Here is a 114,729-nt window from a genome sequence, read left to right on the forward strand (position 1 = left end):
TCATCCAAAGCAAAGAGGTGGAGAGGGGGACAATTTTGTTCCCTCAGTGCTGAGGACTGGCGTCAGCTCTACCCATTGCACAGCCTAACAAGCCTGAGCCCACAAGCAAGGTGGGATTTCTCTAATTTCTAAATTAGAGTAGCATTTTTAATCAGAGGGGTGTCCTGAGTTCTGCAGTAGGAAGGAACTGCTTAGACAAGAGTACATGATGACTTCTGGAGCTGCAGGGGCAGAACGAACCCCTCTGCCAGGGCAGGAGAAAAAAGGTGCAGCTACAAGAAACATCAGGTGATTGGATACTCTCTACCCTTTAATGGCGTTAAGATAACAGTGCCAACTCCCCATGTTCTCACAAAATCTCTGTGCTGGTCTTGTGGAAGATTTGCAGTGTTCCATGAGAAGCAGGATCTGCTGCTGCAACTGGTGCTTTCCAAGGCTCCATCCCCATAGGCTCGTGCTGAGAACAGGCAGCACCATTCTGTCAGTAGGATCTCTGCTGATCCTGGATGGTCAGAAGTCCAGTGCTCCAAGGCAGAGGTTGCAGCAATGTTCAGCTGCCAATCCTTTCAGATGGGCACAGTATATGCTTGGTAGCAAGTGTCCAGCTGGGTGCATACAGCTGTGCTGGCACCAAAGCATTACAGTTTGCTCTGAGCAAACTCCAGTGCAGTGGTCAGGGCTCCCTGCATGCCTTTGGCATTTCCACTGCCCTTAGCCACGATGGGAGAGCCTCCTGCCTTCCCTTCCATCTGTGTACAGACAGCCACAGCCCAGTCAGCAGCAGAGAACCCAGGGAGGCAGCTCTGGGGAAGAGACACAGGCAAGTTATTCGTACTGTGGGGCAGCCTGCAGTCTATGAATAAAGAAAGGTAACAGCATCCTCTCCTCACCCAGCCTGAGGCAGTCCTGACCCTGAGGACCACAAAGGCTGGTAACACTGTGTCTTGCCCCTGGGCAAACACAGCCTGGAGGATCCAGGGATATCTGTGCCCAGCAGAGACTGAAAGCACATCTGGTCCCAGTACAGTCATCTCAGGTCCTGCTCCTGTGTGATTAACCACCAACACTGGGCAAAACCCCAGGAAAAGTCTCCAGCAGAACCTGCTGAGCAGTGGGTGCAGCCCCCCTTGGCAGGCAGGTTCCCCTTGTCTCTATCAGGGTTCTGCTTACCTTGGACACCTGACAGGCACAGAGCACCTCACCCGAAGCCTGAGGGCTGAGCAGCAAGACTGAGGTGCCAGGAGACTTGTCACACAGCTGGTTAACTACTTTCATTAGGATCTAGGAGAGGCAGGGACAACAGAGGTCAGGCAACAGCAAAGAAGACCAGCATCCAGCAGAAAATGTGCCCAGCAACTGCCTCTTGCTGTTTGCAGCACCTGAGGTACTGCCAGGCCAACAAAGAATGTGGATTACTCACAGAGAGGGAATCAGCTGGGATAGTATCAATGATGACAGGCTGGTTGCAGTATTTTGCTAGCAAGATTTGTGCCACCTTCTCAGCCTGGAGGGAGAAAAACACAGCACTTTGAAGGGCTACAGGTGGCACAGGGTGGGCTGCATGGGGATGTATCCATGTAATATATACACAAAGGGAATGCAAGCGCTGCCCCGTGGGACAGATGGGAGATGTTTGATAGCAGAAGTCAAAGTCAGACTAGCAGCCTGAAATCTCTGTACAGCCCTCCTTCCCAAATGCAAGCAGAGATGAACCCCTGTCAAAAGTGGAATAGCAAGTGACTCATTCAGTCCCCAGCCTCTTTCCTAGACCTATACAGTGCCACATGTCTCAGGAAGGCTTCTGTGGCAAGATACTCCTACTTTAAGAAAGGGACAAGTCTTCCTGAGATATCTAAATTAGCAGTAAGTATTTCTAATCTGCTTTTAATGTAAATTGGCAGAACACAAACACATATAGGAAGCACAGCAAAATCCACGTAGCTGGAGGAAAGACTCTGTCCTGTCACTGACTGTGTAACTTTGTTAAGCCCTCTGCAAGGACCATCTCATCTTCTCCATGCATAAACAAGGAGGTGATGCCCAATGCCTATTGGTGTTGGCCTAAAATGCTGGTACGGGGCTCTCTGTTCTCACAGGCAGGGGGACATGGAAATTCTGCAGGTGCTAAAAGCCCACCCAGTCATTCTCTGCATTTTAACCAAGGGACCCATAAACAATGGCCAGCAAAACCAACCCAACACAGGGCCTGTGTTGCACCATGAGTGATTGTATGGGCTTTCTTCTGCCTTCTGAGACCCCAGTGACTGAGTGGCTCTGAAGTGTGACAGAGACATCAGGTCCACTGCTGTGTGCTATCAGCTGGCTGCAAGTCAGTGTGCTGCTGCCTCAGTACCTGCTGCAGCTCCAGTTTCTTGACAGCTGTGTTGGCTGTTCGCTGTAGTGCTTTCAAGATGGTCTGCAGTTCTTTTCTTTGCCACTGGGGCATTGCAGTGCTGGCCACCACCTGCAAGACAATTTGCTCTGTAAGAACATTAAACTGTACCCCTAGACATAAACTGCCAGTTCTCTGGGAGGTCAGGCTGCAGCACGGCCTCTCCCCAGACACTGCTCTAACCAGGTGATCAGGGGAGCCAGTCACTGTGCTGAGCAGCTTTCTCTTTTCAGCTACCCATCTGCAACACAGCCACCTGGACACTGGCAAAAATCCTTGTGACCAAAGAGGCAACAGCAGGTAGCAACTTGCCCTTGCTACTGACCACAGTAAGATGTGAACCTGATAGGGAAAGAGTTACGTGTCTCATGTGCCCATGCTGGGCTTTCTGTACAGGAATGTAACCCTTACTTTGGTCAAATGGCCCACTTCTTTGGAGAGGTTCTGCATCTCAGGAATAGAGGTGATCCTCTGCTTCATCCGTAGGGAGACAGAGTCCACTTCCATAGCCAAGCACTGGCCTACTTCCCGGGCCTGCAGAGATGGAAGGAATGCATGCTTCAAATGCAGCAACAGAAACAGTCCACAGGGATGGAGAAAGCAGGGAGACAGCAGGGCCATGAACACTGAAGTGCTGCTCAGAATTCAGTAAGAAGACACCTACAGATGGTTTAGGAATAGCTCCTGCAAGACTCTGAAATACAACATTCCTCTCTAGATTTGCAACCAACACTAGATGGTCACACTCAGGCAGACCAAGCTGTCGAGCTTTAGGTGATATTTATGGTCAAAATTCATGTTTCCTCAAAAGTTTGCACCAAAATCATCAGGATTTCATTAAGGAAAAACTGGGGAGCTCTGTGGAGCATCTTAGAAATCTTTTTCCATTAGCAAATGCAATCTTGAAACTGCTGACTGAAGAAATAAGAGAAACACCAACACTAAAAGAAACCTCATCAGCCATTGAACCATATTTCCTGAGTTTACCTATCCTGATATATCTCTTATTGTTTTTCACCAATAATGCTACTATTAATAATTTTTAAAAACAATGATTACAAGCTTTTTTCACCAGTGCCAATCCTTATGTTTTGGAGCATTTCCTTCCTGCCAGATCTCTGTGCCCAGGATGGTCCTGCAAGACTTTAGAGCAGGACAGCAGAGGACTGCTCTGCCTAGCTAGGATACACAACCCTTGTTCCAAGTAAATCTCTCTGCAGTTTCCCATGTCTCATTAACACTTGCACAGAGCTCCTCTCAGGGGCTCTCCAGGTCAGCACTTCCAACAAAGCATGCAGATGTGCCCTGCAGCTTTTTGTTCTTCTGCATGAAGAAAAGCCTCTCTGGGACACACATACACAGGGGACGGCCAGCCAAAAAGTAACAGATTTGCAGGGGTGGGCTTTGCTTTTAGTCCTTCCAATTCCAGTGACTATGAGTCACTCTCCTCTGACAGCAGCCTTAAAGGAAGAGGGAAGGCTTATGGGGCACCTGACACTTCCAAACACTCAAAGGACAGAGTGATCTCACAAACACAATAGTATGTTGTACACTTTTTATACAGAACCAGCCAGACCAGAATCACAGTTTAGCAGGAGAAAGACTAAAGACAGGAAGCAAAAGGGTTGTAAGAATGAGGCCAAAACCCTGTAATCATAAAGTGCAAATCCAGCTGTGATAGGCAGGAGGCGAAATCAATGCACCAAGAATTACACCTTGAAATACCTACTGGGGGATTGAAATTTATAGACCAGAGGCTTCCTGATATTTTGTGCAAGTTTTTATCTTGGAAAGGAGAGTCTGAAGGGAGAAATGAAGGTCAAGGAGACAGAGAACTAGGATGGGAGGGAAAGGAAGTGAACAGTGAGGTACAGCAGCAGAGCTGAGTCCAAGGCTGAAGCAGGAAGCCAGATGTGGCACAGCAGGGAGGCTCCAACCAAAGCAGTGGGGAGCTAATTGTCTATGAGGAACCTACAAAGGTTGGTCCTTCTGGCACTGCCTTGACATGGCAGAAATCTCATTTCCCTCTTTCTCACCTCTTTGGCTCGTCCCCCTGTCACTGCAATGACACGGCTAATGCCTTTGACAAGCTGGCGCTCGCTGATGATGGCCAGGTCTTCCACAGATCCTGTCTGGAGAAGGTGCCTAGAATGTCAGCAGAGAACAGGAAAGAAAGCAAGTTGCTCTTTGCAAACAGAAATCAGGAACGCTGCTTTCTTTTTCAAAAACTCTGAAGTCCAGCAGCTCTTTCCTAATCATAATCCCAGTACCTTGAATCCTTTTCCATCCCTAAAATCCTGATGGAACCTTGTCAGGCAAGAGACAGCAGAGTTGAGGCTACTCCAGAGGAACCTCTGAGCTACCTGTCCAGCAGGCTTCAGCCAAATGGTGCAGCCAAGTTCTGTCCTCCTTTCCTCTCTTTCAGCAGTGAGATGAACTGGTGTTTTTCTCCTCTACTCAGCTCCTCTACCCCACCACTCTCTTGTCAGGCCAGCTCACTGCCTGGCCAGTAGACTCCAGACAAAGGATAGTTGTGCAGTCTTAGGACACTGACAACCTCCCTTTCCCTTCTTGTTTATTCAATGCTGGATATGAAACCTACAGTGTCTTGGGTTTTGGGTTCTGTTACCACAAGCAATCATTCCAGACATCTTCAAAAGAATTGATCATCTACCGTGCATTTTCTTGTCTCACTACTCCCACAAGAAGATCTCATGGGTAGAAAACTGCTCATTTTCAGCTCTATCTGCTGTAAGGCCAGTTTGTTCCTTCTTTTTTTTTTTTTTTTTTATGTCAGCACTGTCCTAAGATGGATTAACTATTCTTCTACTCTCATTACTGCTAAAAGCAGAAGAGGGTGAAGATAATTAATTAAAACAATCAGAGCAGTCTCAAGTTCTCACAGCTGAATTGGAGTCTCCAGCTGGGTACCCAGCCCTTCTGTAACACCAAAGACAAAGCACCACAACCCTGGTGTGACAAGTCACACACACCTTTCCCATACTCTGCTGGTGCTCTGTGGCTTCCAGGTTGGTTTCAGACTATGAAGTAAGGAAAAATGCTGGGCATTTTGTTAAAGCTTGCTCACTCTGGAACTTCCAAAGCTTTGTAAATAGCCCATCCTGTCCCCGCAATATTTTTCCAGTGAGGAAACTTAGTTTCACAGGGACAGGGATGTGAGCTTGTAGTGATGTTTCTACCTCAGCCACCAGTGCCCACACACATGCCTTCTGGCTGCAAGCAAAAGTCACTTACGTCCCACAGCAGAGCTCCACAGAGGTCTGCATTGCAGCCTTGGAGTCACAGGTCAGCACATTCTCCACAGGGACCCCCAGGGACACTATCCTCACTGGATCTGGATAGCCCTGACAGAGGAGACAGGGATCAGCAGCTAACAACATGGCTGTTCAGGGCCACTTACAGACTAACTACACAGCTTCAGGTGTCTGCCTCATTTTCCCCCTGTTCTAGAGGAGCCCCTGAGTCAGGGGTGGCACTGCTTCTCCCCCACAACCAGCCACGAGTGGGAGAAAGAAACAGTTGGTGACACAACAGGCTTTTGGTCCACAGGCATAAACAGAAAGCCTGTGCATCACCAGTCTCCATGTTTTACAACAGTGTCCTGAGACCTCATCTCTGTCCTATTTTCCCATCTGAGTTTTGGGAGACAATTCCCTTGCAGAAAGATGTGTCAACATCTCGTGTCCCAGACTATTCCTGCTGAAGGAGAAGGCTCATGAAGATGTGTGCTGCCATCTTGTCATACCTCATCCACTGCACGGAGTCCCTGAACTCTTCTTGCCAGTGTGAGGGGCACTTCAGCCATATGCACCACCTCATTTTTCTGGATCAGGTCCTGGACCACTTGCTCCACTTGCTGCAGCTGCTCCACAGTCACATGGCCCTGAAGAAGCAAATCAGCCACACTCAGGAGAAGCCTCCTGAGAGGTACACAATAAAGGAGGGAGATCTAGGGCACAGCCATGAGATGACTCAGCTTGGGCACACCACTCTTCCCCTACATCTCATCTTCTCTGCTTGTAAAAGGGAACTATGAACATCATGGCCCTCCCACCTTCTCCTCCCATGAGAGATAAGGATTTTTGATGCAAGAGCATCAGCCAGTCTTCAAAAGAGATACTAGAATGAATGACAGGTTACCAGGGCCAGCATTCAGCCTGACCCAAAGCTTCACAAATACTCTCACCTGAATGTCCTGTACAGACATCAGATACATGCCACAGCCAAGCACCATCTCTCAAAGACTCCTTTACACTATTTTGTGTCAGTCCCATGGCCACTGGCCTTGCTAAGTCCTTTCCCTTCTGACCCCATTCATCCCCTCAGCAAGCCCTGCTCAGGGTCAAATCAATGCCAATGGACACAGTCACATCCAGAGGACCAAGCTTCATTACTCAGATAAAATGTGACTTGTCTCTAAAGGAGCGATTATGGGGAGAGGGGACAAATCCCTGGAGAGAAGAGCTGTACTGGAATGCTGGTAGTGCTGAGAACCAGGGGACTGCATTTCAGAGTCACCTTAGTGTCAAAGTCGAAACGCAGCCGCTCTGCTGTCACGTGGGAGCCCCGCTGCTCGGTGCTGTCACCCAGGACGCGCCGGAGCGCGAAGTTCAGCAGGTGAGTGGCGGTGTGGTTCGTCATGCAGGCCAGGCGCTGCGCCTGAAAGCACACACCACCATTAGCAGGGACTGCTGGCTCTCCTCAGCTCAGGGGAGCAGGGGATGGAATGAAAGAAAAGGCTCCTATCCCCTCCTATCAGGGGATAGGAGAAGATGGAGGAAAACCAACAGGTAGTACAGCTGTCAGATGAGTTATGTGACAGGGCAGATCTAACTCCTTTCTCCATGGGATCATCTTGGTAAAACAGTAAAGGATAAGCTGGAGACTTTTTGACAAACCAATGGCGTTGGAATGCTGGGGGACACAAGACAGATGATGGACTTTGGACCTGGTTAACATAAGAGATCTGATAACAGGATGCCTTGGCAAAAACAAACAGAACCTTGAAAATTAGACCTAGATTGCAAGAAGATTAAATCAAACAGGTTTACTGGAAAAAGAAAATCCTATTAAACTCTGCAAGCAAGAGATGTTGTTACATGCACAAGTTTGTGTATGTGATTTTAACCTAATCATTGTAGAACACATTACTAGTCTCCCTGAAATAGTATATAAGCACTTGTATCCCACAATAAAATTGGATTCTGATCACCAAGTCAGTCTCTCAATCTCTCTCCATCACCAACACAATGGTTCACAAAGATTACAGTCAGCTGTGGTATCTCCTTCCCATGGCACACTATGATGAAGAACAGTCTCAAGAATACAAGGGACAAAGATCTGCTGTGCCTGGGTTACTCAGGACATTACAAGGGAAAGGTTAAGAGCACTCAGTCATCACCTCATCCACAAAGAGCTGCACTTGGTCGCCAGCACGCAGGGTCTCCACAGCAGTGACCTCATGGATCACGTAGCCACCACAGAGATGAACTGACTCTACAGGGAAGAGTACATCCTGAGCAAAGAGACAGAAAAATGAGTTAGGACATAGGGAAGATCCAAATATCTGTGCTATGTACCTGCTTGACCCTACTAGGAAACACAATTCCCACCGATCCCTTAAAGACAGGGATGGGGTGGGAAAAGCAGAGAGAAGCTTACTGCAAACATAACCAAGGTGTCTCAGACCTCACCTGTACCCAGCCACTCACTACACAGTATGCTGAGGCTGCCAGCTTGCAGTGGAGGGGCAGTAACACCATCCAGGCTGACAAATTTTCTTAACAACTATGCTCATCTGTGAGAAAATGAACAGCATCTCCCAAGGCATGTCTCTGGCATCCAAGGTACCATTTCTGCCTCACTGGGATGGCAACAAAACTGGACCACCACTATATCTTGGGGAGAAGTGCTGAGCAAGGCACTGTAACCCTCTGCAAGGCTAAAAAGGCCCAGGGGTGATTATCAAGACCAGGAAATGGGGAAAGGAGAAAATTCTGCACTCTGTGTAACTTCCCAGGACGGAGTCAAAGCTCTCCCTTTGGCAAGGCTGAAGGAACATGCTGCAGAAGTGGAAGTCCTCCCTGATGCTCTTGGGAGGAAGAAGAGTTTTTGCACTGGGTCTCAGGTTGGGCAGCACTTGCAGCTGTCCAGGACTGACCAGAGAGAATTTACAGTTCACAGACTCTCTGATCTATGTTTGCCCTTCTCTCAGCATTACAACCCCAGCTGGCAAGAACACAGCACACTGAAGGAAGACCTGAGAAGGAAGAGACTTCAGTCTTCCTCAGCAAGATGAAATTGCAAAGGGCTGTGAGAGACAATCAGAGCAGCAAGAATGCCCTTGTGAAGTTACTGCTGATTCTGCCTTACCCCACCAACTCTGATGCTATGCCAAGGGAACTGTCAAAGAGTCAGCAGCTTGCAAATTAACACAGCAGAACAACCCATCACTTGGAGAATTCTGCCTGGCCTCAGAACCCATGGCAGCCTTGGGTTAGGCAGCAAAGGGCCTTACCTGCTGTCCTAAACGTATCATGTAGCCTCGGTCAGAGTCCTGCCCTCCCTGCTGTGCATAGAAGTTAGTCCTGTCCAAGATGACACCACAGCGCTGCCCTGCCCCAACCTCCTTCTGGAGACACTGGTCTCTGTACAGCATCAGCACAGTGGCCTGGCACGGGCTGAACTCTGTCAGGGGGAAGAAGACAGCAGCAGTTAGTGCACACAGCCTGTCAGATTGCAACAGGAAAGGAGGGATCACTTCCCTGTGCCAACCCTGCCAACACCTGGCTACACTGAAAGCTGGCACTCTGCCTTGGTAGGAGAGGAACAGCTACTGGCAGAAGGGACAAAGGACTGGAACTAAGTCACCCCTCGCTCTCCTAATGACAGAGTAGCAGCTAAGCAGGCAGGGACACCCAATCCAGCTCCACATGAGCTTGGCAGAAGAAAATGTGACACAGACACATCTGCATCTTGCTACACTGCAAGCTTGGCAAACCTGACTGACTCTGAAGATGCTGTGGATAGGGGACAGCAGGGATGTCATGTTCCTGGGTGCAGCAAGCTTCTAACATGCTTTCCTGTAGGCTCCTTGAACCCAGATTTGGGCACTATGGACAAGTGGACCATGAGGTGGGTGTGCACTTGGCTGGGCAGAGGGCACTAGCGAGAATTGCTCAGCAGTTCAATGTTCAACTGATATTCAGCTACTGGCAGAGCTACTTGGTGGCTGATTTAAGAGACAACACCACTTCACATCTTCATTAATGACTATCCATGACAAAATGGGATGTACCCATATCCCACGAAATAGGCAGGGATTGGCTGATACATTGAAGAACTGGACTGTTTTTTGAAGGCCTCTGACCAGTCTACAGAAACAAACTGACAGAAAATCTGAGGTTCTCAGGAGCTAGCTGAACACAATCCAGCAGGGTGCCCTTGCAGCAAGGAAGGCTGCCTGCCTGCTGAGCTGTATGAACACAAACACAGCCAGCAGTCAAAGAAAGAGGTTATTCATCCCTATTTAGCATTTGGGAGACTACATCAAAAGTACAGGAAATTCTGGCTGTATGTAAAGAAAAAAACCTTTACACACTAAGAGTGATAAAGAACAGGGAACGGATAGGCTATGAGATTTTTGTCCCTGAAGATAGTGAAAACTTAAATGGACAAAGCTCTGAGCAATGTGATCCAACTGGGAAACTGATGTTACTTTTAATAAGAAATTGGACATCCAGAGATCCCCTTCAACCCAAATTATTCCATGACTCAGAAGGAGAAGGTGGGACAGCTCTAGTTCGGGGATTTGCACCAATGTCACAATGCTAGGCTTTTTTCTTCTGTTGTGCTCTTGCTGTAGTATATATAGCTTGAATTGCCTCCCTTTCTGCTTAGCGTGGGCTGCCACCAGCACACTGGGTAACAGGGAGTTGGCTGTACACAGCCTTCTCTAATTGTCTGTGACAGCCACACCACCTCTTGCTCCCTGTGGCTTATCTTGATGCCTTCCCTAGAGCATCAGCAGCCTCAGTCACCCGCGGTGACAAAGAGCCTGCGCTGGCACCTAGCGGCCTGCCAGGGAAACAGCCAGGGCACGGTTCCACACAGCCACCTACAACCCTTGCGTAACCATCCTTCTTTCTCCCGAGCACACACCCAGGAGCCTAATTGCTGGAGACAGACTTATCTCTAGAAGAAATCAACAGTCTCCGTTTCACCACTGTACCCAGTGGTGACAACCCAGAGCTCAGCCCGGAGCCTTCTTAGGGACGTGCCAACAGCACTAAGAAAAGCACCCTGTTTGGGATCAGGTACAGGGGTAGGGAACAGATGTGGCAGCAAGGTGGACAGGTTTGGAGCACAAAGTACACGTTGTGCATGCATGGGGTTAGGCAGCAAAAGCAGCCACATGAGGGACTCCAGCAGGGCTTGCTGTGCAGGTGGGCCGGGCACTCACCGTAGTGGCCGTGCTGCCCCAGGGTGTAGGCGTACTTGGGAGAGTCATCCGTGGCAGGCACCTTGCTGCCCTGCAGCCGAGCCAGCGAGTGCACATCCAGGGCGGCGTTTGTGCTCCCTGGCTGTCCTGCCTGTGGGCCACCAGCCTTCCGCTGCAGCAGAGCAAAGGCACAGTTAGATGGGAGATCCCTGGGGGCAAGCAAACAGGTCACTGGAGCTGTAAGGCTAGGAATGGCTTCTTCCACCTCCATGGCTTGTTCAGGTCCAGGCTGATGTAGGCTACTGCTAACTAACCCCATCCCTTCCAACCTCACAAGCACTGAATCCCACTGTGTGCTAGCCTTGAGCCAGGCCATACCAACTGCTAACACATCCCTGCTGGCACAGCCTGCTGTGTAGCTGTGAAGCTTCCAAGCCATTAAAGCTCAGGAGAGCAAGGCCTCAAGCCAATTACTGCACTAGGGAGTGGTGGTGGTGGGTGGGCAGTGCAAGTATTTCAGCACTACAGAGATCATGGAGATTTTGTAAACTCTTCATAAATAATTTGCTGCTTCAGCTGTCTAAGCTGGTTCTACTTTGCATGAGAAGTTAGACTGACTACATGACTAACAGAGGACTGTCCTAACCTATATAAATATTTCATAACCTTCACTCCAGCATCATAAAATACCTGAAGAAAAATCACCAACCAATACTTCAGTTCCACATTCAGAAACAAGGGGATTGTGATGACACTGCTATTTCAGACTCACTTCCCCTTCAGGGAGAAGGCATGTAGCCCTGTGGTGCTCTGAAGAGCCTCAGCAGTGAAAGGGATCCTGCTTCCACGTTCACAGGAGACTGGTAAGGCTTTGAATTATTCTGACAAGGCAGGTCTCCCTCTTACCTTCGCATCTTCCAAAACAAGTTCATTAAAAGCGGCTGAATCCAAACTGATTCCCTTCTCTTCAAGCATCAAGTCAATCAAATCCAGAGGGAATCCCAAACTCCCATAGAGAGACCAGGCTACTTCAGCTGTAAGACAAAAAGAAGGTCGAGAACTCTGTGAGAACACAGAAAGCAAAGGCATCTCAAGATTTGTCTGGATGGGACCAATCTAGTGTGTGCTTTGGTAACTGGATCCACCTGTATTGTGTGCAACTGCACAGTTAATAGGGAAGAGAAGCCTTGGAGTTCTTGCATGGGACTGAGTATTAATAATGCTCCACAGCTCCCTTCCTGCTAAAATTCAGTGCAGCACATCTACACAGGCAGCTGCACTGGTTGAGTCCTGTGCTATTCCTCTCAGCTGTGTCCTACAATGACTTCCTTGATCAGTCAGTAAAACAGCAAGGGAATGTTTCTAACTTGCCTGGTACCTAGTTTGTTGTGAGGACAAAGTACTAGAAATCAACTGCAATCTGGAGAAAGGAACATCTGCTCCTCTGTCTGGGGCTTAGTGTCACAGAAAATGCAGGGGAGGCAAACATCCACCAGTTTTGACTCCAATGCTTGTGAGGACCTGGAACAAACTGTCTCTAAGTGTAGCTTGTCAGAGGACGGACACTCACCTGGGAAATTTGTGGAGGGCTCCATCTGCTGCACTGTGCGCTCGATGATGCGCCTCCCACGCTCCAGGGAGGACAGAAATGCAGCCTCGTTCTCATTGATGATATCCTTGATCTGCCCAAGGATCAGAAGGGTTACCCACATTTCAGGGAGTTCCCCAGCTCAGCTCAGCCCTGCTCAGTCAGCTCAAAGCATATCAACCAGCCTTTTTGTTCTGCACGTATCCATCACAACATGGCTCTGATGCATTATTGAACAGTGCCAAAGTCATTGTGTCTCCTGTCACCACTCCTGTCAAAGAAATATTGACCATCCACGTGGGGAAAGCTTTAGGCTGACAAATGTTCCCTATTGGGCATTCATATCTGTGACCCAATTACAACTGTATGTCTGGAACAGCCAGAGAAGTTGCTGTCAGTGGAAGCAAGCTGGGACTAGCCTTAAATCATCGCTCCATTTTAGACAAAGGGTACCCGGGCGAGGACAGGCTGTACTTGCACTCAACCAAAAAAGCCACTGTAGCTTTTTTAGAGGAACAGCCACCTTACACAGCACATGCAGTCCCTGGTAAGGACCTAGTGGACCATATGGAAATCTGCCACAGATGCTTGTGCCCAGAACATCTCAGTCCACCCACGAGAACGTGGCTGCGGAGGAGGCTACGCAAACTCCTCCAGCTAAATCCCAAGGGCGGGATGATTTCTGGGCTTGAGAGCAGTGCCTCACAAAGATAATGAGACAAGGGAATTCTACATTGCTCACCTGGTTGGCATTCCTTGTCAGCTCTGGATAAGCATCTCCCTGTGGAAGTGAGCCTCAGTTAGTGATAATATCCTCAGCATCTTCCTTGGGGGGATCTTGCAGTATGTCACAACATTATAGAGGTTACTTGCATACACTTACACATGCTTGTGCTGACTGTACCAATGATGACACTAGGCCCCCTCCCTCCCATCACAAGTGATATGGGGAGAAGAGGTTTTTAATACTGGAATGCACAGCATCAGGTACACTTTACTGGAGCTCTTTCCCATCCAAGACTGACTCCTGACAGTGTGCAGAAAACGGACATGGGGTTGAATAGGATATGTGATGACCTTTTTTCCCCCAAGACAACAGCTTTACTCACCAGCACTTCCACTACAGTAGGCACCAGGGAGGCCAGGAGCCCAGGTGGCGCCTGTAGAACTTCAGAGCAAAAGCGCACAGCCCTGCGCAGGATCCGACGCAGCACCAGTCTGAAAACAGAGCAGGATTCCTCAGGCAGCCTTGTGAGCATCCCTGCCCAGCTGCCACATCCAGCATCCCCCAGCTCATTTGGTCTGATTCATCAGCACAGGCCAGCTGCTCCCAACACTCAACACCCATCCAAGGGGAAGTCTGCAGATTGGCACCCCTTCCTGGCTCTCATCTTCCTGTCTCCCCAAAAGCCCATGTACTCCCTATCTGGGGCCCACACCAGAACTTCTTCCCTGGCTGTTCATATTCCTTTCTAGACCTAACTTCCTCCACCCCCTGCCATTTCCTTATGTCCTTACTCTGCTCCAGAGACGCCTGGGTAGATGCCATCAGTGATGCACACGCACAGGGTGCGCACGTGATCTGCCACCACGCGGTAGGCCATGTTCACACGGCCAACATCAGCATTCCCGACCAAACCTTGGTATCTGGGTGCCCTGCAGCCCTAAAAGAGAAAGTAGGGAGACAAATTATCAGACAGCAGTGGCTGCAGAAGAAGTTCCAATGCAAGAGGCAGCCAGCTACCCCTGACATCATGTTTTTCAACTACCTCTGAACCTCGTGCACCTAAGATGTACTCATTAAATCCTCCACAGCACTACAGACCAAGGCTTCTGTACCTAACACAGGTCAGCCAATGCCCTGGAACTGAGAAACTTAAGATACTTTGAGGGAAAAACAAATCAGCAGTGCTGATATTCCAGATTTCCAAGCTGGAATTCTCCCTTTTTTCTAGAACACTGCATTAGACCTGGCAGGACATAACCTCCTGTCTCAAGATACTGCTCAGTACCCAGCAAACAGTCTGCGTTCAAGGAGCTTTTGTCGAGCTGTGACTCTGAGCAGAAGCACCATCACCTTGTGAATGGTATCCAAGATTGGAGTGAAGAGATCTGTGTCATAGTTGGAACGTTTGTTCTGCAGAACTGTCACCAGCCTTTCCAGACCCATTCCTGTATCCACATGGTGCTGCGGCAAGGGAAGGAGATTCCCCTCCACCTCTCTGTCAGCCAGGCAGGAAAAATAAAAGGCAAAAGAGAAGCAAGGATCAGTTCATGGGCAAAAATAAGGAACAGGCGAATCAAAGAGAATGGGGAAAGGATAGGGGATGGAAACAGTGGGTGACCCAGCATAAGGAAGCTCAGGCACAAGAGTTACAGCAGCATGCCTTGGCCCTGTCAGGTAGCCAGGATCTGACCATCACATAGTCAGGATAGGCTACAATGTAAGGAAAAAGGCCTCCTCCTCCAGGCTGCTGCAGACCTCAAGAGATCTCTGGAATGCAGCATTAAGGGAAAATAGGCAGTGAAGGTTGAAGAAGACAGAGAAATAAAGCAAAGGGGACCAAGAGCCACGCTGGACAAATCTCCATAGCTTCTCTCTTGCTCCTGGTATTGCCACCTTCTGGAAAACAGTGATAAGTCTGAGAATATACACCTGATTTTGGAGTCAGGCTAGGGGGAAAGGCTCTGGAGTTGAGATGAGATGTTTGGTACCTGCTGTACTGCATGAAAACTAAGTTCCAGATCTCCACTACATCGGGGCTGCCCTGGTTCACCAGTGCTGCAGCATTTCTGCCACCACCCACGTGGTCATAGTGGATCTCCGTGCAGGGACCACAGGGACCTGTGTCCCCCATCTCCCAGAAGTTATCCTTCAATGGGAAAGGAAGAACGTGACTGGCAGGAACCCTGGAAAGGCAAATAACAGAGATGGCAGTGCTGAGGCATACACACAAACCACACAGCAGCCTAGATCATAGAGAAAGCTGAAAGAAAGGAATCCTTTCTTCCTACTACAGACTCAATAAGCAAACACAGCAGAATTCCTCTGCTTCTCTACTTCCTTCTGTTCACACAGAATTACACTCCTTAGCAAGATTAAGTGAGCCAAACCATACAGGACCCTAGTCTCAGCCCAGAATGACAGGCAAACACAGCCTGGCCCCTGATGACCAAGACAGGCTCTCCACTGGGTCTGTGGAGCACCCTGCTCTTGGGGGGGAGGCAAGACCTGAACACCATCAGTGGCACAGAGCTGGCTGCCTTGGGTTCAAAGCCTACATACAGCTGGAACAAGCTCCCAAAGCAAAGCAGTGCTCTCTGCAATGGCTGCACCCTCTCACTGAAGCAGCCATTGCCTGCTTTCAGAGAACGGACTCTCGTGATGGAGAGGAAACAAAGGACTGGAGATCCTGTACATACTTCATCCAGGCCCTGTGCCAGTTTTAGGCACATACCCACCCTCACCGACACTGTCTGAGAATGAACCAAAAGTTCAAGAGACCCAGTGAGCTCAGAGCCCAGCTGACTTTGAACAGCCCAAAGAAACCAGAAACAAAATGGGTTTAAAACACACTCTCTGGCCCCTACAACTGATCAACTAAAGAGCAAATGCAGAACTGTAGAAAGTGAGATGTGAGAACCTCTTCTGTGACACACTTACCCCAGGCGGAGCCACACGTCCCTGCACTCCTCATCTGCGCTCAGCCCCAGCGAGGGCTCTCCCCCAAAGTAGGTGACGTAGAGACGATCTCTGGGGATCTCATAAACCTCTGTCAAGAGCTCCCAGGCCATGCTACATGCCTCCTCCTGAGCAGGTGGGGAACATAAATGAAGCACAGTAATTCAGGAAGGGTCTTTAAAATGGGAGTTGAACAACAAACAAGTTAATTTCAACCACTTCTCTCCCTTGCTAATTTTCAGGTGTATTGCAAAGGGCAGGATGAAGGTCAGGAGAGTGAGACAGCTCACTGCTGCCAGTGGAAAATGGACATTCCTAAAATGTTGTGAGACCTTCAGCATGGTGTGCATCTTTGTGCTTACTGGCAGAGTTATACGGATTATTTTCTTTCCAAAGAAAAAAATGTATTTGCCACCTAAAAAACCTAGCATCCTTTATTCTTCTTCCCTTTTCAAACTTTCTAGTACTAAGCATCAAATGAACTGGCAACCTCTTTTCACTATATTAAGTGGTCAACACTGGCATTCTCACAGAAAACTTTGATTTTTACATGTTGGTCACAGCTTTGGCAGGCTGAGAGCTTTGAGAGTCTGCAGGACACATTCAGTGACAGAGCCCATGAGCTGACCACCTCTGTTCCAGGCCACAGAGCTCCCAGGAATTAATATGGATCTTACCAAAACGCCTTTTGCATGCAGTCCTATGGCACTAAGCACAGCTCTGAAAGGCAGGGTATGTTTTCCCCTACAAAGGGTTCACTCCTATCATCTCACCTTAAAGTAATCCCCAAAGGACCAGTTCCCCAGCATCTCGAAGAAGGTGTGATGGTAAGTATCTCGGCCCACATCCTCCAGGTCGTTGTGCTTCCCTCCCGCACGCACACACTTCTGGCTGTTCACCACGCGCCGGTGCTGGGCCAGCTCGCTCCGGGGGTGCACCGTGCCCAGGAAAATGGGCTTGAACTGCAAATGAGAGATACCCGCTGTGGACAGATGCCACCCAGGGCAGGGACCTGCGCCCGGGGCTCCTGGGCGGGCTGGAAGGGACCAGTGGATCATCTGGTCCAACCTCCCTGCTTAAGCAAGTTCGTTCTAGAACACACGGAACAGGATTGTGTTCAGATGGTTCTTAAGCATGGCCAGCGAGGGAGACTCCCACAGCACTACGAGAGGCGCCCGGGAGGACGGCGGTGCGGGCAGCCCAAAGCAACGCCGGACATCTCCGTGGCAGGGGCACCCCTAGGCGGGCCGCGCTCCTCTGAGACAAGGAAGCGCCGGTGAGCCGGAGGAGGGGAGCGGGGAGAGCACCTGGTTCATGCCCGCGTTGACAAAGAGGAGGCGCGGGTCGCCGCGGGGCCGCACGGGGGCCGAGGGCAGGCGGCAGTGGCCGTGGCGCTCCTCGAAGAAGCGCAGGAAGGCGGCGCGGATCTGCCCCGCCGAGGGGCAGGCGGCACCGCCGCGGCGGGGGCTGCAGCGCCAGCGCCACGGCACCTCCAGCAGCAGCCGCCGCCGCAGCCGGGCGGCAGCAGCCATGGTGCCCCACGGCGGATGGCAGCGCCGGGGCGCCCGGAAGGGGCGGTGCGAGGCGGAGGCGGGACACGGAGGGACGCGGCGGGGCTGCGGGGAAGCACCGCGGGACGGTGGGAAAGCGCCGCGCCGCCGGCCCCGCGGCGCACGCGCGGGCTCCGGTCGCAGCCCGGGTTCTGTCGGGGCGGCCATCCCGTTCCGCCCCATCCCGTTCCGCCCCATCCCATTCCGCCCCCTGCGAGCGCCGCCCCCGCCGCAGCGATCGCTGCCGCCGGTTGCGGCGGGCGGGCGCCATGGCGGTGCGCGGGGTGCCGTGCCTGGCCTGGTGCCTCCGCCGAGTCGGGGCCAGTGGCGACTGGCTCCTGCTGGAGGCCGGCACGCAGGTGAGCCGCGCCGGGCTCCGGCCCTCGGAGGGGCGGGTGGGCACGGCTCTCGGGGCGCAGTTTGGTGGGGTCTCGTGGTTTCTTGCAGCGCTTCCCAGGAGGGAAAAGCACCGCCTCGTCCCGCTTAAGGAGCAGCCTCCGTTCGGGGCCGTTCGGAGCGGCCGCCGTTCAGCCCCGGTAACGCCCGAGGGCGGGGAGGGCGGACCCCGGCGCTGGAATCGCCTTGGCCAAGCCTTCGCTTGTTTAAATCTTTAAATTCTTCTGTCGTATTTAGATAGAGTTGTTCGTGTGACGGTAACGTAAGGACGCAGGGAGTCCGTAGCCTAATTAACAAGGCGATGCTTTTGGCGAGGTTAACAGTACCTAAGGCATTAGGTATTCGGGTGTAAACGAGGTCATGTTTAAATTGTGTTGGTTATGTTTTGGTGCGGTATAGAAATAGCCATTTTCTCAGCGATCGTGGTTTTTAATTGAAAAATGGGCTCTGGTACTCTTCCCTAAAAGCCAGCAGGCAAAGATGTGTGATCACGTTGGGGCAGTGTAAGAGGATTACTGTTCTGGTGGTCAAAATCAGGTGGTGTGGCTGATGCTGTCGCCAAGGCCTTGTGCTCACACACTGCAAAAAGCACCCATCCAAATCAATGCTTTTGTTACTCTCCCATTATGGATTTGAAGCCCTGAGATGTGCAGATCTCCTCGGTGAAGGACTGGAGGTAACTCAGCTTGCAGCCAGGGCACTGATAATTGTGTGGGGAATCCAGTTTGGGATGTTACTGCTCTGATTGTCTGCACAGTGGTTGTCATTTGCAGTAGGGAGGCTGATGGCATTCTGGTGCTGTAGGTGTGCCAGGCCACAGAGCACAAACTGCTTTTGCTGGAGATTTAAATCATAATCATAGAATATCCTGAGTTGGTAGGGACTCACAAGGATCATTGAGTCTAGCTCCTGACTCTGCCCAGGACAATCCTAAGAATCACACCACATGCCTAAGAGTGTTGTCCAGACACTTCTTGAACATTATCAGGCTTGGTGTTGTGACCACTTTGGTGCCAAAGAACACAGCTGATATGGGGATGGGATGTGATTTGCCAGTACTGCTGTGAGCAGCACTGAACTCCAGCAGGTGAGAGGTAACATCTTGGATGTCAAGTTCATTTGCTAAATGAACTTGATTGAGGGGGAGTTTTGTGACTGGCCCTGCTTGCTCTCACTCATATTGGTATGTGAGGTCCTGCATATGGCCCCTGAGGATGCTACTGCAGGAACAAATGCAAAGCTGGTTTTATGTTTGAATCCTCCTGAAGAAGGGAGTCTTTATCCATTTGAATCTCTGTACCTCTTACATATGTAATCCATGCTGACAGAAAACTGTATGAAACACTTAAGGGGTAGACACTAACACGGTTAAGTTTGCTTTTGTCTTCTTAATTTGCTTCCTTGCCTTTGGTTATGACATGGGGGTCTGAGTTCTTGCTCTAAACTCCAGGTGAGAACTGCTCAGGTAATGCAATGCACACATGAATTAAGAGAAGTGTGCAGAGGAGGCAGCAGAGGGAGGGAGAGTAGGGATGTGCTTTAAATAGCAATCTGAAATTAGATGAGATTCAATAAGATACTGTGCAATAGTACAATTAAATTATGTCCCTTCTTCCAGAAGATACTATTAGAGTCTAATCCAGTTACTTAGATCACTTTTACTACTGGTTATGAGCTGCATGTAGCTTAGATTCTGAGACATAAGATTGATGGTGTGACTTACAAAAGTATTGTGTATTCAGGGCAATGTTGAGTGGGCACTTTTTTTGATGGCAGTTTTCTGGGCTATATTTTTCCTGTATCTTTCCAGTTCACAAATGGTTGAACAGATGATCTAGCAAAAGAAAAGGGTAAGAAGTAATCTTGGGACCCACACACAATAGTGCTAGTTTGAAGAAATGGTTAGGTAATGACTGAGGTGGGACACAGATGGTTTGTGAGCGGCTTTGAGCAGCTTTGCTGCTGAGGAAGATTTCCATGAAACCAAGGTTGTAATGTGCCTCAGAGAAATAAAAATTTCCTCAGTGGGAGAGAAGGATAATACTTTGTAAGCTTCCATTTTCTATGTACTCTTAAATTTCAATGAAAAAAAATCATGATATGCCAAACTTTTTGGAATAACCATAAAACGTTGATCTAGAGTTTTGCTGTACTTAAATTGAAATGCCATAAACTGAATTGACCATGTCATTACTGATTACAGTAACTACACTACTTTATTTTTAGGTGACTATTGGCCGAGGATTAGATATCACGTACCAGCTGGTGTCAAAAACCTGTCCCCTGATGATCTCTCGTAAGCACTGTGTCTTCCAGCAGAATGCAGAAGGGCAGTGGACTGTCAAGGATAACAAGGTACAGAGACCAGTTGAAGACCTGGTACTCTGAGATTCATGGAATAGAATCCATTGTTTTGGATCTAGCAATGTATGGGCTTTGATACAGAAAAAGTGTGATAGAAGGTCCGTGGGAATGTGTCTTACCTGTTGTGCACTTCCAGCAGGAAACTTCAGTCTGCTGCAGTAGGGATGCAAACTGGATTGCTTTCTCTATGTAGATCCACCTCTTGGTTTAGCATTTTTCAGACCAGTGTGGCCTGGCCAAGGGCACTTTGCCGTCTATGAACCTGTTTGGTGTTGCTTTGTTAAAAAATACCCTATATGAATTTTGACATAGCATTTTATCCTTTCAAAAGGATAACATTATTGGAGTGCTAATGAAAAGATGAAGTGCAACTCCTTATTGTAGTGACACAATTGCTTTAATGATAATCAACTTCAACAAGAATCTAGTGTTAGAAAAACCAAGCTTCATGTTGTGTTCAAATGAGTTTCTCCTGAAAGTTCTCCTCAGCTGATTAGGATAAAATGTTGGTGTAAGAGTCCTCAGCTGTGTCTCATTTTGACTTCAGTAATCTCTTTTTTATATCATGATCTCTTCACTTTCTCATTTGGTCTGAAAACAGTAAAATGAATAATTTGCTTTAAAACAGCACTGGTAGAACAAAAATGTTCAACACGTGATGTACATTTGAAGGATGTTTGGGTTGACAGCAGATTAGTCAGAAAGGAATGGAGTGGCTACTATTAAAATTACACTGCTCTTAAACAAAACCCTCTTGTAGTACATGTATAAACTTGAAAACCTAGTGTTATTGCATGATAGGAAACATCTACCATAGATTAACTATTAACTGTTTTCACTGTTGACCAGTTGGTCAGTTTGTTTCATTGAATGTCATTATGTCAGTTCCTAGTGTTTCTGCAGTTCATCCTGAGCACAGAGCAGTTTTGCTGGTTTTGAAAACTATTTTTTGAGCTAATTTTGAAACCTTTTTTGTGCTTTGAACATTATCTCTAGAAGAACATTTTCCTTCTTTACAGTCTCCATGTATTAATGAAAAACTTTGTTTTCTTCAAGGAGTATAGCCAATGCTTCTTTCAATTTCCTATTTTTTTCCTGGAATTTCAGGTAACAATGGTCAGGAAAAATTACTTTAGTATTCTATGTTTCTGACAATGATCTATTGTGAGAGTCTTTTAATTATTTAGTTCTTATTTCTGAGGCTTTTGTGCAGGTTTTTCCCCTCAGAGTTCATTGTTTTCCTTCTGCACAAGCATGTATGTCAGAATGTTGCTCTTGGTGCTTGTACACAAAATCTATAATGCAAGAATAATGTGCAGTAAATAATACAGTGCAGTAATTGTAATAAATGCAACACTGAGCCTGTAAACTGGATATCACAAGGTTTATTTGAAGAGGTGGCTTGTTCTTATTAAAGCACTGAAGAGGTTGGCTGTGTTTATTTACAGTTGCCAGAAATAACTTTCAGAAGACACTGTAACTGCATATTAAATTTTGGTGGTTCTGTGTTTATTGGCAGAGTCTAAATGGAGTTTGGCTTAATAAACAGCGCCTGGATCCATCAAAAGTCTATCCTATAGCTGAAGGAGACCGTATCGAGTTGGGAGTGCCTTTGGAAAACAGAGAGACTGCTGAATATGAGTATGAAGTAATTAAAGATGAATGGGAGAAAATTAGACCCTTTTTAGCCCAAAGAAGTGACCTGGGGAAAGCTAAGAGTTCAAGACCTAAACGTAAATTCAGTTTGGAGGAATTGGAGACGTGTGAATCAGAAGGCCCTTCAAACTCCAGATGTAAAAGAGACAGAATGTCCTGTGGCAGTGAACCTTTAGATAAATCATGGAGACAGGCAGAGGAGGCCAAACGGCTAACAGAGAAGATGGATGTCAAGCTGCCTTCTCCTGGACCCAGTGAGGGGGATAGTGGTCCAGTGCATGGTAGCCCTGTTCACTCCAAAGCTGTGACTGTCCCCCAGCAGGACCAGAAAGGCTCTGGTCTTGTAGAGTCATGGACTGGCTTGAAAAAGCTGAGAAAATCTCTAGAAGATACAATGAAATTAAAGGTCAAAGTGCAGGAGAAGCAGACTGCAGTTCTAAATGTCAAGCAGAAGCGCAGGAAATGTGATCAGAAGGAGATCCTAGTAATGGAACAGGAGCTGCAGGAGTTGCAGAACCAACTCTGCATGGAACAAGAGCATCAGCAGCAGCAGGTGGAAGAGCTGGAGAGGACATTCTGTAAAGAGCAGCAGAAGCTAGAGGTATAGTGGTGGCAATAATTTTGACCTGTGTCTTCACTTTGATGGAATGCTTCGTATAAGGCATTGATCCAAAATAGCTCTTGAACAGTAACAAAAATAGTGCTTGTGTGATTTACCCCTAGTAAAGTTTTCGTGGAAGTATTTAACTTAGCATGTATCACAGTGCACGTACCAAAAGAAAGAGCAGAGACACAAGAGATTTGGCTGCATGGGGAATTCAGAAAAAGGTGCAAAATAAAGCATTTTAGTTGGTAAAGAAGCATGTTTTTAAATAAAAAAATGAAAGTCATTGCATGATCTCTCTTGCTTATAGAGAAGACAAGTAGAAAAATAATCACTTAAAGTGTGAATTTCTCTCAGTATATGGCTGAAATAAAGCCCAGTTTGCATGGCAAGTGCACTGTCTTTACAGTCAATGAAATTCTGTATGCCTTAATCCCTTGGGGGAAGTAGATTATTTTCCTACTTTCAAAAAACCCTCTCTTACAATCTGTAAGTACCTTTAAGCAGTAAGTATATGTCATAAGTTGCTTTTTTGGTAACAGACAGAAATCTGTTTGAACTTGAGACTGCTCAAAATCGGGTTTAAAGAAAGTGAGGATTCATCTTGGAGTGAGTCTAATAATTTATTAGTTACTTCCTTAAAGTCTACTGCTAAAGGCAAGATACCAGCATCAGAAGTACAGAAAGTTTGGAGTTGTGTCCTTAGAAACAATGGGACATTTACCTGGAGCTTTAGGTAGCTCTAAAGTCTTTGAACGTACTCAGAGACAGAGTTGCAGCTTTTAAGCTGTTGCTGATCTCTTTGCTTCTATGAATATGCTGGTGCCTTTTGAGCTAGAATAATGTGGAGGTGTTCCAAATATGGAACTGTAAATGATATATCCATTTTAACTCAGTAAAGGATTGGTCTAATTTCTGTTGTACACATGTAACCCTTGAGTGGAACATCTCACCATTTGTTGAAAATCAGTGTTGTTTCCTTAAGCATATCCTCTAAAGAGAGTGTGCAGAGTAGTAATTTTCTCTCTTATGTTCTTCAAGTCTTTTTTTTTTTCCCCCCACTTCTTACCCCACCCAGGGAGAAAAGTGTCAACAAGGGGAAGAGAATCTGAAGGAGCAGCTGGCCCAGGTCCTGCAAGAGGCAAGTGATTATGAGTCTAGGTTTGGTCTAACTGTGTAACTCGGATATTTAAATCTTTCCAAATGTTGTGGCCTCTTGGTAGAAGACAAGGACTGTGCCTTAGGTGACTGAATAAAAACCTAATTGAAGTGAAAGAATAACCTGGAAGAGGGAATGCAAAGAGTGGTGGCACAGGGAAGGTCATAAATAACTGGCAGTGCATTCCAATTTTAAGTTAAACTGCCTTAACACCTCAACTTATATGTGTTGCTCTTCTAGAGGAGAATAGGAGAAATGAGTGTGCTGAACCTTATGACTATGACCATGTATCTTTAATAGGATAGCTTAGAATGGTACTCTTATAACTTCTGGAATGGTATTGTTACAGCATCGTGCTTTGATGGAAGAACTGAATCGTAATAAAAAAGATTTTGAGGAGATAATTAGAGCCAAGAATAAAGAACTGGAAGAAACCAAGGTAAGGAATAACTGCATTCTTAGTTTTATTCATAAGTGAAAAACTATATGCTAAATGAGCAGAGGAAATGGTTTATTTAACATTTATCTTGGCTCTGCCTGGCTTCCTATAGTGCAAAATTTCTTTGTTTTGAGGTGGTAGCCAACACTGGAAGGAGGCACCTTGCCCTTTTCATAAATTGATGTCAAACAGTTGTTATTAGATCTTTCTCAATCATAAAGAAAGCCCAAAGCAGCTGAACAGTGCATTTTGGAAGAGAAATGGGCCCATTGCACACTTTCTTTGAAAAACAAACAAAAAATCAAGCCAGAAATAACAGGAAAAAATCCACCGGCAAACCAAAAGTGTTTAAAAAGTGAGGTGCTTCATTTTCAGTCAAAGTGTACTCAAGTAAAACTGCATTGTGACAGCAGTTCCAGAAGGGATTGTAGGGCAACCAACATGGAATTTGAATAATGAATGAGATAAACCACAGTTCTTCCTGCCCTTGACACAAAGTGATGAGTGAAAAATAATTAAGGAGATCCTTTCCTGTGTCTTACTTTTGGAAGTTATCACATTATCCACCACTGACAGTTTGCTTTGTTTTTATAATGTCATCTTTGGAAATTTAGTTTCAACTATAGCTTCAGTTAGTAGAATTTTTCTGTTATTTTTAGAAGATAGAGCAGGTACTTAGCCTAATCAACCTAATTTAACTCTTAACAGGCAAACAAAAAGATTAGGTTGTTAAATGCAAGTAAATGTTTTAAACTGTATTACTTCCTTTTTTTAGTATTTGAGGTGTTTAGTCTGTTGGGTGTTGTGCTTTTTATATCAGACACAAAAAAAACCAAAACTGATTAAAGCCAAACTCTTGCTAGGAACAGGATGAAAAAGATTCTGAAAAGATTGGTCTGCTGGTAGTTACTTTAGGCTGAAGGGAATTTTGGGTAATGGCTGTTCTCTCTTCCAAGTTCTCCATAGTAGGTGGGAATAGTCTCAATACTGTTGAGACTAGAAAGAGGAAAGAGATTACAGATCTGGGTATGTGATAGATATCCACTCCACTTGACGTGTGGAGATTTACAGTATGATTTTCTTCCCCCTGCACACACTCCTGCCAATTCAGAAGAACCTTGTTCTTTGTTGATACACAACATGTACTTTTCCACCAGGAGGAGAAGGAAAAGGTGAGAGCCCAAAAAGAAGAGGTGTTGAATCAGATGAATGATGTGTTGGAGAATGAGTTGCAGTGCACAATCTGTTCTGAGCATTTTATCGAGGTATGTTTAAACCTGTATGGGTTTGCCAGTAAAAAGAGAGACTTGAGAAGCTTTCCATAGCTCTAGTAACACAATATTTAAGCCCTTTTCTTTACAGACCCACAGTGAGTTCTTATGGGAAAGAGTTGATCCAGAGATCTATTCCATCTGCTCTGACTATTCTTTGCTTGACAGCAAGTTCAGCTTTAATGTCTCTATCTGCATAGACAAGAGTGCTTAATCCTAAAATGCACATAAGTTTGGAGCACTTGTGTAGGTTTTTGAACTGGTGCCCTGAGTTGCTGCTGACAGCTGCTTGGGGAAGAATTATTTTGTAGTGGACCTTGCTTTAAGCTGACTAGAGTTGGACTATTTGAGGTTTAGCTGTATGGAGAGGTTAGTAAAGGAAGGGAGGTACAGTATTCAGTCAAGTCCTGGGATGTTTATATTGTTCAGATAAACTTTTTCTTTGAGAAATTGGCCTGTTTTCATTTGATTCTATAAGTTATAGTGTATGCTTGTCGTGTAGACTGTTATTTTTGTTTATGTTTTGCTAGAAGGTCAGTTTCATTACATTATTGTTTTACTATGGGAAATTTGATGTGTTAGCCTTGTTATAATGGCTTAAGAGCTAGCTGAAATTTTAATTTCTGGTTTCTCAGTATATTAAGATGCTATTTTGCAGTATCTGAGGTTTTTCCATAATTTATCCTTTTCAAATTGGGGTAACTTGTAATAAAATGAATTACTTTTTCCTGTTTCTGACTTGCTGTGACTTACAGTGACTCCATTAACTGACTTGTAATGCTGGCCTGGGGGAGTTTGTGTGTGACTCCTGTGAAGGCCCTAAAGGCTTTGGGGTCTCCAGTCCCTTTCCCTATACAAAATATTCATCTAATATTTCCCTGTATTCAGTACATTTTTGCTTGACAGTGCCTGTGTGAGCTTGCTGTGACCAGTGTCCTTCTGCTGAATCCCACAGGCGGTCACTCTGAACTGTGCACACAGCTTCTGCTCCTACTGCATCAATGAGTGGACAAAACGTAAAGCGGAGTGCCCTATCTGCAGGCAGGAGATCAAATCAAAGACACGCTCTCTGGTGCTGGACAACTGCATTAACAGGATGGTAGAAAAACTGGATGTGGAAATGAAAGAGCATCGCCTGAGCCTTATCAGAGAGCGGAAAGGTGAGAGGTGGGTGGATGTTGCATGATGAGTACAATCTCTTATTCCATCTATTTTGCACAACTTTCTTTGGCACCTATATACCAAGAAGATGCTCAGGGAATGCTGCAGAAACACACACACACAAAAAAAAAGAGATCTCTCAACTAACTAGCTTTACTGCATAGTAAAACAAAATTAGTACAAAGTTTGGAAAAAGGCTTCAGTATGAATTTCATGGTCTGGCAGGAAAACTTAATTTAACCATGCTAAAGGTTATGCTCTTTGAAAGAGATCACAACAAATAAAAGCAAAAACACATAGAATGGTCCTTGAAAAATTTACCAGGCACTTTTGATTAAACTGTGGAGTACCTAATTACAGAAACTCAGCAGACCTGACAAGAAGCTCTGAATTCTTTTCTATGTGCTAGATTTATGTAGGAAGTCTCTGAAAGAGACACTGGTATATCATGTAAGTATGGCTGAACTGACAGTTGCTCTGAGATGTTTATTTTTGTGGAATTAAAGCCACTGTGGCTTATAGGCATAACATCTTGCCTAGTTGTTGCTAAAATACTGTGCATGATGGTGATTGGTTTATGAAAAACCCCAGTATGGGTTATTCCTAGTCTGCTTCCTTCTAAATTTCTTTCTAGAGCACTTGACATTGGTATCTAGGTGCTGAAATGTAGATGTCTGTTCCTGCTACCCATTAAATTTCTATTGCTGTATTCTCTTAAGTAATTGTTTTGTTTTCCCTTCATAGAGAGGAGTGCATGATCCTTAATTTTGCAGTGTACCAAATTGTATTTTTACCAAAAGAAAGGTGCTTTTGATAGATGTGCCATGGTGACATAGAATGACATCACTAAGCAGTGCTAGTTCAAGCCTGAAATGACAACCTATGTAACCCTTTCAGTCTGATTCCCTCAGGAAGTGCTGCATTGCTGAGGGGCTGCCCAGCTCAGCTACAAGAATTGCTTTTACCTCTGTGGAACTGAGGCAGCCCCTGTGCAATGCGTGCATCTGCAGAGTGCCACAGTGCTCCTAAGTGTCTGCTCAGGTGCCTGATGGGCACTAGCTGAAGTGGTGCCTTCATTGCAACCCATTGTGTGCTACACCAGTGGTCTTCATCCTTGCTCAAACAAAAAGCAAATGAGTTCATAGAGTACCTTCAGAAATAATTACCAGTGGAAATAATTTAAATTTACTGTGACACACTTCAGCTGGAAGGTGAAATGGTTTCTGTGCCTCTTTTTGTGCAGTGATGGAAACATTTTGATTGAAATGAAGATAACCATTTGTCTCTTTAAAATTAATTCCTAAGAAATATCCCTGTTAAAAGAAGAGTAATGTTGGAAGTGGCACTTAAGAAGCTGTCAAGGCTTTCTAAGAAACCTTTCTAGGAGTCTTAGTAGCCCCAGCACTAGAAGGACAGCTTTCAGTCTTAAATAGATGAAGCTTTTGATGAGGCTATAAATGTCCTGAACAAACAGTACTTGTTTGAGAGCCCCTTACCACGTTTTTTCTTTCCTTTTCTTACCTGTCAAGACACTGAAATAGTTAGCCACTTCCATTGCCTGTTGTGTCCCTGTGGAGGGGTGGAGAATGTCTCCTCCTCACCTGTGTTACCTTAATAGGAAAAGACATAGAGAACACTTTAGAGCACTTAAGAAAACAAGCAAATAATAACTCCCATACCTTTGTTGTTTTTTTTTATGCTGAAAACTGAAATGAAAAAGGCCTATATCCTGCAGTTTGAAAGACTTATTGCAAACTGACCGTGAGAAGCTAAAATATAGTTTCAAAGACAAGTAGTAATTTAGCACTTGTGGGTACAGTGGTCACAGCTAACTTTTATATCTGTGTGTTTTGAATGCAGAGAAACAGAATGTGATGGTGAAGCCAGCCGCAGACAGTGACAACGGTGTCCCTTCTACCACCTACTCCATCTTGTCAATGAACAGTTGTGACAGTGAGGACTCTGAGGAGGATTCTTCCTATAGTGAAAGCTACTATGTTATCTGAACATTGTTACTGTAGACTTATTGCCCCTGTGCTGCCTAGAACCAACCCAATGGTGTTTGGTTGACTGCTGCTGGAGGAATGGACTGGGCACCTGGAAGGACCTGTCAGGAGGCTGGAGCTGTAAACTAGCAGCGTTTGGAAGAAGGATCTTGTTTTCCAAATGAATGCACAGAAGCTTGATCTCTAAAACAAAATTGGGTTTGTGAGAGAACAGACTGCCATTATGCTGGCTAATTGAATTACAAACCCTAAACTTCCACTTTAGCTTGTGACCTGCTCAGTGTAATGAAAGAATTTGTATTGAATCATTGCCCTTTCCCTAACAAATTACATGTTTACATCAGCATCCCTTATTTCAGGCAGCAGAGGGAATGTCCCAAGCCTTTTGAGAACTTGGCCGTCCCCACCAGCAGGCAGGAGATAGGTATAGCAGGAAAAAGTGCCAATGTGGGTTTACCTCTTGAATTTCATATGGCAACTAGAGTCATCCCAGGCCTTTGGCATTGAAGGTGATAAAGGGTGGGATACAGACACTGTTGGCTGCAAGTGCATTGTAAGCTAGCTGCTGGCCATCAGCTTGCTCTGTTTATGTAGCCCATTTTCCATTAGATAGGGATAGAGGAGATTAAATCTTCCAGAAGCCTTTAGCTAGTGTTCTTTTCATTTAGTGTCTTTGGTTTGTTCCCTCTTCAGGCTTTTGCATAAAGGATTTTAGAACTGGGAAGCAGCACATCCAGAAACTTTTAGCAATGACTTTAAAAATGTATAATCAGCAGCAAGAGAGGAACCTCTGCATCTTTAGGTGTACTGCTCTCCAAATTAATGAAATGTCCTGTTGGCAGGGTAGGAAAGCAGCATCCATAGACAACCACAAGATACAGAATGAAGCACTTCTTTTTATTGTTTACAAGACCTAACTGTTGAGCTGTGGGTGGTACTACTCTCATGCCAAATCACTCGTTCATAAGAGATTGATCAAGTCTTGCCTCATCCTATCATGTATTTGTCTGTTGAGTTCCATTTTCTAGTGACTTATGCTTTTGACTTAGCTGTTACATGGAAAGGACTCTTACACTGTGAGAACAGGATGGGGAAGCCCTTCTCATCTATAATATTTCTTTGGCTCTTTGTATATACCTTTTTGGTTCTATGTTTATTTTGTTTAAGAACAAAAATATAAATCCATTTTTGCATTAGTGTTCTTTGGTGCAGCCACTGAGATGTCATCTAGTTGTCTTAGGCTTTCTTTAGAAAACAGACTATCTAATTTAATGACTTTGCTTCATTTTTTGATTGCTGTATGCAGTGTGACTATTGTAAAGTTAATTGAAAGACGTTTGTATTCAGGAACTGATCAAAGACAGCCCAATCCTTCAAGACTGTGACTACCCTAATGCTAATTTAATAGCTACAATCATACCTCTTACCTGCTTCCCCCGAGAAAGATCCCATTAGAAAGGTGCATGAATGATGTCCTAAGGGAGTAGTGCTGACAAATTTGGTCAGTAGGATTCAAACAGGGGAGGCCTGATCTGTGGGCCAGGCAGCTTGCTTAAAACTTCAGTGTAAGGTTTCTTTTGTGAAGGAGACATTACATCTTCTGTATTCTTCTTTCTCTTTTAATGTTCATTTTCTGTATGTGCTCTTGAGAGTTTCTTTTGTGAATAGATGCTTTCTAGAATGAGCAAGAGAAGAGAACTCCTCAAAATGCTCATGAAATTGGCTGATGTGGAACAGGCATTTCCAATGAAGAGGAGTGGAAGGAAAATACTCTGGTTACATAGGACTGCGAATTCTTCGACTCTGTATCTCTTCCATACTGCTGTGTTTTTTTTCTCATTTCATTTTGCAAAATACATATTTATTTTATTATGTTGGTGTTTATGCATATTGCAGAGAAGGATAATACTTCCCCTGGTAGCAGAGTGGTAATCTTTGGTTTGGTTTCTGATTGTGTCCTCTTTTCACTAGAACACAAAGAATGTAAGTGGTGTATTACAAATTATTTTCACTCTTACTGGTAGATGCACAGTGTGAAAATGTCCACAGAGAGAGGTTAAGTATTAATAGTGTCCACTGACAAAAGCAGACCTGTGTATCTGCAGTGTGCTCTCCTTTGCTCTAAGGTCTGGATCCTTTCTTCTGCTTGGTTCTACTTGGATGTGCCCTTGGAGATGTTATGCCCTGAACTGTTACCTGGGATGGCATCAAGTGCTTCCAGATGTCAGGCTACAACTGAGCTAGTCACAGATGGTGCAGGGCAGGTTCAAGACCTGCTGTTTCCCTTGGAAGACAGCTGTCAGGTAGTGTGATAATCAGACACTTTCAGAGCAATACAATGTCAGCATCAGTGGAAGAGTTGGGAAGGGGTGCCGGTAAAAGAGGATCACCACAGAGGGGTGTTTACCTCATACAGATCTGTGGAGTCCAAGACCAATCTGACAATCTTGTGCAAGAAAAATATACCACATGTGTGGTGAGCCTGCCGCAAGCAGAGCGGGAGCTTCAGACAAAGTTTAGTTATTAAAGAAGCCCTCCCATTGAGTCACAAGGTGCAGACAGGGCCCCCTTGCTTTCTTCTCAGAGAGGAGCCTGGATGCAGCTGGATCCAATCTTAGCCCCAGACTGTCAGTGGTTCATGTGTAAAGGATTATATAGATGTAAATGAACCTTTATACAACTTGGTCCTGGAGGATTTAAGGATGGCAAACCAGATATATAAATATGTATGATTTATTATGATAATGATTGGACAAAAAGATCTTAATCAGAATTATTTACTAAACAGTATAGGAGGTAGAACAGCTCTTACAGTGCACTATGATGCAATATTGAAGCAATTGTCTTAAAGCAATTGTATTAAAGCTAGGAAAAAAACCCAGTTAAGTAGAGATAATGTTATTCACCCATGACTAATTTCTTCTGCTCAGTCATGAGGAGTAAACTTGAGCAGCATCCCCAGTCAAGGGAGAAATCTTCACACATACACTTCAAGAAAGGGTATATTAAAATATAACTGGGACTGGGCTTTTATAGTACGAAGTTTTTGACTGTCGATCATAGGTCTCCAGGCTAGCTGTGTCAGCTCAGCAACTTTGGATAAATTATCCGTAGTATCGCTTATTGGTTCTGCATATTTTACTAGGTCTACCACATCTTCATCTCACTATCAGGATGTTTAATTTTGGGACTGATGAGTCAGACTGGTTTCAGCATTATTGAGCATCAAAAGCATCATGATGACCCCGTCTTCATTTACCATGGATAGCTTTTCCCATAGTCATTGTTCAAGTTGTTTTTCCCATTCCAGGCAAGCATCCTGCTACAGAGCCTTAGCAACAACTGTCAAATTTAACTGCAGAACATGCAACAGACAATTCAATAATCTAGCTGTGCCCCCCTTCCCCCAAGTGAAGTGCAGGTTTTCTTTTCCAAAGGTATGCTCTGACTAGTCAATGTTTTACTTTCTCCTCCTCATCCTCCTGTCCTGCCATAACTCTACCTATTTAGACACACAGTTTACGGCAACTACATAACCATGAGCCACACTTCCCAAGTAGGATCCCCCTGTCTCTTGATACTACTGTGTTTGCTTTGGTTTTGTGAGACTAAGCATTCCAGCTTGTGTGCTGAGCTCTGTGTCCCCAGGGTTCGAGCTTAATGCAAACTACAAGACGGCTCCTAGGATTAGGTTGGAAAAGACCTCTGAGGTCATCGAGTCCAACCCATGACTGAACACCACCATGGGAACCAGACACTGGCAGTGCCACATCCAGTCTTTCCTTGAGCACCTCCAGGGATGGTGACTCCACCACCTCCCCGGGTAGCACATTCCAATGTCGAATCACCCTTTTTGTAGAGGAATTCCTCCGGCTGTCCAGCCTGAACCTCCTCTGGGCAGCCAGGGGTTATAGCCTCTTGTCCTGGCACTGATGGCTGGGGGGAAGAGGCCGATCCCCGCTTGGCCGCGACCTTCTGGGAGTTGTAGAGAGCGATAAAGTCATCCCTGAGCCTCCTCTTCTCCAGCCTAAAACACTCCTACCTTCCGCTACGCTACACGATCGATAAACATTTTTATATCCATATATTTACAAATTATTAAGTCTGCAGCGTTTTCTACAGAACCCCGGGGTTTCAGCGCGGCCCGCCCGCCTGCGGGCGCGGCCCTTGGGGCGGTGCGTCACTGCCGCGCGCCGGCCGCCGCCGAGGCCCCGCGCCAGGGGCGGGCCGGGGGCGGGCACGGCGCCGCGTCAGAGCGGGGAAACGAAAGCGGCAGCAGCGGCCTCGCGTCCTCCCCTCTCCGCGCCCCGGGAGCCCGAGCCCGCCGGAGCCCTTCGGAGCCCGCCGCGCTTTCGTCGTGAGTGCCGCCCGCTCCAGCACGGCGCTGTCCGTCGACCCCGGTCGTGTGCGGGTCAGCGCAGGGCGCGGCCGCCGGCGGCTCCCGCGGTCTCCCCGCTGCCCGCGCTCCGCCTGCGGGGGGGTCTCGGCTCGGCCTCTGGGACCGGGGGCTGCGCGGCGGGCGGGGTGACGGCGGTGAGAGGCAGGGAAGGCAGCGGGGCTGGTGAAGGGTTCGGAGGGTAAGGACTTTGCGGATCGGCTGAGGGAGCTGGGGGTGTTTAGCCTGGAGAAGATGAGGTTCAGGAGAGACTTTATGGCTCTCTGCAACCCCCGAAAGGAGGGTGTAGCCAGGAGGGGTTCGCCCCTCTCCCAGGCAACCAGGACAAGAGGACACAGCCTCAGGCTGCGCCAGGGGAGGTTTAGACTGGATATCAGGAGGAATTTCTCCACAGAAGAGGTGATTAGACCTTGGAGTGGACAGCCCGGGGAGGTGGTGGAGTCACCATCCCTGGAGGTGCTCAGGGAAAGACTGGACGGGCACTCAGTACCATTGTCTGGTTCCCATGGTGGTGTTCAGTTATGGGTTGGACTCGATGACCTCAGAGGTCTTTTCCAACCTAAACGATTCTGTGAGAGGCCGCTGGTGCGGTGCAAGGGGGCTGTGGGGCATGGCTGGGGATGTGGAGGGGCTTTCCCTCGCACCTGCGGGGCTCCTGAGGGACCGGGTGTCCCTAACTTGCACCTAATTTTGCATGGTTTGAAATTTGTTGGGAAGTCAAGTGTGCTGAGGGACCCTTGGTGGGGTTTGGAGGGTGAGGGTCTTGATAGGGAGCTGGCAGGAATGAGCTGAGAGTGTTGGTCTCTCATTTGGCTCTCTCAGAAGAAATAGAAAATGACTGGTTTGTTAGAGATAAACAAGGGTAAAAAAACAAACCCCTCAATTAAGGTAAGAGCAGATAAAGGTGAGTTGTCTATAATAGAACTTCTGGTGGAAGGGAGATTTCTTAGCCATAGTGCAGTGAGGTTGTGGGATCATTTTGCAGTCAGAGTTGTGGGGCTAAAGAAAGGATTTGGCCTTAAGCTGCCTTGTATGTGTTTGTGAAAATAAGTTTGATAACTAAAGGTTTGAATTGGTGACCTGGGACATCTTTTGTAGCCCAACAATCCTATGTACAATAATAAACACTAATCAAGGTACAGTTTCTTTTTTTTTCAGCTGCAGGGAGGTTTTAGCTGGTGTGCTAAGCATTTTTGCCTTTACACTTTTCCCTTTCCTTGCTTGTTGTCTTCTGCAAGCCTTCCAAGCAGGCTTCTATTAACTCCATCTTAAGCATTAGACCTTTCTCTGAGTTTATGCAAAATTATCAGCCACATCCAGAAGCTGGATATTTTGCCAGTGATGCCTGGTGAAAAACACAACTGCACACACAACTTGAGCACACGTATTTAATGAAGTTCTGTTATAAAGGTTGTGTAGAAAAGCTCCTTTATTAATTAAGATTTGCAGAGGTGAGGTCAGAGTTGTTTGGAATCTCGTGAGAAATTGGTTCCACCTTGCATAATCTCTATTAGATGGATCTGACATTTTTTCAGTGTGTTTGGATAAAATGAATCTTTGATTCAGTAATAGTAATGAACTGCCATATATTTAAGTTATTTAGCTGTCTACATCTGGGTTGACTTCATCTACTTGCATTTGGGGACAAGTAGGTTGTAGAAATGATTTAAAATTCATCAGTTATAGGGGAATTTCCATATCAGTTTCCCATTTGATTAGTTAGACTAGGTGTTTACAAAGGCGAGTTCAAAAGAAGCTAAGACTTTTACCTGAAGACATTTAAGCTGAGAAGCCTAATACTGAACAGCATAACATGATCTATGCCACCACGCTGCTGTGCATTACAAAAAGTTATGCTTAATGTTTGCCAAGTGTGATCTTCTTCTTTTAGCCTTTCAGGAAAACATGAAGAGAAGGACAGAACCCATATTTAGCAGCCCCCAAAATAAGCAGAAGAAGAGGATAGAAGACTTGGGATTAACCCTCAGTTCTACTTCAGATGATGAAAATCAATTTAGTAATCATACTACTCAAGGTAAGGTTGGAGATCTGGAATGTGCTGCTGCAGGGGATGTAAATAATAACCAGGAATTGAACCTACATCTCCTGAATCCTGATTGATAGCCTGAATTTCAAGGATATACTCCTTTTTTAGGAAAAAAGCTACTTCATTTCTTTTTCACAACCTTGGATTGGTGTGAATTCTTTTAGGCTTTTTAAAAATCTTATGTAAACCCTTTAATCTGGGAATTGTATGAATTCAGACGTAGAAAACTGGATTTGGATCATGACGTGCATGATCCAAAGCTCTAAACATTCTTGTCATATTGATCTTTTCAGTCTCAGCAGTTATTTCTGGTTTGGAAACTCAGTACTGAGGCTTTGTGGGTGTTACACCATAAAGAAGCATCATAATTTTGTTTAAAAAGGAAGAAAGAAACCAGTAGTCTTACCACATTTCTGCAGATGGGAGAAATTGAGACGAATACAATGGAGCCAGTTGGTTGGGGCTTCTACTTTGTAGGATTATCTCTTATGCTGGCTCAGTGTGATTTTGCCAGGGGACAGAGTTGTGAGAGCTCACAGGTATGTCTTTCTTTTCAGAAAGATCTATTAACTAATTGCCTACTTTTTCCTGGAGTGTGCTTTCTCACCTGGAGTTGGGGTATACCACAGATGAGGCATGTGACCCACACAATCGGTGTCGCTGTTGTGGGACACTCTAAACTCTCCCAAGATGGTACTTCAGGTTGCCTCACTGTGTGCCTGCTATGTCAGAGAGTCTTAGGATTTCTCATGGTCATGAAGTGTTCCAGTGCCTGAACACATAAAGAAGCCTTCCCTTGTGAAAATGGAAGGGGTGTGTGTGGAAGATGAGGGGGTTGGTGTGGGAGTAGCTGTAGTTGCAGTGTATAGTGTGTGTACCTGTCTGACAAGGCCCAAGGTGAGGGAGGAGGCCAGAGGTGCAGCATGTGAGAGCTGGGGTAGGGACTGCTCTGTGCACTCAGGGCTGAGCTAAAAAATCCAAACTGATGTTTTTTTCATTTTTCCCCCCCTTTTGCTTATTGAGTTCATATATGAATCAAAATAGGCTGTAAGCCTTAGTGTTTAAGAAACAAATTGATACAGTTCAATGACAATATTATGGGTACAGTTAATTGTTTATTAATCTACTACACCCATTGTGGTTTCTAATGAAAGAAGAGAGGTTGGGGAAAGAACTGATTTAAGATTTAATCTCAACTGAGCATGGCTTAGCATATCTTAAAAACAAGAAGAGTTGTAAGGGGACTCCATTGAAACTTATGCAGTAGGTAATTGTGTTTAAGGCACTTTATGAGTCTCTAGAAAATAAGACAGGTAGCAGTTAACAAAAAGTTTAAAAGCAGGTAGCAAAGTTAACTGAAGCTCTGTACTGAAGAAGCAGAAAGCAGTAACTGACCCTAAAGCAAAAATCCTTTGTAAATGTGTTCTTAGGTAAAAGCTCTGTGAAAGAAACAGGAGTATATCATGTGATAAATGTTTGAAAATCAAGATGGGTACAGAATGTTGCAAACACAGGTTGAATCATAGCCTTCCTTGTCTGGAGCTGGAAGCCTCAAATGTTGATACTGTAAAACTCAAATGTAGTAATGTGGGGACACAAGTCCTGAATCTTAAAAGCTGATTGCTCAGCAACAAACACTGAGGACACATTGAAAGGGTTTTAATTACACTTGCATATTTTACAGTAGTGTCTTTCATTTTTACTTCACTTTCTTGTAATGGCCTTTTTTTGCTGATTTTCAGTTGTGTCCTGTTACTTCACTGATGCTCAGTTTTCCAGAACAGGAAAATACAGAGATCTGTGAGTTGAGAGAGAAATAGTCTGTGTTTTTTCTTAAATTAGACAAATCTAAGAAAAGTTCAATCCTTCTTTTTAAGTATTTTAATATCTTTTGGGGTTTTTTAACACTTTTGTGGAGCTAAATTATTCCTTCTTAAGAGATAAACAGAAAAAGATCAACTCTGCTAACAATCTTGTGTTTTATGTCAGGACAACTTTTGTAGTTCAGCTTCCCCTATTTGTACAAACCAGCACAAAATTATTTCTAGCACCTGGCAAACAAGGGAGCTCAAGAGGCAGAGGGCCAACACAGAGCATGGCTGGGCTTGCTGTGAATTGCTGCTCCTGTAGTCTGTATGAATTAGCTGTAGTGAGAAACTTGTGCCACTGCTTCATCCTCATAGTGATATTACCCCAGGAAAACCAGAAGGACTCATTGGATTGTAGGGCCTCCCTGGCACCCAGCTGGTACAGAGTAGGCTGAGACAAATGAAACTGCCATGATTCCTGCCCAGATCCCAGTTACATCCTGCCTGGAGCGAGTAGATTTGGGCATCTCACAGCTGGAGAGTAGCAGTGAGGACTTCACAGTTCATACAGGCCTAGGTTCTTATCAACTAGATCCCAAGGTGGAACTGGGCACAGACAGAGCTTCTTTATTTGTGCCCATGAAGGTTTTGGTGCATCAGTTTCTGGTGAGGAAGGTTTATTTTGAGTGCTTGCTATGTATGTTGATATTACCTTGACTGAACCATTGACTTAAGTTCTTCCTCAAACCTCTCTCATGGTATTTTAAAAAAGATTGCTTTCCTCTGACCTTGTCTTTCACTTGAGTTTGTATGTATCTGTAAACTCTAGAGGTGAAAAACTGTCTCATTTGCTGTAGTGAACTTGGGAATCCTTGCTATTTAACTGAAGTATAATAAATGTAGCTTTCTCTTCTTTCTGCAGTGTTGGCCATTTGGTAGATGCCTGTGTACTTGATGTGAGGTTTTGGCTAAGTTAGGGATGGATTTGCACTTGCAGTTAGATAGGATATGTAAGAAAATTCAAAATGTTTAATCAGGGTGTAATTGTCACTATTCTCAAGAGAGAATCCCTGTGGACCTTCTCAGTTCCTCAGGATCATTGCAAAGGTCAGGCACACCACAGTACTATTGTGGTCATGCTGTGGCTGCTCTGCTGTGTGATGGGGTTTGCCCAGCCCTCTGTGGGGCCTGGAATCCATGGGGTCAGAGAAGCTGTGTGTTTCCCTGAAGCAACAGGGAAGATAACCAAGTGTTAGTTGCACAGGGTGTGTTATATTGCACCTGCATGCTTCCTGTAACACATTTGAGATACCGAAGTGTCCTCTGTGTGTGTTCAGATGATTTAATGAGTCTCACTGTACTGTAATGTGATTACTGAGATGTCTTTCTTCCATTTTATTTATATTTTCATTCTCACTTTTTTGTTTGTTTTCAGAATCTTCCAGTAGCACCAGTGGCTCTGACAGTGAGAGTGATGAAAAAAGACCAGTCTTCAGCAATGAGTTCAAACAAGACTCTCTTGTGGAGGGTACTTCATCCCGCTACTCAATGTATAACAGTGTCTCCCAAAAGCTGATGGTAGGTCAAAACAGTTTTGGACCAAACTATTAAGAACTGATGAGAGCAAAGTGAAAAGACCAGTTTGTTATAAAAAATACTTTGATTCTGATCCTCTTTGTAGCAGGGTTCTCTGTCTTTTATTTCCTTACTGTTTTGTACATACATGAAATTGACTGCATCCCCATGTTTTGTTACTGTTCTCTTATTGCTAAAATTTACTGAGAGAAAACCTGAAAAACTAGCAGATAATGAACATAGTTCTTTTAACCTAAGAGATGTGTATGTGTTTCAGGTGCAATGTCTTGCATTCCTCCTCTGAGTTTTATGTGAAGTTTTAACTGGTATTTGAAATGCATGTGAATGCATGTTCACAACAAAGAATATCATCACAACATGATTTTTTTTCTATACCACCATCTTTTTTTATGAACCATTCATGCTTACTGAACCCTGTGATGAATGGCTCCAGGCTCCTCACTACTTTTCTCTCTGAGCAGGCTCTTCCCGCATTACTGAGCCTTTTGCTGTCATTTCAAACATCATTCTTCAGATCTAGTTTTTTTGTATCCTGCCTAAGTGAAGTGAACTCACTCGAAAGTCCTGAAAGCTACAATTGAAATTAAAAGTGCTCAGTGCCTTCAAGTCACTTCAGGGCGATGTGCCATTTTCTGCACTATTCTTTGACCTCTGCAGTAGTACAGAAACTCAAGTCCACTTGCCTCAGAGTGCTCCCTTTGCTCCTTTTTAGGCCAAGATGGGCTTCCGGGAAGGAGAAGGTCTGGGAAAATATGGCCAAGGCAGGAAAGATATTGTTGAGGCCTCCAATCAGAAGGGAAGGAGAGGCTTTGGCCTGACCCTCAAAGGGTTTGATGGGGAGCTCAATATTGATTGGCAGGATGAGCCAGAGGTAAGTACCTTCTGTTTTAAGCCATTTCTCTTGTTGTGTTCAGCAAAAACTGGGTGAAAGAATGTGTAAACTGTGGTTTTTCTTGGCAGCTGTCTCTTTTCCAGTGTCTCTAAACTGTACTTTGAGTACTAGACTTCTGTTCTGCCTTGATTATCAGACTCTAATAAAGGGGAATGTGGTGAAGTTGGTTGCTTTTTTTTTTTGTGTGGTTTTTTTTTTTGTTTTTTTTTTTTTTTTTTTTTTTTTTTTTTTTTTTTGTGGTGGAGGTGTTTGAGGTTGTTTTTTATTTTAAAAATAAATAAGACATGTTTTAGTCCAGGAGGAAAAAACTCTACAGTTGGCGCTGAAGTCATGGCATAACCCCTTATGCTAGCATTGGGAGGCAAACTTTTGGGGAGCAATTAGTTTTTATGTTTTTCTAGTAAAAACATCTTTGGCTCTTCCCATGACTTGTGTTTGCAGCCTAGTGCCTATGAGAAGGTGGACTGGTGCCCTGAGTGTACCACAGAGATCCCAGATGCTCAGGAGCTGAAGGAGTGGATGACTGTGGGGAAGGTAATTTTTTATGTCTTGGTACTCACCAGCCTAAGATAAAGCAGGATACTCAGCCTGGGACAGTTGCCATGTCAAATAGCTGTAGAATAGCATGAACTCTGAACAACCTCTTGAGGTTGCTAGTTTAGCTTCCTACCTAAAGTAGATCCAGCTAGATCTGATCAGGTTGCTCAAGGCCTTTTTTAATGGAATTTTGAGTATTTTCAAGGATGGAAGCTCCACAGCCTTTATGGGCATCTGTTCAGTGTTTGACAACCCGGTTGACAAAAGAAAATTTACATATGGCTAATTAGCATTTTTTTAATGTGGCTTTTGTTCATTGTTTCTTGTCATGTCGCTGTACATCTCTAGGAGCCTAGGTCAACCTTTTCTGCCTCCTGTTAGGGACTTGTCCCGTTGTTAGGTACAGCAATAGGATCTCCCTTTCTGCATTCTGAACAAACTGTTCTCAGCTTTTTCTCATATACCAGGTGCTTTTTGACCCTTGTCAATTTGCTGGCCCTTTTGCTGCTTTTGTTCCAGTGTGTCCATTCTTATACTGGGGAGTGCTTAAACTGGATATAGTATTTCATATGTGATCTCAAGATGCCTAACACGGGAGAAAATTCCTCAGCCTAATTGCCACACTTCTGCTGATACAGCCTAGTGTGTGATTGGCAGCCTTCATCCATTATTGGTACATGCTGCATTCTGAAATGACAATATCATGCTTGCTAATTGCTCCCTGTGCTCTTGTCCTGTTGCAGAGGAAGTTGATGATTGAAGATGAAACAGAGTTCTGTAATGAAGAGCTTTTACATAATGTCCTGCAGTGCAAGGTGAGCCCCCTTTTTAGAGAGGAACTGAAATTTTGGGAAGCAAGTGAAATAAGTAATTAAAGAAGACTGAGTAGTTAGGTAATTGACAAGAGCTCAGAATGTCCTCTGTCACCTTGATGTCACTGGGATGACCAACATCCTTTTTTTTACTATCTGTTCAGCAGCCTGTTTTGAATCTCAGCCTTCTGAGAGATTTTCTTGGTATAACTCCAGCTGGCAGCTAAGCCCCCTGCAGCTGCTCACCCATTCTACCACCAGCTGGATTGGGGAGAGCATGGGAAGGGTAAAAGTGAAGAAAAGTCATAGGTTTAGATAAAGGCAATTTAATAATTAAAGCAAAATCCACTCAATGGAAAGAATGCAAAACAAGGAATTAATTCAAGGAATTAATTCACTACTTGCCATGGGCAAGGTGTTCAGCCATCTATCTTCAGGAGAACAGGGCTCCATCATATGCAAGTGTTACTTGGAGAGTTAGGGTTTTGTCTTCCCATGTCCTTGGCTTCCTCCTTCTTCCCCCAGCCTTATATAGTGAGCATTATGGGGTATGGTATGGAATATCTGTTTGGACAGTTGGGGTCACCTGTCCCAGCTATGTCCCCTCCAAACTCTGCAAGAATGCATTCCCCACCTATTTGCTGGCAGGGCGGTATGAGGATCAGAAAAGGACTTAATGCTGTTCAAACTCTGCTCAGAAGTAACAAAAACATTTCTGTGTTATCAACACTGTTTCCATCACAAATCCAAAATGTATCTCAATACTAGCTAATATGAAACTACTACCCCCAGCCAAAACCAGCTCGAAGAGGACAGAAAGCAATCACCTGCCCTTAGTCCAACTGAAAGGCTGAAGGCTTGACTAAACTAAGGAAATGAGCTCCCCTTCTTTTCTTGTCTGTTCAGTCTTTCCTCCTAGATTTTATCATGCTTTTGTATACTGCAGTAGAGTGTGTGTTTATATATGTGAAAGAAATACTTTAGGCTGGGACTGCTTTTGAGGTGGCTAACCATGTTATCAGGCTCTGGAGCTATCAGTACAGAATTTGTCAGTGTTATTAAATTTGCTTAAGAGCTGAGGTGGCTTAGAAGAAGAGCAAATATCATTATGAGACAGAAAACCATTTTGTATTGGTGAACCAAATCCTGCATGGAGTTTGCTGTCTAAGGAGAGAGAAGCAAGAAGATAGGAAATGCTGATGCCTACCTATCCCTCCAGCCAATGCCAGGTCCAGATGAGCTTTGTTTCTGTTTGTGCAGAGTGTATTTGATGAGCTGGATGGAGAAGAAATGCGTCGAGCCCGAACAAGGTCTAACCCCTATGAGATGATCCGTGGAGCTTTCTTCTTGAACAGGTTTGTAAAATGTCTGGTACTGCAGTCCCTTTTCCATGTATGTCCATTTGCAGCTGAGGGAGCCAAGGATGAAACTTATCAAGGCCCTATTTATGTGTTCACAGGGCTGCGATGAAGATGGCAAATATGGACCACGTCTTTGACTACATGTTTACAAACCCTAAGGACTGCCAAGGGGTGAGTTCCTCTAACTTTCAAACAGCAGTGCTTTCTCAGAGAATGTGGAAGGTCGGAAGAAAGGAGAATCTTTAGGATACTAGCTGGGAAAACAGGTCCTTGAAAGATTCCCCTGAGCAGTGTAGTTTATGATGTATGTGGTTTGACTGACGGGAGCTGTTACGGGTCAGAAGAATTTCCTCGGTTTCCTTTTGCAGGTGCCTTTGATAAAGGAGTATGATGCAGAGCTGCTCTACTTTGCTGATGTGTGTGCTGGTCCCGGAGGCTTCTCTGAATACGTCTTGTGGAGGCGCAAGTGGCATGCGAAAGGATTTGGCATGACCTTGAAAGGACCAAATGATTTTAAACTGGAGGACTTCTATTCTGCTTCCAGTGAGCTCTTTGAGCCTTATTATGGTATGTAGTGCACCCATGAGTGTTACCTGACGTTTTGGCTTATGCTGCAGCCTCTGTATTAGTGGCAGGACTGGTATTGATACCAGCAGGGGGATCTAGGAGAAGCCTAGGGAAGCATTTTGCAAGGTAGAAGGGGGCTGCCGTTGGAGAAAAGGGTTGACGTTGGTGAGCTTGCATATCGAGAAATTTTTCTGACAAGTAATTTTCATTTTTTCAAAATCATTTGCGTTTATTACCAGTCTGACCTGGGAATATGTTTCATTGTAGCAATTGATATTTGAGTTCTTTGCTTATCTGAACATTATAGAGTGCTTAAAGATTGCTTGACAATGTTTTTCTCAAATCACTGATCTCAGCCTGAAACACGGTGAATGAGATGACTTGTCATAGAATCATAGAATTGTGTGGATTGAAAGGGACCTAAAATCATGTAGCACCAACCCCCCTGCTGTGAACAGGGACACTTTCCAAGAGACCAGATTGCTCAAAGCCCCATCCAAGCTGGCCATGAACAGAGACTGGGCATCCACAACTTTTCTGGGCAATGTTTTCCCAGTGACTCATCACTCTGAGTAAAGAATTTCTTGTTAATGTCTATTTTAAACATGCCCTCTTTCAGTTTAAAGCCAGTATGCATTATTCTATCACTATATACCCTGATAAAAAGTCCCTTCCTGTCTTTACTGTAGCCCACTTTAGATACTGAAGGGTGCCTGGACTCCCTAGAGCCTTCTCTTCTGTAGGCTAAACTGCCTCAGTGTTCTCAATCTATCCTTATGGGAGAGGTGCTCCAGCCTCCTGATGTGCCCAAAGATCTATTAGCAGAGCCAGTTAGACACCTCATTTACCCAACTGTCAGCTTGTTTCTGTATCAGACCTTCCTAGCTGTGCTCTCATGATTGATTGTGGGCTCTTAGTAAAGATAAATAAAACAGATTTGGGCTAGAGGCTGTATGTGAATCACTGTGACTAAATGAGCTGCTTAATCCAAGGAGGCTTATTATGTTAACATGTTTTACCTAGCATTGAGAAAGACTAAACAGGTGTACACAGACAATTGCTGCATCTCATCTCATGCATTGTAACATGTTAATCTTGATGATGTGTTTGAGGTCTCTATCTGCCTTGCCTTTAGGACTAGGAGGGGAAATCCAAGGATTGCTAGTATTTGTGCTTCTTATTTCAGACTATATTAAAGAAACAGGAAGGTGACTGTTGTGTAGAGCAGGGAGTTTGCTTTTCTGTTGTTGTGCCTTGTGTGGTTTTTTTTTTCTCTCCACCACTTACTCATGTTGCTGCCACTCTTGACACCTGACTATGAGCTCTTCCTAGAGAATGGTTAGTAGCACTTAAGGATTAGATCTTAGTTAAAGTGAAGGTTCATGGCAAGGGCAGCAAGGCAAATAAACACCTTGGTTGCAGTGTTTGGATCTTCATAGTTCACAGCAAACTGGTGTTACGGAAAGGAGAAGATACCTGGTGAAAGTAATAGCCCAATGATTTTGATTAATTTTCTTGATCCCTTTATCCCTTTCTGTTATGCTATAAAGTCTAGTGAGGTGTGTACAAACTAATGGGAAGGAAGTAGCCTGGCATGCTATTAATGTTGTGAAGAATGGTAAAAAATTCCAGTGTCACTTCACTTACTGACAGGATGGTTGTGAGGAGTTTGGTTATCAAAACCATATCATGCATCCTGATCTCTTCTGCTTTCTAGTCTTCCAGCTGAGGTAATAGAATCTGTAGTCGTAGAAGATTTACAGGGTCTAATACTAAATAGAATTTCGGGCTTACTTGAGGCACAACTGGTGAGCTCTAGAATATACCTCAGGTCAGCTTTCTAAAACAGCAGCTGGGGGACAGTGTAGCTCTTTTAAAAGAGCCACAGAGGAAAACTGTATGAGTATTCGTGCACAAATCCTACGTCTCTTTCCCTACTCCCTTTATAGACTTGTTCACAGTTTTTTGCGGGGGGGTTGCTTTTTTAAAGCCCAAATGACACTGTGCTTGAAGATAGGCTATTATGTTTCTTTGGAATGATTTGAATTCTTAGTAGAAGGTTACAAATGCACAATATAAAGAATTTTGCCTTGTCTGTAATAACATGTTTTTAACAGGTGAACTGTGCAGTGCAGTGCAGTTGCATCTTACATTTTCAGTAGGTTCAGCTATGTGCCACTCCTGCTTGGATGAGAATATTGTGTTGTCATATAGTCTTCATTTATCTTGTGCTGAGGCTAATGTGCAACTCAGCATTTGAGCATGGTTCTTGTATGGTCTTGTTTCAACCCCCAACCACTCAATCTGAATAATTTTTCTGAATTAAAAAGTATCTTTGGTGGTAAACAAGGGACTTTGTAATGTTTATTCCACCTATCAAGGTCTTTGTAATTTCTGACTAAATGTTGATTGAATACAATAGATCATCTGCACATACTGATCTTTTATTTGTACTTGCAAATGTATTATTGATTGTCTCCTTTTTTTTTTCTTTAGGAGAGGGTGGGATTGATGGAGATGGAGACATCACTCGATCAGAGAACATTACTGCTTTCCAGAATTTTGTTTTGGACAATACTGATCACAAGGGAGTGCATTTCTTAATGGCTGATGGGGTTGGTTAATTTCTTTTTCTTCCTGCACTAAAAAAACCCTGACAAAACTGACACCTTTGTCTGCATGCAATAGGGTGTTTGACATGTGTAGTTACAATATGAAATTGTACAAGCCTTGCCATTAAAATTCCTAGTGCTGATTCTTTTACTTTAAACAAACAGAAATGATCATGATTCCATTATTTAGTTCCTCAGAATCCTTTGCTTGACCAACAGATTTGTGGAGATACTAATCATATGCTATGCACTTTGCAGGGTTTCTCAGTGGAGGGCCAGGAGAATCTGCAAGAAATCCTGAGCAAACAGCTCATGCTTTGCCAGTTCCTCACAGCACTGTCCATTGTCCGGACAGGTATGTTTTGTCCATTAATCTTCCTCCTTCTCTAAGGTGTCTATGGCACTGGGGAACGTTGCTGTACAATTTTTATTAGTGCCTTGAACTCTGCTCTGCCATGAGTTGCACAGAATTGAATGTGTATGCATAAGTCCTGAGATGGTTGTCACAAAGCTAAGAGATCTGGTGAGAAAAATAAGCTAATCTGTTGTGATAACTGGGCAGTCTACCTGAGATTTATGGCACTAGCTTAATATCCCAGCTGATTGGAGCTGAGTAGTGTTTATCCAGTTCTTTCTTTCCTCTAGCTTTTCTCCTTTAAATCTGTCATCTGTGGGATAAGAACTAATGATGCCTTACCCTGTCTTAGCTGCACCTCGTTGTTGGTAAATGATGGACCTTACACTGTGTCTCGTTCTGATGGGTCCTGTTTTCCACTGAGTTTAGTTAGCCTTTGGCACTGATCTAGAAGACAAATTGTAACAAAATGATAATTTGTACCTTATGCCCTATGCTTAGAGGAACCTGAGGCAATGATCTACTGAGGAGTAGTCTCAAATGTGATGTGATAAAAGGGGCAGCTTTCTTTAAGTCTTTCCTACATGGGTAGATGATAGTTCTGTAAAAATGATGATAGTTCTGCCTGCTTTTTGCTTGGGGAAATTGGGAATCTTGTTTGAAGGAGAGGGGCAACACATCTTTTCTCTCTAGATGGCAAGTTGTTCTGTTTAGGTAACATCTATTAGTCTTTTCCTCTAGTCTGAGGTTCCTTGTTGCATATATCAGGGCTCCTCTTCCCTGGAGGCTTTGGGATAGCATGCCAGGCCTTAGGGCACAGTCTGGGCCTGGAAGGGAAGGATGGGAGGCAGATAGGAGGTTTGCTTGTGAGACAGCCTACATACAGCTTAGATTCTTGCCAAGGGAATGCTTTTCTCTCTTTGCTGCAGAGACATAGGGAAGATGTTTCATGAAGTCTTGCTGACCCACTTCATAACTGTGTTCTGGATGCTGTTTAATTGCACAAAAACTCTGTTACTAGTTCTGCAGAAGGATTGAGGTGCTCAGTATCTCCTTATTTCCTTATTTTCTGCTGGCATCAGCATACTTCCTCTTTTTTTTTTACAGGAGGACATTTTGTCTGCAAAACCTTTGACCTGTTTACTCCATTCAGTGTGGGTCTTGTTTATCTGCTGTATTGCTGCTTTGAGAGAATTTGCATCTTTAAACCTGTGACAAGCCGCCCTGCTAACTCGGAGAGGTGAGATGCTCGAGCTTGACGGTCTACTAAAGAAAACAATCCTCTAAATACAGTGATAGATGGATTTGGGTAAGCCTAGTGGAGGCTTTGTGACCTGCCTCAATTAGCAGCTGTCTTGGAGGAGGAAACATTTTAGATGTTTGGTAAATTACAGACAAGGTAGAGATGATATTTGCCAAATTGCTGTTATGGGAAGGAAGCTATGGAACTGGGTATGTAACAGATCTTGTTTTGCATGAAACAGCTATGGTTTCAGTGAAGCCAGAGGATATATGAGAGGTTGGACATGAGCTGGCACTGTGTGCTCACAGCCCAGAAAGCCAGTTGTATCCTGGGTTGCTTCCAAAGCAGCATGGCCAGCAGGATTAGGAAAGGGACAGTGCCCTGCTACTCTGCTCTGGTGAGACCCATCCTGCAGTGCTGCATCCAGCTCTGGGGTCCCCAGCACAAGGAAGGACATGGACCTGTTGGAGCAAGTCCAGAGGAGGAAAACCAATATGATTTCAACGATGGAGCACACTTCCTATGAGGAAAGACTGAGAATGGGATTGTTCAGCCTGGAAAAGAGAAGGCTTAGGGGTGGCCTAACTGGGGCCTTCCAGTACTTGAAGGTACTGGATGACCTTTAAGATCCCTTCCAACCCAAACCATTCTATGATTCTGTGATATTATCTGTGTTTTCATTGTACCTGTCAATTTTAGCAGAATTGATACACTACTTGGGGGAGATATGTGAGGGGTTTAGATAGGGTTGCATTTCCCTGTCTTTCCAGAGCTTAGAAAATGTACGATGACTCAGTGATAGGTCAGTTTGCATCTTCCTAAGGATATTCAGGAGGAAAGACTTCCTGGGGTTTGGGAAGCTCTCCTTATAATGGGAGTGTGGCAGAAAATTTGGCTGTGTGAAAGAACTGATGTCTCTGCCTTGCTGTGCAGGTACGTGGTGTGCAAAGGCCTGAAGTCAGGCATTGAAGATGTGCGGGATTACCTGTTCACAGTGAACATCAGACTCAACCAGCTGCGCAATTCCGACGTGGATGTGAATCTTATCGTCCCGCTGAACGTGATCAAAGACAACCAGGACTTCTACAATTACATTGTCCAATCCAATGAAAAGTGAGTTACTGTGGGTGATGAAGGCTGCTGGCTGTAGGCAGATTAATTTAGCATTGCTTTCTGGTTTAACTTCCTACACTCATGGAAGTACTTGTTGATGCTGCCACACTGCTCTGCTTTTGTTCTCTGAGAGGCTGAGCAGAGCAGGGGTCTCTGTGCAGACAGAAATTCTGTATTACTGTTAGTGACTGTTTGGCCTCAGAATACTGTGTAGAAAAGAAAGTACTGCCTAATTTGTTCCAGTGATCATCCTGTCAGTTTGAATCATGTTGGCTAAGATCCCTCATTGCTCTGTGAATCAGACTGGCTTCCCCCTGTTGTCCCAGCACTCTTTCTTGTTTTGAACAGTAGAACAATGTTGGTGGTGATTAATTTGTTCCCTGACTAAAACTTTTCTTCTCTTTTAGCCACTGCAAAGTTCAGATAAAGGCACTAGCCAAAATCCGTGCCTTTGTTCAAGACACGTGAGTATATTCCTCTGCCTTTTGGTGAAGACTGAATTAACCTACTATTAATGAATTGTTTTGCCCTTATTTAATAAGTTATTGATTTGAGCTGGCACTTGTCTTGGCCTTTGGAGCCAGGAAAGTGAAAAGTACTTTTAGGTAGCTCAGTTTGTGTCTCCACCTGAGTTATTTGCAGAGATGTGTGGGTGGCTGGAGGAGTCCTGAAAATTGATGGCCTGTTATCACCCTTGTTGAGAAGGCTTCCATGCATTGGATGATTTCCACTTACCATAAGTGAGCTTGCTTCTTACCAGGAATGTAAGCAGAAAAGTAACTTGCAGCTGGTATTTTCAATTCAACAGTAACCATCCAAGTTGAGTGTGGTTCATAGCTGTTCATCTTTCCAGGGGCAATTCAAAACATCTATGTTACAGACCTAGAATTACCTAAAGTTTGATGTTAATTGCTTGCATAAAAATAAAGCCATTGCAATGTTTCCCTGCTATGGCTTTTCTGCTCAGGTGTTATCCAGACATAATATGTGGTAGAAAGTTGAGTGAATATGGTAGTTAGAAATTATCTTAGAGCTGATGCTACCTTGAAACTGTAATTTGTATGGCCTTCAGCAGGTTTTCATTGTTATTCTTAAGTAGGTCTGTGTACCCAGCTCTTGGAGATTAGCATAAGTTTGTACAAATACATAACTTAGTGAAAATATTTATACCCAGTGGTACTTTCATGGAATGAAGTGATGGCTGATAGTCAGTAGTGCAAACCACGAAACAAAGCTAAACACAGGAACTGGAGGGTGAGGAGGGAAAGCAGTAGCCTCTTTCATACAACCCTTTGTGGAGCAGTTTATGTTTGTTGTTCTCAAGCCAGATGCTGAAAGTTCCAGATTTTATAAGTCTGGGATATATAATGCTGCAAGATCAAAGAGGTTTCACCATCTTTAACAGTTTGCGGTCCTTTTTTAGAACGCTGGTTGAGCCACGGCAGGCTGAAATCCGAAAGGAATGTCTCCAGTTATGGGGGGTAAGTAAGGTGTCAAGCAGGCAAATTGTGAAGGTGTCCTTGCTATAGTGAAACAAGAGTGGAGCTGCAGTAAAGATAGGACTTTCTAGACAGAGGTTGAATATCTTGTCTTGTGGGAAAGTCAGAAAACGTTTCAAGCTGTTATGTAATCAAACAGGATGTCCCTGATTTATTGCGTATGCCTTAACTGAGCAGGCTTCTTTGCAGTTGAGAATATTTCATTGTACACAGGGTGCACTTAGCACCTAGATCCCAAGCAGCAGAGCTCTCTAAAAGGTCTTGTTTTATGAGTCTGCAGTTTCTGTTTCTTAAGCTTTTGACTGCAGTGGGGCCATAGATATGGCAGTTAGTTTCACAGGCTGATGGTGTGTCTTTGATGAAAGGATATTTCATCAAAACATGCATGACATCAAAGGTTTAGATGAAATCTTTCTGGAGCTGCTGGTTGATTTCTGTGAGATGTGGCATGCCTACATTAAATTTGCAAAACATGTGAGACATTTTATTTGCCAGATGACATCTCTTCTTCATCTCGAATCCCAAGAGCAGGAGTTTCAGGGGCAGAGTGTCCTGTCATATATTGAAACCAGAAATGTTCCTTTGAATGTGCCAAAGAATTAACACTCAGTATCAATTGTTTGAATTTGTTTTCAGATTCCTGATCAGGCTCGTGTTGCTCCTTCATCTTCAGATCCCAAGTCCAAGTTCTTTGAGCTGATTCAGGTGAGAGCTTGCCTAGAGTCCTTTCATACAAATATAACTTTTTTTTCATATTGGAATTAAGAGATGAAGAAGCTAGTCCTGGATTATTGCTTCATGTAGAAGTTATGTTTACCTGCCTGTTGATGCATTGTGTCTATCTTGCCTTTTCCATATTTTGCTCTTTAGGGCACAGACATTGATACCTTCAGTTACAAACCCACTCCTCTGAATTCCAGCACACTGGAAAAAATTCGCCAAGTGTTAGATTACCGGTGTATGGTGTCTGGAAGTGAGCAGAAGTTCCTCTTGGGGTTAGGGGTAAGTGCTAAGAACAGTCTGGGAGTCCTGCTGATTAATTTCAATGCTACTATTCTGCCTTGCAGTTTCATCCCATCTTTTTCTGCCCCTAAAGGCCTAAAAGAATCTCATCAGCAGTAGCTGAGACTGCTAGTTATTTATGTTTCTTTCTCCTGATGTCACTGCCTTTCACACTAATTAACCCTTTTTCTGTAATCTCAGCCTACACAGAGACCTGCACTCCTGCTAGTGTCTCTAATTATCTTCACTGTCCTTTTAAAGGTGTTCTATTTCTGCTTCTTTGTGTGGGTGTGAAAAGTCACTGGTAGATTAGAATTGGTGTTTTTGTTCCTTTGCTGTAGCGGTTAAGGTTCTTCCTTAAAACTTATGACAAAGAAACTGCCTGTGACAACCTAGGACAAAAACATTCTCTGAGGGTTGCTCTGCCGTTAGAGGTCTCTTCTCCACCCCTGCCCTCAGGAAACCTTGGCTGAATCTGACTGTCTTTATGTACAGAAATCACAGATCTACACCTGGGGTGGTCGCCAGTCAGACCGCTGGACAAAGCTGGATTTGAAAACTGAGCTGCCACGAGATACTCTTCTCTCTGTGGAGATTGTTCATGAGCTGAAAGGAGAGGTAGGAACCTACTCTCTCTCTTACCATTTTGCTACAAAGAGCAGTTTCACTTAATCTCTGTACGATACTGCAGAATAAATGTTCCATCTGTACTGGGTACAAGGTGTTTTTTTTTAATATGATCTTTAGAGTAACAGTTTTGGATTAAGTTCTTTCTGTCCAGTCCTAGAAATATGAGCTTTCAGCATTGTTTTGAAAACATTCTGGACCTGATGTGTAGCTGTTCTAAGTGGAGCTGCACGTGACATTGCCACCATGACTTCATGTGTCTGTGGCTCTGTGGGTACATAACTGCTCAGCAGTGACTGCAGGCTATGGGGAGAAGATCGTTTTTCACTTTACAGTGTAATGTGAAAAATCCCAGCTGCCTGGGAAGTTTCCCTGTCCTCCTCCACCTCAGACAAGGATACTGTAGTGTACTGGGCTTTGTGATACCTGATAAAGCACAGATAGCTGGTGATGGCAGCTGTGGTCTTGCCCCCTTTCCCTCCCATAAGACAGAACTGGGTATTTGAGATGCATCAGTTCTTGGAGGATGCCATGTTCCTGTATAATGGGCAGCAGGGAATTTGTGTGTTTCTAATACCTGGAAAGGTGCCTTCTTGCTAGAAGAGATGTCCTGTCAAAAAACAGGCTATAAATCAAAGCTGAAATATCAAGAGTGTGAATAATCAATCTCTGTATTGCTGTCCTTAGGGGAAAGCCCAGAGAAAAATCAGTGCCATCCACATCCTTGATGTCTTGGTGCTGAATGGCAATGATGTTCGAACGCAGCATTTCAACCAGAGGTATGTAGGTTCTGGAGAAGCTTTTTTCTGTACATGTCTAGGAATGACTGGGAAACAGTGTTCAGACAAAAAGCAGAATGCTGAGCATGGGGAGACAAGTGCATTCAGCTGAAACACTGCTATAAAGATGAACTGGGAATGAAGCTGCTCTGAACTGAAGTACATATAGGCTTTTTCAACTGTATCTTCTCTGTGTATGACGGCAGCTCTAGCTTCTTTTTTAGCTTAGGGTGAGCCAGGCACGGCTGGGGTAAACTGATCATTCTGGGAATATGAATGAGCTGAGAGAGAAAGAACGAGCCCTTCTGTTTCCTTCCTTGGGAACATAAGGTCTCTGCTAATCCTGCTAGCCTGATAAATATATCCGTGTTCAACAGCACGAGGACTTAGAGAGTAAGCTATGGAGACTCATTTGTAATGGATAATAGGCAGTATCACTGGGCACTGCATTGGGAGGGTGGAGTGAAAAGAAGTCTTGCTAGACCCATTTGCCTAGCAGTCTGCATGTCCTGAGTTGTCAAATCACTTACTCTGTTGAAGCTGTTCCCTACCTGCTGTGCCAAAGGCCCCGTTAAATTGCTGGGTTCTCTTTCCATGTTCATTCAGGATTCGGCTGGCAGAGAAGTTTGTCAAAGCTGTTTCCAAACCCAGCCGGCCGGATATGAACCCCATCCGGTGAGTGACACCTCCTTCCCTCAGCCTCACTTGCTTTGGTGTCAGTGTGTTGGAGGACATGAAGGGGAGTTAAGTTTCAGGCTGAAATTCATTGTTCTGTTATGTTCTTTGGAAAGGGGCTAAAAGCTTTTTATACATTTAAGGTAAATATTGTCAATGGAGAAGTTGTGCCCTCCTTTCACATGTCAAACAGTCACATTTTCATCATAGGTGGATTGGCCAGTGTTGATTCCAAATATGTGTGATTGTAGGTCTAGTACCCAGTGAGCTTAATCGTTGCAAAGAATTCTGTCCTTGTCTGCCCTGAAGGGTCAGCAGCAGTACAGTGATGCTGACTGTTAGCAAATGCAGGACTGACCAGCATCTCTGAGGACAAGGCTTTAGTTACAACCCCCAGGAAAGTTCCTGACAAAGGGCTTCAGCTTTGCTTGTCTCCTGGCCTTCTATTTCATTAATTCTACTGACAAAACAGCTTCTCATTCACAAGCTGAAGTGCAGCAATATCATGAAAAAATCTGGAGGAAGGGAAAAGAGGATCTTCTCCTTGATGGCTTAATGAAAGGTAACGAGTGGAATCTCTGCCTGATGACAAATGAACAGTTGTAATAATTGGAGGAACCCAAAATGCTGGGGCAGGCTGAAGGTGAAGTAAGAAGGAGAGCTGGGGAAATGGATTGTAGAGGGGTCATTTGCTGCTTTTGTGGAAAGGTGTAAAGTGTTCCTGCTGTGCTCTTTGAAGCCTGATGCTTGTAGCAGTATGTGGGAAATGAGTGGTTAGGGTGTCCAATCAGAGGCAGTGCTTTTTTAACTTACTGATTGTTTTTCTGTATCTCAAAACAACAAAACCAGTTTGATGTAATGACAGAATGAGGACTCAAAACAATCTTTACTGATTTAAAAAAAAAAGCTCTTTTTACCTCAGTGTAACTAACAAGTCTGTTGTACCTCTGAGGATAGTAATGGTGAAGATCAGATTGTTAATTTTACTGTGAGGCCAGCATGTTGAAGCCAGAACATGCCTGGGACTGACCTTGGTCAATTTATCTGATGGGAAAACAAAAGCACCTGACTTTCACTGTTTTCACTTTCCTGTATAGTCAACCCGAGGTAAAAATGCACAGTTGCCTTAGCAGCAAGGACATTTATCTGCTGCTTACAGCAATCCAGCCATGAGCATGCAGGTGTCAGGTTTTCTCAAGCCAGGAAAAACTAGGCACCGAAGCATAAAGATAGAGGAGATAAAGAAGGGTGAAACTCATTTGAGCCTGACTATCTCATGCTATATAAAACCAACCATTTGTCTGCTACCTGTAGCTGGGCAGAAAAAAAAAGCACAGTTTAAACTTTTTTGAAATAATGTTTTTGTCTTGTCTTCCCAGAGTGAAGGAAGTATACAGATTGGAAGAAATGGACAAGATTTTTGTGAGGTAAGCAATTGGTGCAAATAAAATGTCAGGGCCCACTGAGGTTATCAGTCACTGTGCAGAGCAATGGGAGGGATGTTCTGATCTGTGCTAGTGTGGTCATGGAGAAAGAGCTGTTAGAGCTCATGGTGGCTGCTGTTCCTGAGATGCTGCTCACTCAGAGCATCATTCTGCTGCATTCTAAAGCCATAGATGTGGCCAATGCACTTCATAACAGCTGGAGTAGCAACAGTGCCTGAGTTTGGGTGCAGAAGTATCAATGACTTCTCAGTGGCTTGAAAGGTCAAGAATTCACACTTGAAATAGGAACCCTATATGGATTAATTATGGTAGCTTATCACAGATTTTTCACCACAGCACTCAATTTGCAGCCTGGTCTAGACAGGTCTGACTGGTTTCTTTTGTCCTGTGTGGAAAGGCAAAAATTCCAATTTTTCAGGGTGTGATGATTTAATCCTATCCTGTGCAGTGCTGTCAGTTCTCACTGTGACACTCTGGAGAAGAGGGTGCAGGTGGTACCAGGTGTGTACAAGCACAGTAAAGGAAGAAACACTCTCTATCACTGCCTTCTGTCAATGTTTAGGTTAGAGATGAAAGTCATCAAGAGTTCAGGAGGAATGCCCCGGCTGTCCTACACCGGCCGAGATGATCGGCATTTTGTGCCCACGGGACTCTACATCGTACGGACTATGAATGGTAGGAAGAGAGAGTCCCCACTCCCTCTCAACTTTTCTTTGTCTCTCCAAGTAAAAAGTACTGACCAAGCTTGCTCATCTTGTAAGTTGGTAAAAAATTATTGGCAATATTTGAATGGCTAGAGATTAAGGGTTTGCATGTAATGAGGGTAGCTTGGACTTGGGTAAGGTTTAGGGTGTTATATGTAAGTTTTTCTGTTGTGGGTTGATTAGCTATCATGTGGGTAATTCCATTTATTTACATGACTGACTACCTTCTTTTTTAATGAGATCATAATTTTTCATCAAGATGGTTTCCAGAGTAATAGGAAGTGGAAATACCCTGTTTCAAATGTCAGCTTCTAAATGGAGGGAGAAGGGATTTTTCTCAGTGAATAGAGAACAGCTTGGGAAGCAGGTTGTCTTGGGAGAAGGAAGGAAAAAGGAGTAATAGAAAGATCACAGTTACTCTTATAGATTCCTCCTCCCTACTTTTACTATATGTGTATTTCTTCTGTGATTTTTTCCCCCCCTCTTTTTATTTTCTACCTGATCCCTGTAACCCCTCTGTTAGATCCCTGGACAATGGCATACAGCAAAAACTTCAAGAAGAAATTCTTCTTCAACAAAATGACCAATGTAGCGACATACAACCTCCTTCCCGAAGCCATTGCACCCTTTCAGTGAGTATGAGCCAGAGCTGAGGCTGTGGATGGGTATGTGTCTGCCAATGTGTGTGTGTGCCTGGGTGTTTGGAAGGGAGCTCTGCAGGGCTGTGTCCTTGCAGTCGTTTGCAGTGCAAGTGTAGCTGATCACCAGAAGGGTGTGCTGCAGGAGCTGGCACCTTGTCAGGCTGTCAGGAAACTGCTGATGTGGAATCATGGATTTTGCAATTAATGGCTATGAATAGCGAACATGTCACAACTTCGTTCCGCTGTCTGCAGCAGACTACAAGTTACTGAACCTCCTGCATGCAGGGAAGTAGAAATTGAGCCCAGCAACTGTAGTTTGCTGCATCTCTGTATTTAACATGTTTGGTTGGAAGTTGCTAATTTAAAGGGAAATCCCAGCTCATTTAGCCCAGGCTCTGGAATAACCTGTGGGAAGCTGGGAGCTTTTTTTTAAGAGAGTGAGAGAGTAAAACAGTAGTTCCTTGGGAAAGGATGAAGTAGCATGCCATTGGACAGTTATTAACATTGTGGCTGCTGAAAACCATCCCTATCTACTGAGTACTAGGCTGAGGGCATTACCCAAGTGCAGCAAATCCTGAGTCTGATGCCTCAAGGCTCCTGGGTAGAGATGTTCTGCACTACCACCATTACTCAAGACTGTGCCTCTGAGTAAGAACTTGGTATGAAATAGCACTCCTGATTTTCTCACTTTGAACCTCCTTACGTCTTAGAGCAGCGCTTTCAAGAATCCTTAAGCCTTTCTTCATGTGGTGAATGGCAGAACAGGCTTAAAAGGAGAGGCACATGATGTTTTTTCCCTCAGTGTGTCAGGGTGGGGTTAGTTCTGCCTATGTACTCTGAAATAGGCCAGCATGAATCTACAGGAATGGCTGAGGAGGTGGAGGGAGTGCTTGTGTGGGACTCCAGAAGGGATGTGTTGTGGTTAGTGAGTACTAATATGTCTATAATTAGCCACTGACATGTGCTCTTGTCGCTGTGCTAGTACTGCTTTGTTAGAACAGAAGCATTAAATAAGCTATGAATATTAAGTGTCAGTAATTGTACAAAACTAAAGGCTGCTGTGTTGGCAGTAATTAGCAGCTCTGATTTCATTATGGCTGGGACTGTGTGGATGCAGTGAGGGAGGGCTGTGCTTGATGGATGGAGTGGGAGATGGCATTGTAGGACCAGAACTCTCAGCAGCAAAGCAGAGCTCAGTTATTTCACATGAGGGGAAGGAGGGAATGATCCTAGCTGCTTTTGTGCCGTGGGAAGTGCTGTTTGTTTGCAAAGCTACATAGGACAGCTGTTACTGATTATGGTAGGTATGTGGTGAGGGATTAGGTTGCTGCTCCTGGCAGACTTTCTAAATTCTTCATTAAGGTCTTTCCATTGCCTGCAATGACAGTTTCATCCTCTGAGAAACTTAGGGGGAGGTAGGGTTTTTCCCTAGTGACCTGACTCCTTGCAGCAAATACTGAACTGAATTTGAGTGAAGCTAGAATTAACAAGTTTGTTTCCATGGAAATCTCTTAGGCTTGGCTGTTGCTTTACTTTGAGGGCTGTAGAGTTTGTAAGGTGAATGAATAAATGCACTGGTCTTTTCTAAGGCACCTGAGTATTTTTGTGTGGCTCCCATAGCAAGGGCAGCTGTCCCTCGCTGGAAAGGAAGTGTTTTCCTTTCCCTTCCCTGCCAAACTAACCTTGCTCTCCTCTCTGCCCACAGTGTCTGCCATTACAGCCGCCTCTTCTGGGAATGGGGGGAAGGTGTCAAAGTGCACGACTCTCAGAAAAGACAAGATCCAGAGAAGCTATCAAAGGAGACTGTTCTGTCTTTCATCCAAGCACACCACCCCTAACCCTGCTCTCTTGAGGGTGCAGGGAGGGGCTGAGCCCACCTTGGATTCTTCAGGGACTGATGGGACTGGGAAGGCTCCACAACTTCTATCCTGATATTCTCCAGAGCTGATTTCCTGGAGATGATGGAACCAGAGGGTGGTATGCAGAAGGCACAGGATGAGGCTTTGCCCTGGTAGTGTATATAAGAGTACAGCCCAGGTAGCACCTGCTGCCAGAGTACCCAAGGTGACTCCTGGAGCTGAGGCCTAATGTCCTTTTGTCCTGACCTACTGCATGCATGAGGCCAAGGGGCTGGCAGCTTTCTTTGCTCCTATTCAAACATTCAGCAAGGTTTGTGGAGCTCTGTGTGTGCAGAACTCCCCAGGCTTCTGCTTCTCTTGCAGTGTGGGAAGGAGCAGAGTTGTTTTGATAGCAGGGCTGGGCAACAGCACATTGAAGAGGCCCTGCATTCCCCCTGCCAGCTGTCTCCTTGGCCTTGTCAAAGGCTACACTATCCAGTGGAGGGTGTTAAGTCTTTGGCGAGCTGTGGGCAAAAGTTATATATTCTTGTCAGTGTCTCCAACGCTTCTGCTAGCCACTGGCAATTCTTATGTGATGGTTCCCTGTTGGACAAAGGCCAATGCAGGTGATGAGTACAGTTCCTGGCATAGATCTGATGTGCTCACACCTCTGCAAGCTGCTGTGACAAGGATTTCCCCTCTCCAGGTTAGTGACTGATGCCAAGCCAGCAGCCTGGGGCTAATTTGTGAAAATGTACCATGGGTGATGTACATGCTTCATGGTACTTCTGAGACCAAGGTGCTTTGGTTCTTGGTACTTAACATTATTACCTAAACCTTCAGCGAGGAAAGTGGATGTGGGAGGGAAGACATAGAAAAGCTAGGATGCTGAAGTCTCTGGAACAAATGATGGGAATGTCTAACTTAGTTAAAAAGACCCAGGGCTTCAGTAGAAAGGTATCTCAACTTTAACCATGTAGGTTAATAAGAAGCAATTCCTGTCCCCTGACTGTACCCACCGGAAAGGTAACCAGACTTTCCTTTTAAAATATCAGACTGGCTTTGAAATCCTCTGTATCTCATTTGACTCTGGAACTGCATCTGAGGTGAATGCACAGAGCCAGGAAACTCCTCTCAGTATGGCATTTGTGTCAAGACTTCTCCATGCACTTCTGTGCCAGCCTCAAAGATGGCTTCTGTTGCATGTTTTACCTTCATTTCTGGTTTCCATGGCACTTTGCCAAGTCTTCCGCATAAATCAGAAGATAACGCATAGTTGAATGCTTTGGGATAAACAGCAAGGCAAGATAGTCCAATTTTTGTTTTGTTTTGTTCTTGGCTTGTTTTTAAACACTGATTGGCAATAGGGAGAAAAGTGATTTAGGGGTTTATCTGAACTGTGCCTTAAGGAAAGCTATAGTTCTAGTATCTATAGCAGTTGTTTAGACTGTCTTTTTCTCCACATCCATATGAATGATTTGAACAAGCCTGTGCAGCAAGACATAGAAACCTTGACTTAGACACAGGTCTGCCAAAGCAGTTGAAGGACTGCAGGCTGTCAGTGCATCCTCTTGGCTGATCTGTAGACCCTCTCTGCTCTCAAACATTGGTAAAACGTGTATGAAAGAAATGATGGCTCTTCCCCCTAAACAACAAGAGATGTGTCATTAGTAGATTTGTCTTGGCAAATGCATTTCCATGAGGGATGGGGAGGAATCTCTCCCAGTGGGCGCAATAAAGTACCTCAGCCTCTGGTGTCCAACCCTGTGTACAGTTGGTTTTTTAAACCAACCAGCAATTTGAGTTCTAAGGACCTCTGTGGACTGCCTTGAGGCTGTTCCAGTGCCAGCAATGCATGCTGCTCCCTCTGCCAGGCTCCTTTGCAGTGTTGTGTCCTCAGCTCAGAGCTTTGACTCCTGTGGGCTGGCAGACAGAAGAGTGACTAGGAACTAAACTAGGATCAGTGTAGGCCTTGGAGGGTACAAAAAAACCCGGTCAGTCTGCAGGCTAGCTTTTATGAATAGATACTTGGTTTATTCAGTTGTCTCTAGTTGCTCATTTTAATTTGCTTTTATTTTTATTTTTGATGCACTGAACCTTGATTCTAAATCTCCCTTCAAGAAGGCAGGCATGAGCCACCAAGCCACTTGCTTCCCTGCTGAGGGATTATGTTGGGAAGGGCGGGTGAGGAAGGTCTTGCTGAAGGGAGTGTTTATGTATGTTAATTGCACAATGTATTGTTATTAGGCTTTGTATCATTTTGTGTTGACTTCTATGCTTTCATGTTCTATTACCAATACAGCCCCTTTAGTTCACAGCAGTCCTTCTTTCCTTTGCTTCCCACACAATTCGGGCCAGCAGTGTCTGTCAGTGTGGCAACAGAGAAATGTCAGCAGAGTTAAATATTCAAGGCAGTCCATTTTAAAAGTTTTTGTGGCAAGTTTAGAGCATTGGAATGAGAGGGCATTACAGGGGACAGTCTCTGGAACTCCTGCAGCATGGACAGGCTCCTGTTCCAGTCAAAGGAAGTACATTCCAGGCCACAACATACCAGTAACCCACTGTTGAGAGCTCACTGACCAGGAGCTTAAGTGCATAACTTAGTCTAGGCTTAACATAGTGCAATATGTGCCAGTAAGGAAATAGTAGGATGAGAATAAAGCAGTGACTGAAAAACAGGACAGAACAGGAGAAAAAAATCCACCAAATAAACAAAACAGGAAATTAAAAGGTCAAATTATTTTATTTAAAGCTCTACAGAAGCACTTTGATCTCTCAGGGTTGATAGTAAATTGTCTTCTGCAAATGCTGATTCTCAAAGGCACAAAATGGCTACCAAGCTCTGATGCACTGGAGAGGTAGGCAGATCATATCACAGCCCAAGCACCCATATCTCAATGTGGATGCTTGCAGAGATAGCTACATCCCATCTGCTTTTGTGGATGTAGGATTCCTTTGGTCCTGGAAGTCAGGGTGGAAGAGGAAGCATCTTTAGCTCAGCTCTGGAAATATATAGAATTGCAACACCTACAGATTACCCTTTGCATCAAGAGCTTGGTCCCTTCAGTTTATGACTGTGTCACAGGAGCCAAGGTGTGTATTCTACCTGGCTGGGCAGAAAGCACCTGTCTGTAATCACAAAGGTCCTCTTCAAAAGGGAGAATGTATTGCCTTCCTGGATCAGGCTGCACGGTCCTGACTGTGTTTTGGCTAAGATGGCACCACCTTGAGCTCTGCTTGACCTGATTTCCAAGTGCAAGTGTGCTGTGATTTCTGGTTTGTCTCCTGTCCTCCTCAATTTGCAGAGAAAAATCTTCCCTACAACAAGGCTTGGAGACGCAATAAACAAGAACAGTAATTTGAAATGCTGATCCTCACCCTTGGGGGAGGCACAATGGTGAGAGGAGGAAGAGCTCCTTGCAGGAGTCATTTGTTCAGCAGGGAGAATTCTTGAGTGCAATCACATTGTCCAGCAGGCGTAAATAAGAGCAATCAGCAATGCCATGGCCACAGCAAGGGCAGCATTCTTGCGATTTTCCTTACGAAGTACACTCAGTTCTTTCTCTGGGAAACAAACAAAAGACTTGCCTGTGAAGGTTCTTCATGTTGCAGCTGCATCTCCTATCAAAACTCTCTTAAGAAGCACAAAGCCACCTTGGCCACAGGCAAAAATTTTGGGAGCAGTATGCAAAGCTGCCAACAGGGTATTGTGCTGAATGGGAAGTAACTACCCAAACTAGTAGGAGCCCTTTCATTTGCTCTCATCCTGACACTCATGGTAGCTGTGCTTGGGAATACTTCAGTGCCAGACCAGTTCCTGTTGGGAAATGACATTGCTGTAGGCCTCTACTAAGGACAGACTGTGTGTCATTAGAATAACTGCTTGTTCCCTAGGGGAATGAAGGAGATGGGAGGGCAGAGAGCTATTTCTACTATCTTCTAGATGTAACAGCCTGGTAGCTCTTTCTAGTGCTAAAATTTAAACACAACTGTAGCCACCTTTGAATGCTGCAGAATCTGTGTTTCCTTACACCTCAGAAAGATCATTAGATCATTGTGGAAAAAGTCTAAACCTGGACACTCTTATTCTGTTTGGTCTGAAGCTTTTAGTTTTTTTAGAGCTAGGTAAACCGGGGAGAAGGAAAGCAACCTTAGAACCACAGATGCAGAGAGAGGAACACAGTGGCTACTTCAAGTATGGAGTCTTGCCAATCTCCATTTCTGTTTGGTTCCCTTTACCAAAGATGAGAATCCCACTCTTACTAGTTCTATTCCACAAAACTTTGCGGACTGGTACAGGCAAGCAGTGAGGCCTCCAGCCTTACAGACTGCAAGGCCAAACAGCACCAAGTGTGTGTCAGGCAAGGTTGGGTGTGCACTGTCCAGAGACTGACTGCTTCTGTTGCTGAGGTCATCTGCAGAGACTGCACACCTTACTGTCTCTACAGTTTGCACAAGCAGCCTCCAGCAGTTCCCCAAGTGGTGTTGATAATCAAAAGTGACTTGTAGCTGTTCTTTCTGCCCCATTCTTCACCTAATACAAGCATTCTTATGCAGCCACAGAGCAACCTGCTTGAATCTGCAAGGCCACAAAGGAGGTGACGGGGTCACATAACCTCATGCACAGCAGTGCCAACTTAAAGTGATGCATGGCCTCAAGTGCATCAGCTGGAATAAGGAAAGATTTAGTCAGAGGCCATAGCAGTGATGTCACCATTAGGTGAGGCTGTTGCTGCTGTCTCTGAGCTGCTGTCACACTGCTCTGCTGATGCCACAAAGAATGGCTGACTGCTGGCTGGTAAAAGGGTGGCAGCAATTTTCAGGCTTCTGCTGTCTCTAGTGGTAGGCCCTTAGGGAACAGCTTTCAGTCTTTTTAAAATAACTGTTACTCTTCTGGAAACAGTCCTCTACCATGAGTTAAAATTACAAATTTGCTGGCCATACCCCAGCTTTCAACCCTCTAGACCCAAAAGAATACTTGTGCCTCTTTCCCTTGTGTGAGCTCTGCTGCTTGCACAGCTGCAGAGTACTGCCAAGCAGGTAACACACTGATCAATACCCAAAGATGTACAAAGCATCACCTCTAGTGGAATGGAAGTCCTGTTAATATGGTATCTCAGAGAGGCTTTCATTCTAAGTGTCTACAGCAGGACTTGCACCAAGGAAAGACCCTGGCTCTCTAGAAGTGCAGGCAGCACATCAGTGTGAATTGCTATGCTCTTGTGCTGAGTAGCCTCATAAATTGATGCAGTAAGAACCTTCCCAAAGGAAGGTATATTTTGCTACACTCCTGATAGCACTTACCTTCTTGCCTAGCAAGCCTCTACTAAGGGAAAAAAAAAAGGTTGGGGAGAGGGATGTTGCAAGCTACTCAAGCCAATCTGTTAGCTATGATTATCTAAAGACTGGTAATTTGGGGTGTGTGGAGGGGGACATTTTCTCCCCTTCATTAGCTGATGCTTATTTTTTTCCCTATGGAAGTACAGCTCAAGTAGGAGGATGCAGACTCCTATTATAATATGCTGACTACATTTCCATTAGTCTAGCTCCCTTTGGTTGAAGCTAAATTCAAAAGCAGAAGTCAGAGGTGGCAGGAGCTTGAAGAAAAAGCTAAGCTGCAGCACTGATCCCATCCTGCCCAGAGGGACCATTTTTAATGAAGCTCTTACCATAGTTGTCAGCTTTGGTCATTAGTAAGTTTCGCTCTCTCTCCAGTGACTTTCTGTAATGAGAAGAGGAGTTCATTACCTGCGAGGCAGAACACAGCCTATTTCTTTGCTTACATGATGGAAGAGAGACTGTCCCCACTGCAGGGATATCTGCTCAGAGGATGAGCCCCTCACCCCTCCCTGCTGGAAGGGTGACAGTTTAGAAATACCCAGTTGTGCAACAGAAGAGATGCAGCATTTTAGATTATTTTTCCCTTCCCCCAAATTGCTTCCTATCTCTCCTTTCAGGACAGCAGTGTAGGCAAACAGCTAGAAAGGGCTCTTGGGTCATTTCCCTGCTCCAGTTCCCCCTAGGTGAGGCAGGAAGTTCTGAAACAGCTATGGGATGGGGCAAGGTCCTTATGTACTCTCTGGAGGATCCTTCCCCCCCACCACATTTGGCTTAGTGCTCGAATAGTAATTCTTCTCACCATCTGAAGCTGGGATCCCTTTGTCAGAGGTATCCACTTTACAAAAATTGGTGAACTCAAAGGAAACAAGCTGAATCCAAGCCCAGTACTAATAGAGTTAACCTGTCATTAGACTGAAGACTCATAATAACAGAAAAGATAAGTTAGGCCAACCCAGCCCTTGTGTTAAATTGCACAAGATGATTAATTAATACTCAGATTAAAATATAAACCCAAAATGAAATTCCTGAAAGCAGCAGTGTTTCCATTACGGCAGTGAGGACACGGTCAGTCCTCTCAGACTCCGCACATAAATAAACATGCACTAACAAATTATCTCCTAGTTCAGAGAAGGCAGAAAGTGTAACAGAGTTTGTTGTTCCCCTTGGGGCACAGCAAGAACAACCTGTAGGAGGAAAGAGATCCAAATCTATGTGTACAGCTAAGTGTAAGGGAGGGCAAGAAAGCAAGCTACATCAGGAGCAGCAGGAGAGGAAAGGGCTCTAGAAGAAAACTGGGTGGAGGGCAGCCAGTAGGAAGTGAGAAGACAGATTTACCAACATGACTGAGCTGCTACTTAAAAATTTGCCTTGTGAAGAGAGTCAAGGGAAGAAGCTTTGAGAAAGAGACATGAAGAAACCATGACAACTGAACTTCAAAGTGGAAAAGCAGAGCTCCTCTTTGTGTGCTATACACTGAATCGATAATTTTGATCATGGTACCTTCCCTCCAGGGTTTTTCAAAGGGTCTGGAAGAGGACAATGGAAGTTCTATTTCCATACAAGCTGTAAAACTCATAGAAGGCCCCAGGAATCTTAATTCATAATTCTTTGCTCTAGGCCCTATATTTCAGTCAGAAACTATCATATATCACATCCTGTCAAGTTACCACAGCTGTAGGTTTGGTTGTTGGCCACCTAAGCCCCAGATAAAGAATACAGACACTAACAAGGAGAATTTAGGCCAGGAAAGGATTGTTGAGATTGAGGAGCTACTGACAAGAGGGACGGGAAGAGACAGGACCCTGTCTAAATATTGATGGGGATACAGAACTCCAGTAAAGGAAGAGGGGGGAGTGCAAAGGAGAGTTTAAAATTTAACAAAGAAGTTAAAGTAAGCCTGATAAATATCAGGGGATGGAGACATCACTATTGCTATGATAATTTGTAATGGGGTTCTACAGGACAGTAGTGTAGAGCAAACACCAGGATCATCAGGACCATTCCCTGGACCGATGACTGAGCTTCCCAGCCTTTTTTGCTTGGAGCAGAGCAGTAGGATGCTAGTGACTGAAAAAATGTCCTCAAGTAGAGAGATTTGAGAATCAGCTGGGACATCTAATTCCCTTGCTTCACACTCAAGAGAAACAGCAGGTTCTGCCTATGTCTACTACAAAATCCAGGCCAAAGTCCTTGCCTGAGTCCTAGCTCTAGAAGCCAACAACTGCTGCCTCTATGGCAGCCACAGATTTCAGGGGAATTGTCCCTCTTACCATTCCCAAGAAAAGCCAGTGTGTCTGGCTGTGTCTGTCATCCCTACATCCAGACACATTAGCAACACAGGCACAGATGTTTTCCCTCAGCTGCTTTTGCAGCAGGATCCCAGCCTGGTTTGGCCCTCAGTAGTAGTTGCTGCACATCTCCCTGATTGAACCCAGGTGGCTTCTGCAAGGCTTGAGCAGCAGTGTGCAGAAAACCTTTGCCAGATTCACAGAGCAGGTTCCTAACAGGCCAGGAGCCAGGCCTGCATATGAACTGGCAAGTTTCAGGCACTACTTGTCTGGTTGTGGCACAGGTTGGAGTCAGGCTGTTAATAAGATACAGCTCTCTCTCTATATCACTGCACTTCTCACAGAGGCAAATTCCCCAAGAAAGCTCCAAGCTGTGGGAAGAAAGTCTTGTCATGGGCAAATCACACATTCCCACCCCTTCAAGAGCCCTTGTTTGGTCCTACAGCAGGATGACAGCTAAGCTGAAGTGCACACACACAGCTGTGTAAGGAGCTGGTCAGCAATACCTTCCTTCAGGGCTGAGCTTCTCCCTGCGCAGTTTAAGGTCCACCTCTTCCATGCTCTGTCTGCAGCGTGCCAGCTTCTCCTCCAATCCATCAATCTGAAAAACACCACTCCAGTCACCATCATTTCTTCTCCCAGTTTACAAGGACTCATCCCCATTCAAATGGTGGGAGTTCAGCTACTATTCCTCCCTAGATCAAGGGAAGAATCCCAGATCTGTGTAGAGATCACAGCACAGAGAACTCATCATCTTCCAGCTCAGCCTGTATTCTAGCCCAGACAACTGTAACATCTTCACCCCAGACAAAGCCAAACCAGCCCTGACGCTGCCTATTGTGTGGCTGGCCAGCACCCTTTTGCTAGATCTGATCCTGTTCCGGCCTGCTCTAGTTTCTTTGCATGTGGGTCTACAAGGAAAGGTAGATCTTAGGTATCTTTATGCAATTAAGAGGATAAAAGGAGAGACACTGGCCTAAACCAAAGCCTGAGGGACAGGGTCTTATTTTAGCACTGTGAATGGATGCAGAAATCTACAAAGCACCCCCAGCTGTCTGGTTGGGTGAAGAGGGAACAAAGGGACACTTCCAGTCTCTTTTACTCAACTAAATCTACAACAGCAACAGGAGTCGGCACAGTATAGTCAAGAGAGCATTCGCCACTGCCTCCTTCAAACCTGTACCAAGTGTTGGCAGCAACAAGTTTCTGTGCAGAAAAACACTGGTTATCTCCTTGTCTCTTCATCAAGTATCCCAACAGCCACCCCTGTGTCTTCCTGTGGAGAGGGGGTAACCACAGCTAGGCACAGGAGGGTTCATTTCCTTGTATGCAAACAGACTGCCCAGGAGGGGACCCTACCATAGCCAACAGTTCTGGGAATCACTCCTCTCTTCTGCCTGGCAACCACAGCATAGACATCTCAAGGAAAACTTTGTCTTTCAAGCTTGCTTCCAGCAGGGAAACAGTGGGCTAATCGGACAACATGAACACAACAACCTAGCCTGAAAGAAAACGGCCTCGGTGCACTAAGGTGGCAGTGACCTCTCTTTTCAGCTTGTGCAACACTGCTGCTGTGCCTGGCTCTCCAGGGAAGGCCGAGGCTGGCAGCACGGCCTCCCTGCGGTGGGAGCTTTCACACACCAGACACTAAGAGGCAGCACAGTGCCGGGTAAAGGTGGAATGAGCTGCCTGGACACCAGCCTCAAAAGCAGCCCAGAGCACAAACACTCATAAACAGTAATAAGGGAAACAAAATCAAAGGTACTGTTCCCTAATTATTGCTGCTTTGGGATCAGCTCTGTTCTGATCAGCTCCTGTTAATGAGCTCATTAACAATCTCACACCTTCTGCTCAGGAAAAGCCGGCAAGCATTATAACTAAGCAGAACTGGAGAGAAGAGGCTTGACATAAAGCAGACCATGAAAAGAAGTTTAACCAGTCAGTTAAATAGTCTGGAAGGAGCACAGCAGAGCTGGGGAGAGGGACATATAAGAAGGCTCAAATAAATCTTTGATTTATCAGATAGCAATCTCAAAGTCCTGGGCTATTAGGCAACTCTGCCAGTACTCAAGATGCCAAACTTCCCAGAGGCACATGCACAGCTTCCTGAGCCCAAGGGGAGCACCAAGGCATGTCACCTGATCCCAAGCTTAGGGAATAGCACTTCTGTTGTTGGCAATGCTTGGTTTTGCCTGGATGAGGATAATTGTCCTCCTCCATTTCCAGCTGTGCCACTTAAGGATGTTAACTGTAACTGCTCATGGCCATGTCATGCACTACAACTCAGCAGGATGCATTGCTCCAGTCTGCTTCAGGACCAAGAAAGGACTTCACCCAGGCCAGCTCTGACCACACTTACCAACAAGTTACTTTAAGTACCAGTGTGGTACAGCAGAGGTAGGGTGTTGGTCCAGTGAAATTTAAGGATTACCATCTCCCTCACCAGTTCCTACCATTTGCAAATGGCTGTTTCTGCTCCCTTAGCTGTTGGAAACCCTTACATGCACATACAGGGAAAGATTCTTCAGCATGTGTTACCTGGCTCCTCCTTAGCCTGTTAAATTATTACAGTGCACCAAGGCTTCTCTAGAAATATATTTAAAAATAATGCTAAATAATACATTATAGAATTAATGAGAGCTTTACTTAGTCAGCTGCCAACCCCACCACTAAATTATCCATGCTACTGCACTCCAATCCTCTCCTCCATGCCTGCTCCTCCTAGCTGGCAGTTGCTCTCACTAGTACATTCTCTGCCCATACTTCCCTCATTTCATGAGACTTAACAAGAGTATATTCTGCCCAACTTTGTCAGTGCTTTCACTTTCTGCTGACTAAAAATCTCCAGATTCCACATAATACTTTAAAGTTTCAACTGGTTTTACTGCTCTTAAATCAAAACCTGAGTTTGGGTCCCCTGCTGGAGAGCAATAATTTGCTAATAAACCACATGCCCCAGAACTGCACCATCAGCTGTGCTGAGCTGGGGGCACAAGGGATAAAAATAACCAGAAAAAAAAGAAAAAGCAAGCAAGGAAGATTGCTGAATGAACAAAATACTTTTCTTTCAGAATCTCACTACTTCTTTTCTTCTGGCTAGCCTGGGTTATTAGGGGTTATAAGGAAGGACAAGAGTGGGGATTCACAGATGTTATCCATTCACTGTGCCTCAGTTTCCCCACTTATAAATTAAGTCAATAAATTCTGCCTCCTGAAGGCAGCTCATTTGAATAAGAAGCCTCAGACACCAACCCAAACTATGGGCAGAGCACTATCTTGATATGTCAATGCCATTGCCTTGCTTGGCATTTAGGAGCTGCTCCTGCAAGCCAGGAATCTCTCAGCAACTCAGCCATTCAAGTAACTCTTCACTGTAGAACAAAAGAAAGACAGAAAAGAAAATAAGCACAAGGAAAAAAATCAGAATAATATCTGGGAACTATTGATTACTCTCTGGACTGCTAAGGAAACTCCTAGGGGGAGCCGTAGTCTGTAAAATTGTAACACAAGAAAATCTGTAGGGCTTTGCCATAATTCCCTGCTACAGCTAGCCCTCCAGGAGAGCAATCCTAGAAGCAGGTGCTCACCTGAGCTGGGTTTGGATGAAAAGCTTTCCCTCCTACTAAATAATATGTGAGGTTAGTTGGGGTACGTACTTGGGCACAATGGAAGCCCAGAGGAAAACAAGAAGCCGAGCTCGCTTAGCTGAACCACCCTTGCACTTCACACTTGCATTATTTCTTTAGTGGCAATCTCAGCACAGTGCCTCCTGAGTTGCAAAGATGAACCTTTCCTCCTTTTAGCTCTCCTTTCCTTGAAGGGGATCCTTTGAGACAGAGCTGAAATGCAGCAAGCAGAAAGCTCACATGACAGCTCCTCAGGTTCACACAGATGGTAGCAGGGACACAGGACTTCATTCACAGCAACATCTTTAAGTAGTTCCAGTTAAAAAGGGGGAAGGAAACGTGCTTCACATCCAGGCAGCAGATCTGGGCACACAGAGCTGCCCTTCTGAAGGTCCTCAGGAGACACTCCAGAAAGTCAAGTCCCAGCAGCTTTGGATCCACACAGGGATCTAAGACCAGATGCCTCCTTTGCTCCACAGTTTTGACAAGGCATTCAGCTACTTTTGCTGAATTCTGGCAACACCTGCTCATGATCTGGAAACCTTTTTAAACTAGAGAGACCTGGAATGGATTTCAATCCAAACTGACTTACATGCTTATTACAAATTCCATTTGTTGGGACCATCTTGGGCAGAGAGCCCAAAATGGCTCACATAAAGGCAGAGAGAAAGAGAGAAGTGAAAAAGAAGCAGGTTTGCTTATAGAATTGAGCTGGATCCCATTTAATACATTTTGTAGCGAATTAATGAAAGCTTTCTTTCCAGCAGAAAGGCTAAAAGTGCTTTTCAAGAACTGGCATCCACCCTCCGCTTTTATGAATTCCCTAATTAAGATACTGGCAAAGAGCCATATCACACATACGTCGACATCCAACAGCATTAGGTAATGAGGTTTTTATCTTCTGACCCTAATAAAGCAGATCAAAGCCAACTGAAGAGGGGGGGGCAAAGAAAAACCCCCTTCCCTGAGCAGTCTTTACATGCCTTGTCACCTGCCAGCACACTTGAGCTGTTCTTTCACAGAAGAATTAATGGTTCCTGCATCCACAAATTTGGCTGGATTATTAAAATCAGTCCAGCAGAGACAAATTTTGTTTAAATTCAAGCGCTAACTTGCTGTTCATGGACACACTTCCATTTTCTCCATGCTCTTGGAATCATTTTGCACACTGGAAAATCATTTCACAGACACGCTGCCCACAGCATGCTTGGAAATATTTACCAGACAAGCTATTCACAGCAGAGGATGATCCACCAGCAAAGATGCCTCCTACAGAACAACCCTGTGTGCTGCTAAAGGAGGAAAGGCTGGATCCTACCTCCACCTCCTCCTTCAGCTTTGCAGGAACCATCTCGTTAGTCAGCCCATCCTGCCTCAGCGCAGAGCAGCAGCTTTGCAGGACCGCACACAGACATGACCACAGAGCAGTAAGCCACATTTTCAAAAACTTCTGCCTGAACAGCTTCACTGAGCACAAACTGTGGCGGCCTTTTCCCTATTCCTTATGTTCCTTCACAGACACTGATCAGCCATTGCCCTGTCAGAAGCAGCAACACATGTAACAATACTTTACAGAAGCACACACGTGACATTTTGCTGCCCAGGCACTGCCTTTAATTTAATGCACTTTTCTGCTTCTCTGATATTTTTTTTCAGTTGTTGCCTGAGCCACAAGTATATTTTTAGTGGTTACAATATTCTTTGGTGAGAAGTTTCACAGCAGGTTATGGGAAGAACCAACCCCTCCTGTTTGTTCTGAGCTTGTCAGCTGCTGATTTCATTTGATAGCCCTAACTTTGTATTGACAGTGTATGTTCATTCTTTGTTTAAAGCTACAAATAGCATGCAGAGGATATAGGCCTATATTGGGTCCCTTGCAGTCATATTTTCCAGCTTAAAAGGACCTGAAATGCTTGGTAGTTTCTTGCATAAAGCTCTACACACCTTTGGTCATCCTTGTCACTCTCCTGAGTTAATTTCATTTTCACTATTCTGGTACAAAATGGACCAGTCTTGCCAGTTTCATTTTCCTGATGAATTTCCTCGAGCAAGTCCTATGCAGCTCAGCATTGTCAATAGGGTTGCCTGTCAAAAGTCTAGATCTATATGAAAGAAGTGGCACAAATTTAAACCAACACAACATTATGGAGACCCATTTATATCTATTTAAACCAGATCATATCAATTACACCTGCAATTTGTAAGTGCAAGCTAATCTGATAAGTGTCCATATAGAAAATTGCATTCATTTAGCATCATGACTTCAGTTAAACAAGCATGACTCTGCCTAGATGAGGCCTTTTAAAGCTAGTGATGCATCACACCATATTAAGACTCGTTTGAAAAGTTTTCTTTACAACTGCTCAGAAGATAATACTGAACAGAGTAATTTTAACCTATGAATCAAGTATCTTGGTTGTCATGCAAACACAGCCCTCTTTTTCTCTGGCTAAAAGGCATTATTTTTTCTTCCTCCCTAACCTCTTTTCAGTAGTGTTCTCCTGACTGCAAGTGGAAAGAATTTTATCTGGTAGTAGTGTCTTTGCACAGACAGTTTTATCTGTTACACACAAAAAAGAGTAGTTCTAAAATCCTTTCAAAACTAGTATGTTCCATCCTGAAAACTTCTTAAAAAAACCCCAAAACTTAATCTAAAGCTACTACAAGTCCTCAAACACTTTGCAGGAATTTTCTGTGGCAGCTAAAATCAGTCCCTTTTCATTCTGTGAACAGCAGGTCCCTAACAGGCTGAGCCATTTTACCACCTCTCTTTTTGTAAGGTAGACCCTAGACCCTACCATCTCAACGCTTCCTGTCTACCACTTCTCAAACCACAACCACACACAAAAAAAAAAAAAATTGTCACAGTTCAATTCTCTCTGGTAGGCTCACCAAAGGAAGCCTGGACAGTCAGCAAAGCCCTCTGGACTCCCTTTGGTGGTTATATTTGGGTTAGAGTGCCCAGAACTGTGTTTCTCTAATAAAAGCCTAACCAATGAAACACACCAGATAATCATAAACCAAACTCCCATTCCACACAGCAGGATGAGAGGGGGTCTCATCAATACATATAAATATCTTAAAGGTGGATGTGAAGAGGTTGGTGCCAAACTCTTTTCAGTGGTGCCCAGTGACAGGAGGAGGAGCAATGCCTGTAAACTAAAACACAGGAAGTTCCACCTCAATATGAGGAAAAAACCTTTTTACACTGAAACAGACTGCTCAAGCAGGCTGTGGGGTTTCCCTCTCTGGAGACATTCAAAATCTACCTGGTCACATTCCTGTGTGATCTGCTCTAGGTGACCCTGCCCTGGCAAGGGAGTTGGATGAGATGATATCCAGAGGTCCTTTCCAGCCCTAAGGATTCTGTGACACTCACCTTTATGTTACTAGCTGGTGACACATATATGACATGCCTTGCCATTTCCCTGGCTTTTCCATTCTGGTTACATTGGTCTGTTGTGCATGCGCTCACCTGACAACACTTCAGGGCAGAGAGGTGACCAGTGAGATTCATGGAATGAATTCTGCCCCATTGCAGCCATTTGTGAGGAACATTTAGGATTTACTGTCCCCACAGTATCCAAACCCACAGACCTGAACTAAAACAGACTTGAGTCCAGACAGCTGGACTGTTCAGTGCAGGAGCCAGAAAGACATATGCTTCAGGGAGATCTTAACTAACACAACTCAGGTTGGTTACAGAAAGACAAAGCTTCAGCAGAGCTTACCAGCAGCCCTCCTGCCACCCAGGAGATCACAGTACCACAGAATGGGTAAGATTTGAAGGGACCACAGTGGGTCACCTGCTCCAACCTCCCTGCTCAAGAAGAGCCATCCTCAAGCACATGGCACAGACGCAATCTCCAGTGAGGGAGACACAAACAAAACACCCAAGCACAATGAAAAGGCAGCCTTAGAAGGGAGACATACTCTTGAAACCCAGCCTTTCCCCTTTCTCCTCGCTGTGATTTACAGGCCCCTCACATGCCGGTTTATCACTGGGCTCCTCTCAAGAAGCAGCAGCACACGGCTGACTTCCAGCGCCGCACGCACACAACGGGCTGGTGGTCACGGCCGGCCGCAGCACTCCCACGGGCACACACACCCCCACGGCCCTTCACGGCACTGGCTCAAGGGCTCGGCAGGAGCAAGGGCACCGCACGCCATCGCTCAAGGCGGGAGTAAGGCTGCGGCTCCAGGCCCCCCGCCAGCCCAGCCGCCGCACCCCCCGCACCCCCCTCACCTCCCGGGCCACGCTGGGCCCCGCTCGCCGCCTGCCCATGGTCCGGCCCCGCCCGCCGCGCATGCGCAGGGGCTCCCCGCGCGCCACCGCCCTGGAGCGGGGCCGCGCTGGGCGGGTGCCATGCTGGGGAGGGCAGCGCTGCCTGCCCGCGCCCATGGAGCCGCTGCCCCGGGGCCCGGTCCGGCTCTGCGAGCCCGCTCGGGTGGCTCCGACACAGCCGAGGGCGAGCGGCAGCCAGAGCGGCGCCTCCCGCGTTGTGCCGCTGCTGGCCCATCCTGCTCAGCCCTCTCTAGTGATAGCGGGTGAGGGATGGCTGCGGGAGGACCAGCACGCTGGGAAGCTGAGGTGGGACTTCTTGGTCATGCGTGGTCCTGCCTCTCCGCCCCTCAGGGACCCCGGCTCCCTCGGGTGCTGTCTGGCGAGACCCGAAGTGATCCCTCGGTTTTCCCGCAGGTAGAGCCAGCGCATTCCTGGCCACTCCAGACCAGAGCTTGTAGTGCTTGGGGTCGCTCGGGAAGAAGGCAACCTCGGAAACACCAGGCAAACCCAGAATGGCTGCTTTGTGGCATGTTGGGATAAATGAGAACTTTTTGGGGCATCAGGAGGGATTTCTACACTGAAAGGGTTGTCAAACATTGGAATAGGCTGCCCAGGGAAGTGGTGAAGTCACCATCCCTGGAGGTGTTAGGGAAAAGATGATGTGGAGCACAGTGTCGTGGTCTAGTTGACAGGGTGGTATTTCATTACAGGTTGGACTCAGAGGTCTTTTCCAACCTAATTGATTCTGTGACTGTCTTATTCAGATTGTCCTTGTGGCTTCCTACTCAAACGCTAGCGTTGTGCTAAAGCAGCTGAGGAAAAACTGGCTGTGTGATCTACCTGGAAATAGGACTTTGTGCATGCCAGCCAGTTCAGTGCAAGATACTAATCATGATGTTACATATGCATGACAACACTTGTTCTGACCAAGAAAGCTTTTTATGAAACGCTGCAATCTTGTATTAAAAAAAAAAAAAAAAAAAAAAAAAAAAGCCAACACCACTGAAGTGCATCTATCTTCAGGGTAGGACATGGCTGCTACATGACAGAGAGCAGCAGTGCTATTTGCTGGAAAAAAGGAAGGCTGGGCAGCAGCACCATTTATTAGACATACAGACTGAATTTTCATTTTGACTAAATACCCTCTGCTGACTGAAATTTTGCTAGAATGGCAGGAGTGCAGATGTGTGCCACACAAGCAGTGATAATACTGATACCTAATTAGTGTGTTTCATTTTTCTTTCAAACACCCCCCCTTCCTTCATTTTTACTGTGGGATATACCATGTGTTGGTAACAGCATCATTCTCATTTAATGTCTGGAGAAAAATGAGGGACAGCTGGATTCTTTTCTGCTTCCCAGTGTGGTACTTGACTCTATGCAACAGAGTCTGTACTTCAGAACCCAAAGGAGCCAGAACTCCCATCTCCAAGCTGAGATACTGTGAGATAACTGCTTTCCAAGCAGAAGCAGCTAGTCAGAAGGCAGTAAAGAAGCTGGGTAGGACCCAGCCAGCAGTCCTGGGGAAGCACAGCATCAGGGGGAGGTAGAAAATGAAAAAGTGGGAGAATGTTATTTTTTCCCATCTTAGACAGAAGACTTGATTAGTGAGTGTAAATACAATCTAAAAATGCATAGAGGTTTGAAGAAACCCATCTGTTATGGTTTACAATGGGCTGAAATAGCCATTAGTTCAACAGAAAGCATTTTCTCCTTCACAAAGGTGAGTATTGATTCAGGGGAGGACTGTCAATTCTCACATAGACCTCTCCACAGAGAGACAAACATGCAGCATTTTGCGGGCAGATGACTGTGACCTTTGTTGTCGCATCTTTTGGGAAGACAGAAAAGGGGAACTGGTTCCTCCCTCACAAGCAAGCCCCCATTCCCACCACTGCAAGCAGCAGTTTTCAATTCATTCATTACTCCTCTTGGCACCCCTAAATCCATCAAGCTGATAAACTCATTATGCCTGTTACCTGGTCTTGAGTCTCCTGGTTCTGCCCTCAGCTGGCACCTTTTCTTCATCCATCCCTCTTATGTCTTCATTTCCTATGTAATGTCATTCATGTCATCTATGTGCTAATGCAAGAAAGAAAAACTTCCTTTCCTTCTGCAAATTTATGGTATTTTTCTTCTTGAAACATGAAGAACAGATCTGGGGGTTTTTCACATGCAATGACATCAGCTTCCATATTTTAGAATATTCATGGACATGAGTATGAATTTGAACTACTCCATATCAAGCAGCTGCTACTGTCAACGTGCATATCTAAGCTGGAAATCAAAAGTTTTTAGCTTTGAGAGCAGTCATATTATGGAACACACCTCCTGCCAGAAAGGTGGGAAGAAAAGAATGAAATGGTTTTTAGTAGGCTCTGGAATGGGATGGTCTAACAAGAAAGCCTGTGAGAGGAAGGTGCAGGATGTGATGACATACAGGTGGGCACCAAATAACATATCCAGTAATGAGACTGGATATGGTCCTGGTGAGACCATGCTCAGTGTCCCTGATTATGCTGTCCCTACTGCATCCTTGCAGCCAAAATGAGTGACAAAGTGGTGTTAGAAACTAAAAATACCCAAGTGTCAGCCTTAAAGGAACATTCAGGAGACACTGCGCTGTGTGTCCAGAGGCAGGATCAGATACACTGATGCCACTCAAGCAGGTGTTTTCCTTACCCGTGCATAACACAGCAGGAATGCTGGCACCTCCTCAGCACCTGTTACACTGCTCATTGACTGGCAGCAGGGAAGGTTTGTCTCCTCTCTGTAACCTAATTGAGCTTGTTGCATCTTGACCTATTCTCAGCACACATGGGGAGCAATTGATCAGCATCTTCTAACAACCTTATGTATTTGAGCTTCATTATCATATGCCCGCTTCAGTTTTCTTCCTGTTAGACTCAGTCCTCTTCTTTCAATCCTGTGCATTTTGCACCTTTTATACTGTTTGTTACCATTCTCCCATCCAAACCTAGACTAATCCTATCTAACTTGGTTGTATTGAGAAAGCAAAAAATGATCCCCTTTGTCTTATAGGCAGTATGCCCTACTGATGCAGAAGGAAATCTGTCTTTTAATGCAATACTTTCACAATGGCAATTCATATTTTCTTCACAGCCCTGTAACATCTCAATGTTTCCTCAGTGCTGAAGTCTAGGTAGGTCTTACCCTATACCCTATTACCCAATTTCTTTATTGGTGCATTTAATTTCTTCCCCTTCTCAGTTCAGTATTTTGCACCAGTTTCATGAAATTTTAGCTGGCTGAATGTGAGCTATTTCTCCATTTTGCTAAAATATTTTTCCTCTATTGTGCCTTCTTGCATGATCTTCCAGAAGCCAACTATGCATTTTATAAATATACTTTATTTGATTATCCAAGTTACTGGAGAAACCAGTTGATAGATCTGTTCTTTGTAAGTCCTCTTGATCTGATGACAAACTACTGATAACTAGTTTCAGAGTGCATACCTATGACAAATATTGTTTCAAAAAGCCTTAGTACACATCAGGATAGCCTGTATTGCTGGGCTTGCTCTCTCTACTATTTCAGTTACTGTGACAAAGAAAGCTAAACAGTTTGCATTATTTGTTCTTGGTTTTTCTCTGCTGGCTTTTTTGAATTACCTGATTATCTTTAAGTGATAACAAATTGATTATTTAATAATTTTTTCCACATTTATTGAGGAGATGGGAAAGTAATGACTGAGGAATCAAAGTTTTCAGGAAGGTTTAGGAGCACTTGCTGATTTTTATCAGGGCAGTGCTGACTTTGAGGGTAATTTAATAGAACAGACATTAAGTCTTCACTAGTAATTAAGTCTTTACTAGTAAATTAAGCAACATCAGGAAACGTTCCTAGAATACAAACTCAATCATCCGATTTAAGTGTCAGCAAACCACTGACATGATTTTATTTGGTCCCACTAGGACTGTCCCAAACAATTTCCAGGCATGATTTGGGAATTATAGGCAGAGGACCATTCCCAATGGGCTGCTCAATGAGGTCATGGTTTCAGAGGTGAAGAGAGTTTAATAATATGGATGTGAGCCATTTGGTGCTAGTTTACAGGATGTATCTAGGACAATGTTCCTGGGCACTCCTGATTTACTGCCTTCCTACCTCTTTTTGCATTCTCCATCTGCAAGATTCACTGTGCTTTGTAAGAACAAATGAATCAGTCCTCTGACAAGTCTGAGAGGAAGCTGAGGCTAGATGTCTCACTTTATTGATGTGAGGCAGTATCTGACCCAATCTTCACAGCAATGAAGTAGCTGGGCTAGCACTGAATCAGGGGCCTGACCTCTTATGCTTGGCTATACCATGGGGAGCAGCCCTTTGTGTCCCAAGCACATCCTTCCCCAGCTTATTAGGCAAAGTCTCAATTGAGACCAGGCCATGAGACAGGAGGGAGCCTTCCAGGAACCTTCTGAGAACAGTTGTGCCCCAGCATAGTGAGTGTCCAGCTCTAGCCCAGTGCTGTGTCTCTTCTCCCCTCCCAGCCCTGCTGTACCTCATGCAGCTGGCCACTGGGAGCACAGAAGGAAGGAGATCACTGTGCTATGTTGATGGAGAAGCCTCTCTGCAGGGAGAAGCAGAGGTGAGAGCAGGCAGGGTGAGCTGGCCTCTGTCTGTATACTTGCACCTGTGAAGAGATGGAAGGAAGCCTCATGATGCTGAAGGCAGCCAGGAATGAGGAATCCCTGGAACATGATGACTCCTAACACATTGGAACAAGTAGATTTCTCTGGGGCAGAGGTTGTGTGTTGACCTCCTGAGGGAAACAAAAACTAAGTGCAAACAAGGCAGACAACAAGCTGAGAGGTGCTGTGAGCTAGAACTCAACTATGGAGCTTAATTATTCCCCCTACTTCCCTCTTGTAGGACCAACATATAAATTCCCTGCCTTCTCCCCAAGCTCTATAAGCAGGGATGAAATTGCCTCTTTGCAATGAAGACCAGGGAACACAAATTCCAGTGCAGACATGTCTGCCCCTACCAGCAAAGACAGTAGAATTAAATTCCACCAGGGAGCAGAAGAGCAACAAAAAGCACTGTCAGATTTCAGATGTTTGAAAGATGCTCCTGTAGTGTGGGATGTTTTTTTCCTCTGGGAAGATAAATATTGAGAATCCAATGGACTGCATCTTCAGTTTGTGTGCATCATGTTCTCTGCTTCCACCTTGATGGGCTTCACACACATTCTGGGAACAGCTTGAGATGATAGAATTAATTAAATGAAATTAATCAAAACAACCTACCGGAGACAAAACTGGCATCAGTGAAATGCAGAGTTGGACCAAGAAGGGATTCTGTAGTTCAGGCTGATGCCTGCCCTCATCAATAGATTCTGTTTGGATGAAAGCCCATGTCACATACAGCTCAGTCAAACATGAGGGGCTCTCAGGAGCTGTGTGCCTCATGCAGGATCACGTCTGTCCATGCAGGGCAGTAATTGTGCTGGGAGCAGATGGAGTCCTGCTTTGCACAGAGCCAGGCACAATGTGTAATCACAGATCTTGCTTTGATGCTGAATGAAGCTGAACTCCAAATTGTGGTGTGTTAATGCTTCCTGCTTCCTCTGCAGGAGAACTGGAGCAATGGCTTTTAGAGAAGTGATCTAAGAGGGTTCCATGGGTCCAGTGGATGTGTCCCACTCTGCAGACCTGGAAACAGAGGTACAGATTTGCCCAAATGGATTACAGAAATTGGAGATTCCCTTCTGCTTTAGTCTCTGCCCATTACCCCAGCACATCAGCCCGGCTGTTCTTATGCCAGGTATCAGTTTGGAGGCATTCTTTTGAGCCTGTCCCAGGAATTTTTGTTCTATGCTTTATGAAAGTATTTTTGTCCTCCCCAAACCACACTGCATCATCTTGAGGATCTAAGAAATTGTGTAGGCAAGGTTTCTATCTATTGAGCAAGGATAACAGCGCAGTTACAAGAGAGAAAAAAAATCTATTTGAGTGTGAAGTGGTCAGATATATTGTGGGGATGGGTCCCTTATAAATATCTGAGACTAGAGAGAGAGACCCAAGCAGCTTTATGAAGTGCTGTGTTATTGGGGCCACAACCCTGTGCCTGAGTTTATTCTGCAGCCAGCAGAGGTGCATCCATCACAGGGACAGGCAGTGTGATGCAGAGGCAGTGCAGGGTCCTGCGGCTTGCCTGGGGAGTCACGGGGAGCTGTGTATTTCTGAATCAGGGCATGGCTGAGAAGAACAGCGTGCCCTGCTTCTAACACTTGCCAAGTATCAGGGCAGGGAAAACGTGGCCATCACAGTTACCCCAGACAAGTTTGCTTCTGATGTGCTTGAGGGATCTTGAAGTGTCTCTTGAGGAGTACCCCCTGAGCTCCCCTGCCAGTTCAAAATTGGGTGACTTGGCTTTATACAATATTTTTAACTCGGGGTCCCTCAGCTATGTTCAGAACCCAAGACCTTTCTTCGAGATTTATACTCTTGAATAGGCTTCAGGGAACCAGAAAGTACTTACTTGGCAAGTAGGCTGCAGAGATTTAAGGTGGCAAGATTGGCCTGGTGATGCATTGCTCACACTGCATTTGTAGTCCTGTGCTGGGTGTCTGGTTTCTAGCTCAGTCACCTGGTGCACAGCGTCTCTGTTACTGCCCTTGTCACCCCATTCTCACCTGCTTTACTTCCTTGCATGTCTCTTAGGAGATAATGGCCAGGTGGCAAATCCTCCTCTGTTCCTATCTTGACTTTTCTACTCAATTTATGTGTGGCATTCCCTCATCTCCTTGTCCCAGGGGCATTAAGATCTCCGGTTTCAGATGAGAGTGCTGTAAAAGGCATGAGGAAGCTGAATCACATCTGCTATTTGTCAAAAGCACTACATTCTCTATTCAGATCCCATGGGGAACTTGTCCTACAAGGTTCCAGGTGCTGTTAGAGTAGTGAAGTGTTCAAGGATTCTGTAGTCTTGCTGACAGAGTCAGGAGAAACCAAATCTGTCCCTCTTCCCACATTCTGCAGGCCTGTCATGTGGCAGAGAGGCTGCTGAGTGCTGTGGCCAATCCTCACAGAGCTGTCAGTTGTTATGAGAGAGGACAGTCATGTAAATGTATTCCCTGGCTCATGCACCTTGCTGTACAGTCAGACTGAGTCCATCCTCGTCTGCAGGGACAGTGAGGGACTTGTCCTCTAGTGTGTCCTGTGGTTTTCTGGACAGTGAGAGGTTTTCTGAAAAAAAAAGTGCCTAATATTTATGCTAAGCACTGTCCTTCCCAGTCACCCTCCTGCTTCAAAGCTCCTCTTGTTCATCCTGGTGGTCATCAGGCCCCTGTACTCCTAGGAGAACATGGGTTGACCCCTTGCTTCTCTTTTTCCCTGGGGTAATGGGAGAGAGGCTTGTAAGGACAGGGGGTGCTTTGGGCTCCCTGAGGAGGGAGAATAGAGAAGTTTGCTCCTACACAAAGATATCTGTAAATGGGAGATGACAGCCCTGTGCATCCCTGCATGCTCTTGTCTTGTTTAGGTAGAAAGAGAGTGATTGGATCCTTCCAGGTCTTTGCTGAGCTCCAAGGGAACGTGCGGCTCACTGCCTCTGATCAGGAGGTTAGTAGGGAGTCTGAAAATAGCATTATTTCTCTTGCTATCATTTCTGCTTTCTCAAATGACTTACTGGGTGATTGGGGGAGACAAGTGCTCCAGAAATGGGAAACTGGCAAGAAATCTGAATGCCCCCAAGTCTGAGATGACCAGAGAGCTGAAATCAGACAGACAGACAGACACGCGCACACATCATTAGCTGCTAGCCTGCATGTGAAATCAATTGAGATTTCCTGAGCTGGGATCCAGCTGGCACCCTAATGAAGACTTCCTTTCGTTCTTGCAAGCAGACAATAAAAAACAACCGTGATACACCCCCAGCTTCCCCAGCCATTTCTGTTCTTTAAGTAGTCTGGGTCTTGATCAGTGGTTCTTTAATTATCTCTGTGCACCCACATAAATATACTGTGTGTGTGTTCACACAAAATCTATTTATCCACCCCACAAACCATTTTGCTGGAAGACAGCATGGTCTCCTGAATTTTTTATGGCTCTGCTTAGGTTGGAAACAATCCAAAGGTCAAACACTGTGCTGTATCTCCAGTCACCTTGTCAGTCAGCACTGAGCATGGGTCTCTGATACTTTCTGAATCTCCGGATCGCCCACAGGGCACTAAATTACAGCTATTACACTGCAATTCGCTGTACAATTTTATTCTTTGATACACTACCTGCCTTTGTCTATCTGCATAGCAGCGAGAGCAGTATGCATTATTTACCAGGCTAAGTACACTGCTGCTGCTACTGAAGGGAAAAAAAAAAGAGAACAGGCTTGAAATATAAAAAGATGGCACAAATACAGCTTCCTGGGAAATGGTTTCACAGTTATGTAAAACTTTCTGAAATTTTGCAGCGCCTTTTGCTCCCTTCATAGAGGTGTCTGTGGCCTCCCAAAGTTCTTTAGGAAGAACAGAGGTTCTATGGCAGATGGGAAGTCCTGTCTGTCCAGTGCCCTGGCTTCAGGAGGACCCATGGCAAGTGCTGTGCCTGATGGGGAAGAATAATGAAAAGCACATAGTGGGGAGAGCAGGATGCTGCTCCTCTCCTCATGGGATACTCCAGGTCCTTAAAGTTGCCCTGGGTTTCTTCTGTTTTGTTCAGAAATCTTTCTGGGCACTAAGAAGCCATTCCTGTGTTACTTCAGTTGATATGTTCCAGCCTTTCTTCAACCTAGCTATGGTTTGTATTCCCTCCAGGTTGTCCCTTTGAACCTTGCACCTACTGGAGCAGGGATCTGGGGAATAAAGTCAGTTTCAGAAGATTTCCATTTAGTGCAGAGGTCATCAAAAAAGTGCTTCCTCTACTTTGACAGCCTGAGAAAATCAGGTTTTGCTGCCCTGCATTGGCTGCTGTGTCCTTCGGGCTTCATTCCAGGGCAGGAGTCTGTCTGCCAGGCAGCTTTTGGAACGTGCCGGGGTGGAGCTGGCTGGGTGATGCTGCCCCTGGCTGACCTGCTGGGAGGCAGCTCCAGGCTTCCCTGTAGTGTAAACAGCTGGTGGAGGTGACAAGGCAGAGCTGGCCAAATCCTGGCAGGAAGGCAGGAGTGAGTGCCAGAGCCAAGGCCACCCCAGAAAGGGTGAGCCTGGGGATACGGAGGTTTGCTGTTTCCGCCTGGTGAGAAGAGGTGGGATGTGCACGGTGATCCACTTTTTTCTCTTCTTCCCTGCAGATGTTCCCTTCATTTCCCCCTCATCAGCTGGCAGCAACAGCCTGACCAGCTTGCTGTGTGTCTGGTTTAGGCACTGCACAGAGCAATGGTTGGATATCACCTTATCCATCAGGTTGTGAGTACACTGGGTGCTAATCCTGCAGGGAGAGTGAAAGCAGCTCTGCACAAGCCATCTGAAGGAAGAATTGAGTGAAGTCATGCACTCAGGCCAGCTCCTGGTCTTTTATTTGTTGAGATAAGCTGCAGACAGTGTTTTTAAATCTAGTCTGTGGTCAGGAATTTGCTTACTCTTTGAATGTCTTGAGGTAGATTTGGAGGGGAGTGAGAGCTGGGGCTCTGATTAGTGCAGAGCTGGTTGAAACAGCATCATCCTGTACTGTGGCAGTCACTGTTCTGATTGTTTCCACTCTCCCCAGTGACTGGAGCCTTATTCTCTTTCTTTCTATCTGCTTTTCATCTCACCTGGTCCCATTATTGCTCAGCAATATGAAGTAGATTGCAGGTTGCTTTCTCTGTTTTGCCCCCAAAGCAGTCCTTACAGGAGATGTATTTCTGATTGAAATTCTCCTTGTCAATTGCTGCAGGGGTGGTTCCTACACAGCATGAAGACAATTCTTGTGAAATTGCTAGGAAGAGATGGCTGTGTTTACATGAGGCTCAGACTCCCACTTCCTTCCTTTTCCTGGCAATGCAATAGTGTCCCCATTTTAGAGATGCTTTGCACCCCCTTCAACTTTTGGATCCTCCTGAAGCGGTAGCATCAAAGCAGCCCATGGAGGAATGTCCCCAACCTCTCCCTTCAACAAGCAAGACTGCAGGCTGGAACACCCCACATAGGCATCATCCTGAAATAACTGCTGAGAGCTGACTGTTTTCCCTTTCCCTGATGAGATAAACCAGTCCTGGGTGAACCCCAAAGACTGTGTTTCTGAAACACAAACCTTCAATTGTCTTCGTGTCCCTTATGGGGAGCTGGGCTCAGGCCACCTGCTTTGGGCTGTGCTAGGCAATGCTGCTCTTACTTGGGCCTGAACAGTTCTGACTGTGGGGACAGGAATAGAATCCACACCTGGATGAGCTACAGCTCCCTTGCTGAGTGCCCATTCCAGCCTCTCAGCATTTGTTCCACACTGACAGTGTATTTTTTAGCCCAGTCAAAGCGTGTTCAATTATGGGAATTCTGACCAGGTGAACCTGTGCATACAGGTTAAACACAGTCTGAAGTTTGGATGGGGTCCTGAGTACAAGCTGTGCTGGAGGAATGCAGGAGCATCCTTTTTGTTGCTGGTTCTGGAGGCTGCTCTGGCAGAGCAATGTGGATATAGTCCAAGAGACTTTTTAGCTCAGCTGGGAGGTGGTTCAGGAACAGTTTTATGTGTTCCTGCCTTGTTTCAAGGGTGACATTTCAACCATCAGGATGCTGGTGTGAAAAGGGACTTCCCTGGGCTGTGATGTTTTCCTTCTGGGCACAGCAGAGGCTGCAGCTGTGTGAAGCAGACTAATAACCTTATTACCTTCTCCTCTCAGACTGTCTGTCTGATGAATGTAAAGAAGTGAAACATCAGCATCATTTTCTCCATCCCATCCTTCATCTGACATTATCTGCTTGTGTCTCAGACCTGAGGAAAGCTTTAAGTGTTCAAAAGCTCATCTGTCTTTTCCAGTTAGAGCAGCTGGAAAACTGATTCTCCAGCCTCACTTATTAGGGATAAAACAGCTGTCCTGGTTGGGCTGATTCCTCTCCTGGGAAAAATATGGCACCTTCATGCTCTTTTGATGCTCTGAACCTGGGCAGCTTGCACATTGAGATGAGGCCAGATACAGCTGCCTGTGCTGCTCCAGGTTGTGTCTCACAGCCATTGCCTTGGCTGGGGATGTGGCATTGGCAGGCAGAAGGGAGACCAGGGTGTGGGGGAAAGAGGCCACAGCACAATGTTTGCATTTTCTTTTCTAATTTTATTTTCTAATTTGGAATTTGAGCTGTATGTGGCACATGCAGGTGAGATTTAAATGCTTTTAATAACTTTACAAAAGGACTCCACTGTTCCTAGATTTCACAACCAGGAAAGAGGAAACAAGTAGACAGACAAAGCTGTTTCGTGTACCAGCTGCTGCTAAGACTGACAAACATGGCTTAGCCACATTTTGCTCCTAGGTAGAGAGGTCTTGGGTGTTTTCCACACATGTTCATCCCTGCAGTTTAACTCAAGAAGAGAGTTCTTTCTCTTGGCTGACATGCAGCTCAGCAAACCTCATGCCTCACTGACCTCACTTGCATTCCAGATGCTCTTTTGAAGACTTTATGGATAAACTGACCCGTATCTTACTGGAACATGTTGAGATCTTGGCCTGGAACACCAGTCTCTGATGTTTTAAGATTGATGTAAATTCCTTTAAAGAAAGACTCATGCTGGGGCTGAAGATGTTGAAGTACCATGAAAATGTGAGGTTCCAGAGCACTCCTGTCACTTTGCTTCTGTGATGTTTCTTCCCATGTAGGGAAATTTGAAGATGGAGGTCATGTGGTTCCTTAACTGAAAAAACATGCTGTTCCCCTGCTTCACATTTTGGAGTCTGAAGGTCTCTGCCATCAGCAGAGCTTTTAGAAGACTAGAGACAAGGAGCCTGGGGAGAGATCCCAATTCTCCTGGAATTTTCCACGTGCGTTTCCTGCACTTCCCACAGGAGTGTGCTGAAGGCAGCACTTTGTGTGCAGGCTGTCCTGACTTCGGGCAGTCCTGGCAGCTGACAGCTTTGTTCACTCTGTTTAATGACACTTCTTCACCCTCTTCTAAGAGCTCTGTACCCACTGGTAACCCAATGTGTGGGCAAGAAAGAGACTGTGATAGAAAATCCAGCTTTTGGCAGCCCTAACTCTGTGTTGAGCCTGGCTGCTTTTCCCTGACTGTCCTGAGGGACTGTGAGGGAAAGTGGAGAGTGCAGGTGACCTGATGGCAGGGTGAGAGATGGACAGGGACATCAGTGGCTGTGAACCCCTTGGCTCTGTGCTTCCCCAGCACAGGGGCAGAGGATCCCTGTGGAACACAGGGTGCTGCAGAGCCTGGCTGCAGGAGTCCCTAACACCCAGGGCCAGGTGCCTGGAGGAGCCCAGGGTTTGGTTGGGACCTTCTGTGTCCTTGTCTCTGCTGAGGGAACTGCTTTTTCCCCAGCAGACATATGTTTGGCATATGAAGGCAGCAGGTACACCAGCTGAGACCCATTCCATGAACTGCATTGAGGCAATGCTCCTTCCAGCTTCAAAAATGCTCAACAGGAGACCTGACTTTTAAATTAGCAAGAACAGTGTTTTTGTGACTTCTCTCACAGTCCCTGAGTGGCTGTGAGCCCTGAAATCAGCAGGGACCCCAGGCTGTCATTTGAAAGCCCAGACAGTGGCAAAGTGGTAACAGAAACACTCTGGATAAGCTTGTTGGAGAAACCCTCAGAACAATTCAGTTCAGAGACTGGTATGAGCTATTTTCTGCTTTCCTTTATTAGAAGCCTGGAAGCAGACACCTCATCCCTTTGAAATGTCTCCTGACTCTCCCCCTCTAGTCTCCATCTCCTGTCACTAGCAGCCCAGGTACCTCCAGGGAAGTGAACAGAAAAGCTGTGCATGGCAGATCAGCAGGCTTGGTAAGAGAGCAGACACCAGGAGCTGGTTGCAGTTCAGTTCAGAGGTTAATATTCCATATGGGAGCGCTCCAGGAACACAATGTGCACAATACCTGCCATGAAAGAAAAATTTACTCAGCAGGGTGGTAGTTGCAGTTCATGAGGAGCCAACCCCTCATTAATTTTGTGCTGTGTGTAAAATAAAGCTGTTAATGATATTTAGTCCTTCTTTTGCACCTTCCCTTTGAGGAGCTTGAAAGCGTTTTGCAGGCACTAATTAGTAATGGGTTGCAGCTCCCTGGGAAAACACAGCAAAAACTTCATCTTTTATACCTGGGGAAACTGAGGAAGAAGGACAAGGCATTTCCTACATGAGCCCAGGAGAGCACAAAGCAGCAGGTAACTAGGCTGGAGACACAGTGGGGGTGTCTGTATCTGTGTGTGTGTGTGTGTAAAACAACCAGCCCTGTTCCCTCAGAGCAGGCCAATGTGAGAACACAGGACAGACAGCACAGGGCAACCTGCAGCCATTGCAGGGTTTGCAGAAGCAGCTTGCAGGACCATAGGAAATCCTGACCCTTGCTGTCTGCCTCTCACCTTGAACTGCAGTAGCTCTATCTGCCCGTCTCTGGCAGAAAGCTGGAAGCAGAAATGAGTAAAACTGTTTTGTCTGTTGAAAGGCAGGCTGAACTGAGTACCTACCAGAATGCTTTGGAAGCTTCTCTGCTGAGGGTCAAAGAAGAAAAGAGGAGTGAGGAAGTGAAGATGCCCCCGTGTCACTGGGTGGCTGATGCTTCTCCAGAGTTTGTTTGTGCAAGCTTTTCACATCAGAAGATCATGACTTGCCAGCATGTTTCTATTTGCTGGGCTGCAAACCCAGCACATTCAATAGCAGACAAGCAACAGTCAAATTTCCCTTGTTCTACCCAGCAAAGACACCAAAAGGAGAGTTCTTAATTGGAAGAGTTCTGGGAGAAAGACTTTATCCTCTGGGTGACCAGGCACTGCTCTTTAGGGGGGTTGGGTGTGCTTGAGTTTGACTCAGCCTGTGCTTCAGCCTGAGTGTGAGAGGGATGTGTGGATGGGTCACAGGCAATGACTCTTTTGTGGCCACACTGGAGATTGTTCTTTCAGAGCTTTACAGGCACAGCCAGTAATTTTTAGGCCTGACAAGCCAGTAGCTCATCCCACCTGCATAAAACAGGCTATAGAAATTCATGCTGGTCCCTTCTCTTGTGTCCAGCTGTGGAAACAGTCACACACATTAGCTATTGAAGTGCACTCCTCACTCCACTCCACTAAGCTCTGCTCCTCACTGCCAGCTGGGATGATTTGTGTCTCCTGCAGAAATATTCCCAGCATTTTATTCTTGGTTTTCTTGCCTCTGCAGTGACAGGCTTGGTGTTTCCCTCCTGCCCTTTTAATGAGCACCGCTTCTGCAGGAGCTGTTCTCCAGGGGTTCTCCTCTGGTATGCTCAAGATGTAGCATAAACCCTGCTATGAAGGACTTTGGGATTTTGAACACAGAAGGAAGATGGGAAGTTATTTATTTTACTTTTTTTTTGCAGTCTTATCTAAGTTCAGTAAAGGTGACTTTTCATCCAGGGAAAAGGCTAGCTGTCCTCTACTTTATTCAAGTGAGAAGAGATTCTCTTGGAACAGTGTATTTTCTACTTAGAAAAATATTTGTCAATTATTGTTATTAAGGCCTGGTGAATGCATGGCAGCTACTGTGTGAAATGAGTTTGGCAAGCTTATTTCACGTCCTAGACTGTAAAGTATAGGTGTCAGAAACCAGGAGCTGTCTCTTGCCTGGCTGTGGCCACTAAAGAATTCAACAGCCTTTGAGATCTGGGACCTTAAGAACTGCCAAATCAATTGCAAGGCAAGGCAGAGGAAGAGCAGGAGGCAGTGTTCTTTCTCAGCATCTCTGCAGAAAAGTCACAGGCTTTCTGGCTGCCTTTGTCTGGGACTACACAAGAAAGTGAGGAAGAGGCATTTCAAGGTCTGACAGGCACAATCTGTAAGCAGTTCACTGACACCATGCCTTTGCTACCGTTTTAAAAAGGTTGACTGACTATGGGTTAATTGCTGCTGAAAAGCCTCCCCCAGGCAGCTCTTACCCTGATGTAGCAACAGCATGGCTGCAGTATCCTCTGATCCATTAGAGCCTTATCTGGAGTTCTTTATTCATCTTCTAAAATCCCTTTAATTCATGTCTTCCCAGAAGACGATCAACCATCTTCTGACTTCATCCTACTTAGCCATGTGTATAATCACCTAAAGTAATTCACAAAAACAGTCCTGATACCTTGCTGCATGGGTAATAAAAATCCACTTTATCCTCCACAGGAAGAACTTTTTTATCTCTTTCTTCCTTATTCTTCAGACAGATTAATAATTTCCTGGGTTTATCACAACCCCCATGGGTGCCAGACTATTCCTCATGCCTGGTATAGACTGTACTGTTCTTTGATGCTAAGTTCAGCATCACTTCCACTATTTTAGTAGCACTCCATCACAAACAGTTGCTTACTATTTGCTGTATATTCTGCTCTCAGTTCTTTCCTGTTTTTTCCCTCTAGTATCACATAGATTTGATTTATTCCCTGGGGGTAGCTGTGGGATGTGACTTGGTGTATCCCTCAAAAATACCTGGGAGCAAGGGCTACTGAGTGCAGTTGTGCATGGTACATGAGAGTGAGCAAGCATCTGCCACTCACCTGGACCTGCAAGGACAAGTGGACTGGTACCTCACCTGGACTCACAGAGCCCTGGATTAGGCACCTTGGCTTTCTGATAGGGGGAGAGAAAGTCTCGACTAACACAGCCTTCTTTTAGGACTAGTGCATCCACTTCAGCCTCTGCAATCCTCCCTTGAAGGCAGGAAACACTGCCTGAAACAGAGCCTCTCCTCTCACCAGCTTTTCATTTATCACTTGTCCAATGCAAGATCCAGGAGCTCATCAAGCTGTCCTGATGTTCAAAAGAGAAACCACGTGTTCTTCACACATCATATAGCTAAGCAGTAGAAGTCCTTGCTACAGGGTGTTGTGTATGCTTAAACTATACTTATGTTCAGGAGAAAATTGGATAGGCTCCTGGTGGCTAGATGGGCTTTGGTGGGACTGAGCCAGTTTCAGGATGTTTCTTAGAGTTCTTGACCCAAAAGGAAAATGGATTCAGCTCCTTGTGGTGTGCTTGGGATGATCAAGCCCAAATCCCAACAAGAGCCACCTGGCTGAACACCAGGGTGGGTGGCATTCCCCAGGCCTTCTCTGGGGAGAGAAGAAGAAGCCAGACATGGGCTTGCCATGTCTTGGCTGTGCCTGTACCTGCTGAGCTGAGCTAAGGCATTGCAGGCAGAGCAGCAGCAGCAGAGTTTCCCCCAGCTGTGCCTGCACAGTGGCTGGCTCTGGCAGCATGCTTTGAGCAGGCCTAGCAAGGGAAGCAGGCAGCTGGAGGGTTGCCTGGTTGATGTATTGCAATGCACTTAGCTACTCAGGGAGCATAATTGTGCCTTATAGGCCCTGCAGGGATGTTTTAAGCATTTGCATTTTGTGCTCGAACAGGCTGCTTAATTCACATGTTAATTTTCCAGGTCCAAATAGAGATAGTTTTCACCTGCCTGCTTCCTTGGTGTGTTGGGCTGCTGAGGCAATCTAAATGAAATCTTTTGTATTCTTGGGATGAAAATGGTCCACAGAGAGAAGAGTTAACGTGATCACTCCTAGGCAGAGGAAGGTGGCCGCAGAATGAAGGCCTAAGAGATTGGTTACAAGTTTTCTCCTTGGGAAAAATGGCAAACCACATTCCTCTGCCACACTCACTTCTGCTGGGAAGAAGAGATAATGCAACATGCCTCATGGGGAACCATCAGTGCTGATCTCAGTGACCAGCAGTAAGTGAAGCTGAGCTCTTCTGAGTGAGAGGTAAATATTGAACGTAAAATGGCACTGAGACAAGGCCAGTCTCCTCTGTAAATCCCTTAAAGAATCACTAGCACCTAAGTATTTACTCTCCAGCTTCAGGTCAGTGTAATTATTTTATAACTGGTTTTTCTATGAAAATACTGAAGTTATGGGTGATGTCAAGATGATTAACTGAAAACCAGCCAACTCTTCTGCCAAGGAGAGATACTTTGGTCAGATATGCAAGAGCTAAAACAATAGTCTCATCTGGCAGAATGCAGAAAGCAGGCTGAATTCTCCTTTCCTGCAGAGAGATATTAAGCTACTGCTTTGGCCTTGGGAGCCGGCAGATGGTTGAACAATGCAGGGATGGAAATGGAAAGCAACTAAAATCCCTTCTACCAGACTGCTGGAATTATCATACAAGAGCATCTCTGGTGTCCCTCTGACTAGTTTCTGTCCTCTCTCTCTTCCCAGCACTGAGAGTTATAGAGAAGGTGGCAGCCACTGGGGTGGACATCCACAATTTAGAACAGAAAGCATGCCCAGGAGACATCTCCCCTTTCCCCTCCTAGTCAAGCAGCAGAGGTTCTCTCTGGGCCTGGAGGAGTTAAAATTCTTTCCAGAGAGATTTTATTCTGTCAAGTGTAACGGTGAATATTTTCATTATTCATATCAATGGCTTTTTCTCTTCTGAATGCTGCTAAGCCTCCGTCCTCAGTAAAATCGCATGGCAGTGAACTTTGCAGGTTAAGTATTCATTGTCTAAAAATAGTTTTTCCTTTTATCAGTTCAAAATTCATTGCCTTTCATTCTAATTGCATGTCCTCTCTTCGGGTATTATTGGGCAGCCTATGTGAGGGAACAATTTACTTCTGCCTGTCCAGGGGTTATTTTCTACCTATTTTTCCCATCCCTTGCATTCATCTTCTTTCTATATTACACCACCTCAATCTCCCTATCTGTCCCCATCAGAGGGCTCTACTGTCTTCTAATAGTTTTTGCTACGCTCTCTGTTTCCTACTGTGTCATTTGGCAGAGCTGTCATAGACAAAGCCAGAAGATGGGACTCACCCTCGTGTGTCCCATGCTTCAATCCCAGAGTCAAATAGGGCTGCACTTGGGTGACACAGTGGCAGAGCAGGCACAGGCCATTATCACAGAATCTTCTGAGTTGGAACTAATCCCAAGTTCCACGAGGATCATCAAGGTCGACTTTTAAGTGAATAGCCCATATGGGGATTGAACCAACAACCTTGGTGTTTTTAGTACCAGGCTCCACCAACAGAGCTAGTCTGGGTCTATCATGTTTTTGTTGATTGTATCTCATTCTTTATGCACCCAAATGCTGTCTTGGCCTTGTCAACACACAGCCCAGAAGGCATTTGCCTTGTGGACACCCTTTGGGATGCCACATCTGGCAAGGAAAGATGATTCCTGTCAGCATTGCTTGTGTTGGTCATTAAGAGCCCTGCATCATCCCGGCTGTGGTCCCCCTAACACATCACAACGAAAGAGGCAGCTACGAAATGAGCTGGCTTCAAAGTTATGTTGCTATAATTACTTTGTTGCTGTTGAATTTCCTTTTATCTGGGCTTTTAAAATGCTTAGCAAATGCAACTTCCAGCTTCTGTTTCTGTAATCGTGTGGTTTGAAAATCCATAGAGGGATGAGACAAGCTGAGATACTCAGGAAATGGTATGCCACCAGGAAGTGAGGATTTGAGATTCCCCTTTCCCTGTCCTTTGAGTAGGATAACATTTATGGGAGAAATGTAGACTGATAGCACAGGCTCAACTGGCTTTCCATGGTTTCCTCCAGGACAGGTGAACACAAACACTTTTGTGTGATCTTGAAGAGGTGGCAGAGGTGCTCTTGTAATAGAGCTACACAAAGGGAGGAGGAGAATGCTGAAGACTCCTTGGGCTGTGATCATTTGTTAATTCTATTGCCCATACAGCTGCTGCTACCTGTGAAATCACTCACCAGATTGACCACTGATTGTGTTTCAGCAGTTCTTTGAACCTGTTTTTGATCTTCAATAGCTGCTTACATCTTGCTTTTGACTGCTTTGCTTTCAAATAGTGCCAGTCAGCTTGAGGAGTGTAGATGGAGTCCAAATAAACCACCTCACTTTTCCTTTATCTGCTGTTTTGCTGACATGCACAAAGCATTCTAGAAGTTGTGTGAGGCATGAATACTTTTGCTGAAGCAATGTTGGTTTGTTCCTGTTATATCACCACTGTCATCTAGATGTTTTATTCTTTGAGTTTTAATTATCTTTTCAGCTAATTTTCCTAGTTCAGAGTAAGGCTCATTGGTCTGTAATTCCCAGGATCATCACTAATGCCAGTTTTAAAGATAGGTATGCTTTTACTGCCCTCTAATCCTCCTTCTATACAGTAGCTTATTTTAATGAAATATCGTAAGCATTAGAAGACCTGGATAAAGCATTGAGGCTCTGTGCCTTCCTGGATGTCTGGATACATTAGGTTGTTCTGGCATCTACTCTCTGAGCTTCTCAATCCTTTGCAATCCCTTTTCCATTTTGCTCAAAAAGAGTGATCCTGGACTAGCCTCATCCTCTTACTCCCCTGTCCTCCAAATGTGTGCTGGGAGGGATGCTGAGGAGAGACCACCTTCTTTCCCTGCAGTGTCTTTCCTTGCTCTAGCAATCTCTCTCAGACTTTTGCAGCTGACTCCTGGTGGTGCTCCCTGCTCCTGGCAGTGCCTTGAACAGGGATTTCCCAGCCATTTTGATCCATGGACTGACAGCTGTGGTCCCTCAGTGGTGGTGCAGTACCCAGCAGATGTAAGGCTTCAGGTGGCCAGTATGCACTCTTTACTCCTCTTTACTTCCTCGAAGAGGACACAAAGGCTCTGGGGGAAAACTGCCTTGTTGCAAATCTCATTTCACCAAGGCTGAGTTTCTGCTATCACTTCATGGTTCTCTGCAACCTTTTGGGGCTAGCATTTCCTCATGTCAGCTCCCCTATGGCAGCAGAACTGCTGTGGGCTGGTCACAAGGCAGGATCTGCATTTCAGACAATTGAAGCAAAGAGAGGATAATCTGCTTTCATCACTTTCTGGGTCTTCAGGCTTCTGCTGTCTTGTTTCTTGCTTCCTTCAGTAGTCCTGATTTCTCATGAGTTGAGGTGAAGAGCCCCACAAAAGAAAAGGTCTTCATGATTTGAAGCCTGCAGGGTTTGGTGCCTGACTCATGTGAAGGGCTGAAGGGCTTGCTGGGGTTCTAAGCCAGGGCAAAAGCTGTGCTGTGAGTTCTTGTGGGGTGAGACAGAAGTCCTTCCTCCTGGGGGCTTGAGGTGGTCCATGGTACCTCCAAGCCCAGGTGCAGGAGGCTAAAGAAGCTTTGCATGAGCCACATCAGGATTTGGCAGAGGTTGTTGTTGCCCAGGTTCCCTCAGCACACAAAGGGATGATACATATGCTGAGGCCTTGTGAATAACCTCACTGGTGAATAAAGCCTGGAGCAGATCTCTTAGTAAAGCTGGATCCTTTATGAGGCATAAGGGGAGGCAGGTACACTGCTTTTTCTTTTACCTCCTCTCATGCTGTTCTTTTCAACTAGGATTGATTTATTTACATAAGAATGACATTTAAGGGCAATCTGTTCACATTTGGTACATAGCAATTTATAACCCATATCTGCACCTTGTTTAATCTTGCTGCTCTAAAGCAAGTCTCTTTATCATCAGCTGGAAGGCTCAGTAAGTGAAATGATACATCTTTGCTCATTAAAAACACAACTCCCTTTCTTTGTGATGAGTATGTAGCATAAAATATTTTAGCATCCCATTTGCTTTTCATTTTCTCATGCTCACTATCTGTCAAATGGCTCTTTTGCTTTTTAATATACTGATTTTGTGTATGTATGCATCTGCTTTTCAACAGCCTTCTCCATTTCTGTAAGTGCTATGTCAGAAATCACAGATCTGATGGTGGTTTTTAGGCAGTGACCCGGGTGACCTCTTGCTGAATTTTCTCCTAGCCTTTCCTGGTAATGTCACACCTAGGGACTTCAGTAAATGTGCCTGAGACCTGAGTGAGTGTGTCTGAGGATGACATCTAAGCATAAACTCAGTCTTGCTGGCACAGGATAAGCTGTGGTGACTAATAGCACATCTAAATCACACCATGATCTTCAGCAGTGTCAAACATCTGTGTCCAGTGCTCTCTGGAGATGGGGCAAAGATGGTTTAATGATATCATCTGCTGTGTTCCACAGGAGGCAACCTGCTGATCCAGCTTGGATTGTCTAATGATTAGCAGTGGGATGGAGAAGACACCAATTTTTCAGTGCCAAGCAGGGGCTCAGCAATCCCATTTCAGCCAGAATAAATGAAGTAAAGGCAGCCAGCACAGTCTGGAGGAAAATGCCACACAGTGAGCCATGCATCTCTGCAAGCTGCATAGGCAAAGGTAAGATTTAGTTGCTGAAATAGAGATGGATGCTTGTGTTGTTTGAGACACCTTGGGGCATCCAGGGTGTTCTCACCGGGCCCAGAGACCCCTGGGGAGCAGCTGAGGGAGGCTGAGTCATTGTGCTAGAGTAGTGAATAGCTCAGCCATGTGGGAAACATGTTAACTTGAACTCTCACTCTGGGTTCAGACTGATTTTGAGATAGGAAAATGACTGGTCATAGGTATTGATATAATGACAGAAGACATTCATAGAATCTCAGGGTATCAACTCAGACAATGGTATCTGAACATCTTCACCCTGCTCCATTGTGTAAATTGGTTTGGATGTGGAGAGGAAAAGGTTTTTTTAAAAATGCACATTAGGGAGCTCTTAAACTTAAACAAGAGAGTCCTTATCAATGCCAATAGAAAGAAACACAGATTTTTGCAGGCACTGAACAAGCATCAGAATCTGGTTCTTTTCTCAACAGGATTTCTAGTTCAGAAGGGGGGAAAAAGCCATAAAATAAAGTAATATTCTGATATCCTCAGCAAAGTGCCAGATACCTCTTATATACCCATCCACCTAATCCCTGCACAGAGTCAGTGTCCTGAGGACATATACTGATGACACAGCTTCTGGAGAGATGGATTACTGCACAGATACTTTATGGACTTGCTTTCTGTGTGTGCATAGAAAATAATCTGGCAGCAACATGTAAGAAACCTGCTTGGGTAGCTAAGGGACAAATGAGGACAGTGTGTTTAATTTTAACTGTCGATGCTACATGCTGTCCTCATTTGTTCCTCAGCCAAGCTACTAGCATGTTTTTCTCTTAATTTGATCTACTACTCCTAACCTACTTTATTTCTAGCACAACCTTTTACCACAACCGTTACCCATCTGCCAGCTGCACAAACATTCTTAATGCAGGGAATAAAATAAAGCATTTCCTTCTGTTCTGGAGCTCCTGAAAGGCCTAGACCAAACCTGTGGGTGATGCCTGTAGGGAAAGCTGCCCTGATGCCACCTGGAAGAGGCTCTGAGCATCTTGCACCCTCTGGGCATAAGCCACTGGAGGCTGCTGCCATCTCATTCCCACTCTGGCCCTTCTCAATTTGCTTTTCAGCTTGAAGCAGCTGAATTACACCATCAGCATGTTCTCCCTCTTTAGATGACCAGCTGAGAGAGAGCATTAGGTATCAGGCAGTCAGTGATCACATCAGGGTGAAAGCAGACTTCAAATGCTGGATGTGTTCAGTGTGGGTAATTTGCATTTCCAAACTCTGAAAGACTTTCATGCAAATGACAAGCATCTGGCATGGAGCTTTGATACATCCTTCAAACTGTGCATAACACCTGATTAGAGATTAGCAAAGGTAGGATCTCTAGTGAATAAGGGTGATAAGTGTTCTCTGGACATGTACTTGGCCACATCTGACCTCAGCAATATTTAAAACTTTTGGGCCACTTGTGAAGGATGGACAAATTAGCAGAGGTAAATGGAAAAGGTCATACAATGAAACATGAGTTTTGCTCTTGGCAGATCATGACAGATCAATCTGATATCTTTCTTTGAGAAGACAGCTGTTTTTCTAGACAAAAGAGATGTGGAAGATCTATTTATGCTTCAAATACAATTTTGATAGGATGCCACTGGGAAACCAATGGAACTGAAGTATTTGGAAGTCAGTAGATCTTACAATTAAGCTAAAAAACTAGCTCAATAGGAGATGACAGCAGAGAGTATTTCACAAGAATGTACTGACAGGCTAAAGGGTCTAGAGATGTTCCTTAGGGATGAATCTAAGGACTGGCCTAATGTTTTCATGAACAGAAACAGTGGTGTCCTCTGGTAGAACTTGATACTTATGGAAAGGTAGGAGAATCAGCAGGGCAGAAAAAGATCAAAATATCATGCAGAAGAAATTAGGTTACTTTCAAGTCTAGAGAAGTTTACAGTCTTCTACTACTAATTGCAGTGTCCGAAAGTCTGAGAAAATGCATATGAAAAGCTCAGCTATTGGCTGGGGTCTGTCCTTGGAAGAGTCATGAAGACAGAGATCCCTGGAGTGCTGCATCATATTGGTGTCAAAAATGGAGACTGGTTTCTCACATGTATCTGAAAGGAGGGTGCAAAGAAAGCAGAACAAGTCTCTTTTCAGTGATGTTCAGTGGCAGGACAAGAGTGGGAGCAAGCTGGACCACAGAAGGTTCTTGAACTGCAGGAAACACTTTTTTGCTGTGACAGTGACCAAGAAGTGGCACAGATTTCCAGAGATGTGGTAGAGCCTCTATTCTTGCAGGTGTTTAGAAGCTGTCTGGACACAGAGCAGGGCCACTCTTCCAAAGAGCCTTTCCATGAGTCTGTGTGAAAATGATACAGCCTGGCGAAAGGCAAATGGCAGTCCTCTCAAACAAGGCATTTCCTGCAAAGACTGGGAATTACTACTGCTCTCAGAAGGGCTGCTCACAAATAAGAGTAGGCTGAAGGAAGGCTTTGTGGGCATCAGAAAGCAGTGAGGTTCTGGAATGGTTTCTCAGCTGGTGTAATGGGGAGAAAAAACTCCAGTGGAATCCAAAAAGGATTTTGTCAACACATAAGAAGAAGATGGTCATTGTCTTGCCAGAGGGGACAGGGGATTTGGCCCAGATACTGCAAGTGCAAGCCTGTGTTTCTAAACTGCCCAGAAGGGCAAATACACCTTTTAGGGTGTTTTGCCAAACCTGAAGCTTCAGAGAGGGTCCCTGTGTATCAGCAGGCTGTGTTATATATTCTTTAACTTTCTAGATTATAGTTTTTAAGCCCTTGCTGAAAGTTCACCTCTTCTTGTTGGCTTCCTTGTGGTGTTTGTGAGGTCCCCAGGATGAGGTGAGAAATGAGAATTTGACTCCATGTTCTCAGAAGGCTGATTTATTATTTTATGATATTATGTTATATCAAAAAATGCTATACTAAAACTGTACTAAAGAAAGAGAAAGGATACATCAGAAGGCTTAGCAAGAATGATAATAAAAGCTCGTGACTGACTCAGAGTCTGACACAGCTGGCCGTGATTGGCCATTAATTAAAAACAATTCACATGTTTGGATAAACACTCTCCAGACCACATTCCAGAGCAGCAAAACATGGAGAAGCTGAGGCTTCTCATCTTCCCAGGAGAAGAAATCCTGGTGAAGGGATTTTTCAGAAAATATCATGGTGACACTTCCTAAATTGGGAAAAGGTACAGGCATCACAGACTTAAAATACAATCTTCTGTGCTTTTCTAGGTTGTTGTAAGCCTATGTTTTGGGAAGTCAAATATGTCACTATAATTGGCCTGGGCTACCTCCCTGGTGCTCCCTGCTCTCCACAAGAGATTTGTGCAGTATTTCCTGTTATTGGAGGGTCATCTTTTATAATAATATTCCAAATATATTTAACAGTGCACTCTGGGAAAATTACTCCATTCAGCAGTTTCACATTTCTGGGACACCTGCTGAGAAATGTAGCACTTTAGGGGCATGAGCAGTGAGGTCAAGGCCCTCGTTCTGCACATTGGATCAGGAAATGTTTGCATTCCCACTTTGAATTTTCCTGCTCAGGCATGGTGGCTCACACCCTTCATGGGTTGCTCTGCATCCACGTCTGGTCTCCTGAAGTTGTCACTAACCTGCTGGGGGGCTAGGATGACAGGAAGAGAGGTGAAGGCATGTAGGTCTGTGCCCCTTAGAGGTGACAGAAGCTGGGGGAGAGGAGGGTCAGGGACATCTCTGTGAGCTGACTCCCAGCTGTGGTCTCTGATGTTCCTCCCTCTGCTTGCTGTGCCTCTGTATACACCTGACATGAGCCTTGGTGTTTGCCTTGCAGTGCAGGGCCTCCTGAGCACCAGCCAGCCTGCTGCAGTACTCAGAGCATTAGGGAGACAAGGTTTCCTGGAGAAAAGGTGATTCCAGACAGGTCTGCACATACCCACCCCTGCCTCTGCCATGAACACTAGGCCAGCCCACTGTGTATTGCTAGAAATTTCTAAATACAGGAAGAAGAGAGGTGAAATTTAGGTGCCTTCATTCAGGCAGGCATGTGATGGGTGTGCCCTAGTGCCCAGCCCTGCACTCAGGTGCTGGTCAGTGAGAACATCTTATTTTGGGCTAATGGAGGAGCTGTGGCATAGACTTTGCTGCAAGACATAGGGAACAACACAACAATGATGGATCTGTCAGTGGAGAAGGATAAGTTTTTTTTTTTTTTTTCTGTTGGAATGTATGTGTGTATTTTACTGACAGCTTCAGCTGTAAAAGAGCAGCAGAAAAATGTTTGTGCTACAAGTCCATAATCTGTGACATGCTGGGGATCTGTGCCTCTCTGCTTCCTGCATCATAGATAACAGCAATGTCACAGTGCATCTCCACAGCCCAACAGAAACAGCACCACAAAAACTGCTGCAGCCCAGAGTAATGGTGCCATTGCACTCATAACTATTACTCAGAGATATTCTCCTTTCTGTGAATATGCTGTGTGCATTCAGGCTTTCCCAGCTGTGGTTCATGTTCTGGTCAGCTGCTGAGGCAGGCTTAGAGAGGCTGAGAAACTGGCTTTTGGTTCAGCTTTCTAGTGATGCTGGGAACACACAGAAACTGAAAAATGAGAAAGGATCTGGCTTGCATTGCTCCTGACACTAATGGGATTTTTTACTGTGGTCATAGTTCCACCTGGCCAAGCTCACATTGGTGAGAGATGCTGCAAGATGGAGCCCTCTTTTTAGCCAATGCTCAGACCTTTTCCCAGCCTTGCCTTGCTCTGGGAACCCTGTCAAAGCTGGGATTGAAGCAGAGGGGGCTGAGAGCTACCATTCTTTCCTCTGCACCACAAGAATGTAGAGGAAGCAACCCAAGAACCTGGCAGTGTTTGCTTTCTAGAAAAAGCTGGACCTTTTGAGGTCTTGTGTTCCTGGGCTAATTTTTATTCCCTGAGCAAGGTCTGAAAGCCACATTTGTTGTGCCAGACCCCCATTCAGGAAAAAATGGGATAATGAGTCCACTAGCAAATACTTTGTTTATCTCCCAGACTGGTTCCCCCAGACTGGTTCCAAGTTGCAGAACTCCCTCCTGCCTGTTTTGCTGACTGGCTTGTTCAAAGTGCTACCCTAATGCAAGCAAGTGATGGTGACAGGCAGGTCACCCAGCACAGCCCCCCAGGAATCTGAAGATTCCTCTTCAGTGGGCTGTAACTGGAGGAGGCCTGGCCCAGGAAGCCTGTGGAGGCAGCAGGGCATCCAGCGTGGGGGTGAGGGGGTATCGCTCTGTTGGGTGCTCCTCAGAAGATGGGTGCACACCAGGGCCATGTTCTCAGCATTTCTCTGCAAGCTGCCTGAATCCTTGGCTGCTGCACAGGAGCACACAAAAGCTTTCCAGGTGAGAAAGACTGTGGAAACAGGCTATGATGCTGCTGCATCTCCTAGCTTAGCTCAGAAGGAGCTTAACTGAGGAACAAAGTTCACCCATGTACCCTGAGGGTCACTGGTGCTCACTAGAGCAACACAGGAGCAGTGCCTGAGCTTCTCATTTGCGCTCAAATCATATTTCAATGGATGGAGTCTGGAATTTGTCTGTGCCTCACTGAGCTGTAGCCCAAAGGCACTCCTGGCTTGTGCCCTATCTGCCCTGTAAACTCCAGCCAGGGCTGGGACACTGCCTTGGATAGGCAGCAGGCTGCTGTTACATGCTGGATAAATGGAGCCCTGGTGGTACAAGGGATGTCCCAAGCTCGATATCTCTCACAGGCACTGCAGGTGTTTTAAGCCTGAACTACCAGCAGCACCCTGAGCAAAAACACGTGGATCACAGAGCCTTAAGGGCTCATGACCCTCACAAATCTCTTAACTGTTTTTCTCACAGCATGTAATATAGGCTGATGGGAGTGAAAGAAACCTCCTCAGGGATACATTATAGCTTCAGGTTTCTTTCTGTTTCCCTTGGAAGAGTACAGCACCGACCAGTGCCAAGAACTGGTCACACTGAGCCCATCAGCTTCTTTTTTCTTAGGGAAGCAGGCTGAGCTGCTGCTTCTTAGGATTCAGGAGACTGTAGAGAATATTTCAAGACTCATTGCGCCAAAGCCTCCCTTGCTTCAGAGCTTTGATACGCAAAATATGGAAACAAATCCAAGCTTCGCCTTTTCTAATTACTGCTCAGTGCCTGAGATGTGTCTCTCACATTTCTGTCTGCCATGGGAAGGTGGTGATGTGGAAAGCTGATGTATATTTAAAGAGCTCTGGTTTGGCTCCCTGTTGCTGCTGGCTCTGCTTCTGTGAGAGCCTGCAGTACACCCTGAATTTCTGTAGATGTTGCTGCATGCCTGCAGTCTCCCAGCAAAGCTTTCCACAGAGGGAAGCCCACAAGTCCAGAGTGTCTGGAGGGAGCTGCACTTTCAGAGGGGCCTTCTCTTTCCTCCCTGGGCTCCAGAAAGTGAAGATAAGGGTGTGGAGGCTGTTCTTGCATGGCTGGCAGTGGGCCTTGAGGAACCAGCTAGCTAGGATGGAGTGGGATGAGTGCTGAAAGGTCACTGTGGTTAAACCTGGTGGAGTTAAAGGTTCACTGAAAATCATTGTTGATGTGTGTGCCATTGCCTGTGCCACTGGGTTCCTCAGCACTGGCCATACATTGGTGGGTAGGGCCTGGTCTGGAAACATGGCTGTTCCTAATGCCATCCTTCCATCCTGGGGAGTCAAAAGGTTTGCAGGTATCAAATTTCCCAGTACATGTCCCAGAGCATCCCACAGTTCTGAGCCTGGCCTTTCTCTGCATTGTATGTACCCACCCTCTTGGGTTACAGGAGCCACCTAGCTCCAAAACACCAGGTCTTGGAGCAGGGCAATCCCTGGTGTAACTTTAGTCTGCCATGGCCTCAGCAAAGTCATGTGCAGAGTTACCAGCTGAAACTCTTGATGTGCATGCCCATGTGCTCCCCGCTGCCCTGGGGAAATTAGCTGAAGCCACACTAGAGATTGATGTGACTACTCTTGAGTGAGGATGGGTAGGCAGGAATCAGCTGGGTCCCAGGAACTTGGAGTAAATCCCAGCAGATGGGAAATACTCCTTTGTGACAGATGCAAGACCTCAGAAGCAAGGAGCTTTCAAAGATGATTACTCTGAGATGTGATCTGTGCCAGGCACACACAGAGTGACTGGAAATACTCACTATCCTCAGTGCCACATGTCATGGGGCTCCTCAGCCCCATGGGATGGACACAGTGGGCTGGGGGAAGAGGGGAGGGAGTGGGACAGCAGGCTTGCAGCTAGGGAAGTAGATAGGCTGCTGCGCAGCTCTTCTCCCCTGCTACCACCTGCAGCAAGCAATGTGCAGGTAATGGAAGCAGTGGAGCTCTGCCTCCTTTTTCTCTTTTTGCGACTCTCAAGTAAGTCCACCTTGTTTTATTAATGCAAGTCTGTAATTTGCAAACATGGGAGAAATCACTTTGGTTTAAAAAAGCAGACACAGAAACATGGTAATGGGTTTAAGGAAACAGACCTGACTGAGAAACCCATAGAGCTGGAACAGAGAACTGAGATATTCCTGTCAGGATCTGCTGGGGCTGATCTGCAGTACATGCTAGGCTTGGCATGAGATTTTGGCATGTTTGTTTTTAGGTGTTGTTTCTTTTCAATGTTTATGTCCTGAAATGAAAGGTACGGTGTTTTGGGGAAGCTGACAAGTCACTTGTCACTTGTCACTGTCCTGGAGTAGGGACAGAGCTGTGAGCCCAGAACAGAGGCCAATGGTACTCAAAATAATCAGGCAGTTGCTGTGGGGATGCTGCTATAAAGTTATGGCTCTGTCCAAAAATTGTGGTAGCCAAAGGTTTTAGCAATAAATGAGAGGAAGTATCTGGAGAGGAAGCATCAATATGTTGAAGGGAGTGCAAATAATTACAAGGCTCAAGGAGTGGCCAGTGCCACCTGCAGCAATCAGGGCAAGGAAGAAATGTACCCCTCTGCCTCCCCTTCTCTCAGTCCTCTGCTCCCTGCCCGTGGCAGAAGTCATGGAGGATGTGAAGAGTACAGCAGTGACCATGGGGCTGTCAGGCTGGGCTGCCCAGAGGACCACCTGACTGGTTTGATAAACTTGCCACTTTTTGTGGTTTGACCTTAGCTGGCAACTAAGCACCACACGGTTGCTTGCTCACTCTCAGACCCTCAGTGGGATGGGGAGAGAATTGGACAAGTTCATGCATTGAAGCACAGGCTGTTTAATAGGATGGAAAAAGAAGGGAAAAATAATTAGAATATACAAAACAAGTGATGCACAATGCAATTGCTTACCATCCCTTGACTGATATCCAGCCAGTACCTGAGCAGTGGCCCCTGGCCAGCTTTCCTCCTAGTTTATGTCCTGAACATGATGTCATAAGGTATGGAACATCCCTTTGGACAGTGGGGGTCAGCTGTCCTGGCTGTGTCCCCTCCCAGCTTCTTGTGCCCCCTAATCTGACTGGTGGGGTGAGGTGAGAAGCTGAAAAGTCCTTAACTCCATGTAAACACTGCTTAGCAACATCTGAAACATCAGTGTGTTATCATCATTATTCTGATCCCAAATCCAAAGCACAGCATTGTACCAGCTACTAGGAAGAAAACTTTCTCTATCCCAGCCAAAACCAGAACACATTTCTGGCTCAAATCAAATCCTGGAGCATTTGTTTGTCCTGCCTGCCCCAGGCTTGCAAGGATGTGTGGTTCCTGTGGAGACTGAATGCAGGAGCAACCAGCAGAGCAGAACTGATGGCTGCTGTGAAGGAGGCACAACAGGGTGTTCATGCTCTACATAAGTATGGGTTCACATGCCATGCAGTGTGCAGGACCCAGATAAATGGCTGTCCAGCTTGGCATCTCGCCAGCTGGTCATGTGTGCTTGGGATAAGTGTGAAAAGAAACAAGTGTGTAGTGCAGCCTCTCCAAAATACTCCCTCAGATCCCAGAGATCTGAACTCAGGGATTCTCTGATCAGAGCTGCTTGGTTAAGCCACTGATAGGTTTGTCTTCCTTGACTTTGGTCAGTGTCATTTGTATCCATGTTGAGCATCCCCAACACCCTTCGGCAAGGAGTAACACAGCCTAAGAGAGCACTGCATGAAGAACCACCACTTTTTCTGGCTTCAGGCCAGCCCCTTCCCTCTGATGGTCCCCCTAATTCTGGTAGCAGAAGGGACAGCAAACATCTCTGCCTTTGGCAGGTGCACTGAGATCTGCTTGGCTTTCCCTAGATCCTGGCAAGTCTAAGGGCTGGCTTAGACTACATTCTGCTTGCAAGCTGTAGATTGCCCATCACTTTTAGAATTTTCAGTTTTCTGGACTCAGATGTCACCCTACAGCTTGATCTTTGGCAAGGAAAGGGAGACCTCATCAGACATATCTGCTGCCATGAAATGCCAGGGTTAAGGCACAGGTTGCTCAAGAGGTCCTTGCTCTGCAGACAGAACTTGCAGGAGGACAGGCTGAGACCAAATCTTTCTGAGCTCCTGGTGTTGCAGCTTCCTTGCTCCTGTGGGCTTCCTGCCTGACTGGCACCTGGTGAGCAGATAGGATCCCAGTCTATGGCTATGCCATTCATGGGGCTTGGATACCTTGCCCCAGAAAAAGTGTGATGCAGAGATAAGCCTGTTCTCATTGGCATGTGCATCAGGGGAGAGATAAGGCAGTGAGCTGATGGGACTGAGCCACTTTCTGAAGGGCTGTGGCTGGGGGGAGAGCATCCTTGCCCTGTTCACCGAGTAGCAGGAGCAGCAGCAGCAGCTCATCTCTCCCGGGGTCTCCTGTCCTTTCAGTGTTAGCCCTGCACACAAAGGGAGGCTGCTTTGCATGCCAGCAGGAGTGAGCCTAACCTTTGATCAGTACAATTGGCTCTTTCACTGATTTCAGCTGCCTTGCTCCTCTCTGTACTCTCTGAAGGGCTGGAAGCAGACCCTGGGACACTGGGAGCCTGGGGATGGGGACCCCTTGGCCTGGAGAACTGCTGCCCTGGTTATTTGAAGCAGCTGCTTGGCTCCCTTCAGATAGGCAGCTTTTTTTACCAAGAGCTGCAGCACTGAAACGGTGACACAGCTAGTCTAGCAGCTGAGGTCATTGCCTGTTGTCACCTGCATCTCCCTGTGCTGGCACCCAGAAGGGCAACAGGTGCTCAGCAGCCCTGCTAAGCCCAGTGCTTTGACCTGGCTACCAAGATGTGGCACCCCCTTTTTGGGAAAAGTGCTCTGGTGTGCCATTTCACTCTTCAGGGATAGGGAACAGTGATCCAACCCCTCTCCCTGGCCAGTCTGTTATGTGACAGCCTGGCTCAGAAAGCACTGCTGCTCAGGACAACCCCTTCTTTCCTCTTCCCTGTGTCTCAGGTTCTCCATTCACTCTCTTCCATCATTAATTTCCCTGCTTTTACATGTTTTAGAAGTTTACCCTCAGTTTAGATGCTCCCCTAGAATACCCTTGCTTCAGAGAGGTGTACCAGGGAGTGAGGGATGTGGGGAGCAGCTGGTGCCAGCATCAGTCAGGCTGCATGGAGGGCAGGTCTTGGCAGTCAAAAGGTTAATTTTTTTAAAAAATAAAATTAAAGAGTACCATAGAACCTTTAAATCCTAAATGGAAATCTGCTTTGTCAAAGGCCAGCCCTGCCTCCCAGAGTCTGCTGCCTTCAGTTTCTTTGTGCTCCTGTGCAATCTGCTCCTACATGTTAAGAAGCACTTAGTAAGTGACTAAAAGCCTCAGAAAAGGAATAACCTAAGGATTTAATAAACTGCAAACAAAATTATATGAAAAGATTTCCCAGGCAGTTGAGTTTTCAGTGATTAAGAAAATACAATTTCCTGTAATTAAATCTTAACAAGAAATGTTATTAAAAACACTCTGTCCCGGCTTTTGTAATAATTGCCCATTCCCCCAGAACAGTAAACAGAATTAGAGTCTGCAACACACACTCTAATCCATGTGTCATTTTGATCAAATTTACCTTAATAACTTTATCTGGAGAGAAAAGTTGAATCACAGTGTCTGAAATGGAAAGCCCTGCACAGCAAATGCAGCATGTGTCTGCTCCTGGGGCTGGGGCAGCGGCCAGACTTGGTGGGTCATGCTGCCACAATGGTTCTGTCCTTGTGTGGGCCTCCACAGCTGCTGTGGCATCCTAAACACTGGGGATAAACAGGCTTGGTGCTTCTCTCCATGTCGTGGGATGTGTATCCCACATGTGGCTCTAGCCCTCAGCATCTCCATCCCAAAATTCCTTGATGTCCCAGAATCCACCATGGCACCCCAAACCTCCCTCCTGGGAAGCTCTGCTCTGCAAGGGTCATTTGTCCACATGTGTGGTTTCAGTCCCCTCCCACAATGTCTCTTGTGCCTCATAAAGCACTTCTGGTGCTCTCTTTCACATGGTGTTTGACAACCCAACAGCCACCTGCATTTTAGAGCTGCTCTGGGGCTTTGTGCCAAAATGTCTCTGTCCCCATTTCCCTGGCTCTGGCTGCCAGGGGGCTCTGGCTGTGTGGCTGCTGCAGCCTTGCCCATGCTGCTTGACTCCCCTTCCCTGTCCTTGCCCATGGCTACAGCCCACTGTGCCATTTCTGCCCTTGCCCCCTTCCAGCAGTAGCTCCCATCTTCCAGCCCTTGGCTATTCTGCTTTCAGGCTCCCCAGCACTTTTCCATCACCATCTGGCCCTGGCTGCTGGCAGAAGGGAGGTTTTTCTCCCAGCCCAAAAACTCTCCCCAGTGTAGCTGACAAGGTGTCATGCATTTCCCCTCTGATTTCCTCCAAAACCTTCTCCAAATGCCAGATTTGGCAATAAAAGTTGAGTGGAGCACAGCGTGGGGAGCACTGGAACATCTTTCCCAGGCAGCAGAGACCAACCAGGAGCTCTGTCAGCTGGCTGACAATTTCCAGCCTAACCTGAAATCAGTCTGACAGCAGCTGGGCAACCCACTCACCTGGGGGGGGGTAATTTTTTAAGCCAGTAATTGCCTGTCATTGCTGCTGTGCCAGGCTATGCCATTGCCCCTGCAGCAAAGCCTGGGGAACAGATGAGGATCCTGCTTGAAAGAGGATGAATGTTTCTCATGTGTGCCAAGGGGTGGTAGGGATGGGGCAGTGACTTCATTTGCTGGGTCAGGTTGTCCTGGCTGCTGCTGTTCTGCATCTTGCAGCACTGGGGGAAAATAAAGTCCCTGCTATCAAGAGGAGCTGTTTGAGGCAATGTGAAAGGGGCCTTGTGAGAGGCTTGCTGCAGAGAGCTGCTAGAAGATGTTTTTAGGAAGGGCAGAAAGACTTGGAAAGTGATAGTCTGGTACCAAGGAGAGGGGTGTGGGATTGGATTCAGACTAGTCCAGCTTCAGGTTCTACTCCCAGCCACAGGAAGAGGCTGGTTTCTCTTGGAAACATTGTGCAGATGTGCTACAGGGCTGAACAGCCTCTGCCAACAGTAGCAGAACATAGCACTGAGCAAAACCTTGATCCAATAGCTGCTGCAGGGACTTCTAACATTTCAGTGATTGCTTATATCACTAGGTGAAGGTGAGTGTGGAAACTGGGGAGCTTTGAGGGGAGCAGAGAAGCTTTTGAACTACAATTCCTTTTTTTATTTTTTCTTTTGTTTTTGTTAAGAGACAAAGCACCGGGACATGCTGTACAGTTTTGTTCAGTAGGACATTCCATTTTTCCACCCAGCTCATTGTCCATTTGAGCAGTAGTTGAAGATCCTGCTGTCTTTGCTCCCCTCTAGTGATCCATGGCAGGAGATGTAGGCTAACCCAAACAGAGACAATTCAGCTTCTCAAGGAGAATCTGAAGCATGAACTATGAACCCTGCTATGGTCTCTACTTGCAAGGAAGCATGTGTTCAAACCAGAAAGACCTAATGAACTACTGTGTCTCCTGACCTAATGATTCCACTTTGTCTCCTGGCCCTGTCAGTAGATTCCTGGCTGTGAGAAAATGACAGATCCTGCCAAGGTATTGCTGGCCAGCCAGCATGGCAAATAGGAGAAGAAAAGTTGTGGAATGAATGCCTCTCTCTCTCTGCCTCCTGACCTACTGACCTACCTATTTTTCATTCCAACCTTCCTTCTTCTACAGGCACACCAATCCATCTATCCATCCATCTCTCTCTAACAGAGAAATTCCACATTACACTGTTTCATGGTAGCATGTCCCTCTTTGAGCAGTGTTTCTGTAGGGACAATCATTACAGTATCATGCCATCACCTACCTACAAAAGACAAGTCTTGGAAAGGCTCTGCACCTGTGAAATATGGTGATGAACCATTTTCTAGCTCGGAAAACCTCCAGACAAATATACAACAGATGTTATATTTTTAAGCAAAGGTTCCTTGCAAAAACTAAGTTATTTGCTGTATGGGATACAGCAGTCCTGCTAGCCTGAAAAGATGCATGCTCCCATGGGACTGAGTCCTGCATTATTTCAGGGAAGTGGCAGGGCAGACTACACAGTCCACATACTCCATCAATGCATTTTGCTGGCCAATTTCTTATCTTTCAGGGTCTAAAATGCCTGCTGCTGTCAGAGTGTTTGAACAAACTGCCAAATCCTCACTCTGTGTCACACTGCTGGCATCTGTTGCTTGTTCTGGCAATAAACCAGTTTATACTGTCATGATCCAACCCAACGGTTCTCCTGAGTCAGTGCAGGATGGCTCGGGAAGGCAGTTTCCTTTTCATAAGGTTTTTATTAAAAACAACATTGGAGAGTAGAATTTCTGTGCTGAGATGGTGGAAACAGCTGGGGGATTGGTTTTTTTCCAGCACACCATGCAGAAAGTATTTTATGTGCATTCTTCCTGCAGGGGATGGCCTTGATTCTTCTCTTCCTTCTGCAGGTGTAAAAGAGGAGTCTTTTTAATGGAGTTACCCTGCTGTGAAGCAGGTGTAAGTGAGAGGAAAATCATGCCCCTTCTAAAAAGAATTGGCAAAGTTAAAATCTTTGGGAGCATGCTGGAGATTGCTGCTTCAGTAGGTACTTGAGGAATATTCTCTGTCAACCCAGGCAGCAGGGCCTCTGACAGTAGAAGCCAAGTTTAAATAAAAACTCCCTCAGCTATTCAGTGAACAGCAAGGCTAGGGCAGGGCTAGGCTTGAAATACAAGGGCAGCCCCTGTGGGAATCTGCTTACCTCTGAGGGGGGACTCGGTGTGACCAAGCAACTCTGATGAGAAACCAGGGATCCTGAGGCTGGTTTGAGCACCAAGTGGAATTTGAAAACAGACAGCTCTGAACCTTCCAGCAAAGGAGAAATTATTTCAAAAGAATCAGTGTCATGAGTGACTCAGACACAGTGCTTTGAATCGGAGCATCCTGTGGCATCTCAGCACCTGAAATCTGTTGGGAGTTGAGCTGTTTCATGCTTGATGTGTCCACAGCAGAGCCTTTAGCTGTGAGCCCTCAGAAGTACAGAGAAATGCAGCAGAGCCTTGCCTGGAAGTTGGGGTCCAGAGGACTGGGAAAAGTTTGTTCAGTGCAAAATCCATTAGTGGTTCTCTCATTGCCTGCTAGAATTCCAACTCAGGGGGATGATACGGTCCTGGTATTTCACCTTGTACCTCTATTTTTGGAAGTCTGGCCTCATTGCCTGCTGGGGGAGAAGTGATTGGAAGCTTTCTAACTCCAGCCACTGAAGTACTAGGCTTCATCTGTAGCAAAGGAAGGAGAAGGCATCCAGCTGGGCCACAGGAAGTGTTCCACAAGCTCTGTGGATGCATTATGAAAGCTGGAATGGTAACACGGAGACCTCAGAGAGGGCTTGTGAGGGAAGCAGCTGCTATACCTCGTGCACACTGTGCCTTTTGCTGGAGAAGCCTAATGGTCACCAGCTTCCCTGAGCTACAACCCCCAGAACCTCTGCCATGGTTAAACAGGACAGTGAACATTTAGAAACTGATCCTAAAGTCTTGTCCACCTAGTGATCCCACTCTTGGAGACCCAGCACTGGCAGATGTAGTCAGACTAGAGCTGTGCTGATACAAACTGTGACATCAGAGGCGTTTATCCATCAGGAAATTGTCACACTGATTTCAGCAGTGAGGGGGTTTAACACCACCTCTGTGGTCCTGCCCAGCAGTGTACAGGCTTCCCACCTCAGTTCTCTCCCCTGGCCCTGCTAACAGCTGGTGCCCAAGCTCACTTGTCTTACCTCCAAGCTTCGGTGTCCATTGCTCTTCCTTCTTCTTGGCAACACAGTCCCCTCCTACCTCCACCTCCTCTAGGGAGGGAACAGCATGATGTGATTAAAAGCAGAAGGCTGTATGGAGAGGTGGCTTTTCTGTAATAGCAGATACAAAGAAGAAAATCTACAGAGATGATGTGGCTGGCTCAGTTTCTTTAAGGTTTTGAGCTTTTGGCTGATGACAGGTGTTGAGTTAAATCACTTTGCTCATGTTTTATAGTCATTAAAAACACCCCAAAGATAAAAAGTGAGAGAAAAGACCATAAGCCATTTTCAGGATTTCCCCTTCCTTGGTGTTACTGAAAAATTTTAATTCTCTCTCTCTGCACTTTGCACTGATCTTTGGATGTCAAGAGTGAGATCTTAAGCTAAGGATTGTGCTCTAATTTGGTATCACTCTTGTATAGTAGTACAGCTCCCTTGGCACTTTTAGCAAATGTTGAAATCTTCTTCTAAGAGCTGCACTGGCTGTTGGGACAGCAGAGCTCTCTGCTTTGGCCTTGGCTCTTTTGAGCATCATTCACTGCACACACCCTGCCCTAGGAGACCATGCAATCAAAGTGGCATTCTTCAAAGTCAGCCTGCCCTGCAGGTGTATGCATGCAATTAGTAACCTCCCCGTATTTTTGGTATCAACCCTTCCTTCCCTTTGAAAACACCTCAAGAATGAGTCCCTGTAATCTTTATCACCCATCTGAGGCCCAGAGAATGGTAGGGTCCAAAGAAATGTGAAAATGGTCTGTTTTTTCCTAAGTGGACCCAATGCAGTGAAGATCTGTGGGGCTTTGAAGGTGAGGAATTTCTCACCAGAGGATGTTAAGCTGCCAAAGTTTATATGGGTCTGAAAGAGACTGGACCCAGAGGCAGCTCCCAAGGAGGACCTGTGCTCCTCCCTGGTCCTGACACCCCTTCCTTCTGGCTGATGGGTGGGCTGGGCTGATGCCCATCTTGCAGACACAAAACTGCTGCGTGTACCCATCTCCTGTGTCTCTGCCCATCTGAGGGCAAATATGTTTCTGCAGAAGGGTCAGATGAGCAGGTAGGTGCACAAATATATAAAGTAGGTGCATGTCAAAGTTACAGCACTTGCTTTCTGGAAGCCACAGACAGACGTTAAAGCAAAGCTGTGCCTGTCTGCTTACATTCATTTGAATTTTGCCTGGCTGTTTTTGGAAGGCCCTGAAAGGGCTCTAACTTTGTACTGTGTTATGCATGTTCAATAATGCATTTCCTGCTCACAATGTTTAAATGGTTATCTTCTTTGTTATTTATTAAAACATCTTCAAGAATGTCTGGACATTCATGGCTCTGCATCTCAAATGATTCATTAAAATACCCACTTTCCCTGTCAGAAACTCCACTCTTGCATTATGTTTTGATCTCCACCACTGAGTGAGTGAAAGGCTCATGTCAGATGGAATAAAATCTTTATCCGACTGCACAGAGGACAGGACAGAGGTGTCTGTGCAGTTTCTTGCAGAAGGAGGTGAGCACAGACTTTCAGTTCTCCCCTCTAGGTTACAGTGAGTCAGCCTCCCCTCCTGCTAACCCCTGCTAGCAAGATGCTGGGCTGCACCTGCCCTGCCTGTCTCTGCAGCACGGCTCAGGAATTTAGGTGTCACGCCTTGATAAACCATCTACACAGCTTCTGGGTTAGAGCTGGCTGGTGCCAAGCTCACAACACAGGCAGGCAAAGCTGGCTGGCAGGCTGCACTGCTACCTGCAGTAATCATGATGGAAGGCTCCTGCAAGTGTGAAAATGGTATTTGCAAGCCCAGGGAAAGCTGCTGTCTTCAGTCATCCATCCCCTCTGTCTGGCACTTGGAGAGAGCATCTGGAGTACCAGGTCCAGTTTGGGGCTCCCTAGGAAGAGAAACCAACAAAGTGGAATGAGCCAAGAGGGGGGACATGTTGGGGGCTGGAACACCTGGCATGTGAGGAGAGTCTGGAGATTTGGGGCTTTTTGCTATCTTCTGCTATGTAAAGAGCCATTGCAAATAGGATGCCAAGTTGTTCTCAGAGATACATAGCAAAGGATGAGGGACAAAAATAGCTCCCAGGAAAATTTTGATCAGATATAAAGGGAAAAAAAATCTTCCCTGTGAGAGTGGTCTCAGCACTGAAAGAGATACCTGGAGATTCTGTGGGATCTCTGTCCTGAAGATACTCACAGAAGGCTGGACTAGATGACTTCAGAGGTCTCCACCATGAATTCTTACCTTTTCATTTATTGGTGGCAACATTTTATAACCAGCTGTTCTTGTAACAGTCTTCTCTTGACCTCCCGACAGGGCCTGTTTCTTAAGTGGTACTTTTTTTTGCCTCCTGTCACCCTTACACAAAACACAGTCAAGGAAGATGTTTCTTCCTTCCCAACGCCCAGACTTGCTGTCAGAATTCTCTTCCTAAGTGTTGGTCTCTCAGACTCTGCCTTCCTCTCTTGCAGGTAAGACCACCCTCACCTCAGCCAGGTTCCCAGAGGAAGCTTTGCAGGTCTGGGAATCAGGTCACAATGTTCCCTAAAGTCTCTGGAGGAACAGCAGTGCCACCAGATTTTTGCTTGTTCCCTCTATCCTCTAAGAGCAAGTATCATCAAATAAAGCTAGTGGGAGCTGGGCTTGAAAGAAGCAAAAAGAAGCATGTCTTCCCAAAAGAGATAATTACTTTCCCTGACTCTGCTGAAGGAGGTTATGATGAAGTTTCCACTAAATCCAAAAGAGGAAAGCCCACAGCTAATTACTAAGCATGACAAAATGATCTCTGTTTCAGCAAGTCTCTGTGTTGAAACTGCATGGAAAGGAAAGGGATTAGGAGCAAGTTTTAGTACATGCTTGTACTGCTCTGCCCTGGCCCCTGGTCCCTGACTGGATCCTGGAATCCTGTGGGATACCATGCAGATGTTCTTGTAGGGGGGGTATAGCATTTTCCTCACTGCAAAACTCACTCTATTGCAAAAAGGCAAATAAAAACCTTCTGTCTTTTGTCACACAATTAGCTAATACAACGAGCAGCCTGGGCTTCTGTGTTTCTTGGGAGAATGTGCTGCTTCCACCAGCAGCTGTGCAGTCTCTGGCTCTTAACCTGGTCTATTGAGATTTTTCAGGGATAAAACATTTGACCATAGCTGTGCAAATAAGCACTGCTTTTGCTTGCTACAGGAACAGCAGCATTAAAAAACCTCAACAAAACAAGCCCACAACTGGGGGTCATTGGGAAATTCATTATTTTTCTGTTTCCTGCTGAAATGAAAAGCAGAAAAATCATCTTGTGTTGAGTAAATTACTCAGTTTGAAAGCAAATGTTCTGCTTAGGGATATATAAAGAAAAGTCTAATGGGCTATTAGAAATCTGTAAAAATAAATGGCTATTTCAAGAAGCTAAACCAGCTAATTCAGAAAATGTTGAATTGGAGCCTTTGAACTTCTCAGTTTTATTCCCCTAAGTTGAAATAATTCACTGATTTTTGCAGCCATGCATGACTTGGTTTGGTCAATGCAAAGCAGAATCTTTCAGTGAGAAACAGTGACCCTGAAAGTTGTCTCCTTCTTCTCTTCAGGATCACCCCTAAAATGTCCTCCTGCTCCTGCCACACCGATTTTCAATTGCTGCAGCTTCACTGCTGTCCTTGCCACTAATCAGCTCTCTGGCACATCCCTGAGACACTGCTTCCCTGCTGAAGGTCCTCTAAAAAATAAACTGTTCCAGTGTTGTCTGCCTCATTTCATCCTTCTCCTCAAGGGTCTCCATCATTTTTTTTCCTGAGGTGACTGGATGGCTTTAGGTGTGCTTTCAGCTGGACAGCACACAGCATTTATCATGGTCCCTGCTTTCCTGCTTGACATGGAAAGTGCAAAGAAGGCAAAAGCAGCAAAGGTTGCAAAACTCTTTTGGAGGCCTCTGTTGTTTAGGAGGAGTGATAGTGGGGACATCATCTGGCTGAAGGTCCTAGGATGCCACAATGCTTATGCAGTGTAGATCCCCATAGCTGGGTTCAGCTGCTTTAAGGGAGGACAAAGTGGATTTGTTTTTAATCTTGCAGTGCTAGGTGGATATGGAGCAGTGGGGTCCATAGAGCTGTGGATTTGGAGGTTCACTCAACAGAGGAACATTTCAAGCACAGGCAGGACTTCTGGGTATGTCCATGCCATCATGGACAGGACTCAGGGCTTTACTCTGCATGCCAGCCCAAACTCCCTGGTTGTAGCTTATCCTTGAAGCCTGCCCCTGGCTGGCATGGACACAGCCAGCTGGAGCCCATGGGGCAGTGAAGGTGGGGGAGGTGGTGAGCTGGGGCAGAGTGACATTTTGCATGCTCTGCTGCAGATGGATTGCATGTCCTCAGGAAAGAGATTTCCTCCCTTGTTTCCATCCCCTCGAGTGGCACAGGGAGGGTAACTTGTTTCCAGGGCGCTGTGAGTGAGGCTGAATTCAGCAGTGTCCAAGAGGAGTCCAGAGGTGGCTGTGGGAAAGGCTCTGGGGAGGGCATGATCAGCTACTTGTGAATGCCCCCATGGTCACAGGGATTCAGGCACTTGCTAAACCCCATTCCAGGCAAGCAGAGTCCCTTCTCTCAGCTGCTCTTCCTTCTCAGCCCCCTCTCACTTCCCAGAGATGAATGCAAACTGAACACATTTATCACACACCGTCTGAAAAAACAGAGAGTGATCCGTTTAGAGCAGGTTGTATTTGCAAATATCTGAGCCCAAAATAACACAAACAAACAGTCTCATGACAACTCCATGGTAGCTTTTCATCTGAAGCCTTTCCCTGAGTTGGAGCATGCTTCTTGCTTTGCTTTTCACTGTCCTCTGGCAGGAGATGCAATACATTTCCACACTCAAGTCCCCAGTAAATCCAGCAAAAGTTCTTTAAGGGGCAAGAAATAGGATCTCAGCCAGTGAGCCATGCCCACTGCTGTCTGCCCCACCACCCTTGCCTGCTGCAGGGTGCTTCCCAGGGTGGTTTTCTTGAGGCAGCTGGGGTGTCCTTTGTGCTCTGATCCTCAGGAGAAGGTGTTTTGGTCCACAGTGGACTCCTGATCTGAACTGAGAGAAGCTGGGAGTAGCTGCATTTCCAGGCTGGGAGACACTTTCTCCTCTGCAGTAAAAAGCAGAACCTGGTTTTACCCACATTTCCCACTAACAAACAGAAAACGTGGTGGTCCTGGAGGTAAAGGCCCTACCTCTGTGAGGACATACATTGCAAAAAGAACAGGCTCCTCTTCCAATATGCCCTGCTAGTACATCTAGCCACACTCTCCAGAGATTCTGGTGGTGATGAGGAACAGCCTGAGCTGCCATGGTCTTTAGAGCTCCCAGCCAATGCTCTCAAGGGGTTCTGCTCCCTAATATATGTTGTGGTGGGATTTGTTTTGCTGTGGTGTGGGTCACTCCCATGGGGCTAAGGTCTGGAGAGGTATCTGCAGTGGAAGAGACTCTCTGTGTGGAGATCTTGGAACATCTGTGTGAGGGGAGGCAGTGACTGAGGAGGGGAGGAGACCTGTGGGCTGGATGGCAC

At 45.6% G+C, this 114,729-nt stretch overlaps 4 protein-coding genes across 6 annotated transcripts; 2 read left to right on the top strand and 2 right to left on the bottom strand.

The window, feature by feature from the left end:
- Window positions 1-284: 284 nt before the first annotated feature.
- On the bottom strand, window positions 285-17,655 carry AARS2 (alanyl-tRNA synthetase 2, mitochondrial). Its single transcript, XM_054629230.2, has 22 exons — window positions 17,431-17,655; window positions 16,897-17,085; window positions 16,106-16,251; window positions 15,157-15,351; window positions 14,519-14,663; window positions 13,960-14,105; window positions 13,551-13,659; window positions 13,184-13,222; window positions 12,424-12,535; window positions 11,760-11,887; window positions 10,875-11,025; window positions 8,931-9,100; window positions 7,815-7,928; window positions 6,932-7,072; window positions 6,159-6,296; window positions 5,648-5,757; window positions 4,429-4,537; window positions 2,804-2,926; window positions 2,354-2,464; window positions 1,421-1,504; window positions 1,171-1,281; window positions 285-803 (listed from the first exon to the last, which is right to left on the bottom strand). The coding sequence occupies exons 1-22, from the start codon at window positions 17,653-17,655 to the stop codon at window positions 639-641; spliced, it is 2,961 nt and encodes a 986-aa protein (XP_054485205.2). The 3' UTR covers window positions 285-638.
- Window positions 17,656-17,727: 72 nt separating this feature from the next.
- Window positions 17,728-30,601, top strand: RNF8 (ring finger protein 8). 2 transcript variants are annotated; one of them, XM_054629232.2, is made up of 8 exons: window positions 17,728-18,032; window positions 20,296-20,424; window positions 21,953-22,690; window positions 23,772-23,834; window positions 24,202-24,291; window positions 25,449-25,556; window positions 26,518-26,729; window positions 28,584-30,601. In XM_054629232.2, exons 1-8 carry the CDS (start codon window positions 17,943-17,945, stop codon window positions 28,621-28,623), a joined length of 1,470 nt encoding a protein of 489 aa, XP_054485207.2. In that variant the 5' UTR covers window positions 17,728-17,942; the 3' UTR covers window positions 28,624-30,601. The 2 variants fall into 2 exon arrangements, with proteins under 2 accessions (XP_054485207.2, XP_054485206.2); XM_054629231.2 differs by having other exon boundaries at window positions 26,518-26,722.
- A 2,341-nt stretch (window positions 30,602-32,942) lies between these two features.
- On the top strand, window positions 32,943-59,598 carry CMTR1 (cap methyltransferase 1). Of its 2 annotated transcripts, none has more exons than XM_077175801.1 (24): window positions 32,943-33,086; window positions 35,017-35,160; window positions 38,416-38,558; window positions 39,289-39,447; window positions 39,910-40,002; window positions 40,749-40,820; window positions 42,078-42,172; window positions 42,277-42,349; window positions 42,547-42,745; window positions 45,242-45,360; window positions 45,616-45,712; window positions 46,820-46,952; window positions 47,889-48,068; window positions 48,476-48,532; window positions 49,492-49,549; window positions 50,204-50,272; window positions 50,438-50,569; window positions 51,065-51,187; window positions 51,884-51,975; window positions 52,582-52,650; window positions 54,030-54,077; window positions 54,658-54,770; window positions 55,323-55,431; window positions 57,146-59,598. In XM_077175801.1, exons 2-24 carry the CDS (start codon window positions 35,031-35,033, stop codon window positions 57,276-57,278), a joined length of 2,496 nt encoding a protein of 831 aa, XP_077031916.1. In that variant the 5' UTR covers window positions 32,943-33,086; window positions 35,017-35,030; the 3' UTR covers window positions 57,279-59,598. The 2 variants fall into 2 exon arrangements, with proteins under 2 accessions (XP_077031916.1, XP_054484716.1); XM_054628741.2 differs by having other exon boundaries at window positions 32,953-33,306.
- A 404-nt stretch (window positions 59,599-60,002) lies between these two features.
- Window positions 60,003-72,949, bottom strand: CCDC167 (coiled-coil domain containing 167). Its single transcript, XM_054628743.2, has 4 exons — window positions 72,779-72,949; window positions 65,413-65,507; window positions 62,948-63,000; window positions 60,003-60,842 (listed from the first exon to the last, which is right to left on the bottom strand). Exons 1-4 carry the CDS (start codon window positions 72,932-72,934, stop codon window positions 60,739-60,741), a joined length of 408 nt encoding a protein of 135 aa, XP_054484718.2. The 5' UTR covers window positions 72,935-72,949; the 3' UTR covers window positions 60,003-60,738.
- Window positions 72,950-114,729: the final 41,780 nt, after the last annotated feature.

The sequence above is a fragment of the Agelaius phoeniceus genome, chromosome 3 (assembly GCF_051311805.1).
Source record: "Agelaius phoeniceus isolate bAgePho1 chromosome 3, bAgePho1.hap1, whole genome shotgun sequence".
In the NCBI taxonomy this organism is placed as follows: domain Eukaryota; kingdom Metazoa; phylum Chordata; class Aves; order Passeriformes; family Icteridae; genus Agelaius; species Agelaius phoeniceus.

Coding starts and splice junctions, on each gene's coding strand:
- AARS2 (XM_054629230.2), bottom strand. CDS start 17,655: ATGGCTGCTGCCGCCCGGCTGCGGCGGCGGCTGCTGCTGGAGGTGCCG. Junction 15,352..16,105: donor GACGTGTGGCTCCGCCTGGG/GTAAGTGTGTCA, acceptor TTGCCTTTCCAG/GGTTCCTGCCAGTCACGTTC. Junction 5,758..6,158: donor GACTCCGTGCAGTGGATGAG/GTATGACAAGAT, acceptor CTCCTCTGTCAG/GGCTATCCAGATCCAGTGAG.
- RNF8 (XM_054629231.2), top strand. CDS start 17,943: ATGGCGGTGCGCGGGGTGCCGTGCCTGGCCTGGTGCCTCCGCCGAGTC. Junction 20,425..21,952: donor GGACTGTCAAGGATAACAAG/GTACAGAGACCA, acceptor GTTTATTGGCAG/AGTCTAAATGGAGTTTGGCT. Junction 24,292..25,448: donor AAGAACTGGAAGAAACCAAG/GTAAGGAATAAC, acceptor CTTTTCCACCAG/GAGGAGAAGGAAAAGGTGAG.
- CMTR1 (XM_077175801.1), top strand. CDS start 35,031: ATGAAGAGAAGGACAGAACCCATATTTAGCAGCCCCCAAAATAAGCAG. Junction 42,173..42,276: donor GGAGCTTTCTTCTTGAACAG/GTTTGTAAAATG, acceptor ATGTGTTCACAG/GGCTGCGATGAAGATGGCAA. Junction 50,570..51,064: donor AGTTCCTCTTGGGGTTAGGG/GTAAGTGCTAAG, acceptor CTTTATGTACAG/AAATCACAGATCTACACCTG.
- CCDC167 (XM_054628743.2), bottom strand. CDS start 72,934: ATGGGCGCGGGCAGGCAGCGCTGCCCTCCCCAGCATGGCACCCGCCCA. Junction 65,508..72,778: donor GGCCCAGCGTGGCCCGGGAG/GTGAGGGGGGTG, acceptor GGTGTTTTTCAG/ATTGATGGATTGGAGGAGAA. Junction 60,843..62,947: donor GACCAAAGCTGACAACTATG/GTAAGAGCTTCA, acceptor TTTGTTTCCCAG/AGAAAGAACTGAGTGTACTT.